The 144,179-nt window shown below is 42.8% G+C and overlaps 1 protein-coding gene across 2 annotated transcripts; it reads left to right on the top strand.

Moving 5' to 3' along the window:
- Positions 1 to 74,198: 74,198 nt before the first annotated feature.
- Hk2 (hexokinase 2) lies at positions 74,199 to 133,915 on the top strand. Of its 2 annotated transcripts, XM_005329391.3 has the most exons (18): positions 74,199 to 74,721; positions 94,314 to 94,476; positions 108,995 to 109,143; positions 113,481 to 113,600; positions 114,233 to 114,328; positions 115,048 to 115,147; positions 115,448 to 115,631; positions 117,819 to 117,974; positions 119,501 to 119,734; positions 120,930 to 121,234; positions 122,542 to 122,690; positions 122,904 to 123,023; positions 125,504 to 125,599; positions 126,089 to 126,188; positions 126,289 to 126,472; positions 127,071 to 127,226; positions 128,395 to 128,628; positions 131,340 to 133,915. In XM_005329391.3, exons 1-18 carry the CDS (start codon positions 74,659 to 74,661, stop codon positions 131,482 to 131,484), a joined length of 2,754 nt encoding a protein of 917 aa, XP_005329448.1. In that variant the 5' UTR covers positions 74,199 to 74,658; the 3' UTR covers positions 131,485 to 133,915. The 2 variants fall into 2 exon arrangements, with proteins under 2 accessions (XP_005329448.1, XP_077885086.1); XM_078028960.1 differs by lacking the exons at positions 74,199 to 74,721; positions 94,314 to 94,476; positions 108,995 to 109,143; ... (1 more) ...; positions 115,048 to 115,147; positions 115,448 to 115,631.
- Positions 133,916 to 144,179: the final 10,264 nt, after the last annotated feature.

The raw sequence follows: 144,179 nt of genomic DNA, 5'->3' as shown, positions 1-144,179 counted from the left end.
CCTTAGGTCATCTATGTAGGTAGAGTTTGAGCAAAGAAAAAAACAAAGCAAAATATGACTCATAAATTGGGCAGGTTCTAAGAACTCTAGCCAAGAACATGATAGATAGCATTTATAGGAAAATGCAGGGAAGAAATAGACAACAACCTAATTGTGTACAGTCTAGTCCACCAACCAGTTGGTCACAGCCTAACTAGTTGTCTGCAGCATAGTTAATTCTTTACAACTTATAAACAATTCCAAAGCAGAGTTACCATGCTTGAACTCTATTGGTTTGGTCTGTTGGGCCCAGTGCTCATCGAAATCCGAGACCTCCTAAAAACATCTCTTAATTCCCTACCTCATTCAGTGTTTAGTAGATGACTGCAGTAGACATTTACGACTTTGTGAGAATACAGGGGACCAGGGAGGCTGCTATTATGACTATTAGGAGGACAATATTAAGGCTCCAGATCATGCTCCTTAGCTCAGGAACCCATGAATCAGATCAAACAAAAATGAATGATGAGAGAATGAGCCAAATAAAGAAATTTCAATCTTATGCACAAGCTACTTAGTTAAAATTTTCATTTTAACCAAACTGCCTGCTCATAACTTCCCTGTAGAAACTAAGTATCTAAAATACCCCATGTATTTATCCACATGCAACAAAAAGCATTAGCAATGGCACAAACCATCTCCAATTAAGCTAGTAAGAAATCTCCATCCCATAAGCAGGTTCAATTAAAACAGAGTAAGAACAAGTATGGATAAGAGTCCCAAAGTCTAGTTATGGCATAATCAAGCTAGGAAAAAAGTGGGATATGATGAGGAGTCTTGTTCTGATGTCTTGAGAAAAGCTATCCGTATCTTAGAGGGCATCTATTTCTGGGGAAGTCTTTTCCTGATCATCTTTACCTTAGAATCTCCATCAGGTGCACAGTTCTAGGAATCTATGGGAGCCCCTTAAATTGTAAAATATTGACCCAAATTTGAGGCTTAGAAACTTTAATACAGTGTGGGTTCTGAGAAGAATGATACTCACTTCCAATGGGGTTCAAGAGCAACCTTTGACTTCAATTCCATTAGACTCAGTTCTCAGACTCAAGATCATAAAAGGTCTGATTGTCAGTTAATGGGTCACAAAGAAGTTCCTTCATCTGGTGAAAATATTTCCTTGGCATGGTGCATTAAAGTCTTGCAGTTTTTGGTCATATCAGAATTCAGAAGATACATAAGTTCTATTATTAAGGATATAGACTTTTCAATAACTCTCATCCATTAAAACTAATGATAGTACCTTTGGTCAAGGCAAAACATTTGACTTTGTCCATTTCAGTTGCAGTATGTTATCCTTTTTTTCAACCTTTCCAGAAGGCCCAAGATGACAGGAGTGAGAGCAGGGCCACTGAATTGTAACGCCTTATTTATCTGTTGAATAAATTACCCACTAAAATAAATCCATCTGTTGCTGGAGATCTCTCCAGAGATGCCCCATAAGAAAGACTCAGTTTCCAATAGCCTTGTTTTTTTACAGTGGCAAGTGATGTATTTGGCTTACCAATAACCTTTTAATTACTGTTATGATTTTGTCATTCCTGCATGGAAAGCTTCTATCCATTAAAGAACTATTCAAGAACATATTCATATCCCATTGAAGGTAACAATTGAATGAACTTCCTTTGTAAATATTCAAATCATCCATAAGGTTAAATGTTAAATATTCAAACGGTCTATCAGGTAGCAGAAATGGACCATCTGAAGTTTTGATTGTATTTACAGAATTGTGGGCTTAACAAACTAAACATTGGCCATAAGCTATTTTAGCAGCTTTAGAACAATCACTATACCAATATTGTCCCATAATTGGTATCATTTTGTCCATTCCATGGGGAGTTACAGAGTGTAGCATTTTCAAGAATGCAAGCTATAGAGCTGGGTGCAGTGGCACACACCTCTAATCCCAGCACCTCAGGAGTCTGAGGCAAGAGGATCATGATGAGTTCAACCCCTCACACTCTGCCCTTGCAAAAAAAAAGAATGGAAGCTTTAGAGAACAAGGAAAATCCAGGTGGACATCTAGGCCGTCCAAGAGTCCAATCTCAACACTGAATTTACCTCCTTCCAAATACTAACTTTGTTTCACCAGGTGCAGTGACTCATGCTTGTAATCTCAGTGACTTGAGATGCTGAGGCAAGAGAGGATTGCAAATAGGCCCTAAGCAACTTGAGACCTTGTCTCAAAATAAAAGATCAAAAGGGTTGGGGATGTAGCTCAGTAGTAAAGTACTCTTGGGTTCAATTCCCAGTACTAAGGCAAACATACAAACAAACAAACAAACAAAAAACAAGCAAATAGCAGTTTCGTTTCAGTTTAGGTGTAGAGCACTGTGCATTATACAGGCCACCTTACACAGTAATATGAATCAAACTTAAGGAGCACATTTGAACAGCACATCTCGATCTCAGCACAATTCCTTGTCTGTCCTATGTTGGATTAGTGATTTTATGAATCACTAATCATTAAGTCTCTCCATTAGAGTTGCAGAATTCTTACCCAGTTCAGTCATAAGGTCTCAATGAGATTAAAGAAACAAAAAACAAAAAACAAACAAACATGTACTCGACAGAGTCCTTTCCAAAATCTCCTTGGAGGTGAAACACTTCAAGACACAATCAACATTTAGCCATCTGTGATGTGACAAGGGTCACAATGGCAAGAGATCTCGTGAGAGTTCCTCTCAATGCTGATGCAATTGACGAGAAAATTCAGTTGTTTCTGCTGTATACAACATCTTAAGCAATAACTTGAATGATGACTGACAGTATTATATAAAACTCATCCTCTCCACCATCAACTTTTTCCTTTAAATTTTGGGATAGGGTCTTCGTATGTAACCCAGGGTGTCCTCAAACTTGTGATCCTCCTGCCTCAGACACTGGAGTAGCTGGACTTGCAAGTCTGTGCCACCATGACTAACTTCTATTTCCTATTAAGAGCAAATTAATTCTCCAAGAAAATCTTGTTTTAATATAAGGATCACAATCCTGATTTTGCATAGTTTTACCTTTGATATTGGTGTTCAACTCTTAGGGAACCTTGTGAATAAATCCCTTTTATTTTAGTTAGCTTGATCACATGAATTTCCTTTCACAAGATTCTTCTCACAAACTTTCTACAACCTTCTTAAATCCCTTCAAATAGTTGTTCTGTTCATCCCTCCTCTCATTTTACTTTAGGTCCCAAATTACTCTTTTCCAAAAAAAAAAAAGAGGGACATTTTTCATACCCTACAGCTTTGCCCACCCAAAACATGTTTCTTGAATGAGTTATTCCTAGTTTAAAAATTACTATCTATTAAAATTATTTTATCTCATGGTAACCTTAATTTCTAGTGGCAACCTAGGAAATAAGAAATTTTGAACCATTTTATACCAGCATTTTGGAGATGAGCATGACTTCATGATCTTTAGAAACAAGTTTTTTTATAACACACTTCTCATGTTTATTAACCCAAATCCACCTCCCTTCTCAGGACACCACATAACAAGTTGTTCCATATAACTAGCAGAATTCATTCCTGATCAAATGTTCAACTGTGAGGCAGTACTATATTTAGTATTAAATAAACAGCGACAAAAATAGCTGACAGGAGGTGTTCAATTTAACCATTCTTCTTTTTGCAGATACTGACACAGGTAATGGTGAAGGACAGTCCTCTTTTTCTTCCTAGAACTTAATTAATGGTTTTGTGTATTTTCTTACTTATGCTGTGTGTACGCATCTGTTTCTCCTCTGACATTCCCTAAAGAAGGATACACCCACCTTATTTGTCATTAAATCTCTGGCCTCAGTGGAATATGTTACACGTAGGAGATGGTCAAATATTTGTTAAGTGCCACTCATTGATTATCAGTCTCAGTCAACCTGTCATTTTGTTACCCAGTGTTTTTTGGTTGGCCAAGACATTCCATGTTCCCAGAGAAAGCAGCAAACAGCCATTTCCTCTTTATAACAATCTCTAATAAGCTTACACTAATCAATGAAGGTAGTTGTGCAATCTCCCACCAATCAGAATCACATTCATCCTATGACAAGTTTTAGTATATATATATATATATATACACACACACACACACACACACACACAAACACAACACACACACATGTATTGGTACTGGGAATCAAATATAAGAGTGCTTAACCACTGAGCCATATCCCCAGCCCTTTTTATAATTTATTTAGAGACGGGGGCTCAGTAAATTGTGTAGAGTCTCAATAAATTTCTGAGGCTGGTTTTGAACTTTTGATCCTCCTGTTTCAGCATCCTAAGCCACAAGGATTATAGACATGAGCCACCGTACCTGGCAATTTTTAGTATTTTTAACTGACTTAAAAACAACTCAGACATTACATGACTATCTACCCCTTAATTCAATAGAGCACAACTCCAAGACTTCCAGTTACTGAAAAGATTTTCCAAACTGTGATAAGCTCATTTACACATCTCTATTCCATTTACATTACCTAATTCATTCATTCATAAGTATGCTTTGATTGCTTATGAAACAAAGTTAGCCATAGGAGTTTGTGAAATACCACCCCAAAATATGTTGCTTTGGTATACTAAATTAAAGGCACTTGAAAGACAGCAAAATGCAAAGCTTTCTGAGTTCCTCTCCACTTACAAAAGGTATTCTTCAAAGAGACTTAACTGTTATCAACTCACTGCAGATTAACTCTTATCATAGGAGAAGAGATTTCCACACCAAGGCAAATCTTGTTTCCCACCGGCTTCTATTCTTCCAAGAGCCCCCCCCCACCCTTTTTTTTCCTCAAAGACCATTCACTCTGAGTACATTTCCCTCCCCACTGACCATTTACTCATGTCAGCAAGGGGGCTGAGTCCAGGGACCCTTGCAAGTGCTTTTCTGGATTGACCTGATTATGGCCCCAAACAATTCTTAGCTAGGTTGGTTAGAGTAATAAAATTGGGGGCCTAAATACCATCATCTGCTGAGGAAGACAGGTACAAATAGGTATCTCACTTAGGACAAAAAGGGCAAAGGTGAGACTTTTTATACAGACCTAAGTCTTTGCTTTCTGCATTGGAAAAGCTTTCAGGATTTAATTGCCCTTGTCCTGCAGCTGCAGAGAGCAGATACTTTCCTCCACAGAATGTTGTAATTTTAAGTTATTTCTCTTCAGGTTCATTCAGTAAACCTTCCTTCACTAAAGATAGGTCTTAAAATAACAAAAAGATTGGCAGCTTCCCAGCCCAAAACTGTGTTCTTTAAATTTCTGAAATCAAGACAGAAACCATCAACAAAGAGGGCAGACAAAGCATCTTCCACACCAGTCTAACATGTTGTTCTGAGTTTAGGATTTTTTAAAAAACATTTTTTTAGTTGTTGATAGACCTTTATTTTATTTATTTATACGTGGTGCTGAGAAATTGAACCCAGTGCCTCACACATGCCAGGCAAGTGCACTACCTCTGAGCCCCAGCACCAGCCCCTGAGTTTAGAATTTTAACTGAGGTGTAAAGGTGCTTAAACAAGCAGAGCCCCACCCATCCAAGGGTTCAACTTTTGTAAATAACACTTATTCCGTCTGTTAAAAGCTGTGTGCTATTTTTAAAACATATCCTCTTGTATCCAGAAGGTTTTTGACCCCTTTCTAATGTACCCTACAAATTAACAAAGGTACCTGAATTAAAAGTTCTCATTGTGTATTAATACCAATTTATTTCTGTTAAAATTCATCCATTTCTCTAAGAAAGTACAGGTCCTGGGAATTCTTATCCATGAAGTTGGTTCCAAATGGAGGAGCTCCAGGGCCAGACCCAGAACCCAGTCCAGCTTCTGTCTGACTCAGGCAGCCACCCTCTGTCCCCAGAAGTTCCGATGTCCTCTAGTAGCCCAAACTGACCCTTGGCGCCCCACCCACCACGACCTCCCTTCAAGGATAAACTAGCCCTGGATGGCCAAGTAGTGCAAAGTGGAGTTCTAGACTCCCTGGATCCAGATGAGCCCACTATTTCCTGTCTTCTAGTAACTGTCACAAGCTGTCCTTGAGCTGTGTGTGTTAACTATTGTGTATAGTAGCCAAATGAGGGGATAGGCCTGGCACTGGAGCTCCTGGTCAGAGAGTGATCACATGATGCAGGTGTGCCTCCCCTTCCAGCTCTGCCTAAGATCCCACAGAGCACCTCGAAAAGATGCCAATCAATCTGCTGACCAGAAAGACATCATGAAGCAAGACTCCACCCTTGAAACCTTATCCACCTCTGATGTCCCCTCTATAAAGTGAAGGAACTGCGGGGCTCATGCTCTCTATCCAGCGCTCTCTTTCCACCATGGAAACTGATCCTTAAGGTTGCAGAGCGTCCTGCCTTTGTTTTAAAAACTATTATCTGTGTTCCATGATTTTTTGCTGCTTTCTTAGCTTAATGTTGCAGCCAGCTCTTTTAAACCCAGTTCCTCCCATCTACGTGGGTCGTGAGTGAGAAATAACCTTTCCCACCTGCTAAAGTGTGAGGATAGCCTTAGGCCTGAGTCTAAGCAACTCCATTTTAAAAACTCCAGTGTGAAACCTGCATTCTCACCAGGCACACCCACAGAGCCCTCCAGTATGGCCTCAAACAGAGTGAAACCCCTGGCAGGCTATCCTTGTCTGATAAGAGGGAAAGGAGAGAAGATCAGGCTGGAGACCACCAGCCCAGATGTTTCTGACCCCAGGGTAAATGATGTCATGGAGAAATCCGGAGGTAGATGATAAGGATTGCAAGGGGGGTCAAAAGCCCCCAAATTTAGCAAATGAACAGGGATTCTGCCAGCTGAAACAAGGATGCACTGGAGCCGGAAAGCCTGATGAGGACCTGACATCCATCACTTGTCATCATTTTCTGATCCTCTGTGTGACCTTCACCATTCTCAAACTCTACCGCCTCATCTGGACCTTGGTGAGAACTGCAGCTCCTTCCTACCCTCCCCTCCTCAACCAGTCGTCCACTCCACGCCAGGAAAAGCCTGCCTTGGTCCTGGACCTGGTCACCGTGGTCTAAGTGAGTGTACCTCTGCTGGACATAAAGCCTAAGGCTTAAGACCTTTGAACTTAGCATGTAGAGGCAATGTCTGTCATTAACCTGTCATGATTAAGTGTGTTTTGCAGTGCTTAGAAGTAATCTAGAATTATTTGCTGGGAATTAATTATGTCTATTGCAGTGCCTAGCATTGAGGATTGTCGTTTTCTTGATGAAGAACTGATAGAGTGAAATTGTATTGAGTAATTTGAGTGAATAAAGCATTGAAAGGGGCAGAAGCGCGTGGATATTCTTTATTTCTCCCCTTGACTGCATACGTTGCAATTTTGCCCCCTCGAGACAGGGAGGCTCAGGAATCAGAGCCAAGTGGGGCCTAAAGAGAGTGGTAAGGCTTGGGTTGTTATGAAAGAGTGCTGAGCCTTTCTCAGAAAGGCCCTTGGGTGGGAAAGAGAAACTTTTTCCTTAAAATGGTGGCTGTCACTTAATATGGCCATTCAGGTGCTAGGCAAGGACTTTATAATGGGTAAGTTCTCTCTGAGATTCCAAAGCTCCACAGGTTTGTGTTTTGAGCTATCTGTGTTTGTGTGAGGAAAATTTGACCTGGACTAAGTTTGGAAGTTGTGGGAAAAACAGGAGCAGTTCTGTAGGGTATTTTAGGTTTCTGACTGGGTCAGTCAGAAACTGAACTGGGAGTAGGACTGGGTCCTGCCGAGAGACCTCAAGTGTCTGTGTTAGACCAAAAAAAAAAAAAAAAAAAGTTAAAAGTTAAAACTGAACTAGCTTTATGTTGCGAGGGGGCAAATTTGTGACGTATGCAGTCGAGGGGAGAAATAAAGAATGTCTACGAGCTTCTGCCCCTTTCAATGCTTTATTCACTCAAATTACTCAATACAATTTCACTCTATTGGTTCTTCATCAAGAAAACGACAATCCTCAATGCTAGGCACTGCAATAGACATAATCAATTCCCAGCAAATAATTCTAGATTACTTCTAAGCACTGCAAAACACATTTAATCATGACAAGCTAATGACAGACATTCCTTCTGCATGCTAAGTTCAAAGGTCTTAAGCCTTAGGCTTTATGTCCAGCAGATGCACACTCACTCAGACTGCGTGACCAGGTCCATAACCAAGGTTTCCTGACATGGAGTGGACGACTGGAGTGGACGACCGGTTGAGGAGAGGGTCATAGGGAGAAGTTGCAGTTCTCACCAAGGTCCAGATGAGGCGGTAGAGTTTGAGAGTGGTGAGGGTCACACAGAGGATCAGGAAATGATGACAAGTGATGGATGTCAGGTCCTCAGCTACCACCGGATTTCTCCATGACATCATTTACCCTGGGGTCAGAAACTTCTGGTCTGGTGGTCTCCACCCTGATCTTCTCGCCTTTCCCTCTTATCAGGCAAGGACAGCCTGCCAGGGGCTTCCCTCTGTTTATCAGGGTGAGGGGAAGTAACTTGTTTGAGGCCATACTGGAGGGCTCTGTGGGTGTGCCTGGTGAGAATGCAGGTTTCAAACTGGAGTTTTAAAAATGGAGTTGCTTAGACTCGGGCCTAAGGCCCTCCTCACACTCCCCCATAAAAATCCTGTTTTGAATTCAAGCCTGTTTTGCCTCTCTCTCCTATAGAGAGATGGCCTTTATTTGTCAGTTTTGACTAATAAACTCTTGTGTGCATCTCTGCCTGGTCTTTAATTTCTTGTGTACCTGTCTCTCACTTTCCCTTCACTCATCATCACAGATGCAGCAAGAAGACAGTAAGCAGATGGGCCCAGATGGTACTCACTTACCTACTGCTCCTGGGGGCCTCTGGATTCTGTTGACTGACTATGGGAAAACTGTAAAAAGGAAAATTTCTTAGACAAATTGTGTCAGACAGATATTATTTTTACAGAGTACAAAACACAGCTGGTTCTGAGAACCCCAGCCAACAATATGATTGGAAAGCATTTATTAATTAGAGGTGAGAAATATAAAATATGAATTAAACTACAAATTAGTCAAACAGTCAGTTGGTTACAGGTTGACTAGTTAATTGTTTACAGCCTCATTAGTTATTTGGCTACAGGGTTTTCTACAACCAGAAAAAACTCAGTTACTGAGATGAAATACTGAATTGCTGAGGCTGGAGTTGAAGTTTTGATCCTCCTGCCTCAGCCTCCTAAATTGCTGGGATTACAGGTGAGCACTACTGAACTTGACTAAAGTCTATATTGGTTTGGTCTGTTGGGTCCAGTCAGGTGCTTAGCTTAAATCTATGACCTCCTACAAAATATTATTTAATAAAGAAGTACCAGAAATGTTAATTTTCTTTTTTGATACTGGAGATTGAACCCAGAGCTGAGCTCTTTTTAAATATTTTTATTTTGAGACAGAGTCTTGCCAAGTCCTCACTAAGTTGTTAAGACTGGCATTGAACTTGAGATCTTCCTTCCTGAGTTGCTGGGATTACAGGCATGTACTACCAATGCCTGGCTTAATTTTTTTTTTTGTATGATAATTTTTTTTCTTTTGTTTTTATTTTGAGACAACAACTTGCTAACTTGCTTAGGGTCTCGCTAAACTAAAGTGTTTAAAATGGAGTTGCTTAGGCATGGGATTACAGGCATGTACCACTGTGCCTGGTGAAATTTCCTAATCTAAAGAATATTTGGGATAGGGTGACTTCTGCTATGAGCCACCATTCTTCAGTCTCTGTCCTAGAAACCACCTAGTAGTGGAAGTCACCTGTGCCTGTCCTCATGTATGCAGGAAGGAAGAGTAAACACCTGTAGGAAAAAGTCCAGACTCCCTAGTCTGACAAGGACAATCCTTACCCACTTGTCTCGATGCACCTTTTTCTGTGCTCCATCAGATTTTAGGTTCCAGCCCCTGAAGTCTGGCTTGTCTAATGTGCATGTTACGAAAAAGTGACCCCAACCTTAACCTAAACTCTGGGGAAAATGGCGTCTCATTGAAAGGCTGAGCTGTGTGCAACTCTAGAAATTTTAAAGTATGTCCATACTTTTTTTCATACCTTCCACTAGAATATGGGCTTAAAAATGGATTCAACCAAAAAGGTGCATAGAAGTGATGCTTTTTGACTTTTGACTAGATCATAAAGGCATTGTAGCTTCCACCTTGCTTTCTGGAACTCTCCTCCAGAGATTTCAGCAGCCCTATAAGTAATCTGACTGCCCCGAGGCCACCATGCTGTGAAGAAGCCCAAAGTAGCCCTGGGGAGTGATGCCTGAGAAGTTCCAAGTGGACATCAAAAGAGGAAGAGCTGTTTCACCAGCCACCAACTGCTCCAGCTCCCTGCTTTTCTATGGCAGGGACACCTGACTGCAACTGCCCACTATCTAGTGGGAGACAAAAAAGTAAGTCCAAAGAACTGAATTCCTCAAGAAAACTCCTAAAGCACAAGAAGTAAAATCAAGAATTAATAAATGGGATGGTATCAAACTAAAAAGCCTCTTCACAGCAAAGGAAACAATCAAGAATACAAAGAGAGAGCCTACAGAATGGGAGAAAATCTTTGCCACCTGCACCTCATATACAGCATTAATCTCCAGGATATATAAAGAACTAAAAAAACTTAACACCAAACAAACAAACAAACAAATAACCCAATCAATAAATGGGCCAAGGAACTGAACAGATACTTCACAGAAGAAATATGATCGGTAAACAAATATGCGAAAAAATGTTCAACATCTCTAGCAATGAGAGAAATGCAAATCAAAACTACTCTAAGATTTCATCTCGATCCAATCAGAATGGCAGTTATCAAGAATACAGACAACAAGAAGTGTTGGCGACGATGTGGGGAAAAGGTAGACTCATATTGCTGGTGGGACTGCAAATTGGTATAACCACTCTGGAAAGCAATATGGAGATTCCTCAGAAAACTTGGAATGGAACCACCATTTGACCCATCTATCCCATTCCTTGGCATAAACCCAAAGGTCTTAAAATCAGCATACTATAGTGATGCAGCCACATCATGTTTGATGATCAAACATCAGCTCAATTCACAATAGCTAAGCTATGGAACCAAACTTGGTGCCCTTCAACAGATGAATGGATAAAGAAAATGTGGTAGTATACCCAATGGAATATTACTTAGCATAAAGAAGAATAAAATTATGGCATTTGCTTGTAAATGGATGCAACTGAAACTATCATGCTAAGTGAAATAAGCCAATCCCCTCAAAGCAAAGGCTAAATGTTCTCTCTGATACGTAGATGCTAACACACAATAAGGAGATGGGGAGAATAGAAGGGGCTACATTAGACAAAAGTGAATGAAGGGAAAGGAGTGAGGATAGGAAAAGGAAAGACAGTAGAATGAATCAGACATAACTTTCTTATGTTCATATATGAACACACAACCAGTGTGACTCCATATCATGTACAAGCAAGGAATGGGAAGTTATACTCCATATATGTATCTTTTGTCAAAATAAATTCTACTGTCATGCATGACTAAAAATAACAAATAAAATTTTAAAAACATTTTTATTAATTATTGATGGACCTTTATTTATTTATTTGTTTATATGTGGTGTTGAGAATCGACCCCAGTGCCTCATACATGCTAGGCAAGCACTCTACCGCTGAGCCCCAGCCCCAGCCCAATAAATAAAAATTTTAACAAAAACAAAGTAAGGACTGTTTAGTGGGGCCCTCCCCAAATTCCTGACACAATGCAACTTTGAAAGAGGATGATTATTATTGTAAGAGCCACAGGTTTGGGGAAAAGATTCAAGGTAGGACTCAACGTTTGAGCAGGGCAGAGGCAACTATAGTGTCTATGCCTAGTCTAGTCTGGCATCCTTACTTCTCTGGAATTGACTATTCACTAACTGATTAATCCCAGCTACACTTCCTATGTAAATTCCAGAGGAACCCAAGGTGATTGACTGATTTAGTTAATACCAGTTGTACTGAACACCTCATAGGGCACTTCAGCTTTTGGGTTAGGCACCCACCCATTCATTTAATAGCTCTATCACAGTTCACCTGTTTAGGGGCTGCAGACATGGCCCATTCACTGTTAAGGGGAAGTTGGGGTGGTAGGTGTTTGGCAGGTAGAACTGTCTAGTACCTGTGCCTTGATATTTTATTCATTCCTCTCTCCCTCCCTCCCTTCCTCCCTCCCTTCCTTCCTTCCCTTCTTCCTTCCTTCCTACTGGGAATTGAACCCAGGGGTGCTTGGTCACTGAGCCACATCCCCTAGCTCTTTTTATTTTTTATTTTGAGACAGGGTCTTGCTAAGTTGCTTGAGTGCTTGCCAAGTTACTGAGGCTGGCCTTGAACTTGTAACCCTCCTGTGTCATGCTCCTGAGTCTAGGGGATAAAAGGCATGCATGTCCTTTGCTCTCTTACCCTGTGCTCCATGATTTAGAATTATCCCCACTTCCAACACTTACTTATTTTTAAAATTTTTTATTTATGTTTATTTTTTTGATACTGGGGTTTGAACCCAGGTGTGCTCTACTACTAAGTATATCCCTAACCCTTTTTATTTTGAGACTGGGTCTTGCTAAGTTGCTTGGGGCCTCACTCAGTTTCTGAGGCTGGCCTCAAATTTGTGATCCTCTTGCCTCAGCCTCTTGAACCATTGGAATTGCAGGTGTGCACCACCATGTTTGTTTGGCCCTACTCATCTTTTGAGCCTCAATCCTGCATTACCTCTGCTCAGCTTTGGCCATCCCCTGGAGAGCCCCTCCTCTATCTCTTTGTACATCAGCCCCACTGAAGAAGGCTCACTGGCTTCCCATCCATCTTTCCTACAAGGATGATGGCTCCTGGAAGGTGAGGCCCAGAACTTTATTCATCTCAGTATCCTCAATGCAGAACTGTGCTTCTCGCTCTTAGCAGGGTTTGGATAAATCATTGATAAACCATGAATAGACACGTTTAGTTGAAAGCAGAGAAAACCAGCCATGCTATCAGCTGCTCTTGAGCTTGGAATGCTTTTGATGTCTGAGCTAAGTGACCAGTGACTACCTCTCACAGCACTTGATAGGAACTCATTGATTGGGTCATTCCAGAAATTGCAGTACAAACAGGTTCTGTCCCCATAGTGTGTGGTCTGGACCTTAAGGCACATTTTCCCTCATGCAACAATGCGGCAGGGCCACGATTTCAATCTAAAATATAAAGACAATCATGAATTTCTTCAAAAGAAATCATTCCTCAAATTCGTTTCCTCCTGGGATACCTCTTTCATCCACTTCTCCCCAAGCAGACTTCCAGAGGCTCTGATTTAAAACCACACCCATATATGAGTTCTGGGCCCCAGTACAAACTGGGAAGCCTGGTGGGAAGAGGCTCAAAAGAAAGGCAGTTGGAGCAGGAACACCTCTAAATCCCATCCTGTGAGGGGTAGGAAGTGAGCCAGAGATAGTTAAAGGGGGAAGACGCTTTAATCCCAAAGATTACAGAAATCTGGGAGGGTGAGGCAGGAGGATCACAAGTTTGAGGTCAGTTTCAACAATTTAGGGAGGCCCTAAACAACTTAGCAAGAACCTGTCTCAAAATAAAAAGGACTGGGGATGTGGCTCAATTGTAAAGCACCCCCGTGTTCAATCCCCAGTACTAATAAAAAAAAAAAAGGTGGGGGTGGAGAATATAATAAAATAATAAAATAATTTTCATGCATTTAGTGCTCACTTTAGGTATATTGTTTCTCATAACAACTCTATGAAATTGGTGCTATTTTAACCCTCATTCTACAGATGAGGAAATTGAGCCTAGAAGGTAAAGGGTGTGCCCAGGGTCCCTTAGCTGTAAGTGACAAAGTCTGGATTTGAACTCTGGTTTATCGGACAGCAAAAATCAAATTCTTTTCCACTATACTGGGAGGCCAGGCCACATTAGTGTGACTGGGTGGGAACAGGTAGCCCAATTTTACCCACCACATCACAAGGCTGGGCATGTAGGGGAGGGGTAGTAAGGGAGCAGCAAGTGACCCTGATATCCAGCATGGTTGGTGTGTCTCCCCGAGCGGCCAGGGGTGCTGAGCATCTGGGAGAGGACCCTCAAGGCCTGAGCGTGTTGTAAATGCCAGTTCCTAACAGTCTGTATTCACCTACCCTCAGATAGCAAAACCTTTGAAAATCTCTAGGAAACAAACTTGCAAAGTCTGCCTTGAAGGAGGCTGAGGTTAGTTGGACTGATCTCTAAGCTTTGAAGAGCCAGGGAAAGACAAATAAGTTGTGGGGTGGGGGTGGGGGGATGGTGTCATAGGGTCATAGAATTGCCACCCAGAGTACTCAGGTGGGGTTGCCCCAAAGAGACAAGGCCCAGGAAGGGGATGAGAATCCAGAAATATACTGAAAAAACAAAATGAAAAAAGAAATTATTTTATGGGCTGTGGTTGTAGCTCGGTAGTAGAGTGCTTGCCTAGCATGTGTGAGGCATTGAGTTTGATCCACAACACCACATAAAAATAAATAAAGGTATAAAAAAGACAATATCAACTTGAGTAGTATTTGTCATTGCCAGAATAAATTTTAAGAAAGAAACCATTTTATGTTTAAATGTGTATATTTACAATAAATGTGTATATTACACTAGTAATGCAGCTTTTATAAAAATACTTCCATATTTTAGTACCAGGGCTTTTACTTCAAATTATTGTCAATGGGAAATGTTGAAAAAGAAACCCCACACCGTTTCCTCTACCAAGATTTTATAAATAGTTGGCTTTGCTTATCATCACACGGATTATTTTAAATTTATTTCCTCCCGTTTCCACCCACTTGACCTATTTTTAGGTCCAGAATTTTTAAAAAAAAAGAAGGAAAGAAATCCTACAACACACACACACACACACACACACACACACACACACACACACACACACATACATGCACAAAACAAAACAAAACAAAACAAAACAAAAAACCATAAACTACCTGTCTAATGAGGATCTGGTGCCTCAGCACAGATCCTAACCTCCTCTGCAGGGAGTTGGGGTGGGGTGTCCACATTCTGGTGACGCCCCAGAACAGCATAATCAGCTGGGCTGGCCGGAGAAAGCTAGGAGTGCAGAAGCTGTTGTATTTACTCTCCCTCCTTCCCTGTCCCACATGCCTAGTTTGCTCCCATTTCCCACCCCATGCTGCCCTGTCTCCCTAGTCCAGCGCCCCGCCCTGGGCAAGTCCTCAGACTGAAGCCAGTCCTGGCATTTTGCCTTCTTTCCTCCTGACCTCTGACTACCATGATGAGAAAGCAACTCCACCTCCCTGGGAGGCAGAGAAATGGGCTGAGTTTTGAAATTAGAGACCATGGTTCAAATCCCAGCTCTGCAACCCAATTGCTGTTAGATGGGGCAAGTTGCTTATCCCTTTCTGAGCTACACTTTCTCTACCTATGCAATAGGGAAAACGACAACAATCTTCCTTGGAGGATGTTGGGCATTAGAGACAACATACATATATATATAAAGGGCCGGATGCAATGTGGCCTACAACCATCCAGGTGCTCATGGGGTCTGGGCCTTTTGCCTCATGGTGTGTAATGGGACAGCTCTGATTTTTCAGTGGCCCTGAGTAAATGACTGTCCATAAGGAATTTATGTAAGAGAATATGGGGGAAAGACATGTATAAGATCTTTTCTAGTGAAAGAGGGCCAAAGATTCAGATATTCCTCAGGAAGGTCCACAATGTGGTTTGCATGCTAACACGGAAGTCAAAATTCTTGGGTCCAAATCCTGACTTTAAAAAAATTTTTTTTTTTTGTAGTTGTAGATGGACAGAATGGCTTTATTTTATTTGTTTATTTTATATGGTGCTAAGGATCGAACCCAGTGCCTCATACATGCTAGGCAAGCGCTCTATCACTGAGCCCCAGCCCCAAATCCTGACTTTTTCAGTTACTAGCTGTGTACATCAGTTTACTCATCTATTAAATGCAGACAATGATGATGACTATGACAACCTGACAATGCCCATCTCAGGTTGGTGGAAGGTGAAATGAATTGATGCACATGAGAACAGAGAACAATGGAACCGCTCGCTACAACTGTTAGCTGGTATTTTCATACTTTCTTTCCCCCTTTGCTCTCTGTAACTAGTGATAGAAATGTGAAACTCTCCAATAAGTGTCCCTCACACTTTTCTTTTTCTTAACTTTAGATGTTTTTCTCCAGCCTGTTCCTGTGTCTCTCTTTGCTTCCTGGCTATGCGCAGCTTCCTCAGCTGCATGTTGCCCACCATGGTGTTACTCCTTTGCCACAGGCTCAAAATCAATAAGCCAACTCTCCGCACACTGAAACCCCCACACCTATGAGTCAAAACAAGCCTTTCCCTATTTTTGGTACTGGGAATTGAATCCAGGCCCTTGCACTCTCTGGGAAATTACTCTACCACTGGAGTTACATGTCCAGTCCTTTTAATCTTGCTTTGAAACAGGAACTTGGCAGTTATGGAGACTGACCTTGAATTTGCATTCCTCCTGCCTCAGCCTCCCAAGTCACTGGGATTATAGGCCTGTGCCACCACATCAGCTCCTTTCCTATTTTTAATTTGATTATCTCAGGCACTTAGTATAGTGATGCAAGGTGGACTGACACACACCTAGGAAACAAAGAAAGAACCTGTATTTTAGCGAGGCATAGTGGTGCACACCTGTAACCTTAGCAGCTGGAGGGACTGAGGCAGGAGGATCGAAAGTTCACAAAGAATTTAATGAGACCCTGTCTCAAAATTAAAAAAATAAAAAGTAAGAAATAAAAAATGACTAAGGATGTGGCTCAGTGGTTAGGAGCTCTGGTGCCCAAAACAAAACAAAACAAAAAATAATCCCCCAAAACCAAGAACCTGTGTTTTTGTTTGTTGCCCATCAGCTTGTTCATTGCAACCTCCAAGGTCTTATGGCACACACTGGGTCTCAAAATGTGATCTCTGGACCAGCAGCATCATTTGGGACTTTGATAGAAGTTCAAATTCACTGGCTGCATTCCAGATCTGCCGAATCAGAAAGTCTGAGGTGAAACCCAGCTCTCTGTATTTTAGTAAGACCTCCTGGGAATTTGAGGCTCACTCAACTTTGAGAACCACTGTTGAAATAAAGCTTCTATAATTACTCTCGTGAGCTGAATAAGAGTTTAGGAAGCTCTTGCTCTATAAGCTCCCACAAGTCCTGTATCTAAAATAGATTCTGCCAAAAAAGAATGAACCCTGAAAAAACTTTTTACTTGCTGCACTAAGACACCATATTAAAGACAATATGATTTTTAAAAACATCTCTGGGCTGTGTTTTTTTTTGTTGTTGTTGTGGTGTTGGTGTTGGTACTGGGGATTAAAACAAGGGCACTCTACCATTGAGCTACATCCTCAGCCTATTTTATTTTATTTTATTTTTTTAAATGTTGAGATAGGGTCTTGCTAAGTTGCCTAAGCTGGCCTCAAACTTGCAGTCCTCCTGCTTCAGCCTCTGGGACAGCTGGGAATCTAGGCTTGTGCCACTACACCTGGCTCTGGCTCACATTTAAAAAGAACAGTAGGCTAGGTGCAGTGATGCAGGTCTATAATTCCAGTGACTTGGGGGGCTGAGGTGGAGAGATTGCAAGTTCAAGGCCAGCTTGGCAATTTAATGAGACCATTTTTCAAAATAAAAAGAATTGGGGATATGGTTCACTGGTACATCTCCCCTGGTTCTATCCCCAGTACTACAGTAAATAAACTAAATAAAAAAATAAAGAAATAAATAAAAAGAACTTGGGGTCATACATCTAATTCCCTTCTAAATTCTAAAGGAAAAAGTAATTTGCTATAGTCGGAACCTCTCATTAATGGGCCTACTTTGTGATACTGTGTTCGTTCCTTCATTTGCCATTCAGTTCTTTGAAGTATTTATTATCACCAATAAGTTCTTTGAAGTATTTATTCTCTAGCAGTTCTTTGCTCATTGAGAAAGAACAGATGTGCTTTTAATAGTTTTATTTTAAAGCTATGTATCTTCAATGGTATTTGGAATTTAAAGGAAAAGGTTTCTCTAGGTCTTGGTCAGTGCCTGGAGTCCTCTGGACTTTCTGTCACACTGGTGCCAGGACAAGGAAAGAGTTTCCAGCATGGTGTTGAGCATGTTGAGTTCCAGCCTCCAGGTACAGAGGAACTATATGCCAGTTGTTGGAAGGTTGGTTAGATAGAGGAATAGCCCACTGGTGCTCTCTGAAACATATCGGGACAATGACAGAAATCCTGAAAGAAGAGAGTAAAATAAAGGTCCTTTGGATGCCCAAGGGGAGAAGAACACAGCTTGCTCAAAATACCACAGACGGAGTTTGGCTTCAATCCCAGACAAGATTCTAGACTAGATTATTTAAAATAATAATAATAAAGTTCAGCAGACTTTTGGAATAGGTACAATCACTAGAATTCAGCCTGAGATTTTAAAAACAAAACATGTTAGCTTGACCTTTTTCTTTCCTTCATGTTGTTCTAGACTCATTTGTTAAGGTAATAAGATAGGCACAGACTCAGAGCATGATTGAGACTTAATTAACCCTTGTTGACTGAAGGAATGGGGGATTTTGCAAGGGTTTTGACAAGGACATTCATAGCCAGTTTGATAAGGCCATAGAATAATGCAGGCTGAATGCAAGGGCAATAAACTGGGTTGGACTTGCCCAGAGAGTGCCATTTGAACCCACAGGGAGGCAGAGATCTAGTTTTGGGCCATCTCCCCCCACCAAGCTCTCTATGACATGGATGAAATGTAAAGATCAGGCTTATCAAACTGTACACGAGCTCCTGTGGTGGTATACACCTGTGATCCCAGCCACCAGGGAGGCTGGGACAGGAGGAGCCTAAGTTTGAGGCCAGCCTCATTCATTTTAGTGAGACTCTCAGAAACTCAATGAGACCCTGTATCAAAATAAAAAGGGCTGGGAATGTAGCTTAGTGGGAAAGCACCTCTGGATTCAATGCCCAATACTTGTCCCCCGCCCCCGCCCCCCGCAAAAAAAAAAAAATCCACCTGCACATGAAATTGTGCCGGGCAGATACATGCTGAGGGGTGAAATCCAGAACAACACATGTTACTGAGCAATTTTTAAAACTCTCCCTCCTTCACCTTGAATATAAGCAATATATATTCATTGTAGGCAGTTTGAGAAATATAGGAAAGTATAACAGTCCATGGTATTTGTGTTAGCTTGCACACATTCATGTAGTGACTGAAACAAATAATAAAAGCAAATGTCAACAGGGCATTTTAGTGAGGCTCAGAATATGTGGTATATATACACAATGGAATATTACTCAGCAATAAAAGAGAATAAAATTATAGATTTGCAGGTAAATGGATGGAGTTGGAGAAGATATTGCTAAGTTAGCCAATCCCCAAAAAATCAAATGCCGAATGTTTTCTCTGATATAAGGAGGCTGATTCATAGTGAGGTATGGAGGGGGAGCATGGGAGGAATAGACAAACTCTAGATAGGGCAGAGGGGTGGGAGGGAAATGGAGGGGCAAGGGAGCAGGAAAGATGGTGAAATGAGGTGGACATCATTACCCTAAGTACATGAATGAAGACACAAATGGTGTGAATATCCTTTGTATATAACCAGAGATATGAAAAATTGTGCTCTATATGTGTAATGTGAACTGTAATGCATCCTGCTGTTATTTATAACAAATTAGAATTAAAAAAAAAGGAGTAGCTAACAAAAAAAAGTTTTCTGCAACTCTAATAAAGAAAGGGGAGGGTGCTGGGGATGTGGCTCAGTGGTTAAGCACGCCGGGTTCAATCTCTGCTACCAAAAAAACAAAACAAAACAAAACAAAAACAGTATCCTTGATTGATGATTAGAATGAAACCAGTATGGAAAGTTGCTGATGAAAAGAAAAATGGACAAATTAAAACAAAATCTGTAAAAGGACAGTTTTCTTTGTACATTATGAAACTTAAAAGTTCTATGGAAACAGCTGATAAATTTAGTAGTAGGGAATTATTGCTTAATAGTTTGTTTCAACATAGTTTCCGTTTAGAAAGATGAAAAGTTCAGGAGATGGATGGTGCGGATGGTTGCACAACAGTGTGAATGTATTTCAAGCTACTGGATTGTACACTGAGAGTGGTAAAAATGGTATATTGTAGGCTGAGGACATAGCTCAGCCTAGTGTGCATGAGGTCCTGGGTTGACTCTCCAGCAACTCTAAAATACAGAACAGCAACAACAACAACAAAAGGTGGGAATAAATTTCATGTTATGTATATTTTACCACAATTTTAAAAATCATATTATAAAAACTATCATAGGCACTATCCAAATAGAAACAGCAGATTGGAAAAAGAAAAAAAGGCCACTCCTCATAAAAATTCATTCATATATAAAGAGCTCACACAAACCAGTAAGTAAAAAGACAACCCAAAGTAAAGATGGCTAAAAGATATGAACAGTTTACCGAAAAGAAAATAGAAATGTTTTTTAAACATAGGGAAAAGCCCAAAGCCCATTCTCACTAATTATAAAAGAAAAAATGAAGCTACACTAAAATATCATTTTTTACTTAGGTTGACTGAGAAGAAATAGAAAAAGTTAGGTAACTTAGTTGTTGGTGAGGGCCTTAGAGAAGCGCCATTCATTCTTTGCTGGTGGGAGTATAAATTGGTATATTTTCTTACTTGGAAGTATCAGTTAAAATCTCAAATGCACTGGTCACAGTGGTGCATGCCTATAATCCTTGTGGCTCAGGAGGCTGAGGCAGGAGAATTGCATTTTCAAAGCCAGCCTCAGCAAGTTAGTGAGGCCCTAAGCAACTTAATGAGACCCTGTTTCAAAATTAAAAGTAAAAAGGGCTAGAGATGTGGCTTAGTGGTTAAGCACCTCTGGGTTCAATCCTTAGTACCAAAGGAGAAAATAAATTCAAATGCACACACAGTTTGATTCCACAAGTTCACATATAGTAATTTATCCTATAGTAATACTCATATACAAAATGACAATGTACAGGGTTATTAACTGCAATTTTTGAAATAGCAAAAGGTAAATACAAACATCTACCAATCAAAGACTTGTGGAATATTGATATGTCCATTGTGTGAACCTTGGGGTTAGTTAGTCTGAGGACTAAAAAAAAAAAACAGCATCAGTATATACTTTTATGAATGATTGGCTGTCTTTCTCAAAATCACGTCTTGTTATTAGATTGGCATTCGGGACAACAACGGAGCTTTTGGCAATGATATGATTATTTTTTAGGTTCCATGAATGTTTAACCTCTCAAAAGATTTTTTTTTTTAATTTAAATATGACTTTACTAGGGAAGGAAAGAGTGATATGAAACGGCACCTAGAGGGGACAGGGGGTCAAGGTTTATTGTGGCTGTGGCCCTAGACTTGTATGTAAACATCAGGGGATCACATGAGTATGTTTATGTGATGTAGAGATAAAATCAGCAGGAAGGACAAAGTTGATGGAGCCAGTTCTCTGGGGAGGAGGGCAGGAGTGAAGCCTAGGAGGGAGGCCTTGGCTCTGAACAGGAGAAGACTGGCCTCCTTCCTTGAAATGGGACACAGAAAGGATTAATCCTCAGAGAGATGAAACCGGGAGCCTGGGTAGGTTTCCAGGCTTCCTGCCTCACGGCCTCTATTTTCTTTCTTTTTGGTACTAGGGTTTGAATCCAGGGGAGCTTAGCCACTGAGCCACATTTTCAGCCAATTTTGAATTTTATTTAGAGACAGGGTCTTGCTGAGTTGCTTAGGGCCTTGATAAACTGCTGAGACCGGCTTTGAACTTGCAATCCTTCTGTTTAAGTCTTGGGATTACAGATATGTGCTACCACGCCCAGCCCTGGCTTCTATATTCTCAGGAAAATATGAGATAAATTATCTGCTGCTATTGAGAGATGAGATGATGGCCCAGGGGGCATGAGGACAGTGTTAAAATGTAAAGCAACAGTTGTGGGAAAGCCAGCAAGCTCAGGAGATAAGAGCTGGCAAGGAACTGGGGTTTGTTGGGGGGTCTCCTGAGCTGTAGCCCTGGCATTGTACCTGGCTGAGAAGTCTTCTCCAGCAGTGTTCAGTGTTCTGAGCAGAGGCCAGAAGAAAGTGACAAAGGGAAGGGACTGGTGGGTTGGGTGGGGCAGGGTGGGGGTCAGAGTGTAGACAAGGTCTCAAGCTTTGTGATGAGATGGTAAGTAATTAGGTCTCATGAGTTGCCTGTTTGTCTCCCCAGTAGACTGAGACCCTCTCTCACCTCCAGGGCAGGGATCCCATGCCTGAGTGGGTACCTGATTGTGGGATGCACTTCAAGAATAGTTCTCAAATTACTCAGTGGGACTGGGGATGTTGCTCAGTGGTAAAGTGCTTGCCTTGTATCATGCAGTGGCTCTGGGTTCTACCCCTAGCACTGAAAAAAAGCAAAAAGCAAAAAAAAAAAAAAAAAAAAAAAAAAAGAAAAGAAAGAAAGAAAGAAAAAAAGAAGAAGAAATCATTCCATTGATTCTGCAACACAAAAACAGCAAACCACCAAAACCCCAAAACAAACAAGTAAAATCCCTGTCTTAACCACTTTCTTGATGCTGGTTGTCAGAAGATTTTTATCCCACATGGTATTATCCAGCTTATTGACCTACCTCAATCTCAGCCTTGTTTGCCATTTCCAAATATAAAAACTGCCCTCAAAGGAAGAAGAGGTTGAGGATGTATGCTTTCAATGATGCTTCAGGCTATGTGACAAACAACCTGCTGGACTCCACGTAGCCTCTTTGCACATGACTTTCTTCAGTGGTGCTTGACATCTCTCTCTCAGGAATCTGATGCTGCATATCTCTCCCAAAATGTGGTGGTGTGGCTTGGAGGGTGTGAAAAGAAACTTCTGCTGAGGGAGGGAGCACGGGACCCTGGGGGATAGGTAACACTTTGTCAACAACACCTTAGTACCAACGTTTTGTAATGGTTTGCAGCTCAGGGAGGCCAGCAGGCCAGGGGATGGCGGGGTGTGGAAGGAATACAGAGGGGACTGCTTTGAAGCCCTCTGAAGATAAATGTGTGCCCTTGATAACTGGGAAGGGCCTGCCTTTTTTCTCCTCCGGAATCTGCTCTCCTCTCACCTCCAGCAGCAGAGGAGCTTACTGTAGTTTGGGGAGACCCTCCTTCATTCAGCCATTCTTGCAACAGTATCCGAGCTGCAAGAGCACTTGCAGCATGCCAGGCCCTGATGTGGGGGGAGGAATGCAGCGGTCCCTCCCTGGAGGGCTCACAGGCAGGAGCCTTCAGCTCCAGCTGGTTCAAGGTCCCATGATTGCCTTTAGATATTATTGTCTGAATCCTCGGATTAACATCTCACTCCTGAACCCTGAGCAAGTGAGAGCCAGCAGTGCCCTCCAGGGACCTGGCAGAGTGTACATGTCAGGCAGCACGTAGCTGCTAGGGCATGGATGGAGGTATTGCCATGGAAACGGCCCAGGCAGCCTTTCCACTCACAACCTCTAGGTTCGTTTGTTCATGTCATCTGTTTCCAGGAGACACATGCACAGCTCTCGCTCCTTTTTATCTCATCCTTGGGAAGAGCTGGGGAGGATTTGTTGGCAAATGGGGTGGGAGAAGTGGAGTGAAGCCCAGGTGGGAAAACGACTGTTGGGTGCTGGGCTTCCAGCAGACCAGGGGGGTGGTGTCTCATGCCCTCACTTGCAATCCAGCCACTTTGCTGAGAGAAGGCCCTCCTCTACACCTGCTGCCCTCTGCTCTCCCGGCACCCACAGACTGCATGAAGAGTAGGGCAAGGTCAGGCAGAGCAGGAGGTGCTCTTGTTAAGAAACTGGCTCAGTTTCCTAAGAGCCAGGTGTGAGGGTCTGGGGATTCCAAGGGGCAGTGAGGTGCAGTTGAAGGAGCACTGGAATTGGAATTAGGGGGCCTGGATTTTGGCCTTAATGCTGGCACCACGTGACCATAGGCAAGTCATTGACATCGTGGCTCCCTTTACTCATCTGGAAAGTGAGAGAACTGGAACAGAACAATGATTTCAAAGCACTCTATGAGAATTATCTGAGAATCTTTATTACACAGGGAAGATTTCTAGGCCTAACTTCAGGGATTCCTGTTAAATATATCTGGGTGGGGCCTAGAAGTCTGCATTAAGAAGAATGTAAATTCATTTCATTTGAGAGTCTGTTGACATACTTGCCATACTTGGCATAATTAGAGGCACCTTGAGATCAGTCACACCAGAACTACAAATCGCTGAATTACAGGGGAATGTCAAGTGCACTTGGATAATTGAACAGACTCTACTAAGAGCACGTTATCTTATTACTCCCAGGCCTTTATGGCAGTGATGCCACTTATCTCATTATATAGTGTGTTTTGTTGCAAAAGAGAACTCATCAACGAAACCCTCTTAGACAGACATGACCGTAAAGTGTCCTTTAGTATCAGAAATGGATGGACCCTGACTTTCAGGTGACCACTACCTACCAACTACCACGTGGGGCCAAGAACAGAACATTTAATACTTTCTTCAAACTGCCCTTTGCTTTAGCAAACAAACCCTTCCCTTTGCACATTTCTTGACTCTTCAGGTATTCATTTAAAAATTTTTGAGGGCTGAGGTCATAGCTGAGTGGTAGAGCTCTTGCCTTGAATATGTGAGGCACTGGGTTCAATTCTCAGTACCATGTATAAAATGAATAAATAAATAAATAAATATCCATTGACAATTTAAAAAATATTTTTAAAAATATCGATTGAATTTATATATGCAGTCAGCCTCTAGGCTGGGTGCTGGGGATACAATGGAGGGGAGAGTTATAGCCAATTGCAACCAGATGTCATGTGTGCTTGAAGGTGCCATGGGAGTACTTAGGAGAGACTGTCAACTCAGGCTGGCCCCACATATGTTTGTCCTTCTTTTGTCTCTTCAGGATGGGAATTCCCCCAAACTCATTTTTTGCAGATATAAAATGGTATTTACTGGCAGGATGAACAAGGGTAGTTCTGATGAACAGGCTGGATTGAAGGTAGCCCTGGCAGGAAAAATTCCACAGTTAGTAATGGGAAATTTAAAATGGAGATCAATCAATTTCAGGAAGGTCCAAGCAGTTGGGGAGAGATGACTCTCCTGGTAGGCAGGTGAAAACTACATAGATAGGTCTATTACTTGGTTTTGCATTACCAATATGAAATACCTGAGGCTGGTTAACTTTATGAGAAAAAGAGTTTTATTTTGGCTCATGGTTCTGGAAGTCCTATGCTAAGGATCTCATCTGATGAGCGTCCCAATGTGACACACAGAATCCCATGGTGAGAGAGAGAGAGAGAGAGAGAGAGAGAGAGAGAGAGAGAGAGAGAGAGAGAGAGAGTTCTTATATTTAATAATGGGAGCTCTACCCTGAAGGCCTTATCTAATTCTAAACAATTCAAAAGTGCCACCTCTAAATACCATATTCAGATTAAGTTTCCCTCTGAATACCTTACAATTGGGATTAAATGGACATACCTGAGCCCTTGGGAGGATACACCCAAACCATAGCAGTAGATATCCCGTGGTCATCTGGTCAATGGTCACATGGACTCAGCCTCAGGGTTCTGAGGCAGGACCAGGGTGGTGTCTTGTCCAGGAAACTGGGAGATTTTGATCAGGGCCTCCAGGCATGGACATAAACATGGAGCATGGTAGGAAGAGTGGTGAGAGATTCCCTGGGAAATGGTGTTTGAGCTAAAACCTGAAGGATGAGTAAGAATTCACTACACAAATAGAGGAAGGAATTATTTCAAGAACAGGATGCCAAACGTGGAGGACCTGGAGAGGAGACTATCAGTGCCTGCTATCTGAAAACAATCAGGGAGCTTCCTTTTTTTTTTTTTTTTTTTTTTTTGAGAATGAACAAATTACATAACAGAAAGATTGGCCAGGCCCTGGAAGACATCAAGAAGCCTTCAAAGAGAATGGAATCTGGGAATGAAGCTCCTTCCTAAGAGAAAATTAATGATCTTTGCAGTTCATCTGAAGATAGCCAATTTTAAATGCCTTTTTTTTATCCTTTAGGGATCTAGGTAGTGGGAGAGAAAATAAGAAGTCTTAGGATGTAGTTATATACTTTACTTCCACAAATCCCTAAAATACAATATCTGTATAATGAATATTATTATTTTTGCTTTAATCAGTCAGTTGTCTTTTTTGGGGAGTGGGTAACCAGGTATTGAACTCAGGGGCACTTGGCCACTGAGCCATATCCACAGCCTTATTTCTGATTTTATTTAGAGACAGGGTCTCACTGAGTTGCTTAATGCCTCACCATTGCTACAGGTGGCTTTAAACTCACGATCCTCCTGTCTCAGCCTCTCGAGCCTCTGGGGTTACTGACAGGCACCACTGTGCCCAGTGTCAGTTGCCTTTTAAAGTCTAAGAAAGACAAAAAGCATTAAAAAACATTTCTTCACCTACTTTTTTATTTTTAATTTTTATTTTTTGGTTATCTGGGGATTGAACCCCAGAAGCTCTCTACCACTAAGCTACATCTTTAGCCCTTTTAATGTTTTTACTTTGAGATAAGGCTAAATTGTGGAGGCTGGTCTCAAATTTGCAATTCTCCTGCCTCATTCTCTCAAGTTGCTGGTGTGTGTCACCATGCTACTTAGTATTTTTTTTTCTTATACACTGACTTAGGGTCTCCCTAAGTTTCCCAGGCTAGCCGCAAACTTATAGTCCTCCTGCCTCAGTTTTCTCAGTATGATTTCTCAGATTTCAGTATTATTTCTCAGTATTTCTGGTATTACAGGTCTGTACCACCAAGCCCAACTATTTACCATGTTTGATGCTCTTTATTTTTCCCTGGAGATTTGGATTTTCATATGGTATAATTTCCCTTCAGACTGAAGAACTTCCTTCAACATTTCTCATATGTAAACTAGGTGTGGTGGCCGCACACCTATAATCCCAGTGACTTGGAACACTGACACAGGAGGATTACAAGTTCAAGGCAACTTAGTGAGGCCCTAAACACCTTAATGAGACCCTGTCTTAAAATAAAAAATAAAAAGAGGGGGTTGGGGTGGGGCTTGGTGGTTAAACACCCTGGGTTTCAACCCCCGGTACCAAAAAACAAACAAACAAACCCCCAAACAACAACAAAACATTTCTGATATATGGATTTGCTGATGACAAAGTCAGTTTTTATTTATCTGAAACACTTTTTTTTTCTTTCTCTTTCTTTTTTTTTTTTTTTTTTGCAATACAAGGGATTGAGCCCAGGAGATTTCTACCTCAGAACTATATCCCTGACCATTTTTTATTTTGAGACAGGGTTTCCCTAAGTTACCCAGGCTGGTCTTGAACTTTTTTGATCCTCTTGCCTCAGCTTCTGCAGTAGATGGGATTATCACCTACTCAATGTGTTAGCTTTTTGTGGCAGTGACCAAAATAACTGAAAAGAACAACTTAGAGGAAGAAAAATTCATTTTGGCTGGTGGTTTCCAAGGTTTAGTCCATGGTGGACCAACCCCATTGCTCTGCACAGAACATCATGGCTGAAGAGCATGGTGGGGGAGCGCTACTTGGTGTTGGCAATCAGGAAGCAGAAAGAGCTGGGAAGGGGCCATAGGAAAGATGATGCCTTCATGGACATGCCTCAGTGACCACCCTCCTACAGCCATGCCTCACCTACCTGCAGTTAACACAGGCCATTCAAACTAGAATGGACTGACTCCTTGCACCTCTGAAAATTCCTGTGTTAACGCAAGAGTTTGTGGGGAGACACCTTGTATCCAGACCATAACACCCAGCCTGAAATACTTTTCACCTTCAATGCTGAAAGAATTTCCACTGAATAATTGAAGTTGACAGTGCTATACTTTCAAGACTTCACAGATTCAGTTGTGTTTTCTTCTGGTCTCTACGACTCTTAGTGAACAAGCAATTAGTTCTCATTTTATTTTTTCTTTAATTCTCTGTATATAATGTCCCCACTGCCCATTGTATTTTAAATTTTTATCTCATTCTCTTTGTTTTCCAAAAATGGAACTGATCATATGATTTTCTTTGTTTTTTTTTTAATCTTAACTAAAGTTTTGATCAAGTTCTTGGATCTTTAAATTGTTGTTTTTCATACAATTTGGAAACGTTTTGGTTGATGTTTCTTCAAACATTCTTTCTCTTTAATTTTCTCTCTTTCTGGGATCTCAATTGCCTATGTGTTAGACTTCTTACAATCTTGAGGTCCTATTTTTTTGGGGGGGGGGTGTTGGAGTGGGTACCAGGGATTGAACTCAGGAGCACTACACCACTGAGCCACATCCCCAGCTCAATTTTTATTTTATTAGAGACAGGGGGTCACTGAATTCTTTAGTGCCTCACCATTGCTGAGGCTGGCTTTGAATTTGAGATCCTCCTGTCTCAGCCTCCTGAGCTGCTTGGATTCTAGGCATGTGCCACGGCACCAGGGGAGGTCCTATTTTCCTCTTTTTTTTTTTTTTTGTTTATTTTGGTATTAAAAGAAATGAATAGGACCACAATGATTCAGTTTGGATAATTTTTATTGACCTATTATTAAGGTCACTAATCCTTTCTTCTACATTGTTTAATCTACTTTTAATCTTATCCAAAGAATTTTTTTAAAAAAATTCAGATATTAGAATTTTCAGTTTTACGAGCCCAATTTGGTTATTCTTCAGTTTTTCACATCTCTCCTAAAACTCATGCTTTCATCCATCATATTCATCCACACCTGCCTAAATATGTTTATCATAGTTATTTTACAGTCCTGTTTGCTAAATTAGGCATATGAGCTTCCAGTGTATTTTCTTCTACTGAATGCTTTCTCTTGGTTATGGGTCAATTTTCCTGCTCCTTCACCAGTCTTATAATTTTTTTTTGCATACTCAATATTGTGGATATTATATTGTAGAGACTGAGTTTAGTCATCTTACCCCAAAGAGTGTTGAGTTTTGTTCTAGCTGGAACTTCAATCACAGGAGGATCACCTTGTTCTTAGAAATGTTTCTTTTAGGTTCTGAGAAAAAAAAAAAAAAAAAGAGCAGGGCTCTTTTTCTCTGGTTCCTTCTGGTTAGCCCCTAGTCTTAGGAAACGGCTCTTACTGCTAAGTTAGCCCTTCTGGAGTTTCACTAGAAAACTAAAGCCCTTTAAATTAGGGGTTGAACTTCAAACTCAGTGTCCCTGGTACCAGAAAGCTATTGAAATCTCTGTACCCTTTCGGCCTCCCAGGTATTGCCTTCTTTTGATTTTCTTGGATTCTTTCCTTAAATATACAGTTTTGAGTCAGCCAAGAATGTGAGGGGAGTTTGCACACAAATTTTGGAGTTCCTCCTCTGTGACTCCCTTCTTACTCATTGTCCAATTGCTTACTCTGACCTCTGACTCCTTAGCCCAATAAATTGATGCTTTCTGCTCCAACTCGGCTCCCAAGTACCCCACCAGTCTTCCCAGAGACTGGCAGTTGGCGCTCTTGCCAAGTAGCTTTTATAGGGTAGTTTCAGATTAGCCACTCAGAGGAAGACTGTGCTCTGAGCTGAGCCCACCAGGTGAGCATCCACAGCCTCTGCTGATTGGAAGATAAATGCTTCCCACCTCAGAATTTTAATGAGCTTCCCAACCTTTCCTGCTTTGCAAACATTTAGGTAAGATGATAGATAATGCTTAATTGTACACTACTTGTCTTCTTGAAAGCATTTTGAACAAGCTCCTCCCAGGATCCAGACTGGCTGGAGACAAGGCAGAAGGAAGACTATTCCTTAAGTACCATTTTCCTTCTTAGGATCTCAGCTTCCATTGGTTTCCCATGGGCTTACCTGGAGTTGGCCAAGGCAGGCTCTGGGTGCCGATCAGGTTGCTCCTCCCAAACTGACAGGCTAAGAGCTGGCTTAACTGTATGTGGAGAGGAGAAGGTGGGTAAAGGTGTAGAGGAAGTGGGGATGTTTCCTGGGGTCCAGTCCAGATGAATGGAGATGTTATTAAGCAGATGAAGAATATAGGAGGAGTCATATTTTTGGGAAGGAAAAAATATGTTCTGAACTGTTTGGTTTGAGGGGCTCGTGAGACACCCAGGTGCCATCCAGTAGTCAGGGAACTCCACAAGTCTGGAGCTCAGAAGAGAGCCCAAGGGTGAGGAGAGAGTGAAGACTAACTCAGCACGGCCCTTGGGCATCAGGCCACTAAATGCTGCTCCAGTCCTTCCTGTGGACTGAAGAATGCAGTTCTACCCTTCCAAGTGGAGAACCACTGTAAGCAAAATTTTCAGAATTGAAAAAGCTCCTACCAGGGAGTTGGGATGCCAAGGTTCTAATTCCTGCTTCTTGTCTCTGGAACTTGATTTTTGCATTTGTAACACACACACACACACACACACACACACACACACACACACACACACACCGTTATCTTCCTCTGCTGGAACCTATGCTTCTCTATCAGTGTCTTAAGGTACTCCTCCAAATGAGGGAGGTTAAAGGAAATGAGACTTTTGACAAAATACAGTCAGGCCTTAGAGCTCTAGAAAGAAACTTGCAGTGAAAGGAACTGATACTTTTTACCTATTTATTTGGTATCAGGGATTGAACCCAGGGGCACTTTATTGATGCTTTTTACTGTTTTTTTTGGGGGGGGTGTTTTGTTTTTGTTTTTGTACAGGGAGTTTGAACCCAGGGGTACTTTACCACTGAGCCACATCCCCAGCCCTTTTTGTTTTTATTTATTTATTTTTTGTGGTGCTAGGGATTGAACCCAGGGCCTTGTGCAGGGCCTTGTGCACACGAGGAAAGTACTCTACCAACTGAGCTATATCATCAGCCCAGCCCTTTTTTAAAAAAATTTGAGACAGGGTCTTGCTAAATTACTCAAGCCAGTCTCAAACTTTTGATCCTCCTGACTCAACCCCCTGAGTCACTGGGATTACAGGTGTGAACCACTGTGTCCAGCACGTTTTATCAATTTACTCAACATTTATAGTAGTTTCTCAGTATCCATAGTGGATCTGTTCCAGGATAACATTCATCCCTGCAGGTAACAAAACCCATAGATGTTCAAGTCCCTTCTATAGAATGGTGTTATGTTTACACATAACCTATTTACATCCTCTTGTATGCTTTAAATCATCTCTAGATTACTTATAATATGTACCAATACATTGTATATGTGTATATGCCATGTAAATGTTATCACATTATATTATTTAAGGAATAATGATAAAAAAGTGTTCATGTGTTCAGTAAAGACAAAACTATCATAAATATCATGAAATACATTTTTTTTGGACCTAGGAATACTCTACCACTGAGATACATCCCCAGCCTATTTTAGTTTTTTATTTTTGAGACAGGGTCTGGCTAAATTGCCCAGGCTAATCTCAAACTTTTAATCCACCTGCCTCAGCCTCCCAAATAACTGAGATTATAGGTGTGCACCACAATGTCTGGGTTAAAACACATTTTTGATCTGTGGTTGGTTGAATTTGATGATGTGGAATTCGTGGATACAGAGGGCCAGCTGTACCATGTACCAGGCACTGAGGAATGCTTTTTGCTTTTATCATGTTCCTATTTTCAGATGATAAGATGAAGGTCTGAGAGGTGAGATGCCTCCTTGAGATCATTTGACTTAGAGAGTGAAGGAGTCAGGATTCAAATCCAGGGCTTCTCAATTGCACACCAGTTCTGGTCGACAGGAGCTTGAATTGATGGCAAAGTTGAGAGTGGTGGGAGTGAGAGGCTAGTTTGGTAAACTAGTTTGAATTTTGTAAATACTTTTTTTTTATTGTTGGTAGTTCAAAACATTACACAGTTCTTAATATATCATATTTCACAGTTTGATTCAAGTGGGTTATGAACTCCCATTTTTACCCTGTATACAGATTGCTGTATCACATCAGTTACCCTTCCATTGATTGACATATTGCCATTCTAGTGTCTGATGTATTCAGCTGTCTATCCTATTCTCTACTATCCCCCATCCCCTCCCTTCCCCTCCCCTCTTCTCTCTCTACCCTCTCTACTGTAAATCATTTCTTCCACTTGTGTTATTCTTCTCTTACCCCTCCTTTCCTCTTATATGTAATTTTGTATAACCCTGAGGATCAACTTCCATTTTCATGCAATTTCCCTTCTCTCTCCCTTTCCATCCCACCTCTCATCCCTGTTTAATGTTAATCTTCTCTAGCTCTTCGTCCCTACCCTGTCCTTAGTTACTCCCCTTATATCAATGATGTCATTTGGCATTTGTTTTTTAAGGATTGGCTAGCTTCACTTAGCATAATCTGCTCCAATGCCATCCATTTCCCTCCAAATTCTATGATTTTGTCGTTTCTTAATGCAGAATAATACTCCATTGTGTATAAATGCCACATTTTTTTATCCATTCATCTATTGAAGGGCATCTAGGCTGGTTCCACAATCTTGCTATCGTGAATTGTGCTGCTATGAACATTGATGTAGCAGTGTCCCTGTAACATGCTCTTATTAGGTCTTTAGGGAATAGACCGAGAAGGGGAATAGCTGGGTCAAATGGTGGTTCCATTCCCAACTTTCCAAGAAATCTCCATACTGCTTTCAAATTGGCTGCACCAATTTGCAGTCCCACCAACAATGAACAAGTGTACCCCTTTCCCCGCATCCTCTCCAGCACTTGTTGTTGTTGGACTTCCTAATGGCTACCAATCTTACTGGAGTGAGATGGTATCTTAGGGTGGTTTTGATTTGCATTTCTCTGACTGCTAGCGATGGTGAGCATTTTTTCATGTACTTATTGATTGATTGTATGTCCTCCTCTGAGAAGTGTCTGTTCAGGTCCTTGGCCCATTTGTTGATTGGATTATTTGTTATCTTATTGTCTAATTTTTTGAGTTCTTTGTATATCCTGGATATTAGGGCTCTATCTGAAGTGTGAGGAGTAAAGATTTGTTCCCAGGATGTAGGCTCCCTGTTTACCTCTCTTATTGTTTCTTTTGCTGAGAAAAAACTTTTTAGTTTGAGTAAGTCCCATTTGTTGATTCTAGTTGTTAACTCTTGCGCTATGGGTGTCCTATTGAGGAATTTGGAGCCCGACCCCACAGTATGTAGATCATAGCCAACTTTTTCTTCTATCAGATGCCACGTCTCTGATTTAATATCAAGCTCCTTGATCCATTTTGAGTTAACTTTTGTGCATGGTGAGAAAAAGGGATTCAATTTCATTTTGTTGCATATGGATTTCCAGTTTTCCCAGCACCATTTGTTGAAGATGCTATCCTTCCTCCATTGCATGCTTTTAGCACGTTTATCAAATATAAGATAGTTGTAATTTTGTGGATTGGTTTCTGTGTCCTCTATTCTGTACCATTGGTCCACCCGTCTGTTTTGGTACCAGTACCATGCTGTTTTTGTTACTATTGCTCTATAGAAGTCTGGTATCGCTATCCCGCCTGATTCACACTTCCTGCTTGGCATTGTTTTTGCTATTCTGGGTCTTTTATTTTTCCATATGAATTTCATGATTGTTTTATCTATTTCTACAAGAAATACTGTTGGGATTTTGATTGGCATTGCATTGAACTTATAGAGAACTTTTGGTAATATCACCATTTTGATGATGTTAGTTCTGCCTATCCATGAACAGGATATATTTTTCCATCTTCTAAGGTCTTCTTCTATATCTCTCTTTAGGGTTCTGTAGTTTTCATTGAATAAGTCTTTCACCTCTTTTGTTAGGTTGATTCCCAAGTATTTTATTTTATTTTTTTGAGGATATTGTGAATGGTGTGGTTGTCCTCATTTCCATTTCAGAGGATTTGTCGCTGATATACAGGAATGCCTTTGATTTATGCGTATTGATTTTATATCCTGCCACTTTGCTGAATTCATTTATTAGCTCTAATAGTTTCTTTGTAGACCCTTTTGGTTCTGCTAGGTATAGAATCATGTCATCTGCAAATAATGATAATTTAAGTTCTTCTTTTCCTATTTTTATGCCTTTAATTTCTTTCGTCTGTCTAATTGCTCTGGCCAGTGTTTTGAGAACTATGTTGAACAGAAGTGGTGAGAGAGGGCATCCCTGTCTTGTTCCAGATTTTAGAGGGAATGCCTTCAATTTTTCTCCATTCAGAATGATGCTAGCCTGAGGCTTAGCATAGATTGCTTTTACAATGTTGAGGTATGCTCCTGTTATCCCTAGTTTTTCGAGAGTTTTGAACATAAAGGGATGCTGTACTTTGTCGAATGCTTTTTCCGCATCTATCGAGATTATCATATGGTTCTTATTTTTAAGTCTATTGATGTGGTGAATAACATTTATTGATTTCCGTATATTGAACCAGCCTTGCATCCCAGGGATGAATCCTACTTGATCATGGTGCACAATTTTTTTGATATGTTTTTGTATCCGATTCGCCAGAATTTTATTGAGGATTTTTGCATCTAGATTCATTAGAGATATTGGTCTGTAGTTTTCTTTCTTTGAAGTGTCTTTGTCTGGTTTCGGAATCAGGGTGATGTTGGCCTCGTAGAATGAATTTGGAAGTTCTCCCTCTTTTTCTATTTCCTGAAATAGCTTGAAAAGTAATGGTATTAGTTCCTCTTTAAAGGTTTTGTAAAACTCTGCTGTATACCCATCCGGTCCTGGGCTTTTCTTAGATGGTAATCTTTTGATGGTTTCTTCTATTTCCTCAATTGATATTGGTCTATTTAGGTTGTCTGTATCCTCCTGACTCAATCTGGGCAGATTATATGACTTAAGAAATTTATCGATGCCTTCACTATCTTCTATTTTATTGGAGTATAAGGCTTCAAAATAATTTCTGATTATCTTCTGTATTTCTGAAGTGTCTGTTGTGATATTGCCTCTTTCATCCCGTATGCTAGTAATTTGAGTTCTCTCTCTTCTTCTCTTCGTTAGCATCGCTAAGGGGTCTGTCGATTTTATTTATTTTTTCAAAGAACCAACTTTTAGTTTTGTCAATTTTTTCAATTGTTTCTTTTGTTTCAATTTCATTAATTTCAGCTCTGATTTTAATTATTTCTTGCCTTCTACTTCTTTTGCTGTTGTTTTGCTCTTCTTTTTCTAGGCTTTTGAGATGAAGTATGAGATCATTTATTTGTTGGTTTTTTCTTTTTTTAAGGAATGAACTCCAAGCAATGAATTTTCCTCTTAGAACTGCTTTCAATGTGTCCCATAGATTCCGATATGTTGTGTCTGTGTTTTCATTTAACTCTAAGAATTTTTTAATTTCCTCCTTGATGTCTTCTAAAACCCATTGATCATTCAGTAACCTATTGTTCATTCTCCAAGTGATGCCTGATTTTTCCTTCCTTCTTTTATCGATGATTTTCAGTTTCATTCCATTATGATCAGATAAGATGCATGGTATTATATCTACTCCTTTATATTGTCTAAGAGTTTCCCTGTGACATAATATATGATCTATTTTTGAGAAGGATCCATGTGCTGCTGAGAAAAAAGTGTAACTGCTTGATGTTGGGTGGTATATTCTATATATGTCAATTAAGTCTAGGTTGTTAATTGTGTTGTTGAGTTCTATAGTTTCCTTATTCAACTTTTGTTTGGAAGATCTGTCCAGTGGTGAGAGAGGTGTGTTGAAGTCTCCCATGATTATTGTATTGTGGTCTATTAGACTCTTGAACTTGAGAAGAGTTTGCTTGATGAACATAGCAGCACCGTTGTTTGGGGCATATATATTTATGATTGTTATGTTTTGTTGGTGTATGGTTCCCTTGAGCAGTATGTAGTGTCCCTCTTTATCCCTTTTGATTAACTTTGGCTTGAAATCTATTTTATTTGATATGAGTATAGACACTCCTGCTTGTTTCCGCAGTCCAGATGAGTGATATGATTTTTCCCAACCTTTCACCTTCAGTCTATGTATATCTTTTCCTATCAAATGCGTCTCCTGTAGGCAGCATATTGTTGGGTCTTGTTTTGTGATCCATTCAACTAGCCTGTGTCTCTTAATTGGTGAGTTTAAGCCATTAACATTTAGGGTTATTATTGAGATATGGTTTGTTCTTCCAGCCATATTTGTTTATTAATGTTACTAAACCTGATTTGTTTTCCTCTTTGATTATTTTCCCCCCATTACTGTCCTACCTCCCACTGTTGGTTTTCATTGTTATTTTCCATTTCCTCTTCCTGTAATGTTTTGCCAAGGATTTTTTGAAGAGATGGTTTTCTAGCTGCAAATTCTTTTAACTTTTGTTTATCGTGGAAGGTTTTAATTTCATCTTCCATCCTGAAGCTTAGTTTCGCCGGATACACGATTCTTGGTTGGAACCCATTTTCTTTCAGTGTTTGAAATATGTTATTCCAGGATCTTCTAGCTTTCAGAGTCTGTGTTGAAAGATCAGCTGTTATCCTGATTGGTTTACTCCTAAATGTAATCTGCTTCCTTTCTCTTGTAGCTTTTAAAATTCTCTCCTTATTCTGTATGTTGAGCATCTTCATTATAATGTGTCTAGGTGTGTAGTTTTCTCGTATTATTTCATTGAATAGGTTGTTTATTCCTTTGGTTTGGAGCTCTGTGCCTTCCTGTATCCCAATGACCCTTAAGTTTGGTCTTTTAATATTATCCCATAATTCTTGGATGTTCTGCTCATGGTTTCTTAGCAGACTTGCTGAGCTGTCTATGTTCTTTTCAAGTTGAAGTACTTTGTCTTCATTGTCTGATATTCTATCTTCTAAGTGATCTACTCTGCTGGTAGTATTCTCAATTGAGTTTTTAAGTTGGTTTATTGCTTCCTGCATTTCTAGGATTTCTATTTGTTTGTTTTTTATTACCTCTAACTCCCTGTGAAATTGATCTTTTACTTCCTGGATTTGTTTATGTAGTTCCTTGTCAAAGTGATCTTTCATTGTCTGATTATGCTGTCTCATGTCTTCCTTGAGACTCCAGATCATCTGAAGCATGTATATCCTGAATTCTTTGTCTGACATTCCATCTGTTGCAGCTATTACCTCTTCTAGAGTTGAGTTGACCTACATTGCTTGTGGTCCTTTCTTTCCTTGTCTTTTCATACTGCTCGCGTTTCTTTCTGTTTGGTGAAACTGTTGTGTTTATGAAATTTTCCCTCTATTTATTTATATTGCTCTTGTATAGTTGAAAAAACTCCCTTGCAGGGCAGGTAGTGGCTGTGATCCTCCTCCAGTTGGGGTGATCTGTCTACCATGCTGGCAGGCTGCTAGGTCTGCTCTGCCGGTCGGTCGCAGGTCCGCCTACCCTGCAGGCGCGTGGGGCAGCTCTGTCACTCTGCAGGTTGCTGGGCCCGACCTGCCGGTGGGTCGCAGGTCCGCCTACCTCGCAGGTGCGGGGGGAGGGGGCGGCTCCGTCCCTCAGCAGTCCGCTGGGCCTGATGTGCCAGTGGTCAGAGTTCCGCTTAACTAGCAGGCACGGAGGGAGGAGGCGGGCCTGCCCGTCAGCAGGCCGCTGGACCTGATGTGCCGGTGGTCAGAGTTCCGCCTAACTTGCAGGCACGGAGGGAGGGGGCGTTGTAAATACTTTTTAATATTGTGTAAGTAACTAGTAATAACAGTAAAAATATTCCTTTATTTATTTATTTATTTAATTATTTATTTATTTTGCAGTATGGGAGATTGAATACAGTGCCTTGCACTGAGCTTGCACTAAGCAAGCTCTATCACTGAATCATACTCCTACCCTGATTCTTTTAAAAAATCTCTTCAAAAAAGGTAGTCAGTAAATACTTTTTAAAATCCTTCTTTAAAAAATTCCAGCCGGGCACAGTGGCACATGCCTGTAATCCCAGCAGCTTCGGAGGCTGGGGCATGGGGATCGCAAGTTCAAAGCCAGCCTTAGTAAAAGTGAGGCGCTAAGCAATTCAGTAGACCCTGTCTCTAAATAAAATATAAAAAAGGTCTGGGGATGTGGCTCACTGGTTAAGTGCCCTGAGTTCAATCCCCAGTAAACAAAAAGAAAAAGAAAGAAAGAAAGGAAATTTCCAGGCCTTTTTTTTAGATAAAGAAAAGGAACATCCAACCTATTTCTAGTGTAATGACAGTTTCCCACTTGCAGGGCCAACAGGGGTCTTACCCCATTGCCTCTCCTCTCTTCAGGTCAAGTAAACTGAGCTAATTGTGGGTAGGAAGGTGGTTAAAGGACTCCTCTGGTGGGCTATGGGGGGCTGACTGTGGCATGATGGGATGGGCTTGGTCAGTGGTCCTGTGTAGGAACTAGACAGGCCATTATAGGAAAAAGCATAAAGTGTAGCACATGGTAGGCATTGAATAAACTGTAGTTATGATTATTTTCACACTGTTATTTTTGAAAGCATTCATACACTGGAAATCCCAGGCCAATGCAAATGCTAGTGCATATGAGAATGGAAATTAGCTCTCAGAGAACAGGGGCCAAATGGCAGGCACAATGGGATTATATTTACTATCATATCCCTGGTCCTAGCAAAATACCTGGTACATAGTAGGTATTCAATAAATGTTTGACTAAATAAATAAATAAATAAAATCGAGCCCAAACTGTTTATCTCTCCAGCGATATAGTATAACGTGTTTTAAAAACACTCTTGAGCCAGGTACAGTGGTGCATGCTTGTTATCGCAGCTACTCTGGAAGCTGAGGCAGGAGGATTGCAAATTCAAGGCCAGTCTGGTACAATTTGTCTCAAGATAAAAAATTAAAGGGGTGGGAATATAGCTCAGAGGAAGAGTGCCCCTGGATTTCATTCCCAATACTGCAAAAAACACCAAACTTGGACTCTAATCAGACTTTTGGTTCATAGCCTGGTATTGACTAGCTGGAAGACTTTGGGAAAGCTCCTTAACTATCTATACCTCAGTTTCTTCATCTAAAAAAAGGGGGAGGATGATAATAAAAGTAACTCCCTCCAAAGATTGTGGTGATGTTTAAATGAGTTGATACAGAAGATAAAGTTGCCCAGGCTGGCATCACACTTGTGATTCTCATGCCTCTGCCTCCAGAGCAGCTGGGATTACTGGCCTGGGCCACCACTTAGGGCAAATATTTGCATTTTAAAAGAGACTATGACATCTGATTCAAATGTATGATATGTCAAGATCATTGTACTGTCATGTGAAACTAATTAAAACAAATTAAAAAAATAAAAAAGAGAGACTATGAATGAGATGACTTGAGTTTAGCTCAAAGGATTAATTATTAATGAGTAAATTCCAGGATCTTTTAAAATTTACCAAAAAAGGCAATGTCAATGCTAATCTCAGTTCACCAAGAGAAGATTTAGGGAAATTTGATGAGCAGAGTAGTTCTGGGTCCCAGGTAGCAAAATTCTTAATTTCTCTATGGCATTTCCTGCAAGAAGATGGAACTGGAGACTATCATGCTAAGTGAAATAAGCCATTCCCAAAAAACCAAAGGCCGAATATTCTCTCTGATACGTGGATGCTAACACAAAATAAGGGGATGGGGGAATAGAAATTCATTGGATTAGACAAAGGAGAATGAAGGGAATGGAGTAGGGATGGGAATAGGAAAGATAATAGAATGAATTGGGCATAACTTTCTTATATTAATATATGAATACATGACCAGTTCACTTCACATCATGTACAATCACAAGAATGGGAAGTTACCCTCCATGTACGCATGATATGTCAAAATACACTCCATTGTCATGTATATCTAAAAAGAACAAATTTTAAAAATCATTTTAAAAATTCCTAATTTCTGTTTCTTAGCAAGGAGCTGCTAGGGGATCACCACCCAAAGTGTCTTGTTCATAGCGGAAGGGAGGAGGTGGCTCAAAGTGATGCTGGTTCTACCTCCCTCTAACGCAGCCTGTACCTTCCTGTTGGCTCAAGACCTGAGAAATTTTCATAACCAAACTCTCGCATAGTCGGGAATACTTCCGCTGCTGACTGAAATCTAGAAGTGAGCACATTTTCATTAAGTGAATAGATCAGACATGACCAATATCAGAAGTTAGGAAGTAGAATAGAGAAGTGCTCTTCACCATTAATCCTGCTTATAATAAAATAGGTTGCATGATTGTATCAGTCTGGGTTCAATCACAGAAGTTGAAATCCTATGAGTATTGTAAAATCAAGACTGTATTAGAGGAATTAGACCTTACACTACCGCAGGAGAGCCTGGGAAAGCACAGATCTGAAGGGGGAAGTTGAAGGATCAGAGAAGAGTCACGAGTGATCCTAAATGCTGGTAAATGAGCTGAAACTTGCAGAGAAATCTGGAAGCAGCTGGAGTGACACCACAAAGCGGGTTGGTGTTCGTGGTGGACCCTGTGGATTTGAAGCAAGTGTCAGTTGGTGGGCTTTGGGCTCACTACTGGTCAGCAGGGTTGGCAATTAGGGAAAAGAGCAAGAAGGAGAGCTGGTCACCAAGAGGGGAGCCTACCTGTAGTTCTCTACTGCTGTCTCTCATCTCCTCTAATGTATTATGACCTTCAGACTTGATGACTGCTGCTTGGGTCCCCTCATCTCACTCAGCTTCAACTTTGAGACTTCAAGGCAAGAGGATTTTGTGAGACAGAATTTCCGACATTGCCAAGTTGATGCTATCACATTATTATAATGATGTACTATCATTGATGGTTGCTTTAGTTTATTTACATATTTATAAATTTGTACCTTGCCTCATATATAAAATAACTTCTTTTTTCCCTTTTATTTCTTCCTTTCTTTTCTTTTTTAGTATTGTGGATTAAACCCAGAGATGCTCTACTATTGAGTTATATCCCCAGTCCTTTTTATTTTTATTTGAGATAGAGTCTTACTAAGTATCTTGAAATCCTCCTTCCTCAGCCTCCTGAGTAGAAGTGGTCTGTGCGTCAACTGAATTTGGCCTTCAAAACATAATTTCAGAAGTGTTTTGGAGAAAAACTTACAAATTTATTAGTCAGTTTTCTGAAACTATAACAAATAACTGAGATAATCAACTTATGAAGAAAAAAATTTTATTTTGGCTCAAAGTTTAGAGGTTCCAGTCCATGATTGGTTGGCCCTGTTGGTTTTAGGCTTGTGTTGAGGCAGCACGTCATGGCAGGAGTGTATGGTGGAACAAAATTGCTTACCTCATGGCCAGGAAGTGAAAGAAGAGGAAATGCCTGGGGTCCCACAATCCTTTTTGAGGGTAAGCCTCCAATTACCTAATGACCTCCCACTAGGCCCCATCATTTAAAGGGTCTACCAACTCCCAAATGGTACTGTCCTGGGGACCAAGACCTTGTTGCATGGACATTTGGGGGACATTTAAGAGTCAAACTATAATAGCAATTGAGTTGAATTTTGTCTTATTTTTCTTTTAGGTGGGATCTCACTATGTTTTTCAGTCTGGTTTTGAACTTGTGGGTTCAAGCAGTTCTACCTCAGCCTACCAAGTAGCTGGGACTACAGGCAGGTGACATGCTCAGCTTGAGTGGAATTTTAAAAGAAAGTGATAGAGGGTCTCATAAAACAATTCCAAAGGAACATTTATGTTCAAGAAATTCATCTGAGAGTCTGTTCCATTGCAGAGGGGGCTGTGGATTTGACCCAGAGCATCCTCAGAGTCAAAGCAAATATTTTGTTGTTGGAATGCACAGATTTTTCTGGTCTTGAGAACTAAGAGAAATATTTCATAGGGACCCTTAAGAAAGTAGTCCCTTGATAAAGAGCCTTGGAAGCATCCAGTGAAACTGGTTTAAGGATTTGATACAAAGTAGGCCTGGCATGTGCTGTGGGCTTTCCTGGATGAGGGGCAGGAGAAAATTTCCAAACTTTATCTCTATGGGAATGGATGGTCTATACATCCTTCAAGCGAGGTGTCATAGTTTGAATTTGAGGTGTCCCCCAAAAGCTCATGTGTGAGACAATGCAAGAAGGTTTAGAGGAGAAATGATTGGGTTATGAGAGCCTTAATATAATCAGTCAACTATTCCAATGATGGGATTAACTGAGTGGAAATGGTAGTGTGTGGCTGGAGGAGGTGAATCACTGGGGGCATGGATTTGGAGTATATATTTTATATCTGGTGATTGGAGTCTCTCTCTCTCTCTCTGTGCTTTCTGATTGTCCTATGAGCTGCTTCCCTACACCACACTCTTCAACCATGAGTTTCTGCCTCAACTCAAGCCCCAAGAAATGCAGTTTACTGTCTATTGTCTGAAACTGTGAGCCGTTAAATAAACTTTTCCTCTTCTACAATTGTTCTGGTCATATCTTTTAGTGACAGCAGCAAAAAATATGACTAAAACAATAAGGATTGGCAAACCTGTCCTGTAAAGGGCAAGATATTAAAGTTTTAGGCTTTGCAGGCCATTTGGGTCTCTGTTATAAGTACTGAAAACTGTTGATGTACAGTAAAAGCAGCCACAGAGAATCCATAAACAAATGAATGTGGTTGGGTTCCAATCAAACTTCATTAAGGGACACTAAAATCTGAAATTCTTACAATGTCCATGTGTCACAAGGTGTGAATTCTTCTTTTGAAAATTTTTTCAACAACTGAAAAACGTAAAAACCATTTTTAGCTGTGGACGATATCTTTTTTTTTTCCATTTTCATTTTATTTTTGCTGTGCAAAAACACGTGGAAGGCTGGATTTGGTCCACATGCCATGATTTGCTGACCCCTGCTTCAGATGGTCCTCTGTGAAGAGAATAGCTTATAACTGACTAAGAAAGTTGACTAAAAATTTGTCCAATTGGGTTACTTTAACAAAAGACCACAAACTGGGTACTTTGAAAACAAATGCATTGCTCGCAGTTCTTCAGGCCGAGGAGTCCAGGATCAAGGCACAAGTGGCATCTAGAGAGGGTTTGCCCTTTGGTTCCGGTATGGCACCTTCTTCTTGCATTCTCGTGTAGCAGAAGGAGCAAACAAACCAGCTCCCTCAGGCCTCTTTTATGAGGTCACTGTTTCCATTCATGAGGGCAGAGCCATCATGACTAAAATTGTCTCCACATGATGCCAAATGCCCCCAGGGGACAAAATTGCTGGGGGAGAACTACTGAGAACTAAATGATTAGAGCCATCATGACCCAATCACCTCCCAAAGGACCCACTTCCTAATACCACCTCCTTGGGGGTTAGGATTCCAACCTACGAATTTGGGGAAAGAAAGGGGCACAAAAATTCAGAACATAGCAGAGGGTATGTTTGAGGGTAGTTTGAGTAATACTAACCACCATAGTGGACAAAACTCAAAACGTCTGTGAGCTACTACTACATGAGTGCCTCTCTCCCTAAGTAAAGTCCAAATGGAGATACACACACACACACACACACACACACACACACACACACACACAATCACACATTTTTGTTCATTTTTATTTGGGGGTCTCACTAAGTTGCCTAGGCTGGCCTCAAACTCATGATCCTCCTGCTTCAGCCTTCCAAGTACATGTGGGGATTCCATGTCTGGTGTGGATGGCTCTCCTTTGAAGGTGACCTGGATTTCATCTATCTTGTGACTCAACACATAGTCTTGGTGGGCCTGCTTCTCAGGTATATCAGCTCAGAATTGATGCACACGCAACATGGCAATTTTTAGATGTGAGGAGGAGAGTGAGAGACATGCTTAGAAAGATATTACCTGGTTGGTCACGTACTCTTTACTGATGCTTCAGAAGTGTTCGGAGATAGGGCCTTCAGGAGGTAATTTGATTATGAGGGCTCTGACCTCATGAATGGATTAATTCCTTTTGAAGTCATAATTTTTTTTGATGTATGAGGAATTGAATTCAGTGGCACTCTACCCTTGAACCACATCTGCAATCCCTTTTTTTTTTTAATATTTATTTTTTAGTTGTAGTTGGATACAATACCTTTATTTATTTATTTCTATGTGGAGTTGAGGATTGAACCCAGGGCCTCACACGTGCTAGGCAAGTGCTCTACTGCTGAGCCACAACCCCAGCCCATCTGCAGTCCTTTTTATTCTGAGACAGGGTCTTGCTATTACCCAGGCTGACCTCGAACTTGTGAACCTCCTGCCTAAGCCTTCCAAGTAGCTGGGATTACAGGTGTGTGCCACCATGCCTGGCTTTTTAAAATTCAGAATTTGGGAGGCAGTGGAAACTTCAGGTGGGGTCCAATTGCAGGAACTAGAGGACTTAGGTCATTGGGGATGTGCTCTTGAAGGGGTATATTTTGTCCCAGGCTGCTCTCTTTTTTGCTGAGAGGTCACCACTTTCTTTTTCTATGTGCTTTCACAATTTGGACGGCTTCACCCTAGACCCAAAAGCCACTGGTCCAAGTAACCTCGGACTGAAATCTCTGGAACCATGACCCCAAATAAACCTTCCTCCTTTAGATTGATCATCTCAGTATTTTGTCACACAGCAATGGAAAACTCAAATCTATATTGGGTTACTAGCTGTTCCTGCCATGGTGATATCCTATATAGAGAACATGAATGTAGATCATGCTGTTGATTAGAGGGTGGTTCTGTGAATCAAGCAGAGTGGAGGGAGGACATTCCTCTATGAAAATTAAAGATACTTCTGCACTAAGGAAATAGCTCATTAGTACAGCACTTGCCTAGTATGCACAAGGCCCTGGGTTCAGTCCTCAGCACTGAATAAAAGAGTAGTGAAAAATAAAGATACTAACCAAGTCACATACCTGAGATACACGGAGGACCAAGACTTCCTTCTGGAAACCTCTCTTGTATTGGATGTGCCCTGATGATACAAGCTCCAACATGTAGGAGTTCCGTGGAAGCTTCATTGTTCTTTGCTCAAAGTGTGACTGTAGCATATTTTGTCTGGAAAAGCTTCAAAGAGTTGTGACCAGTTGCCCAATGTGGCTATTAATAACCATTTGACCAAGAACCTGGAGAACTTATAATATTAAGCAATATGACCTCTTGTTGAACCTTCCAAAGTATAGTCATCTTGAAAATGCAGTCCCAAGGCCGGAGACTCACGGGCTGTCCTGTACCTTAGAGGATGTTCGTAGCTTCCCCTGCCCCAACACACAGATATCAGTAACATCCCCTGTTCTCCTAGTTCAACACCCAAAAGTATCTCTGGATAATTGCCAGGTAAATGTCCCCTGGAGAACAAAACTGCCCAGGTTGAGAACTTCTTAATAAGTGAAATGATAGAAGCTTTTGAACAAAATTGTTGAACACTGCTGTGCAGTAGCAATGTGGGCTGAAGCCTGGACTTGCTGAGGGTGAGGGGCAGAAAAACAAGCCCCAGGAAGTCATAGTCCAGTAGGCAAAGTGAAGAAAGAGGCTTCTACTTCAGGACTCCCCTTTAAACTTGAGGATGAAGGAGGAACTCAGGGCCTGCCTCAGAACTGGCTGCTTGGAGGAGGGGTGGAGTCCCGTAAGGGGTGGTGATGGTGGTGTCAGCACTTGACTATTGTCAAAATTTCCTGTTGTCAAAATTTCCTTCAAAGACCCCCAATTTGCCAATGAGGTCTGATGTTTAGGATATGCATATCTTATCCTGGTTAGGAATTCTTTGGCACACTAACAACCTTTAAAATCCCTAATGATAGTGGCACAACATTGTAAATATCATATGTGCTACTGAACGCTTAAAAATGGCTGAAAGGTACATTTTTATGTTTGTTTTGCTGTGCGTATGCATGTGCGTGTGTGTGTGTGTGTATGAGTGTGTGTGTGTGTGTGTGTGTGTGTGTGTGTGTGTGTGTGTGTGTGTGCTGGGGATGGAACCCAGGCCCTTAAGCATGCTAGGTAAGCACACTGCCACTGGGCTATACCTCAGCTCCTATGTGTATTTTACTACAAGAAAAAACAAAGGGGCATATATAATCTTTGTTTTACCACCCACCCAATCAAAAAATAAGAAGGAAGGAAGGAAGGAAGGAAGGAAGGAAGGAAGGAAGGAAGGAAGGAAGGAAGGAAGAGAAGAAGGAAGGAAGGAAGGAAGGGAACCACTGTGGTGGGCTAGAGAATTTGATAAAAGGAAACTTTATATATGAGTGGGGCACTTAAAGAATGTCCTTTTGGGCTGGGAATGTGGCTCAGGCGGTAGCGCGCTCGCCTGGCATGCATGCGGCCCGGGTTCGATCCTCAGCACCACATACCAACAAAAATGTTGTGTCCGCCGAGAACTAAGAAATAAATATTAAAAATTCTCTCTCTCTCTCTCTCTCTCTCTCTCTCTCTCCTCTCTCACTCTCTCTTTCAAAAAAAAAAAAAAGAATGTCCTTTTAACTTTCTAAAACAAAGATGGATGGAGAATCCAAGAGTTCTTGCTTATCTGCAGGACTTATTCTATTCTGAGTTTTTTTTGGAATGTTTTATTCTGGAAATCTAAAAACATACATAAGTCGTGACAAGAATCAATAACGAACTGTCTTCGAATCCAGGACCCAGCTTCAACAACATCCCTTTTCACTGTTCATGTTTATATATCCCTACAACCTTTTCTGTTTAATCCTCTCAGTTCTTCCAGGGCATGTTAGGAAAGCTCAAGTTGGTATCCATGGCAGGGGCAGGTGAAATCAATTATGGACAGAGATAGACAAAAAGACCAATATGAGAACAGACTGAATGCAGGTTGTGACTGGGCAGTGAGAGTTAGAGCTCCTACTATGTAGGTCATTCAGCTTCCAGATCTAGACACATGCATGCTACTTAAAGTGTGGTCTTGGGATTGGCAGCATCCATATCATCTGGAGGGGCTTCTAAGCCTCTAACTACAGAGACCCCTGGGTCTGATGGTCTCCATAAGTTTCCACTATCTTTCCCCATCCATCAATCTGCTTCTGACTATTTCCTTTGTGAAGACCTTTGAGAGTTAAGAGGTGGGGGTGGGGGGAGCAGTGGCTGGTGCCAGGGCACATAAGCCACCAGAGAGTGGCTTGGAGGTGAGGATTTTGAACTCCCTGGTGTTTGCACCAGGGTATTTGGCAGTGGGGACAGAGCAGGGAAAGGTGCATCTCTATAGGAGAAGAAACTGCTAGAATGGTAGAGAGTGTTATTAATATTGTCAAAGACTCTCTCAGAAAGCCTTGACCTCACTGTAGTCATAAGCTATGAGCCATTGGTAAAGAGCTGTCGGGAACCAAAAGACCCAAGCTCAACCCTAATTTTGGGTTATTAGACCTTAAACAAGTCAGAATACTCTCAGCAAACAATCCAGATAAGATAGTAAATGCAAAAATGTTATACAATGCTATAAATACAAGGTGTTATTGTAAAAGTTGATATAACTTCATTAAAAGGGCGATCCTTGTGACAGAACAGAATGTCTTGTACCACTTTTTCCTGAGGCCATGATGCCTATCATACACTAAAGCATTTAAGAGGAGCCACTTGAAAGATTTATTTGCAAGCTTTGCTCTAGAGTGACTTGCTGGCAACTTACCAAGGAGCTTCTTTCACTCAGATCTTTCTTACCAGGAACACTCAAAGGTCAGTGGTTATTATTGCTTGGTACCAGAATTAGGGATAATTCTTATGTTATTTTGTTTATGGTTTGTATATTTATATAATATTAAATATAAATAATATATTTACTTGTTTGCAGTGCTGCAGACAGAACCCATGGTAGGCAAGTGCTCTACCACTGAACTAAATTCCCAGGCCTGGTTCTTCATTTAAAAAAACAAAGGCATGGAAATGCAATATAGTGGGAAGGGATTGGGGAACCACTAGAAATCAGGTGTGGATGGAAGATGGGGTGTATGAGCAAGTGGTGGGAGATGGAGCAAGAGCTTGAAGATAGCCATGAAGGACATATTTTTTGGGGAATCTCTTTTGCAAAGGCCCTTAAAGCCACACTGTTTCAGGATCAAAGCAGTGAATCTCAGAGTGTGTTATCTAGACCAGTAGCATCAGCTCACCTGGGAATTTGAAAATGCAGACTCTTCTGGTCATGGTAGCACACACCTGTAATCCCAGCAACTGGGGAGTCTGAGGGAAGAGGATTGCATGATTGAGGTCATCCTGGTCAATTTAGCAAGACCCTATTTTAGAATAAAATTAAAAGAGCTGGGGCTGGGGGTGTGGCTCAAGCGGTAGTGCGCTCGCCTGGCATGCGTGTGGCCCGGGTTCGATCCTCAGCACCACATACAAACAAAGATGTGTGTCCGCCGAGAACTAAAAAATAAATATTAAAAATCCTCTCTCTCTCTCTCTCCTCTCTCTCACTCTCTCTTAAAAAAAAAAAATTAAAAGAGCTGGGAATGTAGCTCAGCAGTAAAGTGCCCCTGATTTCAATTCCCAGTACCACTAAAAATGAATTAAAAATTTTAAAAAATCAAAACCAAAACAGAATAGGAAAAGCAGACACTCAGTCTCACTCCAGACATTTTGCATCATTAGTGACTAGCTTTGTGTTTTAATAAGCCCATTGGATAATTGTGGTGCACATTGAAGCCTGAAAATCACTGAATATTTTAAGTTTTGTCAAGTTGGACAATGCCCCATGCCTATATGCTAAGCACTTTCGACTATGAAGAAGATAAGATGGCTATATGCTTAGCACACCCCTCACCTGCGCACCATCTCTGCTAGAAAAAAGCCAGCCACCTCCATCCTGTTGGGTGGGGTCCCCTGAGTTGTTTATCCAAGCCCTAGAAAAGTCTCTTTCTCAGCCATAATGACTGTCCGATGAGGACTTGCCTCGAAAAGAATAGTTATTCACAGGTAATGAAGCTCAGGGTGGGACAGACTTCATGGCACTTTTCAAATCCAGCTGCTTTTTCTGGGTTAAACCATCTGGAAGTAATCCAAAGAAGTGCTCAGAAGGCACTGGGTCATCCAGTGCTAGGGTGTTACAATGTGTTCTATGCTGTTTCTCCAGACTCTACTGCTCTTCCCTGCTTGTTCTCATTATTCAAGGACAGTTTCTCACCCTGCTGACCCCACAGAACAAAGATGCCTTCAGTGCATTGAATTGCTGTGAACCCCTCAGGGCCAGATGCACCACCTTTGACCTTCACACCCCTCACCTGTGCACCATCTCTGCTTCACCTTAACTTTTTCTGCTCCTGTACTCTATCTGGAATTACAACCAGTACTGTACATCTTATCTTCTTCATAGTCGAAAGTGCTTAGCATATAGCCAAGAGCCCAATAAATGATAATTACTATTGTTGTTGTTACTATTTTGTATTCAACAAAGGGAGAAGAAAGGAAAAACATCCTAGGGAGAGGGAACATCAAGATTGGTTACATAGGGCTGGGGATGTGGCTCAAGCGGTAGCACGCTCGCCTGGCATGCGTGAGGCCTGGGTTCGATCCTCAGCACCACATACAAACAAAGATGTTGTGTCCGCTGAAAACTAAAAAATAAATATTAAAAAATCTCTCTCTCTCTCTCTCTCTTAAAAAAAAAAAAGATTGGTTACATAATTGCTGGAGCCCAGGAGCCCAGTGTAAAGTGAAAAGGTGAGGCCTGGCTGGAGGTGGGGGTGGTAGGGGTGGTGGGGGTGGTGGGGGTGGTGATCCTGGGAAATCAATCTCTCCTTCCTACAGGTCCATTCCTCCAAACCATGGCTGACAGGCCACCCCCAAGAGATGGCAACCTCTGTGGGGGGACATGCTTGGAACCTGGAGTGGATGAGAGGCCCCCACTGAGTCATTTGTCAAATATACCATCACCAGGACACTTGCAGCCCAGATCAGGACTGGCTGCCATTCTTCAGGGAGCATGAGCAACTCTGGTGCCCCTTCCTACTCAGGCACCTGGACTCTGCCTGGGGTTGGAAGTCAATGAAGCAGTGACAGGATTGTCACCCAGGCAGAGGGTGACAGCTGATGTGAAGTGATTCCTGAAGAAGGTGGCCAAGAACTCATCTGAAGGATGTAAAGGGAGGTGGGACACACGTGAGTCATCCATCCTATCACCTTTTCTCATCAGCGACATCCATGGCTTTCCAGAAAGGGCCAGCTTCGTGGCCTGATGACTACCAAAGAGCCACACTCAGAAGGGGTCTGTGCTTGGTTTAATGCCCTGATTGCCATCCTGCAATCTTATTTTTAACTTTGAACTCAGGTTTGGTTAGTGTTGTCTAATGGGATAATGCAGCATGCCCACAAACAGAGGAGAAATGAAACATATTGTCTACCGTTCCTGGCTGCCCCATTTGCTGATACCACTCATGATGCCCCATGAACCCAGAATTTGGTGGACTCCTGATGTGTGGGAGTACAAGGTAGGCATGTTATGTCTAAAACTGAATAAGAGGAGACTTGAACAGCCAGAGATCACTTTCCATTCCAACTAGAAATTTGTTTGAATGCAGATGGAAGGCATTTTGAAAAGCAAAGAACAACCAAGGAACCCTATCAGATCCTTCCATGCTGTGTCAGCCAAGCACTTAACGCTAAAGAAGATGACATGGAAGAAAGAGAGAGCTTGCACAACCCTCAGTTCCCTTCACTTTCGGTCCTCCCTTACTCAGCAGGGAGCCAAAAATAGAAAGCATGGGTATAGTTCAGGTTTTCATCAGCTTTTTGTGACCAAAATACCTGACAAGAACAACTTAGAGGAAGAATAGTTTATTTTGGCTCGTGGTTCCAGAATTTCAGTCTATGTTTCAGGGGTTCAGTCCAAGGTCAGCTGAGTCCATTGCTCAGGGTCCCAGAAGGGCAAGGCGTAGGGATTCTCCGTTCTTGCAGCCAGGAAGGGGAGAGAGAGAGAGAGAGAGAGAGAGAGAGAGAGAGAGAGAGAGAGAGAGAGAGAGAGAGAGCGCACAAAGAGCCCGCAGGGAAGAACAACCCTTCCAAACCATGTCCCCAGTGACCCACCTCCTTCAGTCATGTCCCATCTGCCTTTTTGTGTGTGTGTGCTGAGGATTTAACCCAGTGGCCCTTGACCACTGAGTTACATCTGCTATCCTTTTTATTTTTTATTTTGTGAGAGGGACTCACTAAGTTGCTGAAATCTAGCTAAATTGCTGAGGCTGGCCTTAAACTTGGGATCCTCTTGCCTCTGCCTCCGCTGAGTTGTTGAGAATATAAGTGTGTGACACCGAACATGCACACACCCCATCTGCCTACAGTTACCACCCAGTCAGTTCATTCAAACAAGGATAGACTGATTAGGTTACAGCTCTCACAATCTAATCATTTCAGCTCTGACCAGTCCTGCATTAACAGAGGAGCTTTTGGGGGACACCCAATAAAAACCTTAACAGTGAACATAATCAGAAGTGATAGAAAAGCATTTAAATTTGCTTTGCAAAGCATTTTTGCTTATATGAATGAAATACACATGGTGAACAAAGCTATGAAGTGCAAATTGTATAATTTTGGTGATTCCAAATATGAGTCAAATATGTTTTTGTTTGCATTGCATAATATGAAGATAAACAGTAAAATTCATTATAATAATTTAAAATTTTAACTGTTCTGTAGAGATAAGATGACACTACATAGCAAATCAATAACAACATAAATTGAGAGAAGAAATAAACCAGGTGCAGTGATACATACCTGTAATCACCGTGGCTCCTGAGGCTGAGGCAGGAGGATTGCAAATTCAAGGTCAGTGTCAACAAATTAGCCAGGCCTTAATTAACTTAGTGAGGCCCTATTTCAAAATAAAAATAATAAAAATTTAAAAGGGCTGGGGTTTTGGCACAGTGGGAGAACACCCCTAAGTTTAATCCCTAGTACCAATTTAAAAAAAGAGAGAGAGAAAATAAATAAATAAAAAGCCTTATATTTTAGTATCTTTTTTAATTTTTAATTTTAATTTTTATTTATTTTATTTAAAGAGAGAGAGAGAGAATTTTTTAATATTTATTTTTCAGTTTTTGGCAGACACAACATCTTTGTTTGTATGTGGTGCTGAGGATTGAACCCAGGCCGCACGCATGCCAGGCAAGCGCACTACCGCTTGAGCCACATCCCAAGCCCTTATTTTAGTATCTTTAATGGCACTTACTCTTTGAACAAGTAGTTTTACATTTTTATTTTGCACTGGGATCCACAAATTATGTAACCAGTTCAGTCCTGAATTCTAGGACTGAATTCATGGCCCACCCTAAGACATAGAATGGATCAACCTTATTTTTGAAGTTGTCCAGGAGTCTCAAGAACTCAGATTGAACAAAATCTGACAACTAAACCACATCTTTAAAAAAATTTGTTTTGCTCCTTCACATGTGTTTATTTCAGCTAGTTAAATCTGTGCAACCCTAACCTTAGGACTCTTCAACTCCTGAGCATTATTTACTTTTCCAAAGGCTGTGAAAATGGTTCCACAGCAGTTATCTGCATAGACCATGGTGATATGCCTAGGTATCTAGTGCTCAGGGGAGTAGTCCTTAGGAAACATCACCAGTCCCAGCATTTGCAAGTGCCCAAGTCAATCCTGATGTGCTTATTCCTATAGAAAAGCATAACGATATATGGATTGTATAACTCATATATTTTCTTGAAGTCAGATACTTCTGTGATGTCCACAGGATACAAAACAAAACTTCAAATTTTTTCAATGAGACTTTATGGAACATCATCCATCTTTATGCAGGTGGGGTCCCAGTCATGTCCAAACTAATTGACCACAATAAGGTCCTCCTCCAGAGGAAGGCCTGGTCCACCTGCCAGCTATTGTGCAGGTGCTGGAGCTTGTTTGATGTTCTGATGTGACCAGGCTCTGTGGCAAGGTGCTGCACATGAGCTGTCTCCCAAAGATGCCAGTGCCTTCCATCTAGCAGCTATACTGCATCTTAAAGAATAAATTGGAATTAGATAGGAAATCCAGGGAGAAGGGGTAAGGCATTCCAGGTTGAAGATTAGGGTGATGAGGCAGCACACAGCATAATTAGAGAACTAGAGATAGCAGGGTGTATCAGGAATTAGTTTTTCTCAAGTGATAAGACAGAGAAGACAGTGGGAAAGATTCTTGAGATCCATGAAGAAAACTATATTTGCCAGGAGTCTGTCATTGCCAGGTAGTAAGCATGCGCATTAAGTATGAAAGGCAGAGGACGATGAGGGTGGAGGGGATGGATAATAGAGAAAGGTGCAATCACCTTTCAACAGAGGTTCAAAGGTAACTCAGAGCAGCCCAGTTTCCACCACACTGGGAAGAGACCAAACTTGCTGGAGGAGAGAATTTGTGTCAGGAAGGAGGCCAGAATAAGACAAAACAGGGAAGGTAATGAATGCCAACTTGGGAAACTTGATCTTGTGGGTGGTGAGGTTTGATCAAAGCACGAGTGTGGTAAAGTTTTTTGTGTGTAGGATGGTGATATGGTGGTAGGAATAGTGCTAAAGATAAGCTAACGAGTTTGAAGTTGATCTTTCAGACTAGTGCTTTTCAAAAGAGTTTTAAAGCAGTGAAACTTTTCTTTTGTTTCTCAAAAATAATCTTAGCAGAAGTCCAGTATACCAAACAGATACATACAGCTATCAGTTCGCCTGTTTTGAAAGCCTTTGCTGAAAGTGATGGGGATTCCGGGGAGGCTAATGTATGATGGCCATTGTATGATCTCATGGAAAGGAGAGAAGGAGGCGAGAGAGATGATGAGGATGTGAATGGCAGACATGAAAAGAGCCTGGTAGGTTGGAAGGATTTAGGAAAGAGAAGTAGGAGGAAGAAAAAGGAAGAGTGCAAACCCACAAGAGCGATGAAGGAGGATCCTTGGTGGTGGTTTGGGGGTGAATCCTTGGTTCCTATCAGGGAGGAGAACTGGAGAACATCTGACTCAGCCACTGTGAGAAGTGGTCCTTACAAAGTTTGTTCTCTAAACTTTGTTCACTGCTGGACTTCTTTGAAAAGACTTCTGGAAGAAGATTTGAATATAGTCTTATGAAAAGTGCAGTCGTATGCACTTGTTCAAGCACTCTAAGAACCTAAAGAAGTAAAAGAACTCTTCCTTCTGTGCTACCAGCAAAGTTTTGTTTAAAAGTTCCAACCTAGTTCTTGAAACTGCTAACACTGCTCTGGAACCCTGTGCTAAAACCCAGATCTCTGTTAAGAATTGTGAAAGGTTTCAAATTTTATCCAACTTGCAAGCTAATAAGCCAGCCACATAGATGCTGAGAGAAAGCATGTCTCCTGGGTTAGAGAGAAAGGACAACTTATCACTCATAAGTAATATCAGCAGCCAGAGAATCTTCATTTTTGTATTAATTCCTCAAATGCCAATTTCCACAGGGTGACATGAAAGAGCCAATAATGCTTGCATATGCAGAGCCCCAAGTTTAGGAAGCCAAAAGGTTTATACTGGACAATAAACTTACCTAAACTTTGCCCTGAAGAGAGATATTATCTATTATACTGGAAAGTAAACAAACCTGCCTTTGCTTTGGAAGAAGACACTACCTCTGTCTTCTGAGGCTGTTTGCTACAGAGACATCATTGGAAAGATAATCTGTAGGGCTGGGGATGTGGCTCAAGTGGTAGCGCGCTCGCCTGGCATGCGTGAGGCCCGGGTTCGATCCTCAGCACCACATACCAACAAAGATGTGTCCGCCAAATACTAAAAAATAAATATTAAAATTCTCTCTTTCTCCCTCTCTCTTAAAAAAAAAAGGAAAGATAGTCTATAATAAAGACAGCTAGTGCTCTGACCCCAAGATATGCAAAAATGCCAGAGATCTGTGAAGAATCATTTCCTAACATGACAAGATTTTGATGGGATGACAAAATTATTTCATTCCCTACCTTTTTTTTTTTTTAATGGTGGGACTCAAAAATACTTATGACTTTTTCAGTTATCTAAAAGATTAATTCTTCTATCTCATTCATTTTTTTAAAAAATTTTTATTTTTCCCTTGTACTGGGATTGAACCTGGGGACACTTTACCGCTGAGCTACATCCCTAGTCTTTTTTATTTATTTATTTATTTTGAGAGATGGTCTTGCTAAATTGCCCTTGAACTTTGGACCCTTCTGTCTTAGCCCACATTCAACATTCCTTGAAGTGTCTCAAAGACTACTAGGATCTGAAATTCTATACAAAAGGGAAGTTCTACTTGTCTGTACATGGCTAGTTCTATAAACCTTCATTGATCAGGTCTTCACAATACTTTGATTCTTCTTACCTTGAAGCTCTCATATTTCTTACAAGGTTTTAGTTTTGTAAAACTGGATCAATTCCACGGGACACAAATTCTGACTGAGTTCATAATTAAGAGAAATATGAGTAATGCTTGGAAACTTTCCTAAGGGATTTTCTCAAGTTCATTAGAAAGAAAATGCATCTATAGCTTTGCAGAAAGGAGTTGTAAAATAGAATAACCAACACACCTTGCTGAAAGATTTTTACAAGGCAATTGACGATAGTAAACTTCCACATCTTGAGGGTTCTTCTAAGATGCCAGTCTCATTGCTTTATAATCTTATAAGTATGACACTCTGGCACCTATAGATGAGTATAAGTTGTTTCAACAGCCCTGCAGATACAACCAGGAACTATAGTTCCTTCAAGCCAAAGCCCTAAAGAAAGGTCAACTTTTAGTCCCTAACAAGGCTAGAGAGCTCAAGGAGAGGTTGTATGTTGTTGCAGTAGCCCAGCTGTATACATTGAGTGAAACTGATTTTGTTTCCATTATAATGAGTGTTTGAACCAGGGATCAATACCCACACCAAAGGCAACTGGGTATAGATTTTATATCATGGAGCTCCACCATTGTGTTATTGGGTGGCTTGGAGAAAAACAGTTTAGCACAGGAGAATTATATTGGATGGAACAGATGAGCACAACCAAATCCTCTCCATGGAAGAGCATAAATGTAAATGTCAGATTCACAAAGAGATGTTGTCATACCCTTAGTAAACAAAGCTATTGGTGTCCCACTTCTCCTTGAAATCTATTGGTCATCCAAAACCAGGAGACACTAAAAGTTAAGAAGAATAAACAAGCCAGGTGCCGTGGTGCACACTTATAATCCCAGTGGCTGAGGAAGATGAGGTAGGAGAATCGAAAGTGCAAAGTCAGCCTCAACAATTTAGTGAGGCCCTAAGCAACTTAGAGATACACTGTCTTAAAACAGGAAAAGGGCTGAAGGTGTAACTCAGTGATTAAGCGTCCCTGGGTTCAATCTTTGGCACGTACCCTTGCCCTGCTCCCCGACCCGCAAGCGCACAGACACACACACACACAAAAGAATAAACAAACTTACCCTTCAATAGATGAATGGATTAAAAATGTGGCATTTATACACAATGGAGTATTACTCAGCACTAAAAAATGACAAAATCATGGAATTTGCAGGGAAATGGATGGCATTAGAGCAGATTATGCTAAGTGAAGCTAGCCAATCCCTAAAAAACAAATGCCAAATGTCTTCTTTGATATAAGGAGAACAACTAAAAACAGAGCAGGGAGGAAGAGCATGAGAAAAAGATTAACATTAAACAGGGATGAGAGGTGGGAGGGAAAGGGAGAGAGAAGGGAAATTGCATGGAAATGGAAGGAGACCCTCATTGTTATACGAAATTACATATAAGAGGATGTGAGGGGAAAGGGAAAAAAACAAGGGAGAGAAATGAATTACAGTAGATGGGGTAGAGAGAGAAGATGGGAGGGGAGGGGAGGGGGATAGTAGAGGATAGGAAAGATAGCAGAATACAACAGTCACTAGTATGGCAATATGTAAAAACGTGGATGTGTAACCGAAGTGATTCTGCAATCTGTATATGGGGTAAAAATGGGAGTTCATAACCCACTTGAATCAAATGTATGAAATATGATATGTCAAGAGCTTTGTAATGTTTTGAACAACCAAATATATATATATATATATATATATATATATATATATATATATATATATATATATTTTTTTTTTTTAAAGAATAAACAAACTGATTGTGGTGATTCACACCTGTAATCCCATCTACTTGGGAAACTGAGACGGGAAGTTTTACAAATTTGAAGCCAGACTCAGCAATTTACTGAGACCCTGTCTCACAATAAAAAATAAAATAAAATCTAAAGGGCTGGGGATGCGTCTCAGTGGTAGAGCGCTTGCTTAGCATGTGTGAGGCCCTGGATTCAATCCCTATACCACAAAAAAATAAATAAATAAACAAACAAACAGATCCTGTATGCCCTCACACTTCCTTGTATCCTCATCTCTGTTTTTACTCACCCTTGAAATCTTATAGAGAGTAACATTATTATGTCCTAAACAATTTTTTAAAAGCCCCCCACCTGTACCAGACTAGAAATTGAACCCAGGAGTATTCTACCACTGCATTATATCCCTAGCCCTTCTTATTTTTCTTTGTTTTGAGACAGTGTCTCACTAAGCTGCTCAGGCTGGCCTTGAAATTGTGATTCTCCTGCCTTAGCTTCTACAGAAGCTGTGAGTATAGGTGTGTGCTCAGCGCAAAGCCTTTTTTTTTTCAACCAGGGATTGAACCCAAGGGCACTTACCTACTGAGCCACATCCCCAGCCCTTTTATTTTTTATTTTGAGACAAGTTCTCGCTAAACTGCTCAGTGCTTCACCAAGTTGCTGAGGCTGGCTTTGAACCTTCCATCCTCCTACCTCAACCTCCCAAGCTGCTGTGATTACAGGGGTGTGCCCTGCTGAAAAGCCTTTTAATCAACATGTAAACACATCTAGAATTAGAAGGAGGTGGAGAATAAATCCACATATAGGAGAGCTGAGACTCTGGAGAAGAGGCTGCAGTTCAAGACTCTATATGTTGGTCAAACATTTGCCTTTAAGAAGAGAAATTAGCTTCACCATCTCCTCTGCCAAAGACAGAGGTAAAGACTTTCTCCCAGCTGCTTCAGAAAATCGTATATGGTGTGGACTACAATGTATGAGAGACTGCAAGATTTCAAGCCCATTAGAAACAATAGCTTCTTTGTCCATGGTCCCTGGTAGGGGAGCTCATTCTTTCCCATACCTCTAAATACAACTTCTGGCTGACAACTCCCTAATTCATATAACCAGCTGTCTTCTTGTCATCTGCACTCACATTATCACAGCATTTCAATTTAACAAGTGCTAAATGAAACTCTGGATCAACCCACTAAACCCATTGTTCTCCTGTATCCACCCTGCCCCCGGCCACTGCAATAAATGGTACTACCCATCTGCTGGAGCCAGAAATCTGGAGTCATTCTTCACCTTTCACATCCAGTCTACCAGCAAGTCGTGTCAGTTCTATCTCCAAAACATGTCTTGACTCCATCCACTTTTGTCCCTCTCTACAGCCATCATTCTTTGCCAAGTCTCTGCCATCTTTTGCCTGGTTGACTCAATGACCTCCTAACTGAATCGATTGACTTATCTGTCCTGCTCTCTTCCAATTCACAGCAGCCAAGAGTGATGTGCTGCAATTGTGTACAATGAATCAAAATGCATTCTGCTCTCATATATACCCAATTAAAATAAGTTTAAAAAGTGATTAGACACACCACACACACACACACACACACACGTTGACTTGTGACTCACCTGCTTAGTGCTCTTTTAAGTGTTCCCATTGAAGTGAGAATAAAGATCTCACCTTGACCTCATGGCCTTCCGGGTTCTCCATGAATCTGAGCCTCACTTGATGATCCCTTCCTCTAGGCAATTTTCACTCTGTGCTTCTCTCAGTGGCTTTTCTTTGTCAAGATGTTTCCTGTTCTGGTGACTTGAGTGTGCTGTTCCCCTCCCTGAAGGCTTTTAGGCCCCCACTTTGCCTGGCTGGCATCTGGCAGTGCCATGCACGCAGTGTTCTCCATGAGCGATGTCCCCTGGAGGTGTGCATTGAGGCAGTCCTCTTTCCTGACCATGCCATCTAAGACTGCCTGCCAACTTCTCACTCTCAGAGTACATATCATAATTTGTAGGGTATGTTAATTTGGGCCTTTAATGTCTGTCTCAGATTTATAAGGTCCAGGAAGCTAAGGATCATGCTTGACGTGTTAACCTCTGTAACTCTGGGCTTGATACTGTGATTGGCAGAATATGTTCTCAATACATTCTTGCTGAATGAATGAATGAATGCCCACGGGGCAAGCGGAATAGGGTCTTTACAGTGCTGAGCAGGGCTGAAATGAGCAGCAGCTTGCAACCCATATGTAGGAACTCTGAGCTTGAGGGTATGACATGCTGGTGCTTCTCTGAAAGTCCCATCTGTCAAAGCCCTTAGAACTGTGTGCTGAATGCTCTTTAAGTGGGGATAAACATTAACACACCATAATTGCCCTGAATGTGAACTCAATCTGCACAGTGCTTATCTCTTGTTATGATCACCAGATACACTCAAGGAAGACAGATCATTGCAGAATTTTCTGCCTTTCTTCTCCTGGATACACTCCTACTCCATGCCCTGATATTCTTTGCTCTTTTAAGCTTCTGGTTCCATCTTCACTATTTATTTATTTATTTTGAATCTACTTTCTCTACACGCAGAAGGCTGCCCCTGGTGGCCCTCTACCTCCCACCCTAGAGATTGAACCCAGGGGTGCTTAACCACTGAGCTACATCCTCAAGTCTTAGTCTTTTATTTTGAGACAGGATCTTGCTAAGTTGCTTAGAGCCTCCTGCAGTTGCTGAGGCTGGCTTTGAACTTGTGATCCTCCTATCTCAGCCTCCAGAGTCGCTGGGATTACAGGCATGCACCGCTGTGCCCAGCTGAAGGCTACCTTTTCTTTTTTGGTCTTTGTGTTCCAGAGGATCTCAGGCATTCTTGCCCTTGTCTGGATTAACCAGCCTCCATGCTCAGGTCTCTCTGACCATGTGGGCTGATGGATCAGGATGTCACCTTTGTGACTTCCCACCTACTCTCTCAGTCTATGTGCAGCTCTCTCTCTCAAGAGTGAGAAAGCCACTTCTCATGCCCCTGTGGTTTGAGGAGGAGGCATTATTTCATCACTAAGTCCTTAGAAAACCATTCCCCAGAATAAAGACATGGCCCTTTCTCTGCAGTCTCTTTCTATTTCCTTTTTTAACTTCCTTTTTTGTTTGTTTGTTTGTATATGCAGTCAACAGAAATTAAGATCATAACTGAATGGACATCAAAGTTACTGCTGAAAAAACTAGAATTTTGTGTGTATTTATTAATTATTATTATTCAAATTTTTATTATATTTTATCGTTATGTACATACTGTAAAATTCAATGCATATGAAAAGTAGACATGAAATATTAGGTCTACCTCCTATGCCCACACTTCCCCTTTGTAAGTTTCTTGCATAACCTTCTGGAGAGACTTTCTATGCATTTCAAATACACAGATATTCTTCTCTCTCTCTCTCTCTCTCTCTCTTCTCTCTCTCTCTCTCTCTCTCTCTCTCTCTCTCTTTTGTGGTACTGGGGATGGAACCCAGGAGTGCTCTACTCCTGAACTCCATCCATAGTGCCTCTACCCTTGTTAAATTTTGAGGCAGTCTTGCTAAAATTGCCAAGGCTGGCCTTGAATTTGTTATCCTCCTGCCTCAGCCTTCCAAGTCGCTGGGTAAATTACAAGTGTGGGCCATGGTGCTCAGCTTTGCTCTCCTTCTCTCCTCACTTTTACATTGTTTTGCTCTTTGCTCTGTCCCTAAACAGTGTGATCTGTATCAATAACCTAAAAGCTTTCTATCTTTTCATAGCTATATAATGTCCTATTATTTGGACAATCATAATTTTGAAGAGATATAAACTACAACTTCATGATAATTCAATTATAATCATGAATAAATTTTTAGAAATCAAAGGGTTTTTGTTTTACCAGGGATTGAACCCAAGAATTCTTAACTGCTGAGCCACATCCACAGCCCTTTTAATTTTTTTTTTTTTTTAATTTTGAGACAGGGTCTCACAAAGTTGCTTAGGAAAATTGCTAAATTGCTGAAGCAGGCTTTGAACTTGCCAACCTCCCTCCTTAGTCTTCCATGAGGCTGGGATTGTAGGAGTATGCCACCATACCCTTCTGTTCATTTTCAATTTGATAAAGAGTTTCAAATTTCCCTCTAATGTTTTTTTAAAATGCTGTCTTTATCAATACAGATTCCACAATTTTTTTTCCTCATCTGGGAACTGAAAAATGCATTGACATTGTAATTTTAATTTGCATTTCACTTGATCTCAAGTATGTATTTTATGTTTAGAGAATTTATGTTTCCTTCTCTATGAACTCTTCATGTTTTTGCCCACTTTTTCAAATGGGACAACAGTTTTTTCCTGATGGATGTGTAAAAGTTATTTACATTTTAAGGAAGGTTGTTTATGGTAGGTTTGTCTTAAGGAATTAAAAAAAAATTTAATGTATCTAAATTCACCTTTCTTTCAGGAAATATGTTTGTTTTTGTGCCACACTTAGGAAAGCCATAAATGGAGTTGTTATAAAAGTTCTCTCATGATCTTTTTCTAATAATTTAATTTTTTTAGATAGATAAATCTGCTCTATCTGGAATTTAAGCAGTAAGATAAAGATTCATGTTAGTTTTATTTCCAGATGGTCACCTTGATATTCCAACACCCCTCATTGGTTAATCTATCTTTTCCCTGCTGACTTGAAAAATCAAAACTTTATCATATCCTAAACCCCTAGGTGTTTCTGGATCTGCTTCAGAGTTTTTTGCTCTATCCACTGTTTTTATCTGTGTAATGTCTGTCTTCATGTTTTAAACTCTTTTGACTTCTTCTATTATTTCAGAGGGGTCCCAACAGTGTTTTTAACTTGTATTAGGGGTCATGTTGGTATCTGGCAAAGCTACCTAGACCTATGGAAACTGAATTCTCAACTCTGGTCTAAATAACTTTTTATTTATTCCAGTGCCAAGGACTCCAAAACAAGTTCTGACACTTTTAAGGAACACTGAGCTGAGGCTGTCTAGACACCACATCCTGCTTTCATGAAACCTCCAGGACTACCCTATAAGGCTATGTGTTCTGTGGGTTATTTTGGTTGCAAGAAATAGAGATTCACTGAGGCTGATTAAAAAGCAAGGGGTATTGTTTGTATATTTGTAAATGAGAGATGTGAATCTTAGTCACTTCAGCAGAATAAGCCACACAGCAAGACCTCACAGGAAGGTCTCATTTTTTAAAATTGCACATCACTTATGTAATTTAAAAATACACACATAGAAAACTGATTGTCTCAGCTTGAATGCTGGTGTATTTAAGGACCTATATCAAACATATTAGAAGTGCCCTATGACAAATGTTGGGAAGGAGAAAGGGTATGAAGATCAAAGTGTAAAAAGAAAAAAGTGAAAAGAAATAAACTGGAAATAGAGGGATTGAAGGTTGAGAGTGTGAATAGTGAACCACTTATATACAAGGTGCTTTAAAAATCAAAAGTCAAGCCAGGTGCCGTGGCACACACCTGGGCTGGAGGATTGTAAGTTCAAAGCCAGCCTCAGCAACTTAGTGAGGCCCTGAGCAACTTAGTGAGACCCTCTCTCAAAATAAAATGTGAAAAGTGCTGGGGAATGGATGAAAAAAAGAAAAAAAAAAGGTCAAAATGCAAGACTCCAGATGTTGGGGGGTGATGTGAGAAGTAGGAAATCAGATGGAGGACTGCAAACCTGGTGCAACGCAGGAAGGTATTAGGAGGAGCAGATGTTTGTAGGAGAGCCAACATTTCAAGTACCGTATCTGTGAGAATGAAGTAGTTTATACCACAGTAACAAATCACTCCGCATTTGGCTTAAAACTAAGACTGACATTACTTGTCAATTCAGGTTGATGGGACTCCACTCTATATCCTCTTCCATCGGGGATCTAAACCGATACAGCCTCTGTCTCTGTGCTTCTATGATAGCCAAATCTCAATTGTTGAGGGGCAGTTGCTGAATTGTTTCAAAGAAATTCACATTACTGTATCTAACCTTAGAGGGACACAGTAAAGTAATTCTTCCATGAACTTAGAGGGAGAGGTACACATATTTGGTGAATAGAACTAATAATCACCACAGGTAGTTACTACAACCTATAGGGATGTGAGCCGTAGGGTGAACTAACCCAACTTTAGATTTCTGAACAGAACTCTGGGATAGAGTCATGTTGGCTCACAAGTCAGCTGAGGTCCACTGGGAAGTGGCTGCATACTGATGACACCAGCCGTCCCTGCCTGTGCTACAGGCATGAGTAAATCCTCAAAGCTTTCCCAAAGGCTTAACAATCAGAAACACACACGACCATACACCATTCCAAGAATGGATTGTCAACTCTTATCTTTGCTCTAAAAGTCTGGTCTCTGTAATTAATGTTTTTATTTTCAGTCCAAAGAGATATTGGACAAATAACTGTCAAAGCAAAAAACCAAGAACAGGGATATATTGTTCTTCTGGATGTTTTAGCTGATACTTTCACCTTGACTCCCTGAACTCCTATGTCTCCTTGAAATACCAACTAATGTTGCAAATGGGAGAAGCCAACCCCACGTTTCCCCTGATGGCTCAAATCCTACTAATAGTGGTGCCGTACTTTTCTCCCTGATAAGATTTAGGGAAGCAATTTTGTAATATTGACCAGCCAGATTGACCAATGAGTAAGTGTTCTGTGGCCTTTTTTGAGTGACAGCTTTCTACTTCTGCAGAAATATAAATACAAAACAAAACTGCTTGCTTCACTGAGTTCCAGAACTATAGATCTACGTAATCTATTGTAATGAGACCACCTGTCTCTAAATTGCCCATCTGGGTTACCTGGGTTACCTTGCAGGAAGCAGGCGCTGGATCTGTGACCCTGTGAAGCAGTGACAATAGCAGGCATTGCTGCTTGTTTCTTCTCAAAGCCCTTGATACTGTTTGGGATCCGTCCAATAACAAAAGGGGAGATGATGGGCTGGGGTTGTGGCTCAGTGGTAGAGCACTCACCTAGCATGTGGGAGGCACTGGGTTCCATCTTGAGCACCACATACAAATAAACAGATAAAATAAAGTCATTGTGTCCATCTACAACTAAAGAAAAATATTTTTTAAAAAGGTGTGGGGTGGAGAGATGACTCTCTCTTCAGCTCGAGAGGTGAGCCCTGATTAGTCAAAAGCCAGGATATTTCAGCCTTGGCATGATTGAGATTTGGGGCTGGATAATTTTGGGGTGGAGGGGGCCTGTTGTATGTATTCAACAATGTTTAGCAGTGTCATTGCCAGTCTCATTTCCCCCACTCCAGTTGTAACAATCAAAAATATCTCCAGAGCTGGGTGTGGGTGGTACATGCCTGTAATTCCCGAAATTTGGGAGACTGAGGCAGGAGTATCTCAAATTCAAGGTTAGCCTTGTCAATTTAGTGAGATCCTGTCTCAAAATAAAAAAATAAAAAGGGCTGGGGGTATAGTTCAGTGGTAAAGCACCCCTGGATTCAATCCCCAGTATCAAAAGAAAAAAAAAAGTGTCTCTAGATATTATCAAATGTCTTCTGGGCCTGTCACCCAGTTGTGAGCCCCTGATATAGGCTAACCATTTTAAACCTATTCATCTTTCTAGGTAACTGGTTGAAAAATGGGTATGTGATCATTTGGCTAATGAAATTAAGGGGAAAGAAAGTTGCTGAAGTCTTTCAGGAAATGCTTTTCTTTTTCCCCTTTCCTTTTCCTCTTCCATTTTTTTTTTTTTTTTTAACAAAAGGACCCATGGTAACGAGATTTCCTTTCTCTTTCTCTTTATCTCATTGTGGACAAAACTTGGATGCAGACACCATGCCACCCATTTGAAGATGAAACCAAGTCAGGGAGCAAAGAAGAGCCAAGAGATTCTCAGACAAGTAGGGCCAGACCCTGACGCACGGGACTGGCACCTGGCCCACCCCTGGGCAGCTTTTTATTTGAAACAACAAATATCCTTATTGTAGGAGGCAGGGTGTTCTGTTACTTGCATCTGAAACCAAACTAAATGAAGTCATTGGGAGAGAGTGGCACAGACGGAGAGAGGGCTGCTTCAGTCTGCTGAAGCTGCCACCAACAGGGTCTGGGCTCCTGTCTGCTGGGACCAGCATCTTCTTAATTAGAAGCACTACATTTCCCATCATTGAACTGACAGGAGCTTAAGACGTTCACTTGGGTTTTTGGCAAGTTCATAAGAAGAAAACTGAGCTTCCGCTATCTAGGGGCAGGGATGAGGCAGCTACAAAGATTAGAACAAGATGTTGCGGGGCCAGGAAGAGATACAAAGATTGGAGATAGGCAAGGGGTCAAACTGGTGCTGAGGGGCTAGTAGAGTCAGATCTAGATGTCAAGGCTGACCCAGACTCAGCTGATCTCCCAGGCACTAAAACCAAAATACCCAGAGTTATTTGACAGCCCTGGTTTTTACCATTGGCTGCGCATTGGAACTACGGGGGGCGGGGGTGGCTTTAATAAAATCTGATGCCTGGGTTCCATCCCCAAAGATTTTGATGTAATTGGACAAAGGTATCGTTTTTTTTTTTTTAACTTAAAATTATGATGGATTCAGGTTTCTTTACTTCCAGCCCTTGTCCTCTTTATTTTTCTGTGCTACCTTCACAACAGAGGACTCTTTTCTTAATTTAATTTTTTTGGCAAATAAGATATACTTGTACTTGGTACATGCCGGGTGTGGTGGTATATTTCTGTAAACCCAGAGACTCCGGGGTTAGGGTTGGAGTATCACACATTGGAGGACAGTCTCAGCAATTTAGCCAGAACCTCAGTAACTTAGTGAGAGCCTGTCTTAAAATAAAACATAAGAAGAATTGGGGGGTGTAGCTCAGTGGAAAAGTGCCTCTGTGTTTATCTCCAGTACCAAAAAAAGAAAAAAGAAAAAAAAAAAAGGATAGACTGTTTCTGACACCTGGTTTCTCTCTCAGAGGATACTTTACGAATATATGCAGGTATTATGGTTTGGATCTGAAATGTTCCCCAAAGGCTCATGTGTTGAAGGCTTGGTCCCCAATATAGCAGTATTCAGAGTTGGGGCTCTTTGGAAGAGATTGAATCATGAGGCTCTAATCTCATCCATGGGTAAGTCCCTTGGTGAATTCATAGTTGCATGCACTACTGGGAGGCGATAGAAACTGAAGGGAGTAGGTCCTTGGAGTCAGGTCCTTGGGAATTATATCCTGTCCCTGGGAACCTTCCCTCTCACTCTTTCTGCTTCCTGACCATTGTGAAGTGAGCTGCTCTGTTCTGCCATATGCTTTTGTCGTGATGTTCTGCCTTGCCACAAACCCACAACGATGGGGCCAAGTGGCTCTGGACTGAAATTCTGAAACTATGAACCAAAATAAATCTTTGCTCCTTGATGTTGATTTTCTCAGGTATTTTTATCACAGCAACAAAAAGTGACTAAAACGACAAGTATATATTTATTTTACTGTTAATTCCTTTTTATGTACCAACAGTAACTTTCTATGCAGGCTGTTCTACATCCTGCTTCTGCTGACTTAACTGCAAACTGTAGATCATTCTGTATTCATACTTAGCTTGGTTTTTAAATTCGGTGGTCAAATTTTTTTAATCAATTGTTTGTTTTTTAACTAGGGATTGAACACAGGGCCTCATGCATTCTATGCAAGTGCTTTACCATTAGCATAATAAGTTACTGAGGCTAGCCTTAAGCTTGCAATCCTCCTGCCTCAGCCTCCCAAGTTTCTGGGATTACAGGTGTGTGCTACCACTCCCAGTACAGACCAATAATTGTATTGGGTGGATGTGCTGTAGTCTACCTAACCAATCCCCAAGTAGACAGAATTGAGGTTGGTTCTAGTCTCTCTATGGCACAAGATGTGAAGACTCTTACACAGCATGTGTGGGTGTACCTGTAACAAAAAATGGAATCACTGGCCCATAGAGCAAGTGTACCTATATTGTTGGAGAGTGTCCAGTAGATCTCATGGAGGCTCTATGCTCCTACCAACAATGTGATTATCTATTCTATAATACTGAAAAAAAAAAACCCAGGAACTTCAATATATATGTAACTCAGACGACTAGAACGAGAAGAGAGGCTTAACAGTGTTTCACCATTTTCATTTCCTCCTTGGAAGATCTGTTCACTTTGTTGGTAAGGTGTGTTATCATTATTTGATTTTTGCCCATCTGATGGGCAAAAAGTGTCAGTAGAGTGTAAAACTTGTATTTTTATTATTTGTGGGTGATGTTAGTCATATTTTCATATGTCAAATAGTTATTTGTTATTTTCCTGTGAACTCTGCGTCCTTCACCCACAGGTTGGATGCATTTTCCTTAGTAAATTGAAGAAGGTCTCTATATCGTAGGAAAACAAACCTTTTGTATTTGACATATTTTTGATGACTTAATCGGTGCTCTTTTATGGTCTTTACTTTTATGGCATTTAGGTTTTTAGTTTTTCTCAGACAATGGCTGCGATTCAACAATATTGATTTAAAAAGCAAATGAACAAGATTTTCCCAAGGATTTGCAGAAATTTTGGGAGTAGTCCTGTTTACTTTTCCATATGAATGTTAGAATCTGTTTGTTGATTTTTTAATCCATTACTTTTATATATTTTTTTAATTTTTTGTTTTTTAGAGAAAGATTGACATTTATTTTTTAGTTTTCAAGGGACACAACATCTTTGTTTGTATGTGGTGCTGAGGATCGAACTCGGGCCGCACGCATGCCAGGCAAGCGCACTACCGCTTGAACCACATCCCCAGCCCAATCCATTACTTTTAGATATATTGCATTTTAAATTTACAGATTAACCTAAGGGGATGTGAAATTCATGAATTACTGTTAGGCCTCCCGATGTATTCAAGTCTCCTGAGTTCCTTGCAGGGATTAAGTTCCTAGGAATTTTGTCTTTTTGTTCACTGTTATAATAGAAGAAAAGATGCCATTAACATCCGTTGTTAATTTGGCATCAGGACTATTAAAAGCTCTCCAGGTGATCCTCACATAATAGGTACATAAGGGGTAGGAAGGGAGGGTTGTTCTCATCTAGAAAGCAGTACTTTGTCATTGATGTTGTTTAGAATTGCCAGCAACATCAATAAAAGCCAAACTGACTAAGGGTTTTATTATGGCTCATAAATTCTCTAAAGTGAACTGTGCTCAATAGTGCCTGTCTGTAATCCCAGTGACCCTGGGGCTAAGGCAAAAGAATTGCAAGTTCAAGGCTAGCCTTGGCAACTCCTTGAGACCCTGTTTCAACATAAAAAATAAAAAGAACTAGGATGTAGTTCTGTGGTAAAATGCCCCTGGGTTCAATATGCAGTACTGACTAAAACCCAAAACAAAATAACAACAACATCAACAAAACAATCCTGTCCCAAAGAGCCGTCAAGGCTTAGAACCATTGTCCAGGAGTCTTCCACCTCTCCCCGCCCTTCACGTTTAATTACTTATCATGTCCTGTCCAGGCTGCCTCTCACATTTTTCTCACTTCTTTCACCACTTCCTTCTGCCATGTGTCTAACAGAAACCTTCATCATCATTTGCATGACTCTGGTCTCATTCCACACTGATCTGGACCAGACCATTGTACTTCTCTTGGGAACAAATCATACATACCCGGGACTTTACATTTGATGTTCCTGCTACCTGAACTTTTTTTAAAGCCCTGAGTTCTTATTGCACAGAGGAGTTGTCATTATGAACAATGCATTTAGGAAACTGGTATTCAGGATTCACTACATGGAAGTCTTCACACTTTCCATCTTTTGATCTCATGAACTTTGCAGATGACAAAACTAGGGCTTGGAAAGACCCGAGACCAACTGGCATTCCCATGCCAGCCTCCCATGCCACAAGACCCTTCTCATGGCTCTATGCCCATTAGGATAAGAAATTTAGACATGTAGCCCTCATATCTGGGATGGTCTTGGAGCAGTCCCCCTGGCAATATTTCTAGTGGCTTTTTTTATATGTGCTGTGACACTGCATGCATTTGTGGATAGGTTCTGGGTCACACCTTGTGTGTGGGGTCAGCATGCCAAATCATCTGGCTCATTGTCAATTCATTTGTGTCAGTTTTTCTGGTGTCAATTTGCCTACTGACTACTTCCCCCCAATTTAACTCATGGAGTACAGATATCCTATTTTTCAGTCCTTTGATGCATTTTGGATTTTAGAAGGTCAATTTGTCTAAATGCATTTTAAACTTTTCAATGTAGCACAGTCAGTGACTGTTGGGTGTGGTGGATATTTGCCAAGCTTTGGGACTTCCCAGACTACTTTGAAAAACTTTGTTTCTTTTTGTGATGCTAGAGATGGAATCCAGGGCTTCATGCATGCCAGGTAAGTGCTCTACCACTGAGCCACATCTCCAGCCCTGAACATCTTTTTTATATTTTGAGATTTTTCCACCTTATGATTCCTGACTCCTTGGCCTGCTTTTGTAGCTTCCCTTGCAGCTAGGCCATGGGTGTGGGACTAAATCTCTGCTATTCCAGCTGTAAAATGTCAATTTAAAAGTCAATACCCTGAAGAAGGAAATGCTATATAGAATTCCTTCCATCAAGGGTGCAGAGAGACAGACATCCAGCTGTTAAGGGCAAATGTGGCACATCCTGGCTATAGCATCCCATGTCTGGCATCAGGAGTATGAGCAGAGATGCTAGCCCAGTGACCATAGCAATAGAATTTCCCCTGGCAGAGTTTTAGGGTAGAGCCTAGGCATCACTCTCAGGTGGTTAGCTTCCAAGCCTAATTCTCTGATCCTCCAGAAGGTCCAATAAGGGGTTTAATATTCTTCAATAACCTCCTTTTGTCTTTAAGTTAGCTTAAATGGGTCCTGTTTGCACCTCTTACAAATGAAATGAGATTGTTGTGAAACCTTGTGGCTTCCATTTTTAAATTTTAAATTTCCCAATCTCTGAAATTTATTTAATAAATTTAAAATTTTAAATTTCCCAATCTCTGAAATTTATTCATTATAATCGAACCATAAAATTCAAGAGATTATACAGACTGTCAGTGCCCAATATTAAAAATAACATGAAATTTATATACAGGCCAGGTCCACCACCCTCATTCCTAAAATTCTCTACATGATCCCATGCTGCAACTTGATAAATCCTAACAACAACAACAACGACAACAGCAATGACAAAAATAATATTTGGCAGAGGGAGATCTTTTGGCAAAGTAGTGTCTTTCTAGGATAGTTCATGAGGTCCAGTGGCCAGGCTCAGGCCAGTGTAATGTGGGGACAGTGCCAGCACCAGCCTGGCATGAAATTGGAAAGCTGGCATCCACATCTAGTCAGACCACCCTTGGTTGATATTGGCCTGTGTCTTCTACCTCGCTCTTCCAAAACTCTACAGCAGGTAAAGACGTAGACATATTGGGCATGGTGACTCATGCTTGTAATCCTAGCAACTCCGGAGCCTGAGGAAGGAGGATGAAAAGTCTGAGTACAGCCTGGGAAACTAAGGAAGACTTAGTCTCAAAACATAAAGTGAGAAAGGTCTGGGGGTGGACCCAGAGGTAAAGCATCCCTGGGTTCAATCCCTAATACATAAAACCCCAAATCAAAAAACAGACAAGGACACAGACACATTGATTTGTTAATGATAGATTTCTTATATTCCATAATATTTGTCACATGTGTTGCTTTTAAGTCTCTGACTAAACAGTTAATCCCTTAGCAGCAAGAATATTTTTTAACCCTTTTATTCTTATGTAGTGCTGAGGATCCAACCCAGTGCCTCACACATGCTAGGTAAGTGCTCTACCATGAATTAAAACCCCAGCCCCAGGAATCATAGTTTGTTTCCTTGAATCATCGTAAGGGTTTAATAAATATTTGTTGATTGATTTTTGTCATGGAGCTATGGAGTGTACATTGTATGATTGTCCATCACTTTTCAATGTCCACATGTGCCTGTGTGTGTGAGAATCAATGAATAACAAACTCTAGGTGTGGAGTTTGGAGTCCAAAGAAATCAAAGATACAAGTCTCAGTGTTGTGTGGGTAGTTTCCCTTTAGTTTGTCATGTCTGAATTGTGGCACATACAATAACTACTCCAAAGTTGGGTGCAGTGGGGCATGTCTGTAATTCCAGCCAGTAGGGAGACTGAAGCAGGAGGATTGCAAGTTTGAAGCCATCCTTGGAAACTTAATGAGACACTTAGTTTTCAAACTCTGTCTCAAAAAAAAAAAGGGGGGGGGAGGGGTTAGGGATGTGGCTCAGTGGTAAACTGCCCCTGGATTCAATCTCTGGTATGGTTAAAAAAAAAAAAAAAAAGAAACCCAGAAAGAAAACAATACCTATTCCAACCATCTCCCAGGATTATTGGGAGCTTTGTAAGAGATAACCTATACTTAAAGACTTAAAGCACTTTGTGATCATTATCTGGTCCACATGAAATGGGACTAGAGAGGGTAGTGGAGGGGCTATTACAATTAGTCTGTGGAAAAGGTATCACAGTTGCCCTGGTCTCACTGGCTTTGGTCCCACCTGCCTGGGGACAATGGATTTTATAGTACAGGGATTTTGGCTTTTCAAGTGTTTCTAGGTAGCAGGCATTTTCTTCTTTACCCCCTGCCTCTAGCCCAAACCATTGATTCAGCCTCAGACTTCATAACACCTAAACCCATAGCCAGCTCACTGGCTCAGGTCCTTATCTTATAGTTTCTCTCATTTCTTGTCTCTGACCCTCTTCCCTTATCCAATGGAGGGCTGTTATTGTCCTACAAAAGCAAGTGTGATCATATCACTTCCTGCTTTAAACATCTCTGTTGGATATCTAAGTCTGCTGGATATCTAAATACAGAAACCTAGATATGAGGCTGATGTAATTAGGCGAGAGATACTGAGTGTGTGAACTGGGGTAGAGAGGTGGGAAACATTTGAGAAACGATATATAAAGCATATAAAGCTAAACTCTCTGTACTGCTATACAAAATGTGAACCATGGACATCTTTAGGATTTCTTCTTTTACTTTATGCAATAAATACCTAATTACATGCCTACTATTTGAAGGGCACCATTCTAGGCACTGCAAATATGAGGGAACAACATAGACACAGACTATCCCCTTTTGTAGTTTGTTCTAGTGAGAAGAGAAAGAATAGGAAATCAACAAAGCCAAATAATAGTGACTTGGGAACTTGAGAAAAATTGGTCAGAGGAAAGCCCTCTGAGGAGGTGATATCTGAGATGAACCTCATTGAGGGAGAAAAGGCAGCAAGAAACAGGTCTGGAGAATATTCCAGATCAAAGAAAAAGAAAGAGCAAAGGCTCTTGGGTGAGAAAGAGCTTGGCATTTTCGAGGAAAGCATGCCAGAGTGAGTGCTCAGCAGTGTACTGAGGAAAGTCTTACAGGATAGAGAAGGAAGCAGGGATCTTAAAGTCTGGTGTTCATTGTTAGTACAAATTTTATTCAAAGACTAGAAACTGGCAAATGGCTTTGAGCCAGGAAAAGACAGTCTGGTTTGTATTTTAAACACATGACTTTGGTTCCTGGTTGAAAAAGACTTTATAAGCTGGAAGTGGTGGCACAGGCCTGTAATCCCAGCAACTTGGGAGGCTGAGGCAGAAGGATTGCAAGTTCAAAGCCAGTTCAGCAACTTACCAAGGCCCTAAGTAACTCAATGAAACCCTGTCTCTAAATAAAATATTTAAAAAGGGATAGGGATATGGCTCAGTGGTTAAGTGCCCCTGGGTTCAATCCCCAGTAACCGCCCCCCCCCCCAAAAAAAAGACATCATAGGGGTCAACATGCATGGGGGTAGAAAAGAATGGAAACAGTAGTACTGGCTCTGGCTAAGTTATTGGTGGCTTGGCTAGGATGTGTCCAAAGACATGGAGAGAGAAATGTCATCAATACTCAGCGTCAGTTTGATAGGTCAGACTGACTGCTTGTTGATGGATTGATTAATGTGAGGGTGAGTAGCAAGAAGGAATCAAGGATGATTAAAGTGAATAGGATGCCATTTGCTGACACAACTGGACAAGGAAAAAATTGGGGGAAAAAAAGTTGAATCCAGTGTTGTATATATTAAGTGTGCAATGCTCTCACTTCTTGGAGATGACAAATGGCAGTTGGAATAAGTCTGGAGCTCTGGGAGAGGTCCTTGCTGTAGAATTATCTTTGTGAGTCACCTTGTGTAGATGACATAACAGTCATCTGGAGGGATTACCCAGGAAGAGAATGTAACAAGATCAGAGAATAGGGTGGAAGGTAGCCCTGGAATACTCCAGCAGTCACCAGTATAGAAAACAGGAATTGAGGAGCCTGGGGAGTGAAGTTAGTGGAAAGCCATTAGAGTGAAGCATCTGATTCTGACTGGGTGTCTGAAGGTAAGTCCAGATGCAGGATGTGAACAACTGTCCCTAGAATCTTTGAGAGATGGAGGAAGAAAAAGGGCAGGAGATAGAAGAGAACACAAGATTTTCAACACATAGGCCATTATGGTGACTATGATCAAAGCAGTTTGGTTTCAATCCTGACTGGAATAAAGAGGAAGAAGGCTGAGGATGTGCATTTGGCAAGTGTACACAGCTTATAAGTTTTGCTGAAAGGTGGGGTCATGTGTGTGTGTGTTTTCCCTAACAATGAACATTCATTTCTTGTTTTCTTCTTCTTGATACTAGGACTTGAACCCAGGGCCTTGACATGCTAGACAAGCACTTAACCATTGAGCCAGGTCCCCAGCTCAATATATGTAAATCTGGGGAACTTGCTTCTCTCAGTATCTCTAAGCCACTCCACCCACCAAGGTCCAAGATCATCCAGTTTCACACTTACTATCACCTATCTTTGCCCACATATTAGACCCAAAGCTGCAGGCAACACTCCTTTCCTGCCTTCTTCATTCCTGCTCCTAGAAAGGAAGGATACAATAATGGGGAAGAGAATAAGATCTTAAAGTCAAAACGGATATGGGTTCCTTTTACCATCCACCACTGGTTAGCCATGAGGCCTCGGATGCCTCAGTTTCCTCACATGTAGTACAGGATTAGTAAAACCCATAGCTTATCAGTGGGGTGAGGGATAGATGGGCCGACTGTTCTAATGGCTGTGAGAGTAAGCAAGCAGTCAAGGCGGCTCCCTTTGCATCAGCGTTAGGCGGACCGGTTGAGCCCTAAATTAGGGTGAGAACCAGGATGCTTCAGAAGTGTGACTGGGTGATGGGGACCCCTCACATGATCTCCAAATACCAGACGGTGTCCTTCTCCGCGACTGGGCCAGGGCGTGTGCGGGTCCAGTGACTTGTCTTTCCAGTCATTCCACGCCTCCTGGGCCAGAGATCACGCGCCCCCCACCCGTAGCCGAGCCTGACGCGGCGGTGGCTCATGCGCCTTTGCGTTCCAGCCTCTTGCCACGGAACACACGTCCCATCCCCAGCGCCCAGCCCCGCCCCCTGCCCCAGGCGAGTCTCTGTAGCTTACCCGCTCGGGTGTCGGAGCGGCCGCGCCCGCGGGCTGTGCACGCTGATTGGTTGTCCCGTGCCGGCGGGCGGCCCGCGGGCGCACACACCCTCCCTGCGCGGCCAATGAGATTGCGCGCGTCACTGACCCGCCCGCCCATGAGCCGGCAGCCCCTCAATAAGCCACATTGTTGCACGAACCCCAGCGCTGGAGTCCCAGGCCACCGCTGGCAACGCCGTGTCATTCAGCTAAGATACGCGGGAGGGAGCATAGCGCGAGTGAGCCCAATAGGTCCGATCGCCCTAGTGGAGTCGGGCTGTGATTCTTGCTAAGTTGAGCCTTAGTGACCCTGTGGGAGAAGTTAGCGCCTTGACGTTGGGCATCCAGACTCGTCGCCAGGAGCGATACTTAGGCGCCTTCTAGCAATTTTGACTCTCCAAACCTGTTTTTAGAGACTCGAGACCCCCCAGCCCGCGTTAACCTTCTCTGTGTACCGCCAGGAATCCCCGCTCCTGCCGGGCAACCGGGCCAGCATACAAAGCGGTTAGGACCTCGCTACCCGCTTCCCCTGCAAACACTCGCGCCTCAGTTTCCCAAGTCGGCGCCGCCTGGCCGCAACAGGATGATTGCCTCGCATATGATCGCCTGCCTCTTCACGGAGCTCAACCATAACCAAGTGCAGAAAGTAAGTAGTGGCGGGCTGGGGCGGGTTGGCTCGCTTCCGATAAAGTTGCGTGTTCTCCGGGAAACTCTTGGATCTTGCCGGGACCCGTTTCCTCCTTATTCAGGGATTGGGACGCAGGAAAAGTCTTGGGTAGCTGGGAAACTCCTGGGCGCGAGGAGCCACGTCCGCTAGGCGCTGGCAGACTTGTGCGCGCGTGCGAGGCGCCAGCGCTCGAGCACCGCCTGGCTCTCTTCCTCCCTGCTATCCCGTGCGCGCTCGCGCTCTCCCCCTACCCCTTTTCCCCAGCCTCTTTTGGAAGGGCGGGTAGCTCGGCACGTAGTCTAGGACTGTTGGGCCCACGTGGGAGGAACCCCCCTCCGGTAGCCTGAGTTCCGGCGAGAGCACGTGGGGAGAACTGTAGCTGGGGGAGGAGGCGCCGCGGCCGCGTGGGGCTGCTGGGGGCCTCCAGCGCTTAAGGACGCGTTTAGGAGGCGTGCTGTTCCCCCTTGTCGTCCCTCCTCGCCTTGCGGAGGAGGGCCAGAGGAAAAGACGACCCAGGAAGGAGCGGGAAAGCGCGCAGACTAGCTCTGCCGCCGCGCCCCCTCCCCGGAACTGAGGTGCCCGGAACTGAGGCTCCACGAGGGGCGTACATCCCCCTAGCAGATCTGCCTTTGGACGGCTCCGCCTCGCGTCCCCGGGTCCCGCCTCCGAGTGGGGGTCGCCGTTTTTGTTACTTTTTGGTTTTCTCTTAGAAGTTGCTCGGAGAGGACCCCCCTCCCCCTCCCCAGATTCTTTGAGATTTTGTGGTTCTGAAAATGAGCCTTTTCCTGCGCCAGGCCCCGACTTGTCGGTGCCCCTTGCGCTTTCCGCTGCCCCCAGACCCGAGCTCCCTCGGCGGCCTGCCGGTTCATTTACATAAGAAAGAGCCTCGGGCCCTGCTGCGAGCCCTCTCTCTCCCTGCCTCGGGGTATGAAGGTGGGGGTGGGTTAGTTAGGGCCAGGTTCCTGGCGCTTTCACTCTGAGGGAGAATTGAGTTTCTGAAATACCTTGGCTCCTGGCCTGAGTCCTTGACTATGATTTGAGGGAGGGGATGGTCTGGGCTGGGGGTGGGTGGGAGTTTTCTTTTATAGCTGTGAGGTAATGACAGCATTGCTCAATTACATATTTGAGATTTCAGGGTCCAATGGGAACACTTATTTAGGGAAAATGTCTTGACATCGTTCTTTGGGGCGAGCTGTTCATATTCCCATTTTGGCGGTCCTGAGGGCATAGGAAAGAATGGTAGGTTATAATCTTGATGTTTCCAGAGCCATGGCAGATGAACCTCAGACCTGAGGGGGATCCAGAGGCGCTGGTTTACTCTGTTTGTAAATGTCTTTACTTTCTGACCCCTTCTTGGGATTTGGCCCTGCACTTTAATTCAGTTTATTTAAAAGCATGTCTTTGGGCTGGCAGGATCTTGGCAATTTCTGTAGGCTTCTCTGCCCAAGATAGGAGTTAACTGGTGGGGGTGGGGGTGGGGGGGAGACTGTCATCTCTTGGCAAGCTCTAAAATACAAAGTGGAGGATCATTAATCCCAGGGAGGTCTCAGTTGAGTGAATACCGCTCCAGGACATTTGAATTCTTGAACAAGTTTGCTTTTCTCTCCTTCAGAGGAAATAAGACTGGAACTGTGAAGTTGTACTATTCTTGGGGTCTGGAATGGGGGTCATCTCCCCGGATTCCAGAGTGGAAAGAAAATTAGCCAGAGAATCTGGAAGTGAGTTTTAATGTCTTGTGGCTTATTCACCACAGGACCTTGAACTGCTTTGGGCTTACTATTTATTTTTGTAAGATGCATAAGGGAGCAGCCCTGTCCATTTTAGAGAAGTATGATGAGACACAACCAAGTGAAAATATCTCTCCTGTAGGCTCCTCTTCTCTAGGAGCTACCTTTCAGTCGGTGAAGTGTCCCTGAGAACATTTGGATGTATTTCCTGTAAGTTACCAATGGGGGCAGAGTTGAATCAGACCTTTAACTCACCAGGTGTCAGATCTCAGATTTAAGTTCTTAGTTTGGGTGAGCAAAGCTGTTTGATTCTAGCTGTAGTTACATGGAAAGTAAGAAAAGAATCAGAATGAATTTCTGGATGGAAGAATTAAGGAGAAAAGGATGAAGTTTGAATTTAATTTTATAGTCATTTGGAAAGGTCTTTATTTGAACTGTTCTGAAATTCCTCTGTGATGATATCATCTTACCTATTCTAGTTTGAGAGCATGGAAGGTTTATGTCACCTGTCCAGAACTAGGCACATTAGGAATCACTTGTCTCCTATGGACAATCCTAATATTTTGGTCTTTAGGGTGACACTAAGGGTTATTTGCTCACTTTTGCTGATTGAAACTTTGGAACTCAAGAGCAAACATGAAACATCTACTCTGTACCTGGCCACTGTCCTAAGCTCTAGACATAGGGTAACCCATTATTAAGAGCATCCCTATTTTGCTGGTAAGGATCTGAAGCACAGAGTAACTTGCCCAAGGTCACTAGCTTTTTTGCAAGAGCACTGTGGTGGGTTTTGTTGTTGTTGTTGTTGTTGTTGTTGTTGTTTTTTTTGCTTATTTTTCTTTTTGTAAGAGCACCATGCTTATGACCACTACTTGCCTACCTCTGAGGAACATAGTGGACTACTGATTTATGCCTACTGGTAGCAACTGTACTCAATAATGTCCAGAAATAGAACTAGCTCTCCTGTTGGGAGCTCTGAAATCATTTTCCTTTCTGACTGCTCCACCTTTGTCAGCTGGTCTATGGGTTACTTCAGAGGCCTCCTAAAGTTTCCCCATTTCTCTTCTCTTTTTGGAGCTAGACTGAATTATTTCAAAAGCCTCTGACTACTTTGTATTGGTTACTGCATGTCCTGGACCCCATCCTTCATCTTCAGCCTCTTCCTTCTCTCCCTCTTTTCATTCCCCAAAGACTTGAATTGCCATACCTTTAAGTGTATGCCGTTCACATTGGGTCATTCCACCTTTGCCCTTGTGGCCTTGAACATGCAACCTAGCTTTTCTCAACATGACCCCTTCCAGCTCCAATGCTACTTCCTCTTCCTGCTTTTTATTACTCCTCCTGTGTGCCCACGTTGCTGCACTTGAATCTTGCATGGTGTTGGTTGCATTTCTACCATACATGAGAGTTGGTGGTTTTCAGTTTCAGTTCCTTCCTCAGGACAGGCCAAATTCTGACTATTTCAATTTTACCACCACGATTTCTGTCCGCCAATGAGGTGGGCACTCAGTGAGAATGAAAGAGGAGGCCTTCTTGGAGAAAGAAGTGGAATAAAGAATGGGCAGATGAAAATGGGCAGATGGGCAGAAGGAAATGCAGTTCTCAGGGCTACTCTTTCCTTGGGATTATGGCCTAAGACTGATCCTGAGTGGCAGAAAGACAGAAGGGGGTACCTTTCCTGTTTCAGCAATCAAGGCTTTGTGTCCTATCTGGAGAAATAGAAGATTCATTTTATTGGGTTAAATTAATATACAAACTACAAGATTTTTGTTTCGTAGGAATAAGAATCAGCAGAGTTAACTGTAGATCTGAAATTAAGCATTTACGTCTTCCTTTATCCATTGATCAAATTGTTTTGATACACGTAGATTGAAAAACATTTTATGCCAATTCTGGAATATACAGAGCTCACTTATGGCTTCTTGCTGTATAAGCAAGTGGTGACCTTCAACTGTGGACTGGAGGGGAGCATCTTGGAAGCAGAATGATTCAGCAGCAACCAGAATCAAGACAGATAAGAATTTTAATTTCTTTTTTTTTTTTCCTTCTTTCTTTATTTCACCTAAGGGTGCAAGGCTTTCTGGGTACCATGTAGGAAACAGAAACACTTTGCATTTATCTGGAGAGCTAAGTCTCCAGGAAAAGATAAACTTATGGCTATTAAACCTAAAGAGGATACATTGCCATGGTGGGGAGTGAGTGCCAATTAATCTCTAGATAAGGGGTTAAAATAGTAAACTACTTGCTAAAATCTTAATAAAATTATTTTTGACTATTAATTTCTGCTGGGTTAACTGTCAGGTACAATGTGTCATTTTTTCAGTTTGTAACATTTTACTGTCTTAATACAACCCCTTCTGTTGCTCAGAAGGCAGCTGTTGGTGGTAGTAAGAATACTTTGTAGCTTTTGTGAATCATCCATTTGCCAAGATCCTATTCACTAAGAAGCATTTTTTTTTCTTTATTCTTGAAGGGATTAAAATTCCCTCAGGCTGCTCAGCCAAAGTCAGCATTTTACTTTTTTTTTTTTCTTTTTTTTTTTTTCATTTTTCAAAGTTGAACTTTTCTAGTACCCCGAGGAGTTTGGAGGCAGTTGAGGGCCCTTTTCTAGGGAGAATCAGAGCAACACAAACCACAGAGTTAAATGTGGCAGCTGGAGTAAGGAGATCTGATGTACCAAAAAATCTTGGGTGCCCCAGAAAGTGGGCCTCCTTTGTTTAGATACTTCCTGTTTCAAAGACCAACTCTTGATAAGAGGTTCCTCATTATCATTGCGGAGTTTTGAAGTCAGCAAGTTCGGTTTGTTTTCTAACACTGTGTGTTGTCTGTTGTTGCCATTTCAAAGCAGTAGGGGTGGGGTGTGGCAAATCAAACCCCACGTTCATTGGATGCCTCTTGACATTGCCCCTCTTTCTTGCACTGGAGGGGTTGTTCCTGATTATTTCTAAAACTGTTTTTTCAACCTTGGTGCTTTTGACAGTTTGGGCCAGAAAATTTTTTCGTGAGGGCCTATCCCAGCAACAGAGTCAAGATTTGTAGAGCTTTATGGAGTTCTGTTTTTTTTTTTTTTTCTATTCCTTTAGAGCAGTATTTTAAAACTAGGAGTGAATTTTTTGCTTTGGGCAACTTTAGCAATGTCTGTCACCATTTTGGGTTGTCACATTGGTGGGTGAGTATGTTTTATTGGCATCTAATAAGTAAAAGCTGAGGGATTGATGATAAATACCCATCCCGTGTCCTGTCCTGTCCCATCCCGTCCCCCCAACCCCGGCCCCATTTTCTGTAAGTAATTATCTGGTTCAAAATGCCTGTAGAGTGGAGGTTGAGAAACTGCTTTAGAAGAACATAGCCCATTTCCCTTTTTTCCTTTCAATTTTCAAGTACATCATTCATGGTTGTATAGCTAGTTGGCAGCCCTGGTTGAGACCAAAGCCCTCAGCTTTCAGTAGTGTGTCACATCATGGGAAGTCATGGTGGGAGATAGGCTTTTACAAATAAGGAATTTAAGGTGAGGTTACCAGTCTCCAGCTGTCGACAGATGCCCATGATCTCTCCCTGAAGGGTGGGTTTCCTGAAGTAGGAGCCAATTGAGGTTTCTCTGTTCTCAACCAGAAAAATGGAGGCGGTGCCTATTTTCCAGGAAACCAGTGGGAAAGAAGTCTGCTCTTATCCTGGGGAAACTCTCGCTGTGGCTGTGTTGGAGTTTCTAGGGAGGCTGAGTATCTGCCAGGCTTAAGGACAAGGCAGGTGTGTGACCTGGTGAAACCTGAGCTCAGGAGCTGCTATAGCTGCGGAGCAGAGGAGAGGGGCCAGTGATACCCACTGGGGTACAGGGACAGTCCAGCAGTTCTTGGGGGAGGCTGTATAGTGAGATATGGAGTCAGGCTCCCTGGGGTTGAATCCTGACAGGGTGAGCTTGGGCTAGTTTTGAAGCTTCTCTAGGCCTCAGTGTCTTTCTTTTATAAAAGGGAGAGATTGTTGAATACCATCCTAAAGAGGACCGTTTTAAGGATTAAACAGAGAAAGTGTTAATATGTCAAGCTCTTAGAACTATTATGGACATATAGTTATTATGTAATGAAATAATAGTACACAGAAGGAAAAAAGAAAGACACTGTTACCTACCCTCCTGCCTTACCCAGGTGGACAGGAGCAGAAAGAGGCCCTACTTGGACCTAAAAATAATTCCCATGAGCTTCTTTTAGAGTATGTGGGTACTAGCTTGCCTGTGCTTCCTTATGATAGATTTGATCAGAGGACCAAGGGCTGGGTTCGGGGAGAGTCCTGGAGCTGGGAAAAAAGGAAACATCTCTGTCGTCCCTTTCAGCTTCTAAAATCTCTTACCTGAACTTAGGAGAGCCAGCCTTGATCCCCTCCTCTAACATGATTTCTTTCTGGTTCTCTGAGGCACACCCCCATTTGGTGATCTCTGGGATGTCTTGCCCATTGGTATACCCCAGGTTGAAGCATCTTCCTTGTGATGCCATGAGAAACACAGTTGCATTGAATGATCATGGTGTTAGTTTACTCACTTTTGTTCACTGGTGAATGCCCTCCCTACTGTTCCCCAGCGAGTTCCCAGAAGTACAAGGGTAGAGACCCCAAGGGCAGTTAGTTGCTCAGGCTTCTCCCTATGGACGTTTTCTTCTGTTGTAGAGTTTACCTTTTGGATCCTTGCTCACCCTTGCTCGTGTCTGCCATAGGCCTTGTCTTCCCACTGAGGAAAGCCTTTGAGGTATCCAGGGCTAAAGAATCATAAGACAGGCCTTGAGAGGCTTGGTTCCCCTTGACTCCTGGAGATTTCCTGAAGGGTCTCAGCAGGGAGCTCTTTGCTCCTCATATTCAGACCCCTGGCCATAGAGTGTCTTCCCACTCTCATGTCTTCCCTCCTGCTGAGAGTAGTAGGGTGCTCCTACTTCTTGACAAGCCTCAAAGGATCCTTTGTGTGGAACTCACACTCTGGCCCTCTAATACTCACTCCTGTTTCCTGTTAGAAACCGGGTATGGTGTATGCCTGTAGGCAGACAAGCAGGAGGAGTCCAAGTTCAAGATCAGTCTCAGGAACTTAATGAGACCCTGTCTCAAAAAAAAAAAAAAAGGGGGTGGGGTGGGGTGGGGTGGGGAGTGGTGGTGCTAGGGGTGTAGCTCAGAGGTAGTGCTTGCCCAGCCTGTGCAAAGCCCTGGGCTCAATCCCCCAGCACCAGAACCAAAAAAACTCCAAACAACCCAGTTTGGAGGTCTGGAGTCTTGACCTTGTTCCTGTGAATAGAGTCACACATTTCCCTGGAGTGCCACCCTCTTTTACAGGTGAGTCACAAACTTTTTGTGCTGTTGGATCTCTAAGCATTTCCTTGACATTCCTTCACTGGAGGGACCTTGATATGAAGCCTTATCTCACAGCTCACCAGCAGATTGAGTCAGGCTCTGAAAACCAGGCTCTAGTGCCCACCCCCACGTCTACCCAACGTTCTGACCTCCTTCACCATGCCTCCTTGGTTGGCCCCTAAAAGCTGGAGGTGGTCTGTATTCTCAAAAGACCTACTCTCAACCTTTTTCTTTTCTCTATATCATTGAAGGAAGGAAGGAATGAAGCCAGACAAACTACCTGACTACTTTAATTAGGGTTAATGAGAGCTTTTTAGGTTGCCTCCTCCATACCCATTTTCTAATTAATTAATTAATTATTGCTGTACTAGGGATTGAACCCAAGGCTTTTCTTGCGTGCTAGGCAAGTGCTCTGCCACCGAGCCACATCCCCAGCCCTTTTTATATTATTTTGAGATAGGGTCTCATTAAGTTGCCTAGGCTGGCTTTGAACTTAGTATCCTCATGTCTCAACCTCAAAAGTAGATGAGTTTACAGGCCTGTGCTACTGTTGCCAGTTTCTTCTTTCCCATTTGAGGGACTTCCTCTTGCTTGTGCGCTCTCCCGAATATTCCTATTTCAGTATCCTCTGTGAGCTGGCTGCAGTGGTGCACACCTGTAACCCCATCTACTCAGGAGGCTGAGGCAGAAGGATTGCAAGTTTGAGACCAGCCTGGGCAATGTAGCAAGACCCTGTCTCAAAGTAAAAATAAAAAGGACTGGGGATGTAGCTCATTGGTAAAGTGACCCTGTGTTCAATCCCCAGTATCAAAACCAAATCAAACCAAACAAACAAACAAAACCTTCCCTGAAGCCTTCCAATGATGTCCCATTAGTTCCTTCCCCTCACAAAGGACTTAAAAGGTAACAAACAAGTATAGTGCTTACTAAGAGCTGGCTTCTGACCACATGCTCTTTGTGTGGTAGCTGAGCTACCCTTAAACTGCCTTCCAGTGTAGGAACTTTTCTTATTATTTACCATTCAAATGAAGATAACAGGCTCAGAACCAAGGACAAGCTAGAATTCAAAACCTGGCAGCCTGACTCCAGAGCCCATGCACTTTCCCTTCAGCATGGGGCTGCTCAGAACAACTGGTGGTGGTTGATAATGTTTCAGTTTCATGGGGTTATGAGTCAGGTGTCAGCCGGGAAGGGATCTTTGGGATCACGTAATCCAAACTCCTTTTTACAGTCAAAGAAGCCAGCTGCTACAAACTAAATGAATCAGCCCAAGCTTTTATAGGATAAGCACCAGATCTGGAACCCAATCCCCCAATCCCTGACCTGTTTCCTTTAAATATATCGTTAAGGTTCCTCAAAAACAAAGTAAGAATTTGCTTTGTGGGCTGTCCCTGTGGGGACCCTATAATTTATTGCCCAGTTTTGAGAGTACTATTCACAGCCATGGTACCACCACGGGTGCCAACTGAGATTGTCTTGGGCAAGCTGGGACATATGGGTGCCTCTCCTATGGTGGGTGTGATCTTGGGGTGGGTATCAAAACAAACAGACTGGGAGGTCTGGTGCTAGACATGTGGAGCCGAGGGATAGACCCAGAGGGATTTGATTCAGCAGGTGGTCAGATGGCAGCAGCAGAAGCAGGGAGTGCAGATGTCACTGTGAGGTGAGAGGCTCAGAGGGCAGTCTCTGGTCACTGGCACGTCACTGTCCAGGGGTGGGCAAAGTGTTATCTCTAGGACATCTAACATCCTAGGCAGGGCAGGTGGGGGGGTAGATTGGGAGGAAATGATGTCAGGTTCTTATACAGTGAGAGTGCAGGCCTGAAGAGCAAGTTCAGATACACAGCACCTGTCAATGTGGTGTAGCCCACTCTTCCCCTTCACCAAGTTGCTCTTCCAACTCTTCTCTTGGCATTCCTACCTCTTGTAGGTAACCAAAACAAATATTTCTTGAGCACCTTGTTTATCTTGAGTGTTGAGAGCCGCGGGCATCACAAGTATGACGTAGATTTAGCTGGTACCTTTAGTCCTCTGGTAAGAATGAAAGAAAGAGGTGTCAAAAGTACATTGACATGGGCTGGAGAAAGACCATTTGTGCTGAAGGGCGAGTGGGAGTTTGTTAGGTCAGAGGAGAACATTCTAGGCATGGGAGTCTACACATTCATGTGTTTCTAACCTTTTTCAAGACAATGGATCCATAAACTTGATTTGATGTGTGTGACTTAAGTGATTATAAGTCCGAATTTTATTACAATGAAAGAATCCACCTGTTGTCTGTCCTCACCTTCAGTTTATGAATGGAACTTATTCTTGGGAATTTTCTCCAAGCCTCAGTTTCCTTGTCAAACATTTGTTGTCTTATTTGCTTCCTGTCACCCATGGACTGAGTCTCTTTCTGGAAGAGGCTAGTGTCTGCTTTAACCTGGTATCCTTAGTGCCCAATCTTGGCACACTCAATTTGGTGCTCAGTCAATATCCATTGGGTAAATGAACTTAGCCAGGTCATGTACATCTGGGATATATTATTCCTTTGCACTGCTGCTCCACAGCCAGAACACAATGTCTGAGGACAGAAGGGCCCTGGGCTAGGCCTCCCAAATGTCCATCTCCTGGACCCTGGGACAGGTGCTGCTGCCTGAGGTCTGTCTGTCTGTAACTTGATGCAGCTGAGAGTGAGAACTGGAAGAACAGGAAACCCTGTGACTCACCACTGTGCAACAGGATCCTGGAGGAGTGGCCCATATGCCTCCCTGGTCAACTCCACACTTACCCTGCTGCCTGAGGCTTGTGAGTACATGGTGTGTCAGAACTGGAATCTCCCTAAGGTGGCATGGTGGCCCTGCTGAGGGGCCTCCTGATCCGATCGGTGAAGAAAGCATTGTAGCAGATCTGTTACTTTTTGTTCAACTGGTTTTCAGAGGACAGGGGCTTAACGAACCCGTGTTCTTCTGCTTCATGTCTTCCTCCCCAACTCATCTTTTTCCTTTTTATCAGAAACATCTGGTTTTGCCTTGGCAATTTTACAAGATAAACTTGCTGCTCTTTGCACAGCCTCGGCCCTCCCAGGAGGAGTCTGTGAGGGCATTATTATTAATGAGGTCATTGATAGCATTTGCCCGGCTTTCCTGGGATGGGCACACCTGTGCCCTAGGTTGGGGCACTCGACTGGCCACCGGATGTTGTGGGTCTTGCCAGGAACTAGCTTGCGGTTTGGGAAAGCTTCTCCAAGCTTTGGTTTCCTTGTCAAAGATTTGTGGTAAAACCTTGGCAAAGGAATAATGCAAAAAATATGAAATTCTTTCAAAACTAAGTTGCCAGATGTGTCAGCACAGAGTCACTGGAAGGCTGTGTGTGGCTGGATTTAAACTATGAATCTCCCCTCTGGATTGTCCTCTTGTGACCTCTTGGATCTCTTTTGGTGCTTTGACCATGTGTAGTAGGTAGACTAGGGTCAAGTCAGTACCATCTGCCTTTTTTTCTTAACTACATTTAAAAAAAAAAAAAGTAAAAATATGATACTGAACAACTGAACACATGGGGCAAATGCCACCCAGACACAATAACAGATCCTTGGTGTCAGTCCCACTTTCAGGCACTTACACTCCTCCCCCACCCTCCTCCACCCCACCCCCCACCACTCAGTGTGATCATATCATGATTTCTGACAGCATAGATCTGTTTCATACTTAATGAGTGGACTCACTTTCACGTCTGCTTCTTTCACCCAGCATTACATTGTGAGCTTCATCTACTTTGCTGTGGGTGGCTGTAGGTATATGTTCTTAAATCAAATGGTATCTCCTGTCCCACCCTGGTCTGACTGTGTTTGATTTAAAGCAGACAAGACTAAGTCATACTTCCAGAGAACACAGTCCTTAAATTTCTTTTGAGGAGGCCAGGTTGGAGCGTTGGCCTAATAATATAGATGATTTGGTTGTATCTTCTGGGCAAGAACAGTGTTTAGAAAGCTGGGGTCTGGAAGCTAAAAGGTTGTTCCACTGCCACCTGGAGAGAGAGTGTTCTAAATATTAACAGAAAGATCCAAAAACTGAAGAAAGGAACCGGACTGTGCCTCAGGTGTCCCTGAATCCATTGCCCTGATGCTTCTAAGCTTGTAGAGCCACTTTCTTATCCTATTTGATCACTTGAATTTACCCTTCTGCCAGGAGGGTGTGTCCTCAGAAATGACTGATGAGCATTTGCTCGTTCGTGTATTATTTATTTTCTGCCTGCTTACTAAAAGGATTTGGCGATTTGGGTCAGCTTTCAGTAAAAGGATTTCTAGAACAAGAGTCATCAAACAGGCAGGGATGATTTCCAAAAAAACTTAATTGGAGCTAAGGACAGAGCTCTGAGCTTCCTGACAGTCAAGACAAAATGGATCATTGTCCTTAAATCGGTATTTTCATCTCATTGGGATAGCAGGAAGCACGATGTATCTGGGCAGACAAACTTTTTCCTGACACTCAACCCTACAGGGAAATGACCAGCCCAGGAAGAGTTAGTGTATAGCACGAAATCCTTAGAGTAGGATGGTCTTCATGGTCCTTCCTTCCGGTGATTAGAAATAATGAGATCACATTTGGCCAGCTTCTTGCTTCTCAGGGACTCTTATTAACTAGGTGGAAAAAGTCTGTATAGTTATGTTTATGCTAGAAGCATCTAAAAAATTTAGTATTTTTTTTATCTGTTGTGTCCCCACTTGAAATATCTCAGATTCTACATTGTACTAGTTGATTATGAATAACCAGTTGCAAATTATAAAGAGCTCTTTAAAATGATAGAGTTAAATCATAAAGCAGTTAGTGAGGAACTACGAAATGTAGTGATTCGAATAGCTTCCTGGTACCTTGAATTCATATATACATATAGATGAGAAAAAATATATTTATGAATATACACACATTTATTTATGTGTGTGTGTGTGTGTGTGTATTTTTTTTTTTAGTACTGAGGGGTGCTTTACCACTGAGCCACATCTGTAGTCCTTTTTATTTTTTTATTTTGAGACAGAGTCTCATTGAGTTGCTGAGGCTGGCCTAGAACCTGCAGTCCTCCTTCCTCAGCCTCCTGAGTTACTGGGATTTTAGGCATGCACCACCATGCCTGACTAGAATTTGTAATCATTTTAGATCTTGGGCTTGCTCACCCCTTCTGAGACTTTTCACATTGTGGTCTCCAGGTCAACATTGATTCCCTGAGACGACTTAGCTCAAGAGCTCTCTCTTCTGAATGCTGTTGTCCCACCTGTGACACTCCAGGGGCTGCCCTGCATCATGTTTGCCTTTCTAATCTACCAGGAGGCCTCCCTCTGTGCATTCTAGAGGCCTTTATTGGTCTATATTTTAAATCAGGTTCTTCATTATCATATAAAATCCTATAGAACAGGACCTTGATTTCTTAAAATTTTTATTGTGATGATATATATAAAACAAAGTTTACCATTTTAACCATTTCTAAGTGTACAGTTAATTCAAGGGCATTAAGGACATTTACACTGTTGCACAGCCATCACCACTATCCATATCCAAAAGTAATTTCTCTTAAAATTATGGTTCCATACCCCAGAGTATTTTATGCATAATTGGTGTTCAATAGATGCTATGACATAGGAGGCTGAGGTGGCATCAGTGGCTAGGAATTCAGGTCTGAATGATAATGAATGCCTCAGATTTGGACATTGAGATTCATGGTTTCTTCTTTCCTTTTAAACCTCTTAAGGTACCAAAGATTGAATTCCTAGCCTGTTAAGATAAACTGTCCAAGTTGGACTGTTGCTCTTTTCTAGGCATTATTTGATAGGGTCCGTTTCTCACTGATCCAGGCATTGGTCACCAGCCATTCAGCTGGATTTGGCCTATGAAATGAGATGGACCCTTCTGGACCAGCCAGGTTGTCATTCATTTGGGTGGTCCAGTTTCCAGTCTTAACTCCGGACTTGCTGAAGGCTGCTGCCTGATGGGCCTCTTTCTAGTTCTCGCCTCCAGGCCTCTAATTCTCACCTCCAGTGCCCTTGGGTCGCTGCCATTTCTGGTCAGGGCTGTGCCTGACTCAGCCTGTCCACTGTACATTTTGAGGTGGAATCTCTGTTAGATTGACCTTTTGTTTTCTCCATTCTTTATATTGTTTCCATGACACGATTTGCCTTCCTTTTAGTGCTGGTCCAGGGGGAAATTGGACATTTAAAGGGATGGGTGTTAATGGCATCCTAATTTGGGTTCTTGTTTTTATAAAAAAGAGTATGGGGTTGATTTCTTATTAAGGCTACCCCTGCCCCTACCCCCAGCTCTGTAGAGGAAGAGCTGGTGTGTTATGGGAAAAATGAAACTGACCAAAATTGCCCAATGAGGAAGTTCTAATCTCCTCAACATTGCCGGATAGGCATCAACTAAAACTGCTAACTCTTTCTCTCTGCTACACACCCTTGCCTCCTGGGCAAGCAGGCAACTTTCCCAGACCCTATCCCGGCTTTGCTCTGGCCTGCCTTTGGTTCCCTAGCCTGGAAGGCTTCTTCCTTTCTTCCAGATAGAGAGAAGCAGTCCTGATAGGCCACACGCCCACCACAGGCATAGAAGGAAGCATTTTGGGAAATAGGCTCTGCCTTGTTCCCTGAGTGTGACTAAGTTGGGTTGAGAAACATCCTTGGCCTTCCAAGGATGCCACTTGGTGCAGAGAAATCTAGAAGAAAGAGAAGAGGTAGAAAGAAAGCAGGGCAACCTAGAACTTCATGTTTGGCATTGCCATTATAGTCACCATTGCGTTAGGGCTCCTCATTCTGTTTTATAGCAAGGAAACAGGGGCTCAGGGGAAGAGTGGCTTTTCCAATGTCTCACACCTGTACTGGTGTTACAGCTAGGATTTGCACACTGGTTTTTCTGTTGCCAAAGTCCTTGCTTTACCACCACCAGCTACAAAATGAGGCTTGGCCAGAATGATTCTGCTTTGATAGTTTCCAACAACTTAATCTTTTCCCAGCAAGTGCAGGGTTTGTCTTTCCAACTCCCAGCACCCTGGATCAACACAGGATTATTTCAGAGGCATACACTTGGCCCAGTCAGTGTCTTAACTACTGGCTATTAGAGACCCCAGGCAGAAAAGTGGTAAAAATGATTTTTATAAATAGTGTTGATCAAACAGTGTTGGTCAGTCATTATCACATCATTGGCATGGTAGAAACCTGCCCAGGACATGGGAGGATGTTTGAGCCACCAACCCTAGAAGTATCCATTTAGTTAGTCTGGAATGGATGTTTGGAACTTTTAATGCTTTTAAAAAGTTCCTTGTTTGGGCTGGGGATGTGGCTCAAGTGGTATCGCGCTCACCTGGCATGCGTGCGGCCCGGGTTCAATTCTCAGCACCACATACAAACAAAGATGTTGTGTCTGCCAAAAACTGAAAAATAAATATCAAAAATTCTCTCTCTCTCTCTCTCTCTCTCTCTCTCTCTCTCTCTCTCTCACACACACACACACACACACACACACACACACACACACACACCTCTCTCTTAAAAAAAAAAGTTCCTTGTTTGATTTCTGATGAGCAGTCAAGTTTGGGAACTCACCACAAGTGGCAGAATGGAGAATAAAAGTTATCAGAAAGCAGATTTATCTCTGATTGAGGAAAAGCTTTCTGATTCTGACCAACAATGGAACTTAAAGAAGTGTGAGCCTCTGATGCTTATAAGTAAGCATTCAAACATGGGCCAGATGTCTATTGGGGTGAGACAGGAAGTCCACAAACTCAGATGCTGTGTTCACTGGGATTTTGAACTATTTACCCCAAGGGCCTTCCTTTCTAAGAGTGGATATTGTTTAGCTGTTGACCTGTTGCCGTGTGTACATATGGCAACTCCTACGTGGCTTTCTCCTCTGGCTTTGGGCCTTCTCTGGCTGCACTCGGGGAGAAAGTTGGCAGAATTCTGAAAACTACATTAATTTCTCTCCCAACCCAGGAAAACCATTCCTTGCGTGGAGGCTGTGTCTTGTCTCTGACTTCTGCTTCTTCGGCTACTGTTCACCCCACACAGCAGTGCCCCCTGTGTGGGCTCCACTGCTGTGTTTTGGAAGCTGTGACATTAGGTAACTAATCATCTCTTCCTTGTGGCCCTAATAAACTGGGTGGACACATCATCATGCTCAGTGCCATCTACTCCTGAGTTCCAAGAGCTCCAAAGTGAAAGAGAGGACGTTTGAGTCAAGATGTAGGACTTTCATCTTATATCTGTTCCACATCCTTTCTCTTAATCTTCTCATATGATGGAGAAGAAACCAAGATCCTGGAGTCATCCAAGAAACCAAAGGGCAGTGGGTAGGACAGGCAAACATGGTGGTCCTGGGCTTGGAGGTGGATATGCAGACCTGAACCTCAGCTCTGCCTCTCACCATCCAAATGCCCTTAAAAACAGGATTATAGAAGTTCTACAAAAAGACCATGGAGATCAATCAAGTCAGTAGAGTGTTAGGTTGGTTGGCTGTTGACAAGTAAGAAATGTTTGATAAATGTTTAGCTACTGCTAACAAACATCTTTGTCATCATGGTTTTCATCTGTCATTGGACACGGAAAAATGATTCTAATCTATTGGGCAAAGGATGATATGTCTTGAGTAAGGGGTAACTGCTTAACTTGATCTTTGGGTGTTAAGGATAAGAAGTATCTGACCGGATTTCCCAAAAGTCTTGTAGCAGTTTCAACATCAAAGGTAAACTAAGAATGGCTGCTGTGAATTTGCCGTTTTTTGGACATGACCTTGCACTTTAGGAAGTGGTATCAGGACCTCTTAAGGGCAGTACAGGATCAGCTCTTCTCCAAGGATTCTCCTGCCCCCTCTGTATATCCTCAGAGCCATCTGTGGAGGAGGTGGGTAAGGGGCCTCCCTGAAACTTTGGGCTTTCCTCTCCTTGGGAAAATAATAAGATGGAAACTCTAACTTTGTCATGTGTCATACTTATGAAAATGTCCCTAGACATATCTGCTGCCCCTGACCTGCCAGATTAGCCCTGTAGGCTATACACTGTGCTATTGGCTCTTGATCTCTGTGTTTTGGGAATCACTAGACTAGAAAGTGGCCTTTTTTTTTTGGTTTTGGTAACAGGAATTTAACCCAGGGGTGCTTAATCAATCACTGAGCCACATATCTAGCCCTTTAATTTTTTTTTTTTTTTTTTTTTTTTTAATTTTGAGACAGGGTTTCACTAAGTTGGTTGCTTAGGGCCTTGCTAAGTCGCTGAGACTGACTTTGAACTTATGATCCTCCTGCCTCAGCCTGGAGAGCTGCTGGGATTACAGGCATGTGCCACTGCATCCAGCCAAAAGATTGCCTTTTAATGGATGTGGCCAGCCTGAGTTCACTACAGTGCTATTAGTTAGGCCTGTGTAGACCTACTGTAGTCTAGCAGGAGAGGGGCAGTCATCTAGCAGAGTAGATAAGAGCATAGGCCAGCTAGACTGCTCCATCTAGTCCCTGCTCCATCCTGGCCCTTTTTGTCTATGTGACTTAGGGCACATCGCTTTCACCTCTCTGTGGAATGGAGGTAATAACAGTACCCACGGGGCTGGGGATGTGGCTCAAGCGGTAGTGTGCTCACCTGGCATGTGTGCAGCCCAGGTTTGATCCTCAGCACCACATACAAACAAAGATGTTGAGTCCACCAAAAACTAAAAAATAAATAATAAAATTCTCTCTCTCTCTCTCTCTCTGTCTCTCTAAAAACAAACAAAAAAACCAGTACCCACCTCCAAGGACTCCTGTGAGGGTTAATGAGTTAATGGGTGCCAAGCTTTGACAACAAAAACTCACACATGCTGGCACTATGGGAGGGCTTGCTGTTATTACCGTTGTCCATGAGGGCAGGTCAACACTGGCCCTGGATGTGGCCTGGTATTGGCCTCTGGTCTGGGTTGCCCTAAACTTTGTGCATTTGTGCACCCTAGTGGTTAGGAAGCAGGAGGTCAGTGACCTGGCCTGGGCCTGGGAGGGTGGAGTGCCAAGCTGGGAGGCTGAAGCAGTGGAAATGAGGCAAGCGAGGAGCTAGGACCCTGAAATGGAACAGAATGAACAGCTGGGTTCTCTCTGATTTAAATCAATGGACTTATTAAATAGTCTGAGGCAGTTTTTTAATATATACGGCAATGGGGAATTCTGGGAAATTCTTGTTGTGCAATTCTAAACCCAACTGATAAGACTGATCTTTTTGTAGGCTGGGGAAGGAGTGGAGAAGTGGCTGAGGGCCGACTTAGTGGGAAGAAATTGCCTTGTCACCACTGTCTGCTCCTATTTTGTCCTTCTCCAGCCCATTTGAGGATTGTGTGTGTTCATTCCTTGGGTTTGGAACACTGGCACTGTGGAAGGGGGTGATGGTGGGTGATGCATCACGGGCTCTCCTTTATCCTGCTCCTCACGGCTGCTTTCAACATTTTACCCCAGACTCTGGTCTTTCCACTTTTAGAATCTTGAAAGATTGATAAGAAGTCATTTACTGGTCAAGATCTTTGAAGTGATCTGATGGCCCATCTCATTCTACAGGGCCAGAAACAGTCCCATAGAGAAGGGACAGTCCAACCCCTGTAGGAAGTTAGAATAGGGCTTGGAAGGGAGAAGATGTAAGGGGACTCTCTCTCTTTCTCTTTTGTCACAAAGAAGGACACTGGGTTTTCCATGAAAGGATTAAATACCTGTACTGTTCCTCTGGAAAAATCCTAGGTTGCAAGTTAAGTTGTAAAAGAAAAATCAAGCGGAGCCAACAAAAAATGGTGGAGAATATAAAAGGCTATAATAATATTAATGACCATATTTGGCTGAGAAAGTTAATTTTGCTCCTCCATTAAAGTTGGGCCAGGGTAAAGGACTTGTTTCTTATGGCGAGTAACATTGGTAGTGGACATCAGCCAACCTTTTCCCTTGGGAATCAGTGAGTTTCAGAGCTGGTGAAGGATGTGGTATCCCTTCTAGTCCCTCAGTTGGCTGATAAGAACAGGAGGACCATGTACTCATACCTTCAGGTCACAACTGGGTCCTGGCTATATGGAAACTCATGCATCTCCTTGGATGGGTCTCTGTCAGCCCTCTTCCTACAAAACTGGGAATATCATGGCCAAGGCAGAGAGCTTCCAAGGAGGAAACTGTCTGAGAGGGACACTGGAGGCCTCTCCTTCTGGTGTTCAGTCTGGAAAAGTTTGTAGACATTTATTGTGGAAAACAAGATCAGTGAAATAATTAGGGAGAGTTGTTTCCACCTGCGAGCACAAGAGAGGTGTGATTTATACAGAGCCCCTATTATGTGTCAGGCACTCTGCTACTCCAGAGATATGAGCCTAAAGAAAGAAACATCCGTCTTTTAGCCTTTGGTGCTTATGGTCTAGCCGCTAATATAGATGGCCCCTGGCTCACATGGTTCCACCAATAATTTTTTGACTTTATGATACTGGGAAAGTGATACATGTTCACTTTGAAGTTTGAATCTTGATCTTGGCCCAGGATAATGGTAGTATAATGGGCAGTGCCAGTTAGCCGTGGCTCCCAGTTAGCCATGTGCTTGCAAGGGTGAATGACGGATATTCTACCGTGTAGAGTGGCTAAGCTATAATGTTCAGTAGATTAGAGCTTAAATACATTTTCATCTTGAGACATTTTTCAGTATAGGATGCGTTTCTCGGGATGTAACCTCACCCTAAGTCCAGGAGCAGTTGTAGACAATCATTTCCAAATTGTGGATGGTGTTGGGGAAAGCTAGAGTCCTTAAAGTATCAGGGAGTCCCAACCATCATATTCAGGAAGGTCAGAGAAGAGGAGTCTGTGGAGAGAGGCCTGAAGAGTTGATGGGAGATGGCAGGGGCTGGTGCATGGACCCCAGGGCAGGGAAGAGCAGGCTGGGAACTGAACCAGAGATAGAGTCTGCTCAAGGGTACGGAGACATACCATAAGATCAGGAGCTGGGCAGAGGCCAGGTCACCTAGAAACTTGGAAGGTTTTCTGGTTTGGTTCCAATGGGAAGCCGTGGATAGATTTTTAAGTAAGAGAACAGCAGAGTCTGGCTTGGGGGTTGAAAAACAGATGGAAGATATATGAGATTGTGTGAGCCCAGGTAAGAGGTGCTTGGCCTAGGGTGAGGGACAATGGGATTGACATGACTGGCCGTGTGAGGTATGTGGGGAATAGAGGAGGGTCAGTAATGAATTTTAGTTGTCAGGTGTTTTAATTCAACCTGTCTGAAAAGAACTAACTTCTCTCTTCCCCAATTGTCCTTTCCCCAGGTCTTAAATATTCTCCAGAAATAAAATTAAATCTATTTTCATTATTTTAATTTTTCAGTTTAAAAAAGATAATCTTGATAATTTGATTCCCATTAGTAGTCTTTAATAATCACGTTTTATGAATGACAGATTTTATTCTTTTGAAGGGATGTGTTATATTCTATTAGATGAACCTAATATTATATATTATATTATGTAACTATATATATTTAATATATTTATGTATGTATTTAATCCCTAGGTCTTTATTCTTGTTTTCTCTTTCAGGTTGAGCAGTATCTCTACCACATGCGTCTCTCTGATGAAACCCTTTTGGAGATTTCTAAGCGGTTCCGCAAGGAGATGGAAAAAGGACTTGGAGCTACCACCCACCCCACTGCTTCAGTGAAAATGCTGCCAACTTTTGTGAGGTCCACCCCAGATGGGACAGGTACTGCAGCTGGGGGGTGGTAGTCCTGAGCAGTTTGGCTGTCATTACTTAGGGACCCAAAGGTTCTTTGGTTTTAAGCTTCAGAAGCCAATCCAGGCTAATGTAAGCAGGCGGGCAATGAATGGAAGGCTGTGGAATGGGCTAGGCAGGAAAGCTGGGAAAGCTGGCAGTCTGGGCAGGCGAGGTTGAAACACCTCTTTGTCAGCACTACCTGGACACTCTGACAGCCGTTTGTTTTCCATCATGGGCTGAGAAAGGCTTCTTGGCTGTTTGGGATTTTACAGTCCCACACAGATTGCTCACAGTGGTGGTGATGAGCCACAACAAGCATACTGTGATGGTCACAGCCATGGGCTCTGGCAGTTGCTTTCTGGCCCACCTATGTGCACATAGCCAGCACATTCTTTAGGCATGCTGGAGAGACAGTGTAGTTCAGATGGTCCTAGATTCTTTCATTTTCTTTTCTTTTTTTTTCAGTTGGGGATATCACAGTGTTGATGGTTCAAATTCCTGGGATCTAGTGATCCTCCTGCCTTTGTCTCCTAAGTAGCTGGAACTATAGGCATGTGACACCTTGCCTGTTGTTTTTGTTTTTTTCTTCTTTGTCCTGAGGATTGAACCCATGGGCACTGAGCTACGTCCCCAACCATTTTATTTTTTCAGTTTTTAAACAGGGTCTCTCTAAGTTGCTGGTGGTGACCTTGAACTCTTAATCCTCCTGCCCCAGCCTCCCAAGTCACTGGAATTACAGGCTTGTGCCACCATGCCTGGCTCATCCTAGATTATTTTTTGAGCTTTATGAAAAAAATACTAGAAGTCTGAATAAACTTGGGGAAAATGTGAAGAACCACAGTGCACATGAGGTATCAAAGGTTCTGAAGTTCTATTGCAATAAGAACCTATTATGCTTTCTTTAATTCCCTGATTGGATACAGAATCCCTGTTTCATGGTGTGCCACCCATGAAAGCCTCAAACGTCCAGTCTTTCTTCGTAGGCACTGGGGAGTCAATAGAAGAACTGTGAGCAGAACTGTCTTGGTAATGTTATATCATCAACAGTAATTGTGGAACAGAGCGGGAGTGGAGGGGTCCAGATTGGAGATACAGAAATGACCCTGTCATGTTGTGTTGATTCAAAGGGAATGTCAGGAGGTTGAGCACAGCTGTCTGGATGACAGCATCCTTAGAGAAGAGGTTATAATGAGCTGTAAGAGCTTCACACTACTTGTTTCATTCAGTCCTCATGATAGCATCCCATGTCAGAAACGAAGCATCTGTGAGGCCCATGAGTGTGGGAGGCCAGGGGAAGCTCCTCACATCTAGAGGAACAGGGGAAAGAGCCCAAGGAGCAATTGCCAGGGCAGTGGAAAAACCAGGAAGCTCAAGTCCAAGAACTAGAAGGGAGGAGAGGACTCCAAGATGTCAGCTGGTCTCTGGTGAGGTGCTGCAAAGGAGTCACAGAGCTGGGGGCTACGGGCTGCAGGGAGGCATGGGTTATATAGCTTATTCATGTACCACATGCCTGTGTGCCTCATATTTGTGTCCTTAAGGCTCACCATCCTGAGAGTCTTTAGGGACCTTGTTTGTCTAACAAGACTTTGTATAATTCCTAAAATAAGTCTATGTTTGCTGAAGCCTTGGGACCCAGCCTGGACCCAGCGCTGATGGTGTGACCTTGTTCAGGGTTGTTCTAAGTGTGTGTGTCTCAGCCCTTCAAAGAGGTGGCAGGCCTCAGGAGTTCTTCCTCCAGTGCCCACTAGATTGGCACATTTAATGAATCTATCTCTCTTGGACTGGAAACCACACCCATTTCTATTATTCCTATTTGACGTTCTGATAAATTTACTGGCTCTTGAAGGACAGTTTTTATTTACCCAGCAGTAGTATCCAGTAAGTACCCTAAATATTGTCCAGATATATATTATGGGATTAGGACTCTCCTGAGCGCCTACATGTGTGAACTCATTTGTGTTTCACAAAACCTTAAAAGGTGCAAATTTTATCAGCCTATCTTAGATGAAGAATTGAGATTGGATGGTCAAATAACTTGCCAAAGATCACACAGCTAATGAGAGGCTCAGCCAGGAATCAAACCCAAATGTGCTAAAGTTGAGCTATCAAGACAACATTTGATGTATTGTCTTTGTGCACATGGGCCTGGCCTGTGCACTTGGAACTGCAGTGCGTAGCTAGTGCCAAACTAAAATTTTTTGAAATGAGGATGGGGCTGGAGGTTTAGCCTGCCCTATAGGCAGGTGAATAAAATTGTTGGGAAGAGCAGATTATGGGGCAAGCCATGTATTTGACATCTCACATCTCAGCAATTCCATTTCTAGCCATATACTCTGAATAAACTCTCATATGATTCATTCCTATATGAATCCAAGGAGACATGTCCAATAATGTTCATAGCAGTGTTGCTTATAAGGACAGCATATTGGAAACAGTTTGTGGTATATTCATGTGATAGGATACTGTTCAGCATAGGAATGAGCACGTGTGAATATGGAGACATTGAAAAATAATAAAAGAGCCCAGCAAGTGGCAAACACCTGTCATTCCAGCAACACTGGAGACTGAAGCAGGAAGGTGGCAAGTTTGAGGCCAGGCAGGGCAACTTTGCAAGACCCTGTCTCAAAACAAAAAATAAAAGGACTGGGGATGTAGCTCCATGGTAGAAAGCCCCTGGGTTGTAGTACCTTACAAAAATTTTTTTAAAAGTAATGAATGAGTGAAAAATTGTGGAAATATATGTATCTCCTATGTGCAAAGTTAATATTGAATGTAAATTTAAAAAGAATCCCTCAAAGCAATGCTATACATGGCTTATGGACCCATACCTATACACATCCTGAAGTTATTAGGATATAAACTGGAACATGTACACCATGTAACCAACTGGGTTTTTTTCTGGAGAAGAAAATGGAAGTGGGGAGGGGGAGGTGAAGGAATGAAATAATTTAGAGTGGTCGACATCAAGGCTTTCAAGTTTGTGTTTTGTCATTTGGGGAGTGAGTGATGGAATGTGGCAGTGAAGGTTGAGGATTCCTAAATTGACAGAGACTACTGAAAATAAAGATTTCTCTCTCTCCTCTCTCTCTCTGTTTTTGGTATCACAATAAAATGCTGAGAGGAAAGACCAGGGGCACACTTGTGGGCAGACAGTGTGGTCATGTGCAGCTGTGGGGGCTGCACTTCTGCACCTGCTTCCTGGCCAAGGTCTGGCCTCCTGTTGTTGGCAACTGGTGATAAGGTGTTTCTCCCATAGAAGGCTCGAGACCTTTGCTCCAGTGGTGTCTATTCAATACCACCTTTATCAGAGCCTTTGGTTCTCAGCCCATTGGTTTCCAGCATTACTTTTCTAATCCATGGAATTAAGCCTTGAATCTAAACCTCTCATTAGAATGACCTAATCCTTAAATCACTAGCTTTCTGACTTTTCTGGACCATATCCTCACAGCAGGAAACCCAAATGCATAAATGTTTATTCAAAATAACACAAGATTCAGGGACCAATGTTTACTCTCAAGTGTGATGCAGTTAGATCTATTACTTTACATTTTTTTTTTTTTTAAGTTGCTAGCCAGAATCTACTAGATGTTTTTCAAAAGCGTTTGCCTTAAATGATCCTTGACCCAGTCTTGTTCTAGATTGGCAGTAAGTCCAGGTAGAAAATCTGAGAGAGACTTTGGAAGTTTCAGGACATCCACTTTTGATGGGTACCTCCATTACACTGGAGAAAAATGAACCTCCAAGTCATGTTTTATGGGTTCTCCGTGAGAAGGCAGGGCATGTCAGCAGACCCCAAGCCCTGCTATGGTGGAAATGTTCAAAGACTACTATCAAGTACCTTTGCTTCATCAGCTGAGTGGATTATGTGTGTGAAGATGTATAGTTAACACAGATAAAATTATGATGGATATAAACAAGTCCAAGAATATCTTACTCAGGTGATTGAATTCAGTGTCAGCCAGGTTATATCCAATTATTACAGGTTAATTAAACATTAAAAATGTTAAGGAGATAGAAATCTTAACTACCCTGATTTGATCATTACACATTGTATCAAATTATAACATGGTACCCCATGAGTTTCTACACTTAAATTAATAATTAAATAAAATAATTTTAAAAAGTTCTTGCTTTCCCCCCAGTTTTAAAAAGTTCAAAGTATTCCATAGTGAGCATAATATTTACTAGATTTGCCTTATTATACCTCTTTATCCTTCCATCTATCAGTCCATCTTATTTAAAGCATTGCAAAATAAATTGCCAAAATCTGTTCAGTTCAGCTCTAAAAATTGAGCATGTCTAGAGTTCAATATTCTTTTGAGATAAGATCTACATGCAATGAAATGACAAATCTTGAATGTATCGTTTTATGATTTGACAAAAATATGTACACCTGTTTAAAACAATCCTTATCAATACACCACAGAAAGTTCCCTCATGCCACTTTCCAGTCAGTTCCTGTCCTTGACAACCCAGAGGCCGGCATATTTTAATATTTTCCATGCATATTAGCTTTGCCTGTTTCAGAACTTCACATAAATAGATTCATACAGTATTTTTTTTAATTCAAGTCTTTTACGCTCATAATCTGAAATTTATTCATGTTGTGTCTATTAGTAGTTTGTTCCTTTTGATTGTTGATTCCATGATCTGATTGGAGTCATATATGACATGAATATTGGTGAATGCTTGGGAAGTTTCCAGTTTTGAGGTATTAAGAGTAAAGCTAACATGAACATTCTTGCACAAGCTCTTTCATGGGCACAAGTTTCATTTTTCTTGGGTAAAACAACTGGGAATAGAATTACTGGGTCATAGTTTGGTGTGAGATATGCTTCAATTTTTAAAACTGCCAGACCTTTCCCCTAAATTGTTGAACAGTATTATACTTCCACTTACAAAGTGGAAAGAGTTCTGCATGCCTCATATCCTCACCAATATTTTTTTGTCTGTGTCCCTTGACTTTTGCAGTGAAGAGTTAGGTAAAGGAAGCATTGTTTGTGTCTGTCAGGGATGACACCATCCTGAACTCTCTGCAGGCAGCCCTAATCTATGCCATCACTGAGCAGAGGATTGCAACACCAGTCCTACTCACAGTACTGTCAGGGTCCTGCCACACACACATTAAAAGGGTCGGTTTTTCAGAGAAGAATTCCATATTAAGAGGAAATGCAGGAATAATTGGCACTATTTAATGAGCGTACATAATGTCTATACTAATCTGTCTGCATAAATTTATTTTAAAAACCTTACAAAAAAACCTTACAAAAGAGAAATTCCCACTTTAAAAATAAGGCAAGTGAGTCTAAAAGAGGATTGATGATTGCCACAGTCACCTGTGACCAGTTAGTGACAGAGTTAGAATTTGGAGTGAGGTAGGTACCCCCTGGCCAGAAGATTTGTAGTTTCTGTTGGCTCATGTTGCTGAACAAAAGGTTCTGGGACAAATCAGATTATCTTTTAAAGTAAATCATCAATGGATTGACTTTGTAATCTTAAAATACAGACACACACCTGTAAGTGCAGCAACTTGGGAGGCTGAGGCACAAGAATTGTATATTTGAGGCCAGCCTCAGCAACTTGATGAGACTCTGTCTCAAAAAAAAAAGGGCTGGGAATATAGCTTAGCAGTAAAATGCCCCTGGGTTCAATCCCCAAACAAAACAAATAAAAACAAAAATTAAGTACAATCCATTGAAAAGCTATAAACTTTCCAGTCACATTCTAATTTTGAAATACAGTATCTTTGTTCTGTGTTTCTCGCCTCTTTGTCTTGGCTAGTGTGTTGAGATATAACTGCCTTATCAGGTAGGTCGAGGGCAAGTCAGTTCCATCAACACTTCTGCCCTCCCCTGAACTGTGATTTATGTTCACAGGTGAGTGAATCTCCACCTTACACAGGCTTAACTCCCCTAGAGAGTAGGTAATGGTGGTATTGGTGGTGGTAATGATGATAAAAATTGTAGATGTATTAAAATGCCAGAAATTGTGCTAAGCATGCATGAATTCTATTTTCTTTTTTTGGTACCACGGATTGAACTCATGAATACTCGACCACTGAGCCGCATCCCCAGCCCCTTTTTGTATTTTACTAGATAAGGTCTCACTGAGTTTCTTATCACCTTCCTTTTACTTTGAACCCTGGATCCTCCTGCCTTAGCTTCCCTAGCCGCTGGGATTTACAGGCGTGTGCCACTGTGCCCGGCAGCACGCATGAATTCTTGGTAGGTCTTCTGAACTTCATTCTGCAGAAAAAGAAACTAGATTTAGAAAGAGCAGCCAACTTGCCCAAAGTCATAAAACAAGCAGGTGGCAGGGTTGGGATTTTAGTTCAGCCAACTGGATGCCAGTGCCTGGGTCCTTAAGCACAACTCTAGTGGCACATTTTATGTGTGTGTGTTGCCCATGTGGCTAGCACAATGCATTCATTCTTCTTTTGGAAAGTCAGGTCTAGCTGATCAGTTTGATTAAGAAAGACCTCTGTGAGACTTGGCCTTCTGTGAGGCAGCGGTGTGCCAAGTTGCCTTGTGCCCTGCCTTTGAAGAGTGGAAACTGTCTTCGGGGAGATAAAGCTTACCCAGATGAGACAATTAGAGAGTGATACCAGGCCATATAATGCAAAGCACATGATATGATAAAGGGAGACTGGGCTGGTGATCGGTTGCATGGAAGCCAGTGAAACTCTGAAAGAAGCCCTTATCTTGGTTGCTGCACATTATATCAACAGCCATGCAGTAAAGGCCTAAATCAACAGCTAGCACACAAGCAAGTTAATAAATGGATTTATGTAGTACCGATAATATAAATCAAAGATTGCCCCGATAGCCTCCCTATAGTAGATGGCATTTACTTGCGTCACACATTGTGCCTTGACTGTGTTGAATTTTGATGGTGTTCGTATGAGTGTGCGTATATGATATCCGTGTCCCTGTGTCCTGGGGTGTTGGTTAAAGAGGAGGTTATATTATCCTGCCCACCTTTGTTTTAACAGCTGATGCAATCTGAGTATCAGATTTCTAATAAATTACCTGAAGTCATGTGGCTAATACTGTACATGTTAAAACAGGATTCAAACCTAGATCTTCCTACCTAAAAAAGTTAACATGCTCAAAGCATGCACAATATTGAAACATAATCATGTTTTAATCCTTTGAAGGATGATTTCATCTCTGTGGGGCTAATGGAACACCTCTCTGTGGCTGGCACATATTTTGAAAGTATGAAACATTCCAGTGTGAAAAAGCAACAGACTCTGCTTTCTGAATCTTCTTCTAACCATGTGCTTTTTGTATGCTTCAACTCCCTCCCTTCAGTTGGGCTTCATTTGGAGCAGCTCAATTTTTTTTTTTTTTTTAAGAATGCTGATTTTATTTGGGGGAAAAAAAGTATCTTGTTGCTTAAAATGGTTTCTAAACCAAAGGCATAGAAGATCCTGTTTCCATCTTAATTGATTGTACCAGACACCAGCATTTACTGACTGTTAAGCACAACGATACAATAACTTTAATGATAATGGGGTCACTTTATTGCTGAGCTATTAAGCAGAGGTGGGCTTTGCATTGTAACAGAGTAACAGGATCCTGGAGCTTAAGAAAAGGCTGCCAGATTTGGTAGTGACTGTGGTGGTTCCAAGTACAAGGGAAATTGCACCTCAAAACCTGTGTCTTGCTGGATTGCCTCCCCAGGACCTGGAGATTTACCTTATTAGTTCTCCATGCAGTTGGAACCCATGCCCTTACATTCTTAGAGCAATCCATACTATGTGTGAGCAGGGGAAGAACAAGGTCTCCTCAAACCAAAGCCATCTCATGGAAGGTGATCCAGGATGTTCAGTGCATTCACCCAGGACCAAGGAAAATGCTAATGCAGGGCAGGAAGGGGCAGGTCCCTTTGGAGGAATTGAATTAATATGGGGCTACTTTGGGAACTGGATGTGTGTCTTTGATCTGCCTCAAAGTTGAAGGCTGCATGCTTAGGCATTGGGTGAAGAGGAAGAGCTGGAAGAGTATGGTTGGATCTGGTGCAGTACAACCATTCTGGTGTGCTTAGGACTCCCCCAGTTTCACCACTGAAAGTCCATGTCATAGGAAATCCTTCCATCCTGGCAAATGGGACAGATGACCATCTGCATGGCCTGAGACCCAGGCCTTTGTTGCTACTTAGCTGGACTGTCATGTCACACTTCTAGCCAGCCTCCCTTACCTTACCGCCCCCAACTCCAGTGAAAATGCAAATCTGACCTGCTGAAGAACCAAGTTATTGGCAATGTCATTCGCTGCATGCTTGCAGCCATGTTATATAAGCCTTGTGTCATAAGGACACTCTTCGGAAATACCATTTTCTGGAAGCCACAAATCAGAGCCATCTTGTACAGTTAAACCAATCCACTGTCCTGCCTTCTGGATATGTGGACATGCCATGGACTTCCACACATGGCCACTGCATCTACATGTCCCCTTTTCTCTGTCTAGCAACTTCATATTTACTAAGTCCTGGCTGTCTTGTGTTGCCTCCCAAGAAACCTTCCTTGTCACAGCAGAAATAATCCTTCCTTCGATACTTGCTCTCTCTCTCCCTGTTGAGTCTGGGCCTGGGGTTAATGTAGTACCAGACAGCTAAGAAGTTTTTAGTAACTGTCTCCCATGATCATTGTCGAAACAACTAATGGCAAGAATGGAAAGTACTTTGTGAGATGGTTCAATCACAAATTCACTTTTTGTCAATTAAAATAGTGATTTTTTCAAACATTTTTTGAAATGAAGTTTTTTTTTTCCAATTGTTCAATTATGGACCCCAGTCTCAAATTTAACAAAATGAAATCTTACAGGATAGAGCCCTACGTAAAAGATAGAAGCACTGAGAAGAAATAAAAATTGGAAGTGAGGGTATAGGAGGTTAGCTGTATCTTTTTTATATTTATTTGTTAGTTAAATTTTTTTGTTGTTGTTGTGAGCTGTATCTTTTTTGGGAGGGCGGGTACTGGGAATTTAACCTAGAAACAATTTACCACTGAGCCACAGCCCTAGCCTTTTTTTATTTTTTATTTTTGTTTCGAGACAGCATCTCACTGGGTTGCTTAGGGCCTCACTAAGTTGCTGAGGCTGGCCTCAAACTTGGGATCCTCCTATTTAGCCTCTCCATTCATTGGAATTATATGCGTGTGCCACTGTACCTGGCTGTGAGCTGTATCTTAATTAACCTCCCTTAACCTTCACTAAGGGCAGACCTTGCCATCTTTATGGATGCCTAGCACTCTGGGAACACTAAGTGAAAGGGACTCCTGGGAATCAAATCATAGCATTTGCAGGTAAATGATGGAATTGGAGAATATCATGCTAAGTGAAGTAAGCCAATCCCAAAAAACAAAGGCTAAATGTTTTCTCTTGATAATGTTTTTTTTTCTTGATGTTGATCCATAATGGGCGTGGAGGGAGCATGGGAGAAATGGAGGAACTTTGGATAGGGCTAAGGGGAGGGAGGGGAAGGGAGAGGGGCGTAGGGGTAGGAAAGATGGTGGAATGAGTTGATCATCATTAGGTACATGTATGAAGACACAAATGGTGTGGTTCTACTTTGTGAAAAACCAGAGAAATGAAAAATTATGCTCCATATGTTTACTATGAATTGAAATGTATTCTGTCATGTATAATAAATTAGAATAAATATATAAAACGAGGAAAAAAGAATAAAAGAAAGAGACTCCTGCAGTCTGAAGTATCTTTAATTACCTGAGGCTGGGGAGTGAGGGGCTGGACTCTGCTCCAGCCTCAATCAACCAGGGCACTACCATTTGTTAACACAGTTGCCTCAGATGAAAGGACACTGCTGCTTAAAAATACAAAACCAAACCAAAACTGTTTGCAAGAGCTTAGAGCACTGACTGGCACTCTGCTCTGAGTGCCTGAAAGGAACAGGTGGTGATTTATTTTAATGAGTGGCAAGTACCTAACGATTGAAAATAGACCCTGTTGGAAAAAATATAACTCAAGTCCTTGCCGGGACCAGATACCTGTTAGTACACAATATTAACAATGCTGGAGTGGTGGCACCAAATGAATTAGTTATGTCACATCAACTAAGGTGACATTGACCATCATGGTCAGGTGGTTAATCAAATGTCATTTCAGTCCTCAAGGTTCCCCTGTGACAGGTGAGTTCCCAGGAGAAATTAAAACCCCTTTATCTTGCTGACCTTATGTATCTGATAAGAGTGGAACTGAAAGTGGGCTGCCCGTAGTCCAGGATGAGAAATGAGTCAGCAAACAAACCCTGCCAGAGGGCACCTCTTCAACTCTCACCGTTGGGCAATTTGGTGGAGGGTGGCACCATCAAACACTCCTATCTCCAGTTCCTCTTAGCTAGAGGCCAGTGTCATTTCCTTGGGTGTCTTCCTTCCCACCCCTCTTTTGGTGCCCCTTCTCTTGCCAGAGTGGGGAGTCCTTCAGCAGAGAGAACTTGGAAAGTGACCTACAGGGTGGGAACAATGGTTTGATATAATTGTATGGGAGAGAGCATCAAGAAAAAAAAAAAAAGCCTGTATCAGTAGGTTCTGAGTTCCACTATAGCGAAGGGTGTGTCACCCCTTGCTAATGGCTATGTACCTGCCACCTCACTTGCCCCATCCTCCACTCAGTATGGAAGGTCCAGTCTGAGAGGATATAGCCGTCTAATAAACCCAGGGATATGGGCTGTGGTTACTGATAAAAGCTTAGGGTGTCTGCTTTCTTCCTTGCTACTTTATGGCTTCCAGAAACCATGAAAGATGAGGGTGTGGTAGCAAGGGAAAAGCACAGACTTTAGAGTCAGATGGACTTGGTTTCCAATCCTAGCTCTCATTTACCCCAAAATGACCTTAACCAAGTGATTCAGCTTCTGAGACACAACATCATTTCCTTTGTCACCCAGGCCAGCTTGGGGCCTGCTGTCACCTCAAGGTCTTATAAATTGCTGTAGTTAGTGAAAAATTCCCTATTTGAAGATTTACAGCTTTCCTTTGAGCAGCCTCCTTGCTCATTGCAGCAGAAACCTTTGCTAGTTCTGGATTTGAATCTTGGTTGGAATGACTGGACCTGAGCCTGGTTTTCTCCTTTGCAACTTGGGATTAGGGTGCCTAACTGGGTTGTTGAAGATCAGTGAGATGTTTATAAAGAAAGAGCACATTGCTTACTTCAGTTTCTCTCCTGTTAAAGACATCCACCGTTGGGCCATCAGTCTACTAAATCTCCCTATCACCTGCCTCTATCTTTTTTTTTTTTTCTTTTTAGCATAAACATCCCAATGGGAATAAGTCTGAACTCTGTGCTAGGGATAAGAGAAATGAAGATAAGGTCCTGGATTTTATTTTTCAAAAAGATCATAATAGAAGAATTTTAGCTGGGCACTGTGGCCATAATCCCAGTCTCTTGGGAAACTGAGGCAGGAGGCTTGCAAGTTCATGGCCAGTTTCAGCTACTTAGCAAGGTCCTAATCAACTTAGAGAGACCCTGTTTTTTTTTTTTTTAAAAAAAAAAAAAAAGGCTGGTGGGTGTGTGGCTCAGTTCCCTGTTAAACCTTTGATGATCCCTTGCCTCCTTACATTAGAACAGTTGTGACCATGTTTAAGAGGAATTGGAGAGATCTAGAAAGGGAGGTAACTGAATACAATCTTTATTCTTCAGAATTTTTAGAGATAGGACACTAAAAATCTTCAAACTATGAATATTTTGACAATATAAAAAAAATCAGATCTTTCTGCATGGGTGAAAGTAGCATGCATCAAATTAAAAAATAAACATCCAACTAGGAAAAATAATTGCAAATATATAATCATCAAAGCTGTTTTCTTTACTATACGAAGAGTTTTTTTAAGAGTCTAAAGATAATCATGACTATCTTAAAAAAACAAAAATAAGTCATGAATAGATAATTCACAGAAAAAGAAACTCCATTCAACCTTTTGAAATGTTAACTTTATACCAATGAAAGAAACCAAGTTTAAAGAAATCAGATACACTTTGACTTAGCAGATTGGCAAAGATTAATTGCTACATAACATGGGACACTGTGTGCCCATGCCACAAGGGCAACACGCCAGCTGAGCTAGAATTCACAAGGTCTGTCTGCTGTCTCTGTGGTCCAGCACTGAACCATGGGGGACTGTCATGCATGGTGGGTATATGGGCACTAGAAGAAGGGTCTGTCTACTGTCCTGAAGAGACCACCTTAGAATTTCTGGAGTCATTGTGCTGGCTCAGATTCCGGACTCAGAAGTAGTCCTTGGCTGTGACAGTTGGGGTCATGGTGTTTGTCGAGGGGTCATGGTGTTTGTCGAGGGGTCACAGGGAATAGAAATGTGGAAGGATGAGGAGAGATGTCTGCTCTAGATGAGCCTGTTGTGAGGAAAGCAAGGGATGACATTTCCTTCTTAGAACAGAATTTTCGACAGAAATTTTATTATTTGTGGTTTCCCTTTAGCCCACCAGAAAATACGGCAAAACCACATTCCTGATGGAGCTGTGCCCCTGCAGTGAATCCAGCTGGGCTGGCCTTGGATGATAACCAACCAGGGCCAGCCCTGGCTGCCTCGTCCCCCGTGGTCACTGATTCAGCGGATCGTGTGTGCCCTGGGCCTCAGAGTGCTGATGAGGCAGTTCATCTTTGATTTTCCTTTTCATTCCTCATGACAACCACCACATAGCGTTTCCTAGAATCTGGCTGAGGTCCCACTACCAGGGGAGGCTCAGAACCGGAGTGTCTGGAAAAGTCGCCCATGGCCATGAAGGGGGCAGAGCCACCCCAGACGGGTGGTTGCTTTAGCGAGTTGGCAGCTGTAGTGTGTGATGAGGCTGCCTCCAGATGCCAGCAGGGAATGGAAAATTAGTCCTCAGGAGGAATGCTGAAGTCACTGGAGCTGCTTCCAGTGACTTGGACAGATGTCTGTAGTCTCCCCTGCCATCGTGGGCCTGGGAGACTCTCCAGCATACATGTGGGGCAGTGTTTTCTGAGAACCTGGATAGAACATATCTGGGACCTAGTGAGCATTCCTTAAGTTCTTGGCACAGTGCTGGGGGCATAACATCTATTTTTTCCCTTCACAATAATCCCATGAAGTATGCTGTTCCCATTTTAGAGATGAGGCAGCTGAGGCTCAGAGGCTCAGGAACCAGTCTTGGATGAAAAGCGATTGCACCAGGATTTTCATGTAGGTAACATGGGCAGAAGAGGCTGTCTACCAGTGTCATACCTCCTGACAGCTGGTTGTGTGCAGATGAATCTCTAGTGCATCTTGTCTGCTCCCAGTGTCACTTTTGCACTAGGGGACTGTGGTGGTGTTGTCAGGGAGTTGGCAAGATTTAGTTTTTCTCAGGGCCAAAGAGCTGAAGGTGCTCAGGGGACCTGGGCACAGAATGAGCCCTTCATTTCAACTAGCAAGAACAGTACCCGACCTTCCTCCATTATACCTTATTTCAGTGGCTGGCTTCCACTGGGAAAGAGGTTAAGTGTTGACAAACATGTCAATTAGTGAATTTCCCAGGAAATTACCCTCTATCCTTCCAGAAGCCGTGCTGTGTGGTAGGGCAGCAGAAGACTCTGGGAGCCATTATGGGTTGAGGAGGCCGGGTGCACGTGAGCCCTCCTCCTCTCCCAGCCCTGGCTCTGGGCTCTGCGCCTCTTCAGCATTTTCATTCTGTGCCACACAATGGGCCACTTCCCTGTGGCCGGCTGTATTATTATCCAGAGTCTGGATGTTTCCTGTCTGCACTGCTTGTTTCCTGGCGGGAAGGAACTCTGCCTTTCTGGTGCACGTGAAGATTTGACCGATTTGTGTCTGTGGGAAGTTTTAGAGACCTACTGTCCCCTTTCTGACTCCTTCACAGCTCTGGGGGTTGAGTGGAGCAGCTGGGTGGCCTAACTCATGTCTTTCACACTCTGGGGTCAGCATCCTCTCACACTCTAATAAGCCCAAGATCCTCTGGGGGCACCTGGTTGGCTTACTTGCTAGGCCACTGAGTTCATAGACAGTTGTTCCATTCTCCTCTCTCATGTGACTCTTTGATTCTATAGTTAGAGATCGCCAACATAGCATGCAAACATTTAGGCAGTTTTGTACAGTGGTCACAATTTGGCACAGGTCCAGGGTTCAGACTTGCTGGATATTCTGAGGAGATAGAAACAAAACTGAGGCCTGGATGCCTGGCACAGCGTTTATTGGGGTCCATCTACTCCGTGAGGACTTGCAGAAATCCCTTAGGAGAGTCAGTCTTGAGGGGTTGAGCACCCTATTGTTGGATGTGAAAATGCCTCGTTGTTGATGTGAATTGTAAAAGGAAATTATAAAAGTGCTTAACATGAAGGAGATCAAATCTAACTGTGTATAGAAAAGAAGTAAAATCCCTTGGCCATGCAGGCACCTATAGATGGCCAGTGTCCAAGAAGGGACTCGGGGGTTTGAAGTCTTGATTGGTCTCTGTGAGGCAGTTTCACTTTGTCTTCCCCAAACTGACAGTGTCCCCTTCTTTGAGTATAGAACACGGAGAGTTCCTGGCTCTGGATCTTGGAGGGACCAACTTCCGTGTGCTCCGTGTGAGAGTAACGGACAATGGGCTCCAGAAGGTTGAGATGGAGAACCAGATCTACGCCATCCCTGAGGACATCATGCGGGGCAGTGGCACTCAGGTATGGCCTCTCTCTCAGGGTCTACGAATGCCTTCCTTGAGATGTCCTTTCTGCACCTTCTCCCACTGCTCTCAGGTTGGAGACACCATCATGAATGGATACTAGCACAGCTGTAGGGATCCCTGTGGCCAGAGCCTGGCTCTTCCTGCCACATTTTATATGCAGTGGGTGCTCAATAATAAAAGGAATGCCTGGAGGAGAAATGGAGTAGAATGCTCTTCAGCATTGTCACATCTTTGGCCTAAGGCTTAGGAGAGGTGACAGCCCTCAGAATTTTATTCCCTGTTCGTCTACCAAATCAGGCCACTCCTGGGAAAGGAATTCCTGATTATGAGCAGAGCAAGTGAGGAAGGTATTTTTTAGGTCCTTTTTTTGACTTTGGAAGTGGCCTTGAGGGTAAACCTTATTCCTTGCTTGAAGGCTGGGGTTGGAGAAGGAGCCTGGGTCACTGGGATTGTGGGCATTTTATCTCTGTGGAGGGTGTCCCATGGCTCCAGCATAAAGTCAGGGAGACACAGAGGGGTGAGTCTCTTCCGCTGGCTCCCCCTGTGCCTGTGCCATGCTGTTGTGTTGAGGAGGTTGGGCCTCCATGTTCAGACAATCTGGCTGAGGGATTCTGGGCAAGTAATGATGGCACTTGGTAGAGCATCCGTTTATTCATCTGAAGAGAGGGATGAGAGTATGGAAACTGTGGTGGGGATTAGAGGAGAGGAGGATGCATATTAAGTATTTCACACAAACTGGCCCATAAACTGGCACTCTTAACTATTTTTCTGTCCTTCCAGTTGCTTCTTTGTACTCTGCTGTGGCCATCATGGGGCCCATTGCCTCCCTCACCCATTCTGAGCCTCATCCCTCAGGTTACAGATATTTGAGAATCAAGTAAATAAGACAAAACCAAAAATAGCACCTGAAGTTTGGCTGTGCTTGCAGTTCGCTGAAGATGTGTTAGGCGGATTTTTATGTCATCTGACACATCTTGGGTAGCCTATTGCTAACCCTTCAACACCATGAGGGGCACAAGGACCTCATAGTCCTTGTAGAGTTCCCCCCCCAGGGCCTGGCAAGGGTGTGGGACTCCAGCAGACAAAGTGGAGTATCTCTGCCAATCCAGAAAGAGAATTCATTTCAAACATTTATGATCTGGGTGAAATTTTCCTTGACAAGCTTACCTAGAAATCTCTTAAACCATCTAGTTTCTGTTTTTCATGTATATACATAGGCAAAATGTTTTAGTCCAAATTAATAAACAAAAACCAAAGAGTATGAGACCTACATGGAAATGAAGAGCTGTTAGGTTGTTAGGAAGGTGTGAAATCAATGAAAAAAAAAAAAAAAACCAACTAACAGAAAAAAAACTAGGAGAAAATATGGGTGTTGATTTTTTTTTTTTTTCCTAAGCAAGAGAATTGATATTATAGATCTAAAATGATAGAAAGTATTTGGAAAAAAAGACAGAAAGGAAATCTAAGGGGTTATTTTAGTGTTATAAATTAATGGTGCTGTTTTTTTCCTATACCTCCTACCCCTTTTGGCGTTATGTATGAGTATTTTAAGTAAAGGAAAATAAATGGATTTTTAAAATGCAAATTTAGTTAAAACCAAGGCCAATTTACCGAACTCCGAACTTGCAGAGGTTTCTTGAGGAACTCTGAACCTGGGCAGAGTGGGTCCCTGTGTAAGATTCTAGAGGCAATTCTGCTCTTCAATTGGGGAAGTTGATAAGAGAGAAAATATGAGATGTATTAAACAAATTCCCAGTACCTTCTTCCTGATACACTAGTCCAAATGATCTTTAGTGCAAACAGTTTTATCTCCCCAAAAAGGAAGTTGTGTCTTCTGCCACATCACTTCCATTTCAAAGCAGTAGGTCATAAACCTGAATAGCAGCCACTTACAATATTTAAGGTGTATCTTGTGGGAAGGGGAGTGAGTGGATCCTTAGATCAATAAAGAAAAGGAAAACTTTCAAACTCCACACAGTGATGCCCTTTGAGCCTTTTTATAGCAGGAAGGTGTTAGCTCCTTCTCTCAGCATCTTATCTGTAGGTTCCTCAACTGACAGAAAAAAAGGTTAGGCTTCCAGTTCAAGGAAGCAGATGGTCTCCTCTTCCCCACTTTAAAAGATGGTGGGAGGCTGAGATAGGAGGATTGTGAGCTCAAAGTCAGCCTCAGCAACTCAGTAGGCTCTGTCTCTAAATAAAATACAAAAATGAGCTGGGGATGTGGCTCAGTGGTCCAGTGCCCCTGAGTTCAATCCCCAGTACCAAAAACAAACAAACAAAAAACTTCTTTGAACCCAGCACTGGCCAAGGGAACTTTTTGCAGGGGTAGAACTGCTCACTATCTGGCCTGCATGATTCTGTAGCTGTCAGCCTCTTGAGGCATTGAGCACTTGGGAAGTGGGGCTACTGTGATTGGAGAGCTGAATTTTTATTTTTATTATTTTCTAATGAATTGAAATAGCCCCAGATGGCCAGTGGTTACTTTCTGGGCAGGGCAGTATTTAAAGCATCTTTACTGCCTTTCTCCTCTGCCTTCCCAGCTAGGGAGGGAGCCGTGGTCAGGGCTGGTGAGGGGAAGGTGACTTTCTACTTCTCCTTTTAAAGACTCTTCATCTTTAAGATTGCTTTGTTTCTTTAAACAGCTGCTGCACCTTCCTTTTGGGGGGAATAAAACTGTTTGTACTAAAGATCATTGACTAGTGTGTCAGGAAGAAGGTGCTGGGAATTTGTTTAATACATCCCATATTTTCTTTCTTATCAACTTCCCCAATAGAAGAGCAGAACTGCCTGGGGATAGATGTCTCTAGAAACCCTATTTGCATATTAAAACACTTGACCTCTGTTAGAGGAACTTGGCACTTGTGCACTGGTGCTCTCCTTTGGTGAGAGACCCCAGTCCTAGCTTAGCACTTGTCCTTGAGAATGTTTTGGTTTAGAGGTAGACGGTTCAGTATCAGCTGAGGTTGACTTCTTGGGGATCAGACTGAGGGACAGAATCCACCTAGGGAGCCCAGTTAGAACTGGCCCCTCCCAGGTTGGGCTGGCTCTGCCTTCCAGCTGCCTCCTGCTGACCATACCCCAAGCATGGGGAGCCAATCAGGACTGTGAATCTTCCCTCAACCTTTCAGTTTCTAAGTAAATGCAAATAATTTTCTGTGGTTTAAACCACAGCATCAGGATGAGGGCTTATTAGTAGATTGCTGGGCCTCTCAGAGTTTCTTCTATGGTAGGTCTTAGGAGGAGGGCGACTGGATTTTGCATTTTTAACAGGTTTCCAGGTGATGGTGGTGGTGGTGCTGCTGGCCCAGGACTATTCTTTGAAAATCTTTAGTAAAATCTTTACTTGTTTCTGGAAAGGAAAAGATAGTTGTTCTTTTCCACTTCCCCCTCCCCCACTTAGCTTTTCATTTTTGCCACCGGGTTAACCTTGCACTTGGAATGTGTTCAGCCTCTTTGGCGGCTCCTTATATTTTGTTCCCCAAACCTCTGGCCTCATCCTCTCAGCATCTGGAGGGTCACCAACTTCTCTTTGAGGGTGCTGAGTGGCCAAGAAGGAAGTCAGGGGGCTTCCTTGGGGCTGATTGAAAACCTGGCTCATTGTGAATGCAGCTTTCTCCAGGGCTGAGGAGCTGTGGGTTCTGCTCAGCATGATCACAGTTGTGAGAGTGCCCATCCACAAAACCCTATTCTTTGTTGCTCTTCAGAGAGAACTGAGTCTTCCGTTTTTGAAAGAAGAAAACAAAGATAACTTCTTTGGATTGCCCCCAGGCGATTAGTTTTCTAGAATAGCGGAAAAAATAGAAAAAAGTTACTCATTTTTGCTAAGTTGGTTCATAGAATGCCAACACAGAATGTTCCACCACTCCCCCAGTCACAAGAAACAGGGATGCTGAAGTACTACGTGGTGGTGAGGTGAACTTTCCTTTCTGGTAAGATAATTGGCTAGGCATCTGTGTCCGGGGGTCTCTGACAGGGCCACCAAAGGATGTCCTATTTGTAGGGTGTGCGTGGACTTTCTGATAACTTTGGCCATGATTTCCCCCTTCCTCTCAGGGTTATTTTGACAGATGTTTGACAGATGGTCTAAGTGGAGGACAGCTTTTAATGAGTACTAACTAGTATTAAGCCCTTATATGAACTGACTCATTTAATCATTTGGGGAACTGTTTGTGGGCAGGTCCAGTTACCATTCCCATTTCTTCGATAAAAAGCAAATGAAGGCTCAGGGTAGGAAGAGAATCTGGTGCAAATTCAACTAATTCCTTTGTGAGCCCAAAGTCTTAATTTCTGTGCCATTCTGCCTGCTCATCTTCCTGTATCATGTGTCCTTAGCTGTTTGACCACATTGCTGAATGCCTGGCCAACTTCATGGATAAACTCCAAATCAAAGACAAGAAACTCCCATTGGGCTTTACCTTCTCATTCCCCTGCCACCAGACTAAGCTAGATGAGGTAAGATGGGTTCTTCAGAAGACTTGCTGCATTGCTTCGCTCCTGGGGCTGGGAGGACTGGGAAGAACTCCCTGGTGGCCATCTGCTGCTGTGGTATCGGCGGTAGCACCGCTGGATTTTATAGCTAAGGATTCAGTATTGAGAGTTCTGGCCTCTGGGTGACTGTGCGTGTGTGGAGGTGTTGGGGGGCGTGAAAAAGTATCAGGGAGGTGGGTGCTCTTTGTTACTCTCCCTTTCACACATATTGCATAGTGTCCCAATCCCACCCAGGGTGACAGGAATGAGAAGCTAGGAACTCTTTTGATCCTGAGTGTTTTGATGAAGGGTCTTGGAAGAAGGATACCTGGGGAGTTAATGATTCAAGGATATACATATCTTATTTTGGCAAGTCTATAGCCTGCTCCTTCTATTTCTTAGGAGTGGTGAATCATGAAGGAATCACTCATTTGATCTCCTTTCCTGAACGTGGGAGGAGCCTGAGTTTCTTTTTCCTCCGCTAGTTAGGAGACAGTCTACAAATTCAATCATGACTGTAGCTGGGCATCAGAGAGCTCTATTAATGATGCTTGGCAAAGTGTGGCCTGTGTTTTAATTGTAGAAAAATCAATATTCATTCCTTGGTTGTTTTGTAGAGTTTCCTGGTCTCATGGACCAAGGGCTTCAAGTCCAGTGGTGTGGAAGGCAGAGACGTGGTGGCTCTGATCCGGAAGGCCATCCAGCGGAGAGGGGTGAGTGTGGAGTGGTGGGACCTCGGGTGTGCAGGCTCTTTGGGATTCACTCTGAAGTCTGTCCTCAAACTCAGCCTGAGAAGCTTTTGTAGAGCTTAAGGGGAGGTTTTCTTCTTCTCTGCTATTACCCAGTAATTTGATACATGATTAGATGCCTTTGGGGTTTTGAGATTAGCATGGTGGAAAGTAATCTTAGCCTTGGTGCAAGAAAAACCCTTCAGTCCTGAAGAAGACTTCATTCATATCGTTTTAAGTAAGGAAGTTGGCATGATGGTGACATGACAGTAGAATGGGGCAGAGAGTGGACAAGATATAGTTCTGTCATAGGAGTGGGAGGGAGAGAGAGAAAGAAAGAGGGAGGGAGAGAGGGAGAGAGAAGGAAGAAGAGGGAGGAGAGGTGAGAGGGAGAAGAAAGAGAAGTAGAAGAAGCATACAAGATTGACTTTCCTTAGTACAGTAATGGCTACAAAGTAGACCACAGGGCTGGTGTCAGGAAAATGGTTCTCCACAATGAGAACAATCAGGGTGGGAGTGAGTTGCCCGATGTTCACTTGGGTATGGATCTAGCTCTCCAGCTCGAACCTTCCTTGGCTCTGAGTTGGGTCAGTAAGCCCGTTGCACTTGAGCTGTGCATCTTGCTGCTCTTTTTCCATCTTCACATCCTGTATCCATCCCTTCTATGATGGTGAAGGTCAGAATCCTCCATTTCATCCCTACAGGACTTTGATATTGACATTGTGGCTGTGGTGAATGACACGGTTGGGACCATGATGACTTGTGGTTATGATGACCAGAACTGTGAGATTGGTCTCATTGTGGGTGAGTGAGCTCTGGGTGTGAGAGCCGGATGTGCAGTTGGGGGAGTGGGCTGAAAAGAAGGGAGCGATCTGTAGACTGGGTTATATTTGAAGATAACGAACAATGCAGTTGCTTTGGAGGGCCAAGCCAAAGCTTGTGGAGCTGGGGTAGTAAGAGTTCTGGACCATATATTGGGTGAGCCCAGAAGTCTGCAGGGAGGGATCTTAATACGGAGCAGCCTTGGACAGTAGCGTGAGAGGAAGATGGGGGCAGGGGAGGGACGCGTAGGGAGGTGCTTGAGCAGTCCCTTGCTTTGGTCAGGCACTGGCAGCAATGCCTGCTACATGGAGGAAATGCGCCACATCGACATGGTGGAGGGCGACGAGGGGCGGATGTGTATCAACATGGAGTGGGGGGCCTTTGGGGACGATGGCGCGCTCAATGACATCCGCACGGAGTTTGACCGAGAGATCGACATGGGCTCGCTGAATCCTGGGAAGCAACTGTGAGTGGGCCTTTGGGTGACGGGGTTGGGGCGTGTGTTGGGAACTGAGGCTGGGGCTGCTCAGGGACAGGGGATTTGTTTTCAGGTCATCTCTATAGTCTTACTTTGTCCCCCAAAGTTTGCCAAGGCACCCACTGATTATGGGAACATTTAGGAATATAAATTGCTGAGAGGGCTCTAAAACCAGCGCGGGTGATAAACCCGGTCATCCTTCGGCACATTCACTTTGGAAGGTCATATTCTAGTTTTTGAAAGCCCCTTAGTAGCTCCCACCCACTACTCCCCCCTAAAGGACCAAGTTATGTCAGATGGCTGCTTACTGCCAACCCACAGAGTCCCAGGGCCTCCTGCCTCAGCTGTAGACTGACCAAAGCCTATAGAAAAGCTGGCTTCTCAGAAGCCTTTTTGGGCTCCAGCCTGGGTCTGTGGCCCAACCATGATCTCGAAGTAGATCTGATAAAAGGCCCCAGCATTTTGTGACCTGAATGCTCTGCACTCCAGCCAGGCCAGACTTGGTTTTAGGTTACTTTCGACTCTTACACAACCTTATTTCATTCTCACATTTGCCAAATGTCTCTGAAGATGTTGAGACAGGCTTGCTGCAAGCACTAAACACAGTTACAAAACAGTTTGAGCAATGCAGCATCTCTCTGGTCTTCTTGGTGCTGGGACAGTTTTGGGAAGTCTTTTCGCACAGATCTCTACTTAGAAAGGAAAACTAGCCCTATAAACCAGGTCAGTGGTGGGGAGTCCTTTCTTCCTCAAAGCATGGTTTCATTAAGTCATAAGCTTTTTTTACGTGTTGGAATGTGAGTCCATTTACCCGAACTTAGGAACATACCGGTTGTGTCTGCCATGGGTGACCCGAGGTTTATGAGCTGAGAAGTCGCTCACTCAATGCCTGCCTCCATTAATGAGACACACCCATGTCATTCCAAAGAGCCCTGTACCCTTTGAAGTATCAAAAGACAAAATGGCCAGCCAGGTCTTGACAGCATATTCCTGGTTTATCCATGAAAAAAATAGATTAGGAAGTCATCTTTCAAATTGTCAGCTGAGGTAGCCCCAAAATCATGAGCGATGACATCACACTGTAGAGACCCGCTTGCCCTGGGGGTGTTTCCCTCAGCTCCCATACAGCTAGCTTCACGGGTGAAGATGTGGAATCCTCACTGTTGAAGCCAGGTTACTCCCAAGGCGGGTGCCCATGTGGGTGCTTTGACATTTTCAATGTGCCTCGTGCTCGGAACAAATGCTGCCACTTGTCCCTTAGCTCTAATGCTTCCTGACTTGGCCTGAGTTGTCTCTCTGTAGGTCATGTCCAAATCCCCTCCACACCCCTGCTCTGGGCCTCCTTGTCACTGAAGCCAGTCCTAGACAGTACCAGTAGCCCTGGGAGCCTCCTCTCTCTAAGACCCAGAGGCTTTCTGAGAGACTAATGGGTCTTCTTTGCCCAAAAGAGATTGAATTTCCTCTGCCACATAGTCGTCGCCGGAAAGACTTCTAAAGAAAACAGTGTCACCTAGTGCTGCAAAATTAAATTACCAAACTGCCTCAGGTTGGGAGCTGATCTCTGCCTTTCTAAAACGTGTTTCTTCTCCTATCACCAGCCTGCTCAGAAACTTCCATTGTGTTTACCCCCAGACTCTTTGAGATCTGTTCCAACCTGGTCTTGTAATCTTGCCTCACTATCTTCCTGCCACAACTTGTCCCCCCACCCCACCATTTTCTCAGGAATCCACAAATGGCCTGTAAGAGGCTTGTGCCCTATATTTAATCAAGTTGAAATTTTTTTTCCTGTTGAAAAAAAATACTTCAATGAAGATTTTTTTTTTTTTTTTTTGGAGAGAAGAAATTTTAAAAAACATTCTCCTACACAAAATTAAATGACCTAAAATTCAGTCTGTTCCAGAATGTTCTATACTCCCTGGTTGTTTCATCTGGCTGTTTAAAGTCCTGTTCTTTCCCATTGTTCAAGACCCACCAGCCTGAGGGTCAGTCCCAACCCCACAGTTCCTGCAGCCCCCCACCTGTCACTTCGACACACACCTGAATAAGTTAACCCTTATTCATGCTGACCTCTAAAGCATGCTGAATCTCATATATTTGTGTCTGGCCTCCCTAGGAAAGTTGTGCATTCATGGACGGTGGGGGGATATTATTGTTTTGGTCTGTATTTCCCTGCAGGTTTGAGAAGATGATCAGTGGGATGTACATGGGGGAGCTGGTAAGGCTCATCCTGGTGAAGATGGCCAAGGAAGAGCTGCTGTTCCAGGGGAAGACCAGCCCGGAACTGCTTACCACAGGCAGCTTCGAAACCAAAGATGTCTCAGATATTGAAGAGTAAGTTTCTGGTCTCAATGCCGCACTCTGCTCACTGAGTGTCTGGTTATGGGGAGAGGCATTTGGGAAACATGGATGGGGCATTGGCTTTTGACTCTTTGAGCAGGAGGTCTACATGATTGTCTTTTTTGGGGGGGAGGGGGACTGGGGATTGAACTCAGGGGTGCTTAACCACTGAGCCACATCCCTAGCCCTTTTTAAAATATTTTGTTTAGAGATAAAGTCTCGCTGAGTTGCTTAGAGCCTCACTAAGTTGCTCAGGCTGGCTTTGAACTCATGATCCTCCTGCCTCAGACTCTCAAGCTGCTGGGATTATAGGCATATGCCATGTCACCCGGCCACAAGAGGGTCTTGAAGGTGGCCCATGGTGGGCCTGTGAATTCACTCTACTTACTTGTCTGTGCTCCTGTGGATTTTGAGGGTGATGCTACCAAAGTGACTCAGGGTGCTGGGAACAGTTGGCCTGTGCATGCAGGGACTTGGGCTGTTGCACTGGGTTAAATCCTGGAGGCATTAAAGTGTGCACCTTAACACTTATTTGCTTCTATCTCCTTGTTCTTCTCCTGAATTTCTGACATCTCTTTTCTTATCAGCAGTTCTCAAAAGGGACTACCCTGAGCCCTACTTCAAAACAGAAAAATAGGTGCTTGGATGCCCACAGATATATTCACCCACTCATAGACCAGCCAGGGGGATGGGAGTGAGGATGGCCCCTAGTATCCTGATAGCCGGGGCTAGTTTTCCATTCTTGCTATTTCCTCGCGTGAATAGAGGGGGTCCTATTAGTTGAGGAACCAGGTAGAGAGAGGAGGTGATTTTAGTGCCAAAAGGAGCAGTGAAAGCATTCCAAGGACTTTGTTCCAAGTGGAACCTTTAAACAGTGGCTAAAGTTGCTACACCCCAAGGGGAGGGTAGTACTCAATCCAGTGAGGCATTTGGTTCCCCTGAGAAGGGCACTTATGGTGTCAAATCACCTACCCTTTCCCACCATCTTCAGGCACAGACAAACTCTGGCTCCTTTAGAGAGAACAGATGGGCACCACAGCTGGATTCACATGTTTAGAGGTGACTGTTTATAGAGGCAGAGATTCTGTCTGTCTACCTTAAGACAAGCAAACGGCAAATGCAAAGAGTGCAGAAGGTCCATGAACCAGGTCTTAGCTTCATATTAGTGCACAGAAAAGAAATACTGGGTTTTTTACTGGGGGAAAAATGAGCCAGGGTAGCACTGTATGTGAGTATGTGTGAGTGAGTGTGAGAGAGAGTGTGTGTGTGTGTGTGTGTGTGTGTGATGTCTGGGAAAGATACCTCAGGGTGGTGATGTTGCATTGTATTCCCTCCTTGTTGTCCCCCCTCCCCCCCCACCAGCCCTGCTCACAAACAGGTAGCAAGGTCATAAGAGATTCTGTCCTCACTGATAGATGGGGTTTGCTGGAGCTGATGGGCTTCCTTGCCAGCCCATACCCTCTTCCTGTTGGCCACAGTGGGTCAGACAGGTGCCCACACACTATCTTTCTCTTTCCCAGCGATAAGGATGGCATCCGGAAGGCCTACCAGGTGCTGGTGCGGCTGGGTCTGAATCCATTGCAGGAGGACTGTGTGGCCACTCACCGGATCTGCCAGATTGTGTCCACACGCTCAGCCAACCTGTGTGCAGCCACCCTGGCTGCTGTGCTGCGGCGTATCAAGGAGAACAAGGGCGAGGATCGGCTGCGCTCCACCATTGGGGTTGATGGCTCCGTCTACAAGAAACACCCTCAGTGAGTCAGCGTCTTGGGCCCAGGAGTGAAGGAGGTCCCAGAGTACCTGGGACCGGGTGACTCCATTGGGCAGCTCTGTTTTGCATCCCAAGGTGTTGGGGGTCTTTGTAGAATTATAGTTCCCAACGGGGCAAGTGGGTACTGGGGGATGTCATTCCTGGTGTGGGTGGAGGTGATTTCTGAAGGCTGCTGATGTGCTCTTCTTGGCCACCCTCTTCTTTATAAGACAGAGTTTCATTCTTTACTCTATGATTCTTGGTGGTTCTTATATGTGCTATGTATTCTGCCAGGGACCACCTCAGCACTGGGGGTTACCAGCCTCTGATTTGGGTATTGAATTGATGCCACGCTGCATGTTTTGATCCTTTGGGTTATATATATCCAGACATTCAAGTTTCAGTTGGGACCTGGAAGATGCCTCTTGTTGCACTCACTTAGTTTCTCCTAACATGAGTGCCAGGTCAATATGGCATCATTAACTGAGCTGGTCACTGTGGAAGGTCTCAGCCCTGAGGTTCCCTAATCTCCTAGCTCAGTGCCTCCCAAACTTTAGTTAATGTGCACATGAATCACATGGGGATCTTAAGAGGCAGATTCTGGTTCAGAAGGTCTGAGGTGAGCCTGAGATCCTGCATGTCACAGCCTCCAGTGAGTCAGTTGGCTCATGGACCACACTTGGAGTAGCAGAGCGATACCTCAAAGCAGTCATCACCTGGAGAGTTTCTTGCCGAACATAACATGTTATCTTTAGCTGTTCAGATACCTTGAGATAGTTGACAGAAATTGGCAAAAGAGAGGCGAGAGTGCAGAAGAAGTGACATCTTCAAATAAAATGAGTTTTGGGACATGAAAAATGGGTAATGTTAGAGCCACCTGATTCTATTAGACTGCATAGGCTGATTGCAATCTCCTGGGCAGAGGAGATTTCTTGTGACTGCACGTAGGGAACAGTGTTGTGCTAGAAGTGTCCTTTCCTTTCAGTGGGGGATAAACTCTGCCAGGCTGCCAGGGTGGTCATCTGAGTTTTTTATACAGTGATTCCTATCATGGGAAAGAGTGGAGGGAGAAGGCTGAGGGCAGCCTCTGCTCCTGCAGGCCCAGCATTTGGGCTGAGGCAGTGAGCCACTGTGCAACCATTTATACCACTGACCTTAACTGCGGACACCTGTCTCTTATCTCACCTGGGCGGCTACAGTTTTGCCAAGCGTCTTCACAAGGCTGTACGTCGGCTGGTGCCTGACTGCGACATTCGCTTCCTCCGCTCTGAGGATGGCAGCGGCAAAGGGGCAGCCATGGTGACCGCAGTGGCTTACCGACTGGCTGATCAACACAGAGCCCGCCAGAATACCCTAGAGCCTCTAAAACTGAGCCATGAGCAGCTGCTGGAGGTCAAGAGGAGGATGAAGCTTGAAATGGAGCGAGGTCTGAGCAAGGAGACGCACTCCATCGCCCCTGTGAAGATGCTGCCCACCTACGTGTGTGCTACCCCCGATGGCACAGGTATGCAGCAGAGATGCTCACCTGGAAGGCCTTTGTCTTAGCATCGGTGCTTGGGGAGCTCCGTTAGCATTAGCCTTGGACATTTGAACCGCCACCTGTTTTTGAAGCTATATTACTGTAATACTAGAGTCAACCAGACATACCTCAGCTAAAATCAAACAGTACTTACTGGTGCCTACAATGTATCAACATACTTAATGCCTATTAATTCCTTTAATATTTGTTAGCTATTAAAGATTAGTAGTTACTTTTGTGTATTGACAAACAGCTGTGTGTGGCAAAAAACTGAGGCCTGAGAAGTTAAGAAACTTGCCCAAGTTCACACTACTAGCAAGTGTCAGAGCTGGGATTCAAATCCAGGAATTCAGGTACCAGAGCCACTGCTCACAACCATCACTTGGTCCGGGTCAAGGGTCAGCATACTGTACTACCTGGGCCAGGTTTGGCCTATGCCTGTTTTTGTGAATAAAGTTTTATCAGCACACAGCTATGCCCATTGGTCTGTACAGCATTCATGACTGATTTGCACTACCCTGGCAGAGTTGAGTGTTTGCAGCAAGACTATGTGGTCCACGAAGCTTAAAATGTTTCCTGTCTGTCACTTTACAGAAAAAGATCGCTATAAACCCTCTTGTAGGTCTTGCAACCTAATAAATGGAGGTCTTTTCCCAATTCAGAGAAAATGATTGCTGAGCAGGCCAATGTAGCAGTTAGTATAGGTTCCAGAGACTAGGGTTTGATCCCTGCTCCCTTTTTCTACTGATGTAATTCTACATAAGTAATGTTGCCAGCTCAGCCAGATTTTGATCATCCACAAGAAAGAATGAACTATATCCCTTAGGATGGCCTAAGTGTTGGATGGGGACTGTGTGTGAGGCTTGTGGCACGCTGAAATTGCCTAATGGTGGAAGTTTTTCTCATTTTAAAAGATTTCCCTTTTAATTCTTTTAAAGAATTTCATTCTCTTTTTCCTTCTCTAGTCTGGAATCTAACCTAAGGTGGTATTTGATTTGGCACAAATAGCGTATTTAGATAGTTTTAAATGTACTCTATTATCAGCGTCCCCAGAGCTCTGCAGTGCTCACTTTGACTTCTGGGCCCCCAGCATGTGGACTCATTTGAGAGTCACTAAAGAGCCAGCAAAGATCTCGTCCTGGGGCATCTTTTTTCTTCATCATTAAATAGAGCTCATACTCCATCACCCCCTGAGGCTGCTGAAGCTATCGGGTGGCCCCTGTCAGGGGAAGGTACATAAACTGTCACTCTTTGTCACCCCAGCTCATCACCTCTTTGGATTTGTTTTCCAGAGAAAGGGGACTTCTTGGCCTTGGACCTTGGAGGAACCAATTTCCGGGTCCTGCTGGTGCGTGTGCGAAATGGGAAGCGGCGAGGAGTAGAGATGCACAACAAGATCTACTCCATCCCACAGGAGGTCATGCATGGCACAGGCGAGGAGGTGAGCAGCATGGAGCGTCTTGCTTTCAATGACGGCTCTTTCCTTGTGGACCTGGGGAAGGTTTGGTGGGCCCCAGGCCCAGGCTGCTCTCTGGGCTTGTGCCTGAGCTTTCATTTCTTCTGGATGGAAACCTTGAGCTCCTGCTGAGGCCTAGTTGGGGGCAGCCCGTCTTGGCCATGGCCTCTTTCTTAGGGCTCCAACTTCTCCCCACAGCTCTTTGACCACATCGTCCAGTGCATCGCTGACTTCCTGGAGTACATGGGCATGAAGGGTGTGTCTCTGCCTCTGGGTTTCACCTTCTCCTTCCCCTGCCAGCAGAACAGCTTGGATGAGGTAACAGTGCCTTCCCACAGGGTTCTCCCATGGGCTTTATTGACCCTAATGAGTGAAAGAAGGGCACTAGTGACCCTTGGGGAGGAAGGGCCCATTGATAAGAATAAGTTGGTTTAGTTAGGATCCAACTTTCTTTGGAAGAATGATGATGGTGATGCTAATCAAAACATCAACTCACATATTTTAAGCACTTATTGTATGCCACATATTACATTTAGCTTCCTATGTGCATTATCTCATTTAATCCTCACAGCAACCATCAAGTTAAGTGTTCATATGCCCATTTTTCAGTATAGAAGATAAGGTCTACAAAGGTACTTGGTGCCTTGCTCCAGGTCATCTAGCTTGGGAGTAGGCCAAGCCACTATTTGTATTCTGTTTTTCTGATGTCTTGAGCCTGTGAGCTCAAATTCTCTCTCTTGCTCCTGACGCTCTTACAGGCTCAGGCATTTTTATTTTGTCTCTCCTATAAATGTGGATGCTCTGGTCTTTCTAGTCTCACCTTTGCCTCTCATTGCTGTTCAACTTGCCTTGGATGAATGAAAGAGGGGTTGAAGATCTGGTGTTCCCAGATGTACTGGACAGGAGTACATGAAGAGATGGAGGACAGCTGAGTAGGCAGTGCTGGGATCTGGGCTGATGGCTTCGATATTAGAGTATTTTTATTTGAACGGTGGTTCCTCTCTGACTTAGCCAGTCATGTAGAAACCTGCATGCATGCTGCAGGGTTATGGTGCTGTGGATGCAGTTGCCAGGTGCAAAAGGCATGGTTCCTGCCTTAGATGCTTCCAAACTGGGCTGTTGAAGCAAGCTCAGAAAAGTAAGAGCTACTGTTTGGACCATGGCAATGGGATACTACAGCCCTGAAGACATGCAGTGGGGTGATGATCTGAGTGCAGTCCTGGAGGAGGTGAGGAGTACTTGGAGCAAATTAGAAGAATGACTTGATGGGGAGAGGTTTTATTTATTTATTTATAATTTTTTGAGAATTATAATATCTATATTATATAGAAAAGAAGAAAAAATGATTAATAGAAAAGTTAAAACATTCCAACAGAGTCCTTCCAGACTTTTCCTACAAATTTTTATTTTATTTTAAACAGACACTGTCTTTTCATACTAACTTGTATTTATCTTTATATACTTTATTGGGTATGATAACTGTTTCTATCTGAATAGAAATAGTCTATCTGAATAGAACAGTCATCCTGCTGGATCTTAATCTGTATGTTCCAATTTTCTGTAAGGAGCACATGTTATGTCTAGGATCATAAAAATGAACAGCAAACAAAGGGAAAGACAATTCTATCTGTTAGCCGATGAGGTCATCCTGATGATGAGGTATTAGCAGGTGCTCAGGAGGCCCGAGGGCCTCTGGCTGTGCTTACTCGCCACTGGCCTTGGGCAAGTCTCCCCAGCTGTTGGGGCCTGTTCCTGTCTTTTTATAAGGATTACCTGAAGTGATGTTACTTGAACATTCTATAAATTTTAAAGCGCCGAACTTTTGCCAGAGATATGAAGCTAATGTGTAGATGAGAGAGATGGGTGGAGGTGAGCACACCCTCGTCTGAATGTGGGTGTGTAAACCAAGGCTCCACAGGGATGCGCTTTGTTCTTCTGAGTCTCTCGGGATCTGATCATGGTGTGACACATCCAGGTGGATGAGATGCCAAGGTGATGGGCATGAACCACCAAGCAAGGCCTGGGGACACCATGCAAGTGGGCGGTAGTGAGTACACAGTCCACTGGTGGGTCCAGCCTCTTGGGAAATGGATCTGGGAGTGCTGACACTGGTTCCTGGTGGTTGGCAGCACAGAGGGCTCCAGTGAACAAAGATTTCTCCCACGTGCAAAGCCACCGGGCATCTACTTCCAGATGGCCCTGTGACATGGGCCACATTAAAGATGGGCCCACAGAGGACTCTGAGAAGCCTTAGAGAACTTCCTCACTGAGAAATGTGGAGGAGTGTGAGGTCTAGACACTTCCCCAGCTGTGGCCAGGTACTCGTTCACTGGATACAGAAGTATGAAAAATTAAGAGACGTGCTGGCCCTTCTGATTTAAGTGAAGGACAGGGACAGGGCAAAACTGCTTTGCCCAGTGAAGGAAACATGTGTTGGGACATTTGCACAGTGCTTGTGAGCCATTGATTGGAGTCAGCAGGTCTGGAGGTGAGTCCTGCTCCTAGCTTCAAACTAGGCCTAGGCAAGTCACCTGGGTGCCTGGGTTACCTGTAAAAGGTGGGTGTTATTATGATAAATGTTCTCCATAGATGGCTGTGGGGATTAAATGGTGTAGCACATGTCATGCACCAGCATTGGTGCACAGGAAGTACTCAGTAAATCCAAGCAACAACCTTAGGTTGAGGATCACTGGTAGGTGAGATGGCTGGTTACTCCAGGGAATCTGTCTAGTTTATGAGGTTGAGAACCCAGAAATGACCCAGGAGCCCTTCTCTGAGGTCTTCTCTGTGCTTTTTAGAGTATCCTCCTTAAGTGGACCAAAGGCTTCAAGGCATCTGGATGCGAGGGTGAGGACGTGGTCACCCTGCTGAAGGAAGCCATCCACCGGCGAGAGGTAAAGGAGACCCCAGGCATTGATTCCTTGATGCCTGAAGTGATCTGTGAGGGGCAACATTGAGTGCAGTTGCTTTGGCTGGCAGAAGTATTGATGTAGTCACTCAGCTCAGCAACGGTTGAGTGTCTACTGTGCATAAAGCTCTGTTCTGGGTGTGGGGATTCAGAAGTGACTGCAAAAAAACAAACCAACCAAAAAAACACTTGTTCTCAAACATAAACCCATAACCCAATGGCAACTGTTATTAAGGGCTAAGAAAAATGAAGTTGGACAAGGAGAACAGATCAAGTGAGCAGGGAAGTGGCAATCTTAATAGCAGCACAACTAGGGAAGTCTTCATGCAAGCCTTGAGCGAGCCTCATATGAAATGAGGGAGTGAGTCACAGCATTTGAGATGTATTTTATATACATGTAAGTGTCCTTGCCGATGTCTGAAGGGAAAATGTGGAGGTTCACCTGTGGACTAGGCATCTGCTTCTGCCCTCTTAGGAGTTTGACCTGGACGTGGTGGCTGTGGTTAATGACACAGTTGGAACCATGATGACGTGTGGCTATGAAGACCCTCACTGTGAGGTTGGCCTCATTGTTGGTAAGGATATCAACCATCCTCCCCACAGGGGCCGGGGGCACAGCCTTGGGTGGGTGGGAGGCTGGAGCTGAGTGAGACCTGGTGCCCCTGTGATTGGCAGGCACCGGTAGCAACGCCTGCTACATGGAGGAGATGCGCAACGTGGAACTGGTGGATGGAGAAGAAGGGCGGATGTGCGTCAACATGGAATGGGGCGCCTTCGGGGACAATGGGTGCCTGGACGACTTCCGCACGGAATTTGACAAGGCTGTGGATGATCTTTCGCTCAACCCAGGCAAACAGAGGTAGGCACCCAACTAGGTGTGAGCCTTGTATCCCAGAACTGGATAGCAATGAGTGATGGGAGTCTCCACCAGACTATATAATAATAATAATAAAGATAATAACAAGGATGCTTATTAGCTTGAGATGACAATGGTTTCTTGGAAAGTTCTGAGTCAGTAAACGTGAGGAAGCTGCTTCCACTGCGAGGCCTGGGAGAATGGGGGTGGGGGTGGGATCAAAACCTAGGGCTGAGTCTGTGAGGGACAAATGATGAGTGGACCACTGCTGCTCCTGGGGTGAAACAGCATTGCTGGGGCAGCCCACACAGGAGCAAATCCTTTCTTCCTCCCCCAGCCATCCAGTGTCTAGCACCCTCTCTTGTTGGAACTGGCCAGCATCACAAAGCCCCATGGGTGGTGGTGGGGGGGGGGTGGAGAGGGGAGGAAGCGAGAGCACCATGCTCAGTTTTGCTGAAGGTAGAGGAGGATCAGAGTGAGAGGACATAGGAATCCCGCCGGATGAATGAAGTGGCATTCCTTTCCCGCCATGCTGCCCTCCGCTTTTCGTTCTGTCTCAACACATCCTACTACCTTCCGATTTAACCTCTGTAAATTTCAGGTTTGAGAAGATGATCAGTGGCATGTACTTGGGCGAGATTGTCCGTAACATCCTTATCGATTTCACCAAGCGTGGGCTGCTCTTCCGCGGCCGCATCTCAGAGCGGCTCAAGACAAGGGGAATCTTTGAAACAAAGTTCTTGTCTCAGATTGAGAGGTGAGAGTTTATTTAGGGATTGGGGGAGGATGGGGCCATGTCCTGTGTATTCCTCACAGACAGACAAGCTGAAGGATTTCACAGCTCAAGTGAGATCAGAGCAGGGCTCACACAAGTCAATCTAGTGGCTCACACATGAAAGATGGTGCAGAGCATAGCATGGGACCATGAACAGGGATATTGTTGTATTTTAGATCAAATAGCAGAACAAGAAAGATAACCTGATCATAGGATATAAATTAAAATGTGCAGAGGAAAATAATGTGATGAAGCATCCATGCTTGGCTTGGGGATCCTTCTTCACTGCTGGCTGCAATAATCAGGCAATGAGGACTGATTAAAAAGGACAGGCTTCACTCTATCAAGGACTAAGTAATCCTCAGGCAGGACAGAGGCATGCTATGTTGTGGCTTGTTAGAGTGAAGCCTCTGTCCTCTGGTCTAAGGGCAGAAAATTCTGCTCCAAATTAGAATGGTGAATTTCAGAGCCCTTAAAAAATTAATGCTATGTTACTCTCAAGGCATAGACCAGGAACTGGGTTACTGACCTGAGTGGGCCCCAAGGGCACCTGCATCAGTGAACAGAGTCTGCTCAGCTGATGGATAAGAAAATTCCGGGTCTCTTTTTCTTTATAAAATAGGGTTTATTTTCTCACTACAATTTTATGTGCATCTATTTCATAAAAAGGGCACAAGCAGAATGCAGACTGCCCAGTGTGGGGAATGGAAATCAAGCAGGAGTGTAATGCTAGTAAGTTAATGCTTGTCCTGAAGACCCAGGGACAGCAATGAGAGAAGAGACATGAACGTGCTCTGCAGCTGGAAATGCCGCATGCTGGCATGGCCACTGTCTTTATTATTTCCAAATGAGTAGACAGTGAAGTTCCTTTGTGTTTCGATATGCTTTGTAGTGACAGTGTTCTACCTTCCCTGCACAAAGTAGAATGAGGACCTTCTTTTAAAATTTCCTGTCACTCTCAGGAAGAGTGAGCATGGTCCAGCAGGATGAGCACTGCTCTGAGTTCGTGATCAGAGCCCACCTTGTAGGGCCTGGTCCCCAAGGCCCGGACCCCTGGAGAGCCTCCTAGGATAAAAGAGCCATCCTGGGAGAGGGGGGTCTCCAGCCCTCTCTGCTCTTGACTGACCACTCATTGTCTCTTCCACCCCAGCGACTGCCTGGCCCTGCTGCAGGTCCGTGCCATCCTGCACCACTTGGGCCTCGAGAGCACCTGTGACGACAGCATCATCGTCAAGGAGGTGTGCACCGTGGTGGCACGGCGGGCAGCCCAGCTCTGTGGCGCAGGCATGGCTGCTGTTGTGGACAAGATACGGGAAAACCGTGGGCTGGACACCCTCAAAGTGACAGTGGGTGTGGATGGGACCCTCTACAAGCTACATCCTCAGTGAGTGCCTGATCCCAGACCTTTATCGATTTGTCTTTGTCCCCATCCCCCTTTTAACTTTATAGAAAACTATTGGTCATTCTAAATAGTGTTTTTAATGTTTATAGTTTGAAGATCAATAATCAGAACCAGAATCAGGCCTGTGTTTCAGTATGGAAAGTGTGCACCCCCACACACACACCTGCAATTGCACCCTCTCCCTCCCCTGCCAGGAATAAGGGCTGCCCCAACTCAGTCTCTTGCTTTTCTTTTCCCCGGGTCTCTATGTTACACATCTATATTGTTTAGTAAACATACGCTAGAAATTGAGCATGATTTTTGAACTTGCCGTGAATAGAATCACATGGCTTCTTCTGTGACTGGCTTTTCTCACACAGCACTTATGGTTTGTTTATTTATTTTGGAGATGAGGTCTTGCTATGTTGTCCAGGGTCTCAAACTGCTGGGTCTTGAGCAATCCTCCTGCCTCAGCCTCCCAAGTATGTTTTATGTGGATTATTTCTAGATTTTGACTCTTACAAACAGTGCTGCTCTGAATGTTCTAGCAAACATGCTGGAACTCAAGCAAGATTCTCCCCCTATGGTCCAGGGCAGGGGATTAGTAATTAATAGCCATGATTGCTCCTGTAAATCAAGTTTTATTGGAAGAGAATGGCACTCATGTGTTTATGGGCTGTCGATGGCCGCTTTTGTGCTGCCCAGGAGAAGTATGGCCTGTGACACTGAAAGGGTTTGCTGCCTGGCCCTTTGCTGTGCCCTCAATATGGAAATACCAAGTTCCCCTTTCTTTCGACTGTGTTCCTTGTTTCCCTCTTCTTCTCCTTTGTCTCTTCTTATTACCATTTTGCTTCTGTCTTCTCTCACTTGTTATTTGTATAATTTATTTTGAAGTCAGAAGTAGCCCACATACTCTCTTCTGGAAGCCTTTCAGCTAAAAGCTAAAGGAGTAGAGCAGTGCCCGGCCTGCACAGCACCCGCGGGGTGGAGGGAGGGTGGAGAATCCTGGATTGAATTGTGACCACCTCTCCCCACATTTGTGTATTTTTTTTTCCTAAATCAAAATGTTTATATCGATATTTTTATTTATAAACATAGTTTCAATATATTTGGACAGTATTATACACTAGCTACATAGCAGCTACTTGATAATTTTTTAATGTTTATTTGTTTTAATTTCTACACGACAGTAGAATGCAATTTGATACATCGCACATAGTTGGAGTATAATTTCTTATCCTTCTGGATGTACATGATGTAGAATCCCATTGGTTTTATAGTTATATATGTACATAGGGTAGTAATGTCTGATTCATTCTACTATCCTTCCTACCCCCATAACCCACCCCCTTATTTTAAATTAGCATCCACATATCAGAGAAAACATCAGCCTTTGGTTTTTTGGGATTGATTTATTTTGCTTAGCATAATTCTCCAGCACCATCCATTTACCAGCAAATACCATCATTCATCTTTAAGACTGAGTAATAGTCATATATATAATTTTATATCAATCACATTTTTTATTCATTCATCAATTGAAGGGCACCTAGGTTGGTTCCATAGTTTAGCTATTAGGAGTTGAGCTGTCACCACATTTATTTTAATGACCTAAGAGGCTCTTTGAGTCTGCACTATTAGTGAAAAGAGGGGAACCTCCAAAAATCCAAGTCCCTTTCCTCAGTGATAAGTCTCATTGTAAAAATAGGGTTCTTGGCTCCAGATGAGGGTTGGGAAAGGGACTTTTATTCAGCTTTCTCTTCCTGTCGGAAAATACATGAGATAATCAACTTATAAAGAGGAAAGGGTTATTTTGGCTCACAGTTTTGGAAGTTTCAGTCCAAGACTGGTTGGCCCTGCTGCTTTGGGGCCCGTGGTGAGGTAGCACACGATGGCAGGAGTGTGTGTGGAGCCAAACTGCTCACCTTGTGACTGGAAAGTGGAAAAGAAAGAAAAAGGGAGACCAGAGTCCCACAATTCCCTCCAAGGGCATAACCCCAGTGACCTAAAAACCTCCCACCTCTTACATGAGGGACTTCAGGGGACTTTAGATCCCAACTATAGCAGGTATGGAAACCTAGCCCCCAACCCTGGGACGGGGCATCCTCAGCTTCACAGATGGGAGGGCATCCTGACCCTCTTGGGTTGGGTTGGGTTGCATGGTGACTGTCTCTTTTTTTCAGTCCCATATGAAGATGATCTGTGATCTCTGTAATGTCCTAACAGAAACCCTATACATCTGCCCCTCTTGCCTTCAATGGCATTTTGGAGTCGGTGTAGGTCTGATGTGAAGTGATAACCCTTGGAAAATATAAAAACCACATGCACAGGATTTGGTCCTCCCCTGCAGAGGAGGTTACACACTTCTGCAAGATTCATAGGTGGCTCACAGGACTGTTGAACTTCTTTTACTGATTAGTTTTAAGAGCACAATTCAACAGAATCCCAAGGCATTTGTCCTAGAGTGAAATCTTAGCTCTCTTGAGCTAAGAGCTAAGTGGGTACACTGTGATGTTGCACTTGGACAGATTATTAGCATCTCCCAGGCTTAATTTTCTGGTACAAATACATAGACCCACCGTGTAGCTGTCCTGCTCCTCCTCTTAATTACCCGTGGATCGCCAGCATTACTTCTTAGCACCTCACCTCTGAGCACACAAATCTGTCATGACTAAGGTGCTTTGTTCTTTTGTCTTTCTCCCCCTTTTTTCCAGTTTTGCCAAAGTCATGCATGAGACGGTGAAGGACCTGGCCCCCAAATGTGAGGTGTCCTTCCTGGAGTCAGAGGACGGCAGTGGGAAGGGGGCCGCGCTCATCACTGCCGTGGCCTGTCGCATCCGGGAGGCCGGACAGCGATAGAACCCTGGAATTTGGAAGGGACTTCTCTGCTTCCCCCTCTTCCCTGTTTTAAATTATAAGGAGTCATCTTCTTGTGTCAGAGACACAGTCCCCTCAGCTTTTCCTTGGCAGAGAGGACCCCGTCGGATTGAGATTTTTTTTTTTTTTTTACATTCACTGTAGAGTTTTGTGCCCAAGTCTTGGCCTTCCTGAGATACAGAAGCCAGGACTGTTCATACTGGTCACAACCATTCCCATTGGTTCTCATACAACTTAAGAAAAAAAATAATGACAATAATCCTTAGCGCCTCGCCCCCTCTCCTGGAATTCCACGTCTCTGTACAATCCTAAAGGATTGGGGCTAGCCTCCCCTTGGGGCTGACGGGGTACTTCTAGTTGGAGAGCATCCCCCTGCAAGGATGTCAATACTGTTTCTCCCATCAGAGATCCAGGAGGTCTCTGCTAGTCACTCAGCCTGATCCTCATGCAGGCAGATGTGGGGAAGGAGGAAGCACGGCAGTGGAGGGAGATCCCATGGAAATCCGTGTGGCAGCGCTTTCTCAACCTGCCATTGCCCCGTGGATTCCAGCATTTACTGAAACTGGAATTGAGGAATCCCGCATCTGGGCGATGACACCAAAGCCAGATGCATCCTGCAATATGGATTTGTCGCTGCCTCTCCTTGTGGGTGCTTGGATCACTCATGAGCAGTGGACCTTTGGGGGAGGGGGGGAGCCTTTTGGTTTGTTTTTAAAGATTTACCCGCAAAAGTGGAGACACTGTATTTTCATTTTAATTTATGTTTGAAATTTATTTAGTTCATGAAGTAGGTCTGCTCCTTCATCATGTAACGGCGGATTGTATGTAATGTATTTATATGTTAATTTGTTCTGTATATAGATATGCAGGGTCTCCTTAGACTCATTGGTAGATCAGTACAGTTAAGGACAGAAAGTGAAGACATTGACTAGCTACTTAGAAATACCTCATTCGCCTGTGGGAAGAGAAGGAAAGCCTCTCCGGGGTGAGTGAATGGAAAAGCATCCGCTTTCTCGCTCCTCCTGACCCTACAGATTTGGAAATGCCTGGAAGGCAGGGATGGAGACCAAGGCTGAGCCCATGGATTGGAGAAACCACAGCAACTGGCTAATCTGTCAAGAGACTTTCCTGGGGCAATATTCCATGGGATGCTAACCAAAGGAAACCAAAGGAAGCATTTCAAATAGACTCACTGTTTATAGAAATTTTTATTCTTAGGAAAGTCAGTACTATTTTGAAGCTGTGTGGCAAGATAAAGGAAGCCACCAAAAATTTTTTTTTTAATTGTATCTAATCGTCAACATCAAACCAAAACCAAGCAATTAAACAACCAAACAAACAAAACCTCAGGGACAACATTTTTTGGTGTATTTTGTGCCTTCTTGGCAAATTTCACCTTGGGTTTGTTTTGTAAATGTTTTATAAGAAATGTTGTCTATGTGCTTCCTTGGGCTGCGCTGGCATTTGGTCTGCTGACCCGTGTTTATTTTTTATACACAGTATTTATTTCATACTGTTGGCAGGGATGGACCGTGGTATCATAGCTGCCATACTCTTTCCAAGAGTGCAGTTAATTCTGAACCTGAAAGCCCACTCTGCCCTAAAATATGAATCAGCACAGATGTTAAACCTGGATACAACATAACAGAGAGGGAATGGCCTTGTACCACTATTAAGTAGGACACAAGGACAAAAACGGAAAGATGGAGAAGAAATCCACGGCTCCATCACACCCAGTTTTTGCCCATTTTTTCAAATTTGTGCTGAGAACAGTGCCCGGTTATCATTTTTTAATAAGATGGAGTAGAAATTAGTAAAAACTGCCCAGCTCCTTCTGGGAAGCACAGAGGAAAGGGCACAGGTCCTTGATTGTTCCATTCTTACTGTGCCTGTCTGATGTTACTCCTCTGCTGCCTCCATCTGCAGTTATTGATCCAAAATATGGGTGCCTCCAAATGCAATGAAAACTGAAGGCCAGCTTTAGATTTGTGGGTCCCTAAAGGATGCCTGTGAAATACAAATGAATTTTATTTTTGAATTGTGACTTTGTAAATTTTAAAACTTAGGCACTGTCTATGAAATTATACTTTTTTTCCCCCTAAGGTAGAGATGTGTGTATGCCTATTAAAGATGTGTTATTGGTTTCCAAACGAGAGCAATGGACCATACACATGGACTGTCTGTGTTCCTGGCATTGGGCTGGTAGCCCCCTCAATGATACTACTTTGCTTGGCGTAGATACAGTGGATCTCAATCTTCAACTGGGATGCACTGAATATGGATCATCTCAAATCCTTGAGCATGCAGTCTTGTGAAGATGTTGATTGTTGTCACTATGTACAATAGAGAAGTAGTTGAATTAACTATGTGATGTTAACTATTATATTAATAAATTTTAACATTTTTCAAAATATTCAAAGTGTGATCTGAGCAAAATCTTCCAAATGCATTTTAAAGAAGGCAGTCATCTCTGGGACACTGTACTACCTTTTGGCCAGTCTATGAATCATTGATGGTATCTTGATTTTGAGAGTGTGCTCATTTTTCAGTACCCATGGGGGACAGGTTCCAGGATACCCTCAAGATACCAAAATCTGGAGGCCCAAGTCCCTCATAGAAAAAAATAAAATAGTGTAGTATTTGCATAGATTTTATGATATATCCTCCACATACTTTAAATCATCTCTAGATTACTTATACCTAATATGATGTAAATGCTATGTAAATAGTTGTTAAGCTGTATTGTTTAGGGAATAATGTACATGTTTAATATAGATGCAAATGCTCCCCCATCCTTCTTTTTTTTAAAGATGGGAATTGGACTGAGCTACATTTCTGGTCCTTTTTTATTTTTTATTTTGAGACAAGGACCTGCTAAGTTGCTGAGGCTGACCTCAAACTTGCAATCTCCTACCTCAGCCTCCAAATCATTAGGATTACAGGTGTATGCTACCATGCCCAGCTTTCCTGAATATTTTTGATCCAAGGTTGGTTGGTTGAATCCTTGGATGTGGACTCAGTTGAAGAGTGTGACTGAGAGTGACTGAAGAGAATTGGAGAGTGACTGAACTTGACAGGCATGGAGTCAAGAGTTATCCCATAGATTTCCCTTCTCCAAAACCCAGTCCTAATGGAACTGAAAGGCAACTTTTCCTGGGTTACTCCTGACCCCTGGATGTCAAACTTCACAAAGAACCATGGCTAGTCCAGCTTCTCCTGCTCAGACAATTGGGCTGGGATGTAGCCTCACTCCCAGGGTCCTAGCTGTCCTCAATAGGCAGATATGGTTTACTTTGAGCATGATAGTGCTGATGTGAACCAATAAGCACTTGCCTGTCTTTCCCTACCAGGCTCCCAAGAAGTGAAACACAAATCTGGGGAACAGATTCCCTAGTGATGCCCATTGACACTGACAACATTGCTTGACAATAACTGAGAAAGGAAAATGATCAAGGCTAAGAGCATAATATAGAGCCAATGATGAAGGAAAAATTAAAATTAGTTCCTATTGTTTTTAACAAAGTGGTGAGATCATGGGAGTATAAGTTGGTAAATTGGTCAAAGTATAAATTGGTAAAACCTGTTCAGTAGGGGAAATAGGATATATATATAAACTAGGTTTTGCATAATTTTCCAGAAATTTGTGCTAAGGAAATACACATTGGGAACTAAGTTTTTGACTATATGGTTTATAATAGCTAAAAAGAAACTGTTTGGCTTACCCTGTTTCAGGGTCCAGATAGTAAAAACAATTGTCTCCAGTGTTTCCAAACATTCTAATTTAGTGATGTGATTATACAGGTGGATGGAAAGTGGAGAAGCCAAATAGTACAGAGAAGCAACCCAGAAATTATGACATCAAGAAAAGCAGCTTCTGGGGCTGGAGTTGTAGCTCAGTGGTAAAGAGCTTGCCTAGCTAGCATGTGTGAGGCACTGGGTTTGATTCTCAGCACTGCAAAAAAATAAATAAAAAATAAAGGTCCATTGACAAAAGTTCAAAGCCAGCCTCAACAATATAGCAAGTCCCTGAATAACTCAGTGAGACCCTGTCTCTAAATAAAATACAAAAAGGACTGCAGATGTGGTTCAGTGGTTAAGCACCCCTGGATGTAATCCCTGATACCAACAAAAAAAAAAAAAAAAGGGAAAGGTGCTTCTATCCTGCTGCCTAGATCAGAGTGCAAAAGCTGGGGGCAGTGAAGAGGCAGTAACTGGAACCAGAAAACTGGGTGGGGGATGTAGAGGTACCAGAGTTTCTCTCCCTCCCACCTTTTAGTGTTCTGCAGTGTTTCCTGATGGCTGAACCTAGTTGGGAAATGGGATAAAGATCAGGGAGGGGGGATGACTTGGGCCTCAGCAATTAGCAAAGTAACTGGCATGTGCCCTACATTATGGTCTTTGATAAGACCATTATATGGGGTTATCAAAGAATATTATAGGCATTATAGAAGAATAATAACAAGGACAATGTTCAAAGGATGCTGCTTCATGCCCCAAGTGTGTTAGAACCTGAACAGATGCCCTCTGAGGGACCTGCATCCTGGGATCCAACGGATTGAGAATTGAAAATGTAGTTAGGCCTTGATGTTTGCACATGTAAGCTCTTACCATTCCTGGAACAATACAGGATAACAACTATTTACATTATATTAGGTATTACAACTCGTCTAGACATCTATGTTCTCCTGTATGGGAAGATATGTGGAGGTTATATGCAAATACTATACCATTTTATATAACGGATTTAAGCATTCATGAATTTTAGTATCCTTGGTGAGTCCTGAAATCAATCCTCCAAGATACCGAGGGATATGACTGTATTATGATCCTATTGTTGTTAAAAAAAAAAATGCTATATGACAGCAGGTGTAGTGTTGGTACCTGTCCTTGGGTCTCTGTGGGTTCCCTTGAAGACTCAGAAGAGTTTCTCTGTCATCTCCCTTGTGGGGTGGGGGTTTGGGGTGGCATAGACCCTTAATTCTCCCCAGGCCCTAATACTAGACAAGATGTTCAGTATATAATTTTCTAAGTTTCTTAAGATGAATTCCTGCATGGGAGGGTCTCAGAGCGCTGGATCCTCCATGCTCATGCTCCATCCCTCACCATGGGGAAATTGTTGCTTTCAAACAAGTAGAAGGTCCATACACCACCTACTCACAGCTTAGAAATATCTTTTCTAGGTTCAGCCAAGACCATCCAACTTTTTCTTTCTTGGTTGCTTTGTTTTCTTTATAGCTTGGGCCCCAAGAGCAGAAGGCCACTGCTTTATCCTTTCAGGGTAATTTCTCATCATTGCACAAACTTTTCTTGCTTTTTTATTTTCTTATTTCCTTTTGTCCTCACTCTCTTTTTTCATTCATATTCTCCACTTCCAAATGCCAACAATTGTGCTCCATGTGAAACTTATTTTGATGAAGCATATATTACTTTGATGCTTTTTAATTTTGTGTGTGTTTGTTTATGATACTGGGGATGACACCCAGGGCTTTGCAAATGCTATGCAAATGCTCTATCACCGAACTACATCCCCAGCCTCTGTGTGCATTTTTTAAAAAATTACTAATTCTATTGGCTAAAAGTCTCTTTCTGTCCCCTACCTCACAAAGCACCATGTTTTCAAAGGCCCATGGGTGTCGTGTGCTCAGCTAATGCATTATTTCCCATTGCCACAAATATCCCATTGTGTGCATGTACTCACCCCGTGTTCCCATCCATCTTCTTAGAAGTGGTCATGTGCATTGACTCAATTCTGGCTACACAAACATGGCAATGAGTGTCACTGCAATGAGTTTCTTTGCACATGTCTCTGTGATCATCTACCCAAGAGCAGGACAGCTGGATCATAGGATGTGCATTTGCCACATTTGACCCCCACACTACCAGCTTACCCTCCTGAAAGGCTGTCCCTGCCGTCAGTCACCTGCACAAATCTCCACTAACATCTGGCATTGTCTAGACATCTATTCATTATTAATCTTATGAGTGTAAAGCTGAATCTATATTGCTTGAATCTATATTTTCTCTGGTTACTGTGGGTTTCAGCATTTATTTATATGTGTTTGCTTTTGGATTTCCCTTAGTTGACTCCCTTTTAATATTCATATTCAACCAGTGTTTTTTTCCTTTCTGATACACTAGAACTCCTTATTTAATGCAGGTATCAATCCTTTGGGGGCTTTAGGTATTGCAGGTATCTTCTAACCTGTTCATTTTGTCTATGGTGTGCTTTGTGGACTAGAAAGCCTTTCATTTAGAGTAATCAAATCCACCTATCATTTTTGTTTACAGTTTACAGTTTTGGGGGGTTTCTTTTGGTACTCGCAATTGAACCCAAGGCCTCTTAACCACTGATCCACGTTCCCAGCTCTTTTCATTTTTTTAGTTTGAGACAGGGTCTCACTAAGTTGTTTAGGACCTTGCTAAGTTGCTGAGGCTTGTCTTGAACTTTTGACACTCCTAGCTTGGCCTCCCCAGTTGCTGGGATTACAGGTGTAATCTGCTTACGGTTTGTACAGTTGGTTCTTCTGAATTTTCTCACCCTTAAATCACTAAAATGGTCTTCTGTTAATTTTATTTATTGGTAATTTTTGCCTTAAAGGATAAATGAATTGCCTAAGAAGTTTGTTTTTCTATATAATATTAAATAGGGATCTAGTTTTTCTTTTCCCATGTTACCAGTGATTTATATCTTTTCTTACTGGCTTGGGACAACTTTTCTAAAATATATTAGGCTTGCAAGGTTCTATTTCTGAGTGTTCCATCTCTCTAATTAATCTCTTTTGTTTGTTCTTGGGACAGTAACATTCTGTTTCTATTACCAGGGTTTGGTAGTGTGCCTAGTATCTAGCAGGGTTAGTATTCCCTTTTCTTTTTCAAAGCTGACTATGCTAGTCTTGGCCCTTTATTATTTCATGTAAATTTTAGAATAAGTAATCTCTGAAAATAATCTGCCTAAATTTTGGAATTTTGTATTTATTGATCATGGAGTTAAAATTAATCTTTAGCATATTCACAAAGCATTAAAAGTCTCTTATTGTATTTATAAAATCTTTTCTGCCTTTTGTTAAGGTTTAAAAGTTTATAAAGATTTTATGAATTAAGTGAATGCCCAGATCATTCATAGTTGCTGGGTGTGGTTCTTGATTTTTATTATATTTTTGGTCGATTATTATAAGTGTATAACATAGGATTCTAACCTTAGAATCATTACTTTGTTGTGTGTGTGAGAGAGGTACTATCTTTGGCATTGTAGGCTCTGTAGCAGATGTCATTAATACCCCAACCCCAGTTTAGACGAGAATGTCTTCAGATGCTTAATGTTCCTTGAAAGTAGGATTGACAGATAAAATACAGGATACCCAGTATTTTATCCTAAATATTGCATGGAATATACTTATACTAAATAATTTTTAATCTGAAATTCTAACTTAACCAGGCATCTTATATTATTATTTTTTTAATGTGTCAGTTATACCTGAGAGGCAAGGAAATATACTGAAATTTTCTTTATAATTTTTTTTTTGTTGTTAGCCAGATGTGGTGGTACATGCTTGTAATCCCAGCAGTTTGGGAGGCTGAGACATGAGGATTGTGAGTTCAAAACCAGCGTTAGTAAAGGTGAGGTGCTAAGCCACTCTAAATAAAAAATACAAAATAGAGCTGGGGGTGCAGCTCAGTGGTTGAGTGCCCCTGAGTTCAATCCCTGGTACCCCCCACAAAAAAGTTTGTTATAGGTTTTTGGTAACAATTCCTGGATTTTCTTTTCCATTCTTAGTGTTTTAGACCAGTTAGATTGCTAATAAAAAAATTCCATTAACTGGTGACTTAGAAACAGCAGAAATTATAGAGTAAAAAATTATTAAGTTGAATGATTGTAAATTGGGTTAGGGACTATGTATTCCATATTTTGACATTTCATATTGCATCATAAATTTATCAACAATATCCAGATTTTCGCATTGTTTAGCATACTGTTGTTCATCATACTTTGAAAACTTTTATTTTAGAAAAATTTTAAGCACATATACAAAAGTAGATTAATGATCTCCAGTACTTCGGTGGTTATCAACTCACAGCTAATCTTGTATTTACAGCCCTGCTCTCCTAATGCTTTAAAGCAAATCACAGGCATTTTGGGGGAGTGGGGGGTAACTAGGGATTGAATCCAGGGGCACTCTACCCCTTAGCTATATCCCCAGCCCTTTTTCATTTTTTTATTTGTTAAGGTCTTGCTAAGTTGCCCAGGTTGGCTTAGAACTTGCAATCTTTCTGCTTCAGCCTCCTGGATAGCTGGGATTTCAGGTGTGCACACTGAACTTGGCTAACATGGGCATTTTTATAACTGCAAATGCTCTTGTAGGGAACTTCAAAAGTTGAGAACTATGTTTTTTAATCTATCCACCACTCCTCCCCAGGTAATTATTGCTAAATATCAAGAAACCCCAATTAGTGTTTGAGCTTCCAATTATCTCACAAATGTCTTTTTTTTTTTTTTTTTAAGCTTGTCTGTTTGAATCTGAATCTGAGGAAGTCTATCCATTGCACTTAGCTGATGTGTCTTCTAATATCTCTGGTCCCTTCCAGCTATTTTCCTTCCTTTGAAGAAATTGGGTCACGGCCTAGAATTATCCATGGTTGCATCTCCAGTTTGACATGTTCTCCTGTCCTCTGTATTTCTGCAAATTGATTCTTAAATGTTGACCCTCAATCAGATTTAGGTTTGATAGTCTAACAAAGCTACTTCAAAGGGACTATTGTTATTACATCATTCTTTCGTCTTTGTCATATCTATAATTGTTTCTCCCCTTTCAATTAATCTTATCTATTTGCAATTTCTTTCCTTTTTTTTTTCATTGAACCCAGGAGTGCTTTACCACTGACCCACATTCCCGGCCCTTTAAAAAAAATTTGAATTTTGAGACAGGATCTGCTAAATGGCTTAAGGCCTTGCTAAAGTGCTGAGGCTGCCCTTGAACTTGCAATTCTCCTACCTTAGCCTCCCAAGTTGCTGGGATTGCAGGTGTGCACCACTGTGCTTGGCTTTCATCTCCTCTTTTCTTGATTGGCCTTGGCAGAATTTCACTTTATTGAAGTTTTCAAAGAATTTGCTTTTGCTTTTGTCTTTTCTTCCTCCACTTCATTGATTTTTTGTCCTTATTTTTCTTTATTTTTATTTCTTGTTTATTAAATTTGCCCTTTTACTTTTATTCCAGTTTTTTGAATTAACAGTTTCTGTTTGAAGTTATGAATTTCCCTCCATCTACTGTTTTAAGTCCCAGGAATTTTAATAGATTACCATTTCATTGACATTCTGAGTGCATACTAATTTGCTATATGTTTTCTTTTTTCACATTTGAAAATTTAATTATTTATTTCCCAGCAATATATTTTGCAAACTATCCTTTTGTTATGCATTTCTAATTTTTTGGCATTAGGGTCTGAGAAAATTATGTTTGTTATTTTTGATTCTATGGTGTTTATCAAGTAATCCTTTGTGGCCTGGCACATGGTCAATGTCATAACCCTATATCTGTGCTTAACAACAGTTTTTCTGTGGTGTTGAGTAAAGAATTAGAGGGAGAGGGAAAAGGAGAGGGAGAGAGAGGAAGGGAGGGAGGGAGGGAGAGAGAGAGAAAGTACAGAGGCAAAGTGACTGTGGATATATTCCAGATTTTTTTTTCTGAGTTCCTTGATGTGAAATTACAGGAGATTTTTAGTTTCTTCTTCTTAGGTAGTGGTAGTCTTCACTTGTCTATGATTTCAGACAGTCTTGAAAACAATGTCAGAGATTTCACATGCCACTCACTTCCTTGGGCGAGCCAAACAGTGGAGGGAGTAGTGTTTGCCATTGCAGACCATCTGGGTTAATCACCTAGTTCATGTGGAGGTGAACTTTTTAAAGGCAAGAGGTTTATTTAGCTCACAGTTCTGGCAGCTAGGTTGGCTGAGTGCATCTGGTAAGGGCCTCTGCTGTGTCACAGTGTGGCAGATGGCATCACATAGTGGAATACGTGCAAGAGATGGAGTGAAGAGAGAGAAAGCAAGATATAACCACGGTTACTTCTTATAACAATCCATTCACCTGGGAACTAGTCCACTTCCTCCAGAAGGCATTAATCTCTTCCAAGGATGATTCCTCCAAACCTAATCACCTTCCACTAAAGAAGATCCACCACCTCTCATTACCATTACATCAGGGACCAAACTTCCAGCACATGAACCTTTAGGGGGACAAACCATATCCAATCATAGCACCTACACTTCCAGACCTTCCGTCTCAACCCTATAAAACGAGGGGTTGTAAGCTCCTGTCTAGCTTGAACATTTATGTTCTGCTTTTGTAAGCTCCACTTTGCAGCTGGTGTTACCTGAAAACTCTGGGACTAAGGATGTGATCCAGACTCTCAGATGCCAGCATAGGAAACCTCACAGACCTGGCCCTGAAGGTACACCATCCCACCCACTATAGTGGGCTGTGGGGAACGAGGCCTTTCTCACTGTAATGCTCAGAAAATGATGTGGCCTTTTCCCTGCTTTTATTTAGTAAGAAAAACAGTTCTTTCATGAATCATGCTGTCTGCTTTCCAGGCTGCAAGCCCATTTCCAGGGAAAGCAGACAAGAAACATGCCAAAAAAGAGTGTAGAAATAAACAGGAATTAGTATCCTTGGCAGCTTTGGGTCCTCAGGTCCTCCGAGGGACAAACGTGTGCTCTGTTTTATTGAATGTTTTCCATCTTAATAAGCAGTGGGAAATGCCAGAACCATCTGCAGCTGCTGCTGATCCTGGGGACTGAAGAGGGTGCAGCACAGGGCTTCTGAGCATTGCCATTTTCCCATTGCTCAGGAGGGCTGGGAAAGTCCTCGCCTTGGGGTACTGGAGTTGCCTCAGGAGACAGGCTCTGCCTTGCAGGACTGGACACCCCTTCCTTGGCCACATTCTTTGTATTTCTACGCCTCAGATATCGCCCTAAGGCCATTTACCCATACTCCACAGAATGAAAATATATATAAAAAGATGTTTGTGCACGTGTATTATTCAGTTCATATACATTATGCATAAAGTGACTATGAAGTTGCTGGGATGGAAGAAATGTCACTGTACTGAAATCAAATTAAATCTAGTTCTAAGCCCTCCCTCACTAGGGAGATGAGCTGTCCAATTTCAGGTATTTCCCAGGATGGAGTGGGAGTCCCTGAGAGATGACACACGACAGATCCACTTGAGAGAAGGCCTCCCATCTTCAGCCCATTGAGCTATCACTGCTTTCTGAATCCTGATGACCTGTTGGAGATCTCGCGGGGCCAGCGGGTGGTGGTGGCGGCGCTCCAGAAGCGCTGGTAGTAATGTAATTTACACTTGCCCAGAGATGCAGAGAGATGGTGCCCCTGGAGGCGGCACTGGGCACTGCAATTGACTAATGCCTATTCCTTTTCGGCGGCTCCGCCCCAGAGGCGCCCTCGTGTGGCTGTATTTCGGAACTGCTTCCTCAGCCGGAGCCATCTCTGTTTTTAAACCTGATCCTAAACTTCAGTATGGCCTCTGATGCACCCGGAAGACAGGACATTGCTATGTATCTTTTTTTTCATTTAGATTTCCCCAACAAGCAGATTAATTTAAAACCATGAATTTCCATTGTTTTTTTAAGCTGTAGACAATATTTCAAGGGAGGAGGGAAATAGAGATGGAGAGGTAGAGAGAAAGAATGAAAGGAGGAGGGGAATGGGGATAAAGGGAGCAGGGAGAGAAGGAAAAGAAAGAAGTTGCTAAGAAGGTTTGTTTTCTCTAAAGAAAGGGCGGGGGAACCAGGGATGAGGGGAAGGGAGAATAGGCAGAGAGCTTTGGCCAGCATGTTCAAGGCACTGTCCACATCCATCAAACTCCCCTGTCCCCTCTAGTGCCTCTGCATCCCCATCCGGCATAGATTGCCTTCAAAAGATCCAGTCTACCACTAGAGAGAGCTGATGGTCTTAAATAAATGGCCAGATTTCCACAGACAAGTGGCCAGTCTAAAAGAAACTGACACTTTTGTTTAGGTTTATTGTAAACTAGTGATTTAAACTCCTCACCTGAATACTCATGAAAGCAGAGATAGGCTGACTGTGACGTGCTCCCTGAAATATGTACCTGGACTCCCTGCCTTCTGCTGGGGTGCTTCCAAAGGCCTTGCTAAACTTTGTTTGACTAGCTGAATAGAGAGACTTCTGGGTTCTCTTGTTCTCTGATATTTACAGAAACTCAAGAGAGCTCATTTCTCTCCTCTACATTGTTTGTTCATCTTTATATCATGTTCCCGTAACTCTCTGTAATAAATGGTTTCATTTGTGGTTCGGTGCTGAATCCGGATGAGGCCTCTTCTGTTGAAGACCAGGAAGGTAAGTCTGGAACAGGAGAGAGCTCTATCGTCTTCCCCACTGGCAACATCTCATCAGGTAGAATGAGGTCAAGGGTCAATACCACCACTGCCCCAAAGACTAAATGAGAGGTCTCCAAGTCTCCCACTGTTCCCTCATGCGTCAAAGGCTTGGCCACCAGCCTGTGATGCTGTTGGGAGGGGGTGAAAGCTTTATGAGGCAGAGCCTTGCAGAAGGTCATTGGGAGTGTGTCCTTGAAGGAGATATTGGGATCCAGGCTCCTCCTCTGTCTTTTTGCCTCCTTACCAATGAGGCAAACAGCTTT

The sequence above is a fragment of the Ictidomys tridecemlineatus genome, chromosome 12 (genome assembly GCF_052094955.1).
Source record: "Ictidomys tridecemlineatus isolate mIctTri1 chromosome 12, mIctTri1.hap1, whole genome shotgun sequence".
Lineage (NCBI taxonomy): Eukaryota > Metazoa > Chordata > Mammalia > Rodentia > Sciuridae > Ictidomys > Ictidomys tridecemlineatus.
Note: the sequence above shows the minus strand (reverse complement) of the source record. Positions and strands in the feature narration are given on the sequence as shown.

Bases quoted from the DNA above. Each gene is read 5' to 3' on its own strand.
- Hk2 (XM_005329391.3), top strand. From the start codon at position 74,659: ATGATTGCCTCGCATATGATCGCCTGCCTCTTCACGGAGCTCAACCAT. The intron at 94,477-108,994 runs GTACTGCAGCTG...CTTTGAGTATAG, and splicing joins GTCCACCCCAGATGGGACAG to AACACGGAGAGTTCCTGGCT. The intron at 115,632-117,818 runs GTGAGTGGGCCT...ATTTCCCTGCAG, and splicing joins CTGAATCCTGGGAAGCAACT to GTTTGAGAAGATGATCAGTG.